Here is a 144,179-nt window from a genome sequence, read left to right as displayed (position 1 = left end):
GGGGGGGCTCACCTTTCCACAGATCTGACTCCAAACTTAGCCTTGTTGTGCTACAGGATGTGCTCCACTGTGTTTTTAAACTCATCATCATTTGGGTGATTTTAGCCCTGGAATTGCCAATCTCTACTGAACTAAATGTAAATGTTAGTTGTTAACCTGAAAACTATCGCTTCATGACATCACAAGGTGGAACAGAGCATTTTGAGCTTTGGAGATGTAACAGACGAATAATAAAGTGTTACTCAAACATGTGTGAATGAAACAAAACACAGCTCCAGTTATGTTTTTTTGAGAAGACAACAGATGTATAACACAGCTTAAAGAGTATGCTTTATATAGGACCTTTAAAAGTCGTACTGTGGAACATTCAAGCCAAACAAAAAACATTCATGGAGAATGACCATTCCAGTGACAGAGTGCCTCTTTAAGCTTTACTCATGAGATCAATATAAATGCAAATATTAAAATCTTTTAGCACATGATTTATTCATTTCACACATCTGTCACTGTTCAATCTCACACCACATTTATCCTGAGGCAATGTGGACAGAGTGTCTTGCCCAAGAACACGATGGCAATATGCACTGGTGAGAGCTGGGATTGAACTGCCAACCCGAACGTTACAAAACAACTTTTATGTCTATATCTCTAATCCGTGTTTGTTGTCATTTTCCATGGTATGATTACTGTGACCATAAATACCAAGGTTTGCTGGTAACGTAGAGCGGCACATTTTAGGCTTAACAAAAAACAGGGAATTCTTGAGTTAATAAAGTGATAGTATGGGACATATTACTTCTTATGTCCTGTCCTGTGTGCAGAGATTTGGTGAAACACAGATCAATTAATATCTGAGCAAAAAGCAGCCTGCAGTTAGCTACACTAGGATAGGCACACATGGATTTAAATATTATGAAATATATTATTTAAATGTATTTATATTATTATTACAAAGCCATGTGCTTTTTTATCTGCGTGTCATGATCCGCACCGTCTGTTCCACTTTTTACCTCCTGTCCTGCTCCTTCCCTCCCTCACCTGCCGCATCTGGGCTGAGCTCCTGGCTCCTCCTGCGCGCACCTGCAGCTTATTAGCACAATCACCACCACCTGCCATGTATAAGAGGAGCCAGGACCAGACACTCAGTGCGAGATCATCTGCGTACCACACCCTGTTCTGTGCCAGATTGTATGTGCATCTACACCCAGCTTGCTGGACCGTCTTAGCTCCAGCGCTCCCGGCTCAGCTCCGACCCTGCTTCCACCCTGCTTCCCAGCCCTGGTACTGTCTTGTTTCGTCTCTGCACTCCATGACCCCGGACCCTGGTTTGCACTCTGCGTCCTGCCCTGGTGCTGCCCGCATCGTCATCTCCGCTACGCTCCACGTTCCGCTCCACGTTCCGCTCCTGGATCCTGGCCCGCGCCTCACCTCCTGCTCACCGCCGGATCTACCCTCGAACTGTACTATTTGTCATTTCTATAATAAATACTGTAAATATTCCCCGAGTCTGCACTCTTTGGTCCGCTACACCCACTGTTACGACACTTGCTTTGAGAAACTGTGTTGTTTGAGGCTAGAATTAAATGGATTTGCATTGAAAGCGCAAAGACCATTTCCACAGCCTAAGCGTGCACTTCCTTTCTTTATGTCTGATACACGGACACTATATTAGCTATGAACTTTTATTATACTTTTAGCATAAAGGCTAGTGGTTTATCTCACCACTCCGTGCATGTTTACTGGTGCTCTTGGGTGCTCCTTGCTGTGGTCCACTCAGGTACAAGGCAGGAGCAAGCGAAGGTCCAACGAGGGTCAAGCGGGCAGCAGAGAACATGAGGACCGCATCAAGAGAGCCTAAAACTAGGGACTAAACGAGGGACTAAAACCACAGACCCAATCAAATAAATGAGGTGTCAAAACTGTCAGAAGCCCATTCTTACAGTATTTATACAGTGGCATTTTAATACCACGGTACTGACCTTATTCCGCCGCCCACTTTTTTCCGTAAATGCAACTAAACGCGCTTTCTTTGTAGTAGCACTTTCGGTTCAGTTGAAATCCTGTTCCTTTCAATGGAGAATTTGGGAAACATTTCGGCGCTAAAATATTATATGAAGTAGGTTAGTTTGTGTTAAAAATGTGCAATGTTTATGTGCAACGACAACTCAACACTGCACCAATTCTCGACGAAGCTTTAAAATAGCACCGTAGTCCGATAGAACTTATTCGCTGTCAAGATCGACAGCTCCATGCAAAATAATAAAACCCAGATGACGATGGCAACGCCCACGGCAACTTCTAAGGTGAATACACTATTACCGGTTATAGTCCCATCCCTAGTGCGTCAACTGTGCGATTAGCTCTGTCAAATGTACTCAGTTATTTCAAACAACAATACAACAGCGGGTTATTACTGAGCTTTGACAATCGCCTCTCGATCTATTCACATTTGGCCTGAAAATATGCGCTGCTGCTGGTAAACAAAGCTCATGGCGTAGATATGAAAGGCCCCGTGCCACTCCGCATGCCCCCTCTCAGTGTGGAGTCTCTTTAATGGAGGGTGGAGCAGATGGAGGAGGAGAGGGAGACACATGGGCAGAACCACCCCAGGACTGGTGGCGCAGTCGCCCGCTGGCCTGGCACCGAGCCCTGGGTTTGACAGATCTGGAATAAGGCTCAATTATGGAAGAGGTTGCGATAAAATGGTGGGTTGTTTGTTATGGGCTGTAGTTGGGGCTTAAAACCTCTCTTTCTCCGCAATATTAAAATTTAAGTGACATAAATAAAGTACATTTGAATGTTTTTTTACGCGTTACTATGCTAAAATTGATAGACTCTGTGCTAGCTTGCTCAGTGAGTCTCAAAGCTAACAGTCACCTTTATTAAAATCAGAAAACATCAAATAAACAACCTATTAAAATCCTGAATAATTAAAATAAAGTCTACCCATTTATTTTTTTTATGTAGAATACTTCAGTTTGTGGTGTTTTTTAATACTTATTACACCTCAGAATAAGCATTAGCGTTAGCATTGAGACATAAATATCTCTTTTTCTGCTATATCTTTAAATATTTATACATTTCAAAGTGACTCGACAAAAAACTCATAAAATTAGACAGGAAGTAGTGATGCTAACAGTGAGGTTGCCGGGCGCTACTGTGCACAGACTATTCCATGACTGAATGTCTCTCCCTACTCTTCACCCTGATTTTAAACTACTTATAATACTTACACAATTACTTAGTGCCTAAAAACCTTGCGACACAACTGTAATGAACAAACGTCTTGGAAAATGTTGAAATTTTTTTGGTGAATTTGATAGAAAACTTTAAACTGGCCAATATAAAAACAATTCACAAATTTGGGTCCTCACAAAACACATATTACTAGTTGAGCTGTTGTTCACTGCGGTTACATTCACTGTCAAAAACAGATCTTTTGAGTCATAAGTCTATTAAAACGGCATGTAAACAGCTAAATCATCTGGTTTCGTTCTGATCATGGTCTCTCAGATTACTCGCATAACATTTTGCTGTTTGCTTTTCATTGAAATAATCTCAAAGGTCCAGAAGTCCAATAATAATAATCAGATTAGTGTTTGTTTTGTTTGTGGGTCAATGGTACAACACTAAAATCTCAACTGTGCGAACAAATTGACCCATTTGAGCCGAAGAAACGTTTAGTGTGACCAAGACGCTGAACAGTAAAAAGTTTTGAGTAAAAACGCTGGAATGTCTTTGAAAGTGTTGCACGAGAAAGAATCCCGGAGTCGGAGGATATAAAGTCCCTCACAGTCCAGACTCTGCACCTGTCCCATCTCTGCTGGCGTCCATGGACAGTGGCAGACAGGACCCCATACCACACACACAGACACACACACAGACACACAGACAGACACACAGACACACACTCACACATGCTTTTTGGAGACATTACATCGGCTTAGTTTCGTGGAGACTGAGATAAACTTAACCATAGTTTCTGCTTGCCTAGCCTTTACACCTAAACTCTCACCTTAACTTCTTCTGTCATCATATCTGAACTTTAAATCATGTTGTTGATTGAGAATTTGCATTACGGGGACTAGGGCTGCAAGATTACTATCGAGTCGAAAATGCAATATGGATGGTCGCATTTGGCAAATAGTGAGATAGTGAATAGTAGATTGCAATTTTTGAAGTACCGTAATTCCTTCCACAAACAGCAGAATATTGGGTCTTATTCTGCATAAAAAACTCTTAACTCTGTAGTTTGGATCTGTTGCTAAACGCTTGCTCCGTGCTAAACCAGCGGTGCGGGTGGGTGGGTGTTGCCTTCAACTGCCTCGCTCCGGATTGGCTCTTTGGTTGCTATGATACTCACGATCGCAATTGGTAATGCAACTTGGCTCCAATTTGGCCTCTGTGACTGCTAACCTCGATGACCTTCACGCTATGGGTGACGTCACACTGACTTAGTCCACTTCTTTATAGAGTCTGTGGTACAAAAACGCTCTGAAATGTGACTCCTCTATTAGTTTGTCAGTTCATATTTCAGTCTTTTCGTCACTTCTTCTTGACGTGTTTAACTTGACCAGAATCCTATTATTAAAGCCTAAACTACAAATCTGATCATTTTCGCAATACTTGTCAAAACACAAATGGACATTTTCCCCCATTCGTTCAGCCCTAATGAGGACCTGATTTTGGTGAGTGTCTATACAGATTTTTGTTCCTAAATGTGACAAATACCCACCACCCCCCGCACACAAGCCTCGTAGACGGTGAGTGGCAGCTGCGTTTGGGGCAACAGAAGGGGACATGCCTCCAGCGGGACAGTGCGGGCTGGGTTCACCTGGGTCTATGGACAGGAGGACACTGGACAGGGGAGAAGTAGGGATCAGTGGTATTTGTGTAGCTGCTCACCCTGGTGTTTGTGGAGTCGGCGGCTCTGCTTGTGTCTGGGCGAAGATAGCAAACGCAAACACAGTCATTTAAACAGTTAAACAGTTTAAATGAACATTTCTTAAACTGTGGCATTGGTAAACTGTATTTGAAGCATGCAGGGCTTTGTTAATGGGACCATTTTAAGGATTACGTTTGGATTCAGATCAGTAAATTAGTTCTGCTTGATTCACAGTTTATTCGATTTTCTTAAGGGTGCACTATGTAACTTTTCTGGTTGGGGTTCGCTGCTTGCTTGTGTCCATGGGGATGTCATTGCTTTGCCTGTAATGTTCCACAGTATAGCATTAAATGTAAATCTTGTGAGTATTCAACTGCAGGTGCTTTTATGGATACAAAAAGTGTGTGTTTTATACTGAGAGTGCGGATGCCTCTCCACAAATCTGACTTGTAACTTGGCCTTGTAGCATCACCTGTTTCCATTCAATATGTTTAATGTCATACTGTGGAACATTCCATGGATACAAGAGGATTTAGCCTCTAACCTATGACACAATTAGTAGAAAATGGAATGACAATGGAAGACAATCAGAATCACTGTGGGTTTGCAAATACTTAAAGTTGTTTCATCTAAAGTCGTTTGTTTTAAGATATTTTATAGCACCAGCCTATTTTTTTATCATCATAAAACGAGCGCACTCTACACTGTACATTCTCAGACAACCTTTCACTCTTTCATTCACTATGGAGACTTGGCATTTTACAAATTCCAGCAATGATATACAACTCTAAATAAATTTAAACAGCTGACGATTCAAAGCAAATGAAAGTACAACATGGTTCAAAGATTTTCCTCATTAACTCAAGCGACTCATTCCATGATCCTTCATGTTGGTTCAACCTGGCTTTCACCATCATCCAAAGTCATGCAACCATTAAAATTAATTTAAATGGTTCAAATGATCTTGCAATTATGCATTTTAAAATGTCAGATGTTTAAGGTCAATCAATTATGCAACAATATGAGGATCACGAATGTTACAATTTGCTTTAAGATTGGCTTTTAAGATTGTAAAAAGCAAAATAGTGGCTATAAACTAGAGTAACCAGGCATCCTTATTTTCCCGGGACAGTCTCAGTTTTGAGCCCTGTGTCCCCTGTCCCAGCAGATTTATCCAGTACCATTTATTTGTTCCAGTTTTACACAGGAAATGTCCCAAGTGTCCCTATTTTTGACCAATTTGACACCAGCCACAAGTAAAGGGAGGGATAAACTGTCATTTCTTTCCAAAATACTTAAAAACATGATTGAAAATGACCAGAACACAAACATATGTACTCTGTTTTACCGAGTGATGTGTCTAAGATTAAACAGACCCACAACAAGATATGTAAATAAGTCATGAATGGACCGAGTGCGTAATCATTTCCTTAATTATGCACTTTTTCATAGTTTATTATTATTTATCATTTTGAAAATCTGGTCATCCTACTATAAACATAATTACATACATTGTTATCTATGGTCTATGAAAACCTAGTACCGTTGCCACAGCAATTAACAAGTAAGAAACTAAATATCAGATCTTTTCAATACGCAAAGGTCCTCAAAATATCCCATATAAACTAATGAATGAAATGAATACATAAGAGTAGAATTTTAGGAGCCAAAAAGATTATGCGTTCATAGAAACTAGCTGGCATAAATTTTCATCTTAGCCTTGTCATTTTGCTCTAAGCTGCCTTCCCCCTTTCCTCTTTAGCCACTTCAGCTAGCTAGACCTGCTACGCCGCTATGTATGTGCCCAATCAAGACAAGTGACAGGCCATGACATATGCCACCGCAACCCACCAAACGCTGTTAGCATTTAGTTAGCATCCTTGCATCATCTTATATTGATACATTTATTTATTTACTTCCAACTTGCAATCCTTGGCACTCTTCTCTCCAGTTCTATGGTCCAATATAACACCAGGGATCTCTCTCTCGCTCTCGGTTTAATAATTCATGAACACTCGGGCCGCTGCTGTAATCCTGACTGACACTAAAAGTCTGTCTAGATTTAGCGCCATGAAAATTTTATCCGCAAATGTACAGAGGAACTGTGTCTTCGCCTCCCAATCTTCTGGATTTTAAGAAGCACTCTTGCTTTTACCATGAATCTCTATCCAGCCGCCTACCGCACTAAGTCTAGCTATAGCCTACATTCTCTCACTTACACACTTGTACGCGACATAAGCATAATGCATCAATGGAGACAGACTGACACGGCTGTTTGACAGGGGTATTTAATGAGTTCATTTGCTAAACAGCTGAGAAATGAACAGCCATGTTGCTTTGTTTCTTAAGTGTTGACACCCCTGGAGATTAGCGTTGTGTTAGCGCCTTAGCTAGTGTTGTAATACATTAGGGACGACATGATGTTGACAAGATGTTGCATGGATTCACTGCACATGTTAAATGTTAAATGTGCATAAGGACTGATCAAATTATCTTTAAAAGGTGCCATATTACGCAAAATTGACTCTTCTGAGCTTTAAGCCATGTTAGAATGTTGTTACCTCATCCAAAACATACCCGGAGTTGTTTTTTGTTTTAATCACACATGTTTGAGTAACACTTTATTATTAGTCTGTCTACATCTCCAAAGCTCAAAACGCTCTGTTCCACCTTGTGATGTCATGCAGTGGTAGTTTTCAAGTTGGCAACCTTTTACCTTTTTTTTTTTTTTGTAGAAATTGGAAATTGCGGTGCTGAAATTATCCAGATGATTCTAGTGAAGGTGTATGGAGTTTAAAAACACAGTGGATCACTTCCTGTATTACCACATGACATCACAAGGTGGAACAGAGTGTTTTCAGTTTAAGAGAACATAGTCTAAACATGCACAATTTGTCTGCTAAACATGCGAGAATGAAACAAATCACAACTCCAGGTAAGTTTTTGATGAGGAAACAACATTATAACAGAGATCAGAAAATAGTGTAATGTGGGCCCTTTAAAATTGTACTATGGAACATTTTTCTGACGGAGAATCAACCATCTGCTTGTCTGAACAACAACATCTCCATGAGGAAACTGTTGAAGTTGACGCTCCTTATATACTCCCTGTGTATTATCTTGTGGTCTTGTCTTTCTTGCTTCAGTTAATTTATTTAAACTACATAGCGTCAAATTGCATAACTGAAAAATAACACAGTATCTGCCTGAAGGACTCTGCCCTTTCAGAGAGACTTTCCCAATTATATTCATTCACAGAATCTTATGACGACACTTGTTATGAAAACACCTATATTTAAGAAGGAGAGTTACATGTTTGAGGCTGGGAAAGTCCCTTGAGTCACTAAACATCTGCTGCAGCACAGATTATAACTATTGCAATTTTATGACAGTTTCAGACTCCATTGAATCAACTCTTCCTTTTCTTCATTAAAATGCTATGTTAATTTTAGTGTGCGCTCGGCTGATAAGGCGCCCTCAGTAAACCCTCTTGTGATATCAGTTAATGCATTTTGGGCAGGAGAATGAAGTGGACTTGATAAACTTTCACATTTATCTTTGGTTAAGCACAAGCCCGAGTATTAATAGCAATCTTATCTGGGAGACGGAAAAGGGCTTTAATTGGTCGCTTTGGTAAGTCTATGCTACAAAACTCAGTGAAGAAGTGAAGTGTTTAAAGAAGATTTGGCGATAACCCTTGGATGCTGGGACAGTTTGTAATTACCACCCACTTTGAGCTGGTGCTTCTGTCTGCTGCTTCAACCCTCCCCCACTGTCATGCTTCAGGAGGGGTAAGAAAACCTGGAAGAGAAGACGCACCACTCAAACTAATGGACAGGGACAGGTTGGGGAAAAAAAAGTTTAAGAATTGGAAGATGAATCCAAGATGGCTGTTTTACTGAGCTGTGACTGTTTGTGTAATACCTGGGTAATGAATAGACTGTGATAAATAGCTAACCTGCTAGCCGCTGCATTCCAAATAGGAAGTGAGCATGTGTGCGCTCCAATCGACTCCAATTCACTTTCTATTGAAACTGCCACCCCTCTTTCCATAATCGCTGCTGTCAGGTTTGTAGTTTTGGTCTTAAAATGTTCATATTAATCCGCTCTACAATTTTCACTTTACTAATGTGTCCGTAAATCAAGATATGAAAATTAATAACAGACAAATCAGGCACCTTCTTTCCCCTAAGTCGCTCCTGCTAGCGTTAGCGACAGGCCCAAATTCAGTCCTATAACTGCTCTAGCCTCGATGAGCTTCATTTGACTGGAGCCGAAAGCTATGGATGACGTCAACTCTTTATACAGTCTATGGTCTAATGTTAAACCAATTTAGACTTTAAGATGATAAATATTCATTAAAAGTATTCTGACACTATGAAGTAATAAATGTATTTAGGCTAATAGTAGCGGTCCAGCAGTTTATCAGGTTGTTCCGCAGCGCTTTTACTTTTTCATATTGTTTTGGTTAACGCATGTCTATGGGCGTTTTGCATACTTGGATCAAAGATGGTGGATTTTTCTAATAACGGCCTTTGTTTACATTTGATACTAAGCTTTATTTATGCAAATGACCTGAGATCAATTATGCATCGCTGCACCACTAACTTATAAAGAAAAGAGCATGAGGCTAGAGTAGGGGAAGGCTAACTACAACAAATCTTTGAGGATTTACAAATGGAGACTATAGTTGGGAAAATGGAGCAGAAATCGTTTAACAAAGACTGTTATGGGAGGGAGTTGTAAAGACGCTTAAAAAATGCATTGGAAAAAACGACTATTTCAATGTCCTTGCCAATGCTCTTATGCTTGGTCCAAACCGATACAAAGAAAGAGTAAGTTTATGACTATATAGTGCACATGTGTCAAACTCAAGGCCCAGGGGCCAAATGCGACCCGCCATGTCATTTTATGTGGCCCGCGACAAGGTAAATTTAAATGTATGACTGTCTTAAAATGTCAGTTTATCAGGACTTACGCAGTTACACAGATATATTTTTATATCTTTGCAAATTTGAGATGAACCATTTTGCTGATGTCGCCCTCGGTGAAATTTAATTTGACACCCCTGGTATAGTGTAGCGTATTCCGTAACATACTAAGAGCTATCAAAGTCTCAAAGTCCACCAAGATCATCAAACTGTCCCCAATTTCCAAGTACCACCTCTACCCAGAAGTCACCCCTGTTAACTCTTCGGACTTTGCCTATAGAGCCACCACATCACTGATTTTAGCTTGAATAGTCCATTTTATCCTCTGCAGACACATAAAAAGACTACTGGTCCGTCCTTCACCTCTGCAGCAGCTAGCTTAGCCCATTTATTTTTATTAGCACTTATTAAAATGGACACAAGCAACCTCATTCACTGTTCACTGTGCTGTTTTATAATGCAAGAGACTTCAGTGTTTTTCTGTATTAAAAAATTCAGGACTCTGTGACGTTTTTTTAATATTCCCGTAATCTTGCGTGCATTAAAATGTAACATACTTCTAAAATTACAAGCTGCGGCGCTTAAAATACAGCGTCACGGGAAAGAACAGAGGGATTTACAAAGCGGATATTAAAGATGCATGGTGGAACATTCAAGACTTGCAGCATAATTGTCACCTTCAAAAAACACCTGCTTGGCTGTTTAGAAAGGTTAAAGTGTAGATTTCGTGGATTTTCTTGTTTGTGGGAGTCCTTGTTGATGGCGAGGTTATTACATCATGTTTGAAGATATACAAAAGAGTCCGATCAGGTTGGAAACACGAACACTGAGGTCTTTAAGGAAAACCTTTCATTGTGAGGGCTTTTGTGCTGCAATACCTCATGTGTCCACTAGCAGAAATGGCAGCAGTAGAGAGCGACTGACAAAGCATTTCTTGTTAATAGGCACGCACCAATCAAGAACTCAACAATGCTTCACTGAAATGCATTTTAGTCCCCGTTTTTTGTTGAAAATTCACAGGGATTAAACTCTTTTTGTACTTTTTTTTTCAACATAGTAACAATTACCCCAGTATCCAGATGATCATCCAAAGCTGGAATGGGTTTATTGCATTTTATTTAAAGAATGTCAGGCAAAACAGTAGCATTTGTACATTTTGTTTCGTAAAGCTATCATTATTTTTACCTTACAAAGTATAACATAATGCCCAGGATTGTAAATTATCCGGGGATTTCGCAGTGTTCTACCAAGTGAGCCACCAAAGTACACCCAAATTGCAACCTCCTTTCAATTTCAACCTCTACTTTCACAGCATTTTTCCCAACATGGATGCTTTGACTACCGCAATATGACAACTTACTTCCAATGCACCGTTCTCAAGATAGTGCCTCAACTTCGCGTCCCTCCCCCGTTGCACCACTATGACTATATTCTGTGTCATGAAGATGCTATCAAAAGCATGAAAAATCTAATGCATAATCCCCATTTGATTTTATTTTGTCTTTTGAAGGCTCACAAAGATACCAGAAGCCCTCAAGGATGCCGTAGCAGTGAACATTCGAAGTGGAGTCTTCAAAAATAGATAAATTTAGCCTGGTGAACTGCAAATGACACCCGGTATTTGATCCAAATGATAACTAATGATATCGCATGTGTGAGAATGGCCTTTTATGTTGCCTATGTACTGCAGGGGCTCGGAAACGCTACACCCGAGCTTTGATTCAATTATAATACGAGCGGGGAACTCCGACTGAATGAACCCCGACCACATGGAGGGTGGGGGCGAAAATAAAATCGAGCATGTAATGAGAACTTGGCATGTTTCGTATGTTGATGCTAGGTTACATGTGCGCCCACTGGAGGGGAAAAAACAACATTAGCGATGAGAAGAACTAGCCGTCACACTGTGTAAATGCAGGTATGGAGAAGCGCGATGATGCTAAGCTAATTTGTGTGTTTCAATTTTGCGTCGACAGCATGAAAACAGAAATTAGCTTGTGTGCGCAACCATGATAAACATATATGATTGTTGACGCTAGCGTTCATTTGCAGTGGGGATGGTCATTGGACAATCTTAGAAACAGAGACGTAATGGATTTATTATATGTCCACCAGTTGCAATGGCTTGGGAAGCGCTATGAATACATTTATTGCATTGAAATTCTACAAGTGTAAGAGAAATTGAAAGACACAATGATGCAACATAATATTGGGAATGTATGGGTGAATTACCTCAGCCAGCAACGTCAGAGTCCAAAGCATCTTTCAGAACGCAGTTTTCATACCAACCTATGGCTAACATGATCAAAATGATACAGTATTAGAGTAGGCCTGTCGTGATAACAATTCTGAAGCACCATATGTCTCTACAGAGGAATATTATGATAAACGATTATATTGAAAATACTTTATGCCAGTGACACAAAACAAGTTAATAGCAGTGAACCAATTTTTAGACAGTATTACTAAAAATAAATGGAAAAATGAACCAATAATTAGCCATAGAACTTTAGTAACTAGCAGCTCCTGAAGATTTGAGCTGTAGAGAGGAGTATAATTTATAAAAATGTCAAATCTGGCCCACTATCGCAAAGTACCCACGATAAATACTGTGTTCTAGCTTTCATATACTGGACAATAACTGGATATAGTAGTCATCGTGACAGGCCTACATTAGAGTATCTAAAAGGCCTTTATTTGCAAGTCACCACTAAGAAAACAAACATTACATATAACTATAAAAGTGTTTTATCGTTCACAAACCAGAAAGGAATGCTGTAGTGTTGTTGTGTTAGCATGATAGTTCTTGTCAGCATTACAGCGATGGCAATACGCCAATCTGGCCTCTGAAAGTTGTGAAACACACCATTATAAAGTCATTGTGGTAAATAATTAGGATGTTAGTAATGTGTGGAGAAAGTGAGTTTAGACCGCTGTAAACGGTTTCATGTTTTGAAAAATAATAATAATAATAAAAAATCAGGTACAGTGCAGTTAATTTCCTTCTGGGATAAAGCCATGTTTGTTGCATAAAGATCTTGTTGGGTGGAAATTATGCTCTTAAATAATTTCTCATTCAGAACTTTGTGCATATTAACTCCCACCACTTACAAAGAAGCCCATTTCAAACCCCTTTCCCCCATGTGTCCAATCCAGGGCCTGATTATAACCTTCCCTATGGGCCAGTGTCATAGACCAAAAACAGGTTGCTATGGCTCTCAATGGTTTCCAAACTGAGAGTTCAGACCTATTCATTGCACATGACCAGAGGCACTGGGATCTGTTTTGACATCACCTAAACAAGGATGAAACCGTTTTTGTCCCCCCTCAGGCCCAAAGTAGCGGTTGAGGATAATGCCGGTACAGATCCACATGTGGAAGTGCTGCTGGGTGCACATCTGCCTACAAGAGTTGTTTTTTTTTTTCCTCCTCTCTCTTTGATTCCCAAACGCACGCAACATCCAACCACAGCCAGATTTGTGAAAGGAGAGGAGGATTATGGCAGAAGAAAAAGTAAGCCACAAACCCCTCAGACACTCCCAGTAGTTGGCTTCAAAAATGCATTTATAACTGCAATTATGGAAGCTCATAACACCTGATGACAGAATAATTAGAAGAATGTAAGCAGGGGCGCATCATTCAGTTGTTTTGGGCTATTCAGAAACTCATTTTGAATTATGATTTGATTTATATATTGTTATGATTAATCCGTTTGTCCTCAACAGCCTTAAAACTTAAACTAAGCAAACGAAAAACTGGATCAGCCCCATGAGAGGATGCACCTGGGTTGCCAGATTAAAAAAAAAAAAAAGCCTTTATGAAAACTGTCTCAACAAGTGACCTATAGCAATTGTAAACATCTGATAGTCCAATTAATCATCAGAGCCCACTTGCTATTACAATATTATTGGGTTTGACTATTTCTGATTAATAAAACAACAGAAATTAAAATGTGAATGAAAAATAGGCAAGAAAGTACACTGTTTAATATGCAAGTTTGTTTACTTAAAGGTCCTACATTACACAAAACTGACTCCTGTGAGCTTTAAACCATGTTATAACACTGTTACCTCCTCAAAAACATACCTGGAGTTGTGTTTTGTTTCATTCTCACATGTTTAAGTAGCCCTTTATTATTAGTCTGTCTACATCTCCAAAGCTCAAAATGCTCCGTTCCACCTTGTGATGTCATGAAGCTCCTGTTACCTTTAGTTCAATACAGAAAGGCAATTCCTGGGCAGAAATAATACAGATGATTCTAGTGAAGGTGTGTGGAGTTTAAAAACACAATGGAGCACTTCCTGTATTACCACATGACATCACAAGGTCGAACGGTATTTTCTGTTTGAGAGGAAAACTGTGTTAAACATGTGTGAATGAAATAAAAACATGACTCCAGGTATGTTTGTGATGGGGAAACAAGATTAGAACATAGATCAGACCCTTAAAGACTTCAAATAACCATAAAAACGTATTCTGTTTTTTTCGTTTTTGTTCTATATCCATTTCCCTTTGACCTACTTCTCTGCTTGATCTTGACCCACCATTGCAGAACCGCTACCACAAACGTTAAAATTCTCACGCAGCCCTTTCATTTATACCCATATTTTTCCTCCTCCATTTGTACATTTCCTCTCATATGCTAAACAGACAAGTGGCTTTAAATAATGCACAGATTTGGACACTGCGCAATGAATTACAATGGCCCCTACTCCACAGTTAAGTATCACCATTCTTCTCTCTTCCACAACAGCTGGGCCCACACCCCGCTGACTAAACGTGAACTATTGCCTCATCTGTTAGCTAACCCTTTTACCATTAGGAAAACCCATCTTCTACTGAAAAACTGCTACATTGTGAAGCCCCCCGTTAATAATGGCACATTTCGCTACTCCTTCACGTGCCATACTTCCAGGACAGTGCAGAAATTGGACACTTTTGGTTGGGATATTGAAACCATTTGTCTGTTTATAGCTGCTGAAGAGACGCGGCAGGCTAGCTATACCCAGAGGCAGAGCTTCCAGTCTGATCCCATAGCTGTGCATGTGCATTATTGATGATAGGGAGAGGGTTGGCTGTCTGACCACGGTTAAGTGTCTCAGCGGGAGGCAGGCGAGTGATCAAAACACACGAAAACAAATCAACAACAGATCCAAGATGGCAGCCGTCAGAGGGGTTTTCGTGTAAACAAATGCGAGGAGATGGAGCTGGCGAATGCATTTGCTGGGACGACTGGCAAGAACACCGTTGGGGATTTTGTACTCAACTGATGATTTACCAACAATGACATTTTAACCTGTGTTCATATGGAGCATCCTTAAATGGTTTTCAAAGAGCCTGTATATGTACGGTTTATACAATCTGTTTAAAGACTAGGTTTTGCAAATTGACAAAAGACAAGGCTTTGTCTGTGCAAACCAGGGGCGTCAAACTCATTTTCACCGAGGGTCACATCAGCAAAATGGCTGCCATCAAGAGCCAGATGTGACTGTGTGGCAGTGTAAATATCACTAAATGTAACCGAATGTCATGTAAAATAGATCGAATTACTTTTATCTTGTTCAATAATGGTTTCTGTGATAAACTTACATTTTTAAAAGTGTGTATCTGGTCGGGACACACCTGCTGACAGACCTTCAGCACTGATTCAAATACGGCCTTTTACAGCCTTTTAATTATTGGACAATTTGTTGTTTTTCTTGCAGACTAACTTTTGCATACTTAGCTCCGTGTTTGGTGTCAAAATGTCGACGTAGATTGTACCGACCCCGCCTCATAACACAAAAAAAACATAGTTTTGTCTCCTCAAAGCACAAACTTGTATTCACCTTCACCCTTTCTTCCTCCAAACTTCCGTCCATGCCAACAATTTTCCTCTTCATGAACATTTTGTGATGATTATTTGCAAATATTTCTCAATTCCACTTGCTGGGAAAATATCATTAGTTTCTTGTCAGTGCACACATTAAAGCAGTATAGACTTATTTTAAAATGATAGTCATGCCTTTTAATTTATCTTCTCGCGGGCCACATAAAATGATGTGGCGGGCCACATTTGGCCCCCAGGCCTTGAGTTTGACACATGTAGTGTAAATCCTCAGTCGTCCAGGTCTGATCCATAGCAAGAACTGAAGAAGCAGCTTGGACGAGCAGCGAAATGTCTTCACTCCTACAATGATTTGTCCAGTTGACAGATTTAAACTTCGTCTTTTACTACTAGGCTTTTATAACTAGTCTTACTGGGTTATTTAGTGGGGATAAGACTCGTGATGATCATCATATATATATATATATATATATATATATATATATATATATATATATATATATATATATACACACACACACACACACACACCTCAATGTAAGAGGCAAGGTACGTGGTGTCTTGCTCAAGGACACAACAACAGAATGAAGTGGAATCAGTTATTCAGTCGATCTTATGTTTGTCCGACGAGCACTGAGCACAAACCACTGGGCCGCTGCTTCCCCACTGTAGCACCTGGTATTCCAAGTGGGATTCAGAGCAGGATTCCAAGTGGTCTCCCATCCAAGTACTAACCAGCCCCAGCCCTGTTTAGCATCCAAGATCAGACGAGATTGGAATACGACCTTGAAAATTCCCAAATGAGAAAGTAGGTCTGTCACGATAACAGATGTTGATATGTTGCTGAACTAACTCTAGACGATAAATGATAATATTTAAACCAAACCTTAAAGCAGAATTATTTCCCCAAATGTGTAGTGTTAAAAAATATAAGCTGCAATAAATAAATAGCTGAATGAAACACTAATAGTTTGTCTATGAGTCATAAATGTTCATAATTCAGACTTATACGGCTCAAATCTTATCTTTCCCACTTGTACAAAGAAAAGGTACAAACGATGAATATTGACCCCCAAAAAATACCGTTCCATCTATCATTCAATAAACGATAAAGATAAAGTATAGTAATTGTCGTGACAGGTCTACGAGAAAGTTTAATTTGAAGAAAAAGGTAAAAAAAAAAAAAGGCATAAGTAATATATACGCATACAACAATAAAAATAAAAAACTGCTTCAAAACTTGACTCGTAGACGATTGCGTGAGTCTGCATGGAGGTTAATACGTTGGCTGGTCGGACAACAGTGAAATACCTCCAGATACTCAAAAGTCTATCACACTAATCACACTTTTATCCATTACTGACTATTGTATAATTACTCCACCATGTTCATTCTGTTTCCTGTTTAGACCTTACATTCACATCGGTTTAATGCGTCATATGCCACATCAGGTACAAACTACAAACTACCCCATGTCTTTAAACACAAACAAACCAGCAACAGTTAAACATCTGCCCAGATACTGAATCCACCCTCTAATCACTCCAACCCACCTGGACCACATTTCATCATTAGGAAAAAAACAAAATGTCCGCCCTCCTTCCTCTCCACAGAGACAGGTGTGAGCATCGGTAAACAACTCGTGTAAGAGGTGTAAAGCCGTGCACATTTCCACGTGCTGAGCCACTGGTTTTCTCAGTATCGGTGTCATAAGAAAAAAAAAAAAACATGTGAGAAACATTCAGAATAAATGGTCCACATGAGTCACCGGAGAGAGGGGAAGACAGCGTGACACACTTCAAACTGAGTCAAAAATGGGGAGGAATGAAAGATACATCAGGATTTCCCCATAGATTTTCATACATTTTTCATACTGTGGCTTTGGTGGCATAAGTATTATGTATTTGTATAATTTTGTATTTATTTCATTTTAATTCAATACAATTCTTGGGCTCAAATGCGAAATTATCCAGAGAAGACGCTAAGAAGTTATTTTTGACACTCAAAGCTAAAAACAAAAATGCCAAAATTTGTGGATGGACATTTGCCTTTGAGTTTGTGACCCAACTTTCCATAGTTTTTCTCAAATATTAATATATCCCCCCAATATAAATATACCATTATATGGTACTAGTATTTTATACACTTTTAAATCTTCAATAGCTCCTGTAATTCTTAAGTTATACTCACCAAATTTTATCAGTAGATAAACTGAACCTTCTGAGATTTTTGGCAATATATACAGTTATAATTGTTCACTTACACCTGAACTCATCACGACTTAAACTAGGAGAAGTAAAAATGACCTAATGTTTAAAAATAATGTTTTTTAAGTATCCACCATTTTCGGTTTTACACTGAACAGCCCGATCCAACACACATTACATAACATTTGAAAGCATTACCGGGCTTATGGCTCTTATTTGATCCTCAATATTACATTTTAAGTCATTTATTGTCTGAGGTTTATTCACAAACACCTTTTTTTTCAGATCAGGAAGAAATCAGGACTAGTCAGGTCTGTGGAGATCATATACTGCCCCTGTCTTTGAAAACCACTTATTATTCCTTTAATGGCGTTTACACTTGGGGCATCTCTGGTGTTAAAATGTCGACGTAACACAACTGGGTTTGTGAATTTGACCCATGTGACTCAAAGTACCACTGTACAATGAGGGTTTGTTCCTCGGTGCTGTATTTGCTCATATTAATGGCAGAAGGGTTGTTCTAAATGCTCTGAAAAAATACAAGAAAAATATGTAGAAACAAAAGAATTATGAATTTTTTCAACTGTCAGTGACATATTTACTTTATATGTAGGATGAAAAATTGCTTCAAATGGGGATTCACACGAGACACTTTAGCAACTCAAGTGTATTTACAGAACACATTTAAAACAACTGCAGCTGACCAAAGTGCTCCACATAAAAGTAAAAAACAACAACATAATACATAGGAAAAGAACAATAAAAGACCAAGATATCCTGTCTAGCTAGTATTAAATACCAGGGAGAAGAGGTGGGTTTTCAGTCTAGTCTTAAACTGCGTTAAAGACGGAGAGGATCTGACAGGCCGAGGGAGGCTGTTCCATAGTCTGGGCACTATTAGCAGCAGTTAAACTAAAGCTATAACAGAAAATTACGAAGGAAAATCTGCAAATCGGCCAAAAGTTTACAAAATCTCTCACTTTGTATCTTGTATCTTCAGGCTTGTGTGGAGTAGGGATGTCAAAATTGTAAAGACGATCAACATTCTTAAAAAATTAGCTCACAGTATCAAAAGAAATGTAAAAAATGTAACAGATTTAAGAAACAGAAGTTATTTCAATTCCAACTCAAAATGGAAGCCTAAATGCAACATGTTTTTGAGGAAAATAATCTGTTTAAAATCAAAGTACGACAAGTGAACCAATGGATCTCCAAACAGCTATATCTTTTTTCTTTTTTTTTTTCTTTTTTTTTTGCAAAGTCACACTTGGCCCCAGGTGGAGTTTCAGTAGCTTCAGAAAATGCAGTGTTGTTTTTGGCTCAAAACCTGGAATCCAGTCAGTGTCATAATTGCTGTGCATAAATGGCCCAGAGGTGATGGAGCGTACGAAAAGTCAAGTAAAAACATGAACAGTGCTTGAATTAAAAAACCCAGAAGTAGCTATTCAAGAAATGATCGAATTTGTACGCACCCTAGCTTACTCAGTTCTCTTTGTATTCATATATCGCTAGCTTAAAATAGATTTACCCAGAAGGCTTTTATTTTGAAAGGTCTTGTTCAAATTGTTTCAAATCTGTACCTGTAAGTCTTTATTTTAAGATAGCAAAGACTTACAGATGCAGATTTGAACCAGTTTTCACAAGACCTTTCAAAATAAAAGCCAGATTTTTTTGTCGTGTGAAAATTGGTTCAAATCTGTATCTGTAAGCCTTGGTCCTATACTGCTAGCTTAAAACAGATTCAAATTTACCTTGAAATATACAAGGTGGACAATTCAGGCTTTTATTTTGAAAGGTCTTGTGAAAATCGGTTCAACTTGGTATCTGTATGTCTTTGTCATATATTGCTATCTTAAAATACATTAAAATTGACCTTGAAATATACAAGGTGGACAATACAGGCTTTTACTTTGAAAGGTCCAGTTTTCACAAGACCTTTCAAAATAAAAGCCAGATTTTTTCACCTTGTAGATTTCAAGATAAAGTTAAATCTATTTTAAGATAGTAATATATGACAGATTTACGTTTAACTTGAAAAATACAGTGGAAATTTTCAGCTTTTATTTTGACAAGTCTTCAAATTGGTTTAAATCAGTATCTGTAACTCTTTGTCACATATTGCTAGCTTAAAATAGATTAAATGTACCATGAAATATACAAGGTGGACAATTCAGACTTTTATTTTGAAAGGTCTTGTTCAAATTGGTTCGACTCGGTATCTGTAAGTCTTTGTCATATATTGCCATCTTAAAATAGATTTAGGTGAAAAAAAATAAAATCAGGCTTTTATTTTAAAAGTTCTTGTGAAAATTGGTTCAAATCTGTATCAAAGCAACAAAAGAAGGTCATTTTAATCTTGTCAGTCGGTTTCAGTTCCTGTGGGGAATTCCACAGAGACAGAGACACCTCAGAAGTGTCTATTCAAAAGCAGGTTACATTTTCACTTTAATCCGCAGACACACGTCCACTGTTCTGAACAAAGAAGATATTTTAGTTACAGCTTTAACATAAATATAAGTTTGAGAGTTTGGTCTAGTTTCTGTCGTATATATTCACTTGTATCATAGGAACAAGGTGTAAGGTTTGATTCCAAGACTGTTTAGTGTCTTTTTATGTTATGTTCTTTCCATCTTAGCTTGATTTTTCTGGTACAGTTCGCATCATAAACTAAAAATTGTTACTCCTACAGCTAGGTACTCCTATCAGGATGTTACCACAATATTTTAGGAAACTGTCCCAAACTCCGACAGGTTTAAAACAAGCAGCATTGAAACTGGGAAAAGTGGACTATGTAACTTTTCTGCTAGAGAGTTCGACACCTCTAAGTTATCATTTTGCCTGGAATGTTGCACAGAATAGCATTAAACGTAAGCATCTCGCTGTGATCAAAGCTTACATGTCAGATCAGTAGAGCGGCGACCATAGACTGTATAAACAAGTGGACTAAGTGAGTGTGACGTCACCCACAGCGTTCTGCTCCATTCAGTTGAAGCTCATCAAGGCTAGCGGTTATAGGGGCCAATTTGGAGCCGATTTCCATATTCGGAATTGTAACCGCGGGTATCATAGCAACCAGAGAGCCAATCCGGAGTGAGGTTCTTGATGGTAACGCCCCTTCTTACCTGTAAAATCTGTTCCTAACACTAGCGGGAGCAACCTCGGGGAAAGAAAGCGCCTGATTTGTCTGTTATTAATGTTCATATCTTGATTTACGGACACAATAGCAAAATAAAAAACACCAGGATCGTGCAGAGCGGGTTAATACAAACATTTTAAAACCAAACTGACGGGTCTGACAGCAGCAGTTACAGAAAGAGGAGTGACAGTTTTGCAATAGAAACTGAACTGACGCCAAAGGAGCTAGAAGCACGCCAATGCTCACTTCCTATTTGGAACGCAGCAGCTAGCAGGTTAGCCATGTCCATTTATATATACAGTCTATGGAGGCAACTCAGCCCACAGAAAGAATGCACTGGACAAATGAAGAATTCTTGTTTTTCTGAGTATTTCAGCAATAACACCTATAATTAAATAATTCAAGATAAATGAGCTTAATGCCATACGGTGCCAAACATTCCAGGCAAAGCAATAATATCTCCAAGGAAAGTTACATAGCACACCTTTAATTTCTGAATATACCATGTAGCATTTTAAAGGGCCTATATTACTTCTTGTGAGCTTTAAGTCATGTTATAATGATGTTACCTCATCAAAAACATACCTGGAGTTGTGTTTTGTTTCATTCACACATGTTTGAGTAACACTTTACTATTAGTCTGTCAACATCGCCAAAGCTCAAAATGCTCTGTTCCACCTTGTGATGTCATGAAGCTGTTGTTTTCAAGTTAACAGCTATATTTTACTTTTTGTTCAGTAGAGATTGGCAATTCCAGGACTGAAATCATCCAAATGATTCTAGTGAAGGTGTGTGGAGTTTAAAAACACAGTGGAGCACTTCCTGTATTACCACTTGATGACATCACAAAGTGGTACAGAGTGTTTTCTGCTTGCGAGAACTCAGAACTCAGCCTAAATTTGCAGGATTTGTGTGTTAAACATGTGTGAATGAAACAAAACACAACTCCGCATATATATATATATATTTTTTTTAGGAAACAACATTATAAAATAGATCAGAAAATAGTTTAATATGAGCACTTTAACTAAAAAAATGAGTTTAAAAGCGTATGTCTGTTTTGTACCATTGCTGATGAGACTGCGCGTGTTTTTCACCTTCAAATGTGTCACTGCTCGAGGGAATAGCTGATACCGCCTTGGGCCAGACTTGTTAAACTGAGCCACTTAACCTTCAATGGAAAATGCATTGAGTAAACATGGGCCCGTATTACAGTGCCATGTGACATTGTACAAATAGAGATATATCGTCTGGTACAGCACTGAGGCGTGTTTTAAACTTGTTCTGTTCTCTCTCTGCAGGTAGGGACTCGCCTCTTATTCCAAATCACCAGATATTCACCACTGACGTAGAGTTGGGTAATTGTTCAGCTGCTGCTCTGAAAGATGGACCTGAGACGAGAGGAAGATAAACAGGATGTGGTTTGGATGGAGTGATGAGAGGGAGAAGAAAGAGGGCATGGCAACAGCAAGTTAAAGTGGAGCGGAGCCAAGGTTAACTCCACACTTAACCGCATTAACCTGTCTGCGAGGCTGAAACGCGCACACTGTAAAGTATATATAAACTCTACTTAAAGCGGACATGTTACGCTGTTTTCTGATCTGTGCTGTAAAGTTGTTTCCTCATCACAAACAGACCTGGAGTTGTGTTTTGTTTCATTCACATGTTTAACACACAAACCTGCATATTTAGGCTGAGCTTCTCTCAAACTGAAAACACTCTGTTCCACCTTATGATGTCATGGGGTAATACAGGAAGTGCTCCACTGTTTTTAAACTCCACACACCTTCACTAGAATCATTTGGATGATTTCAGCCCTGGAACTGGCAATCGCTACTGAACTAAAGGTAAAAGATAGCGGTTAACTTAAAAAAACAACCCAAAAAAAAACCCAAACAAATTACCACTTCATGACATCACAAGGTGGAACAGAGCATTTTGAGCTTTGGAGATGTAGACAGACTAATAATAAAGATGTGTATGAAACAAAACACAATTTCAGGTATGTTTTTGATGAGGTAATGACGTTTTAACATGGCTAAAATCTCACAAGTCAATTTTGTATAGTATGTTTTTTTTTGTTTTTTTTTAAAACTACAACAAAAAGTAGTCAGACAATTAATGTTGGATGATTCAAATCTACATAATCAACCAAAACAAGAAATATAGGCAAAAACAAACACACACACAATAAAAAAATATCACTGAGGACTAAAAAACAAATTTTTTCAGAATTAAACTTGACAGAACAAACTCAGTAAACCAGATCAATATTCAAGAGATGTATTCAACTGATAAATAAAGTTACTCCATAAAAAGCATGATGCAATCAAAGTGCACTGTTAACAATTTCCCAGTGAGCTATCATAAAAATGCCCACTAATATCAACAGAAATGATCTTTCTGGTTTGTTACCATAGTCTGCAATGCATTATGGGAATAGTCAGTGTTTTGCTGGGTTGCCAGTAAGTTAGAGCAGTGTGACATCCATCTGTGCAGAAGAAAAAAATGGGTTTCTTCTTCAGTGTAGAAATGTGTATAAAAACTAGGGGCTGTCAAGGACTAAAATTCTTGGTTGACTAAACACGTGTCCTGCCAATCGATTATTTTACCTGAAAGGGGTGTGACAAAAGCTCTGACAATTCATAATCAATTCATAATCTCAATCTGATCAGCTGCACTCGAGTTCATGCAAATAACAACTGCTAATACAGAAAAGTACTAGTATATATAAGTACTAGTGTATTTACATCTAATGCTAATTTTGAGGCATAATAATTATTAAAACAACACCACAAACTGAAGTATGCGACCTTTAGAACAATGAGGTAGTCTTTATTTTAATTAATTTGAATTTTAATTGGTTGTTTGTTGTATAGTTTTTGCTTTTAATAAAAGTTAGCATAAGCTTTGAGGCACAGCGCACTAGCTTGAGAGCTACTGTGTGCCGAGCCGATTGACTAAGGTGACCAGATGTCCTCGTTTACCCGGGACAGTGCCAGATTTGATTCCCATGTCCTCTGTCCCAGCAGATTTATTCAAAACTAGTGGTTTGTTCCAATTTTACACGTGAAATGTCCCAGGTGTCCCTATTTTTGACCAATTTGATGCTCACCAACAGAAAAGAGAGGCCGAAATACAGAAAAAACATGCTTGAAAATGACCAAAACACAAACATATGTACGCACTTGTATTGACTAAAATGTCTCAGATCAAAACAGACTCACAACAAGATATGAGTGCATAGTAATACTCTTAATTACGCACTTTTTTTCACAGTTTTATTTTTACCAAACACGCAACCCCAGATGTGTCCCAGTTTTTCATTTTGTAAATCTGGTCGCCCTACAACTGACTGTAAAAAACAAAAGGAATTTTCGCTCTTTTCTTTGCTCCTGCACGTGCGACAGACGAGACGCCAGCACCCGAGCGACGCCATCTTGAATAAAATGCTTTGTTTAATTAACACTGAAGCAGGATGACAGGAGGTAATTGTAACATTTCCTGATGTCTTATTTTCATTGTTGGAGCCGCTCTGGGCATTGGGAGGAGCACAGACACCTGGCAACCCAAAGAAAGAAAAAACAAAAATCCCTTTTGGCACCTCCTGTTTGCCGTATCTTCCTTCTCCCCAGACAATGCCGAAACAGGTTGCTGTGTGCATGTGTGATTGTATTAGCTTCAAGCGGATTAAAAGAAACTGAGCGATATCCAACCTTGTCACAATAGCAGGAGGTAGATGGCACAGGGGTGAGAAGGAGAGGGGTATTAATAATTGAACTGTCTGCCAGGGGGACGTTTTAAAGGGTAAAGTATGTGGGCCAGCTGGGTGGGCTTCACACGCGATCCGGAATATTTGGCCCCTAAAAATTCTGTCTGCTCATGTCTGGAAAATGGGGTTTTATAGGTCATTTCATTTTCAACAAAGCAAAATCTCTTAAAATCAAACCATCAAAACCTGCTCCTTAGACGTACTACGAATACTTTTATTGTTTTAATAGCCTACTTGACCAAATGTCACCTTGTAAATACAAAATATCGAGAAATTCGCCAGTGACCAGACTCGCATTTTTGTAAAGTATTGAAGAAGTGTGAGTTCCAGGCAAGTCAAAATGGGAAGTGAGACAGAACATAAAACATAAAACTCATCAGAATTTTGCGTCTCTGTATAATTCCCGTGTGAAGTACAGTGTTGGTTGTTTTAAATGTGCTATACTAATCAACCTAATCAATAAACAACTATCGTGATGTGTAATATTACCCAAGTTACAGGCGAGTGGGCTTGCTTTTCCACAAATCTGACCTGTAACATGGCCAGATGAAGCCACTTGCTTTTCTCCATGGAGACAGAAACGTTAAATTTTATTTTTCTCAGACTTTTCGAAAAAAAATAAATAAATAAAAGTTCGAAAGTTTACTCGGGGATAATCACCTACGTGCTAACTAATGACCACAAGACATATACTTTTATTTAAAATCTGTTTCTGAGACTTTATAAAGTTATTAAAACAGAATTGTGCATTTTAAACTGCCTTTTTGGACTTGAAACAACCGCATTATGGATATATGGCTATAGTTAGCACGTACCTGATTAGCATGTACCTGATTAGCACGTACCTGGTTAGCCTCTGCGATGCCTTTGAAGTCTTAATATTTGAATTTTTTTAAAGGTTTATGGGAAAAAGAATGGAAACTTTACTGTGGAACATTAGACTTACCAGATTAAGACAAAAATATTATTAATACTTCAGCATTGACTGTAGGTTAGTTATGCCAGTGCCGGTTTGGTGCAGGACTACGGGACGACTTGTGTATTTCAGGTCTCATTTGGAGCAGTGTGCTGATGTGTATTTGTGGTTGTTGTTTTTGTTGACACTCACACAGTGGCAGTGATACACACACCAGAGGGACCAATCACTCAGATGCAGAACATCCACCCCCCCTGGGACCATCAAAAGAAAAACAATATTTACAGGCTAATATTAACTTGGGAAGTCTGGATCAGTGAAACACCCAGACACTCAGGGAAATATAAATGTTTGTTCAAAATTCAGCGAGACGGGATGTACTGTTGGCTATAGTTAGGTACAAGCCGAGTGGAAAGTAACAAAGTACAAATAGTGCTCCTTTCTACAACCACAAATGTACATAACGGCAGTGGTGAATGAAGTACTCAATTTTGTTGAGTAAAAGTACAGATACAAGGGCAAAAAGTGACTTAAATGAAAGTAAAGGTTCCACATGAAAAAAACTACTTCAGTAAAAGTATAGAAGGACCCGTTTAAACAGTAAAAACTAAAACCATTTCACAGAAGTGTTGTTCATTTGTTAAAGTGTTAAATGTAGTGATATTAATTCAAAATTATACAGATGTTTGTCAACAGTAGCAATACAAATCAATTTCTTGATTTTTTTCTCATGAATTTTATGTATTTATTTTTGTTTACTCAAAACTGTAGTCAGGATGTTTCCACGAACATGGTAAAAACAATATGGAAAGTACATTTTATTTTTCAGTCCTATTTAAAAAATGTACCGGAGTAGAAAGTACAAATATTTGCTCTCAAATGTAGTGAAGTAAAAGTAAAACGTACCCACTTTAAAATTTAGTTAAGTAGAATTTTTAGGTATCTTCATTTTACTTAAGTACAGTACTTTGCTATTTTGACTGTCACTTTGTTTCCAGTGTTTTAATTAATCATATTTTGTATAGTAGAGTTATCTAAAATGCTACCAAAATTGTGCAAAAAAGTAACTAGTACGCAAAAGAATATTTTTCATGTCTACTTTTTACATAAGTACAAATTTGGCAGTGGTACTTGTTACTTAATTAGTTAACTGAGTACAATTTTTGCCATGTAACTGTACTTTTACTTAAGTACAAAGTTTCTGTACTTTTTCCACCTCTGGTTACAAAATACACATGGAGTATAGAGAAATAACGTCTGTGTAAATGGTTTGGCAAATCGAGGCTAAATTGCATATTCTGGGCAAAATGTACAATTATACATTTAAAACTCTAAAGTAAAACAATATACATAATATTCCATTGGTAATACATGTATTTTTTAGATGAAATTAATGGATTTTTCCTGTATACATTTAGTTTTCAGCAGCATGCTAAACTTCACCGTCTCTGTCAACAACTTTGTGTGGACAATTTGGTAAACACATCAGCTCCAATCTGGTGAATGGGGCCTGTTGATGCACAGAGGTGTCTGGAGCCTGGTAAATAAACAGGTCTGGAGCTAAAGCCCGTTATGGAACATGGAGGAAACATTGGCTCCTTTTTTTTGACCGGGACAGGGCTATGGGAGGGCGTTTCCGATCAGCCGGCAGGACCCTCTGTCACCATGGCAACAGCAGACGACCTCCCCCCCATCCCTCTGTGCTACGGGACACCTGAAACCGCAAGGACCACCCCCCTTCAAGCAGAGGAAACAGGCAAAGAAGAAATTAGCCAAAGAACGAGGTGTACAGAAGCCAGGCTGACACTTCACACTGAACGAGCAACTCACCAGAGAAACCACAGACACGGAAACACAGAAGTGACAAACCTGATGTCTCAAAATGTGTGAAAAAGACCGCAGACTCATGGAACCGAAAAAGCTGAAAAGATTTAGTTAAGGGTTCAAGAAGTAAAGTTCCCATGGTCTTGGAAATGGAAAAATAAAAACGGAAAGGTTGCTCGGAGCTAATCACGTGTTTTTGAACTAAAATAGCCAAGTCACAGGCTTTAACTGCACCTTTAAACTTTTGGTATATCTTAATTTTTCCAAAAGTCTCTGGGAAAAAAATTGAAATTTACTCGGGGAATCTCGGCAGGCTCCAAAGCGGGTGGGAATGTTCAGCTCCAGTTTGTTAGCTACTATTTTCCAGTAATCAGCCTTGAATGGTAAAATGAACCAATCACAGTCCAGTGTAGCAATCAGGGTAGGACAAAGGGGTATGTTGTCCCGGGCTCCAGGGTCTTAGGGGCCCAGAATTGGACCCTTTTCCTGTGAGACATCTTGTCCCGGTCCCCCAAAATTTCTGTTGACGGGCTTGATATCAATAGCAATATAAGTCTTGTTACTGGTTCGTCACTATGCAATGTCAATGAATAAATAGCAGTCAAGATTAGGATGACCAGACGTCGCCATTTACCCGGGACAGTCCCAGTTTTCAGCTCTGTGTCCCCTGTCCCAGCAGGTTTATGCAAAATCACTGATCTGTCCCAGTTTTATACAAGAAATGTCCCAGGTGTCCCTATGTTAGACCAATTTGGTACTTGCCAATGGTAAAGAGGGGCATATATTGTCATTTTTTTTAGCTAAAATATAGAAAACTGTGCTTGAAAATGACCATCAGGCAAAAAATAAATAAATAAATAAATAACAAAACAGACAGACGTTCTTCAGATTTGACTGATACAAGTGAGTTGAGAATGAACATTGTTACGTACTCTTTTCACAGTTTCATTTTTACAACTCGTCTTAACCCAGATGTGTCCCAGTTTTTGAAAATCTGGTCACCGTAGTCACAATCCCTGTAAACTAGCCCATACTGTGGACATGCTGTTAGCCATTAGCACTACATGCATAAAATGGCATAGTGGCCTGGCATAAGGGTAAGTCATTCAGATGTGTGGTTAAATGGAGCAGCACAACCATGTACTAATGCTTTTATCAGTTGCATAATCAGCATTCAAGTTTATATGTGTAAGTAACTGTCCCCGTTATAATTAAACATGCAGATTTACAGCAAGACACTAGCAGAAAGAAATACTGACATTGTACTAAGAAGCTAACATAGCAAGCTAGCACTGCTTTACCTGTGTGAATTCTCTTTAAGCCTCCGTCGTGCAGTTTGGGCGTATTCTTTCTCCTTCTTTGAGACCAAAACTTGAGTGAACTGTAGATAAAGTATAGCGTGAAAAATGTCCACGTTCTTAGATCCATGAGCAGGTTCACAGGAGTCTCTCGTGTTTGTTTGTCAGGTGGGACACAAAATGGCCGACAGAAAGTGGGTGTGGCTTCTTTGGTCTAAATCACTTTCTCAGTTAATATAAAAAAGCTGAGAAATTATCTGATCTGGAACTCCTCAGAAAAGTTAAATACTGTGCGTTTGTTTTGTTTTACTAGAAATATCGATTCCCTGATGTTTATTTATGTTCACATTTTGTATATACCAACCTTTATTATTTTTTATGTTAAAAAATGTTTCTTTTTTGCTGTGGAAAAATTATCTTTTTTAATAATCAGTGACCGCCTGCTCTGGTTACGGGAGTAAATTTTCCATTTGTTTTCTCCCATAGACTTTTCTAAAAAGAGCTCGGCTGTTTTAAGGCCAAAAAGTACATTAAAAGCACAAGTTTGAGTTTTATTAACTTACTTTCAGAAACAGATTTTAAATAAAAAATTATAGATATTGTGTCCATTATTTACCACATAGCTGATTAGCCCTGAGCAAACTTTCAGACTTTTATTTGATTTTTTTTTTTTTTTTCAAAACGTCTATGGGGAAAATGAATGAGAAATTTAGTTCTGGAACCGAAACCAGGGAGCGGTCACTGTGGAGCTCCATTACATTAACTGTATGACTGAAAAAACAACCCCAAAAAACAACTACTTTCTCAGTTAATAATCTACGGTGATTTATATGTCATTATAATTATTGCATACTGTTAAGAGCAATGTACGTAAATTTAAAAAATCAGGTTAGTAAAAAGACATTTTATATAAGACAGAAAACATCCAGACACAAGAGGATTTGGTAAAATATATACTTTTATTTATTTCTTCATACAAAGAAATATTATGAATGTTCAGTATTTAATCATCTAGAAACATCTCTCCCATTTCACTCTTGCATTGTGTAAAATTAATTCCTTTGATGAACATACCACAAAATACTTGATTTACACGTCCTCTTTTGTACATACCGATCTGCTAGGCTAAATACATATTATATGCAGGTAAGACAAACATCTTCTCATGTTTTAGATCTTAAATGGCTGAATAAAACTCAACCGTAACAGAAGCAGCAACATGGAGTAATCCCATGAGTGCACAATTCTGTATTTTATCGATTTTGCCTCCTAACTCTGGAATCTTGAGAACGGTTTGTGGATTTAGGTACAGACCATCATAAATGCTTAATCCGATTCAAACATTGCACTTAAGTATTGACCTTATTCCGTCCCGCCCACTCTCGCCTCTAACTGCTACCAAACCGCGCTTTCTTTGCGGCTTCCGGTTAAGCGGGAATCCCAGAATGTAATGTAAAGTACGTTTGTGTAACCAATTCTCTGGGAGGCTTTAAAACGGCTTTGTAGTCCCTATAGAAGTTATTTACTGTCAAAATCGGCAGCCCCTTGCAAAATCATACTACAACCCGAATCCCAATGGCGGTGCCCACGGCAACTTCCGGAATAAGGTCAATAGGAGGCGATGGAGGCTTTCGGCTACAAAACTAATTGGAAGTACAACGCGCCAAGCCCCCATTACCCCGAATGTCACACATTGGTTTGAGGTTAACCCAGTCAATGGATCCAACTTGAAAGCAACAACAAAATGGCTGACTCTGTGAAGTGTTTGGCTGAACGGTGAAAGAGGCACAACATTTTCCCATATTAAAAAAAGAACTTGAACTGAACAGTGATTTGTGGTAGCAATGGTGTACATTCAATCAAAAACCAACCTATTTAAAAATCCCTTTCCATGATCCCGATTAGAGATGCATAGCTCAGTATAGCGCCCTTTTAACAAGTCTGGATAACTACGCGTTTTCTCTGTCTTGCATATCAAGAATTCAAGTAGAAAGATAACAACACACAATGAAGCGATGCGTGAGTGAATACACGGAGATCGGGAGTTTCTGACTTTTTTTGGCAACACGTAAAGATTTGAAATGTATAGGAGGAGGATGAGATGTGGTCTAATGACAGGCAATAAGGCATTATGGGTATGGAGTGGCAATAGGGGGCGAAATTTGCAATAACTACGAACGTAAGCTTATCTTTAATCTTGACAACTGACATGGCGGACTACTGTGTTTCTCCAAATCCCTTGTAAGCTTGCATTGGTATTACGCTCTGGTAGGTCGCACATTTAGACTTGTGGTGAAACATGGATTGAATGTAGTAGACAAGAACTAATTTTCCAAGTTGTAAACATTGGGTGTTAGGTTGTGATGCCAAAGTGAGCAAAGAACCAGGGCCATTTCTAGCTTTTTGGGAGGGGGCAGCGCAATATGTTTTTTGAGGGGCTCTTCGTTTGTGAAATATTAGACATCCTAATTCCTTTCAAAGGTTCTATGCAACGCAAAATTGACTCTTGTGAGCTTTTAGTCATGTTATAATGCAGTTAGTGCCTCAAAAACATACCTGGAGTTGTGTTTTGTTTCATTCACATGTTTGAGTAACCCTGTATTATTGAGCTGTCTGCATCCCCAAAGCTCAAAAGGCTTTGTTCCACCTTGTGATGTCATGTCCTGTGACTGAAATGATCCAAATGTTGGGTGTTAAACATGCGTGAATGAAAAAAAACACAACTCCAGGTTCGTGATGAGGAAACATTATAACAAATATCAGCAAGCAGCAAAATATGGGCCATCTAATGTCTAACTGAATATATATTTGACAATTTAGAGTAAAAGCTACAGTAGTTTAAGTAATATTTTTTGTAACGGCCCCCTAGCGGCTGGTGGGGCTGCATGCATCTGCAGAGGTAACCAGAAAAAGGTACACAAACCTCTGCAACTGACAAAACGATTTAACCTTAGTTCAGTGTAGTGGGCCTTTAAGGGAATTTCTTATCTCCACACACAGGATGAGAGGACATCTGTGGTGGAATTAGATTAAAAGGGAACAGCTTTAAATACTTGCACTAAATGAAATGGCTATCAGCAAAATGTGATTCTGACTTTGTGTGACCTTTGAACTCCGGAGAAAGGGCATGAGCCTGGATCTGAGCCAGCACTATAGACCTAATGGGGAGTAAGCTAACAGGGCGGTATCGATCAGCCAGTTACCTTTATGAGATTAGCATAGCGCTAACAGGACTCGTACGGAGACGCGGATAGGATTCAGAGCATGATGGATGGGCGGTTCATCGGAGCGGGCAGTTGGAGCACTTAGAATGAGAGGGACGTTGTATACTTTAAACAGAAGTGACACAATGAGAATCAATTAGGGCTATTGATCTACCTACGATTGAGTGGACAGACACGGATGCTCGTAGTGAGGGAAGATGGAGACGGTGTAGATGTGAAATGCTTTAAAAAGATGCACTTAGCGTAATGTGATGAGGATATGATCAAGTCAAAGCGCACATGTATGGACTCCTCTGAGGGCGCTCTGTACCCGTAATATGATGCTTTACATTATACCTTCAGTCTGAGCTGATTATCTGCATTTTTAAAAAGCACCATTTAATTCACTGAGTTGACAGGACAACAAGAGAGGACCACGACAATACAAAATGGAGGAATGTTTCAAAACAAGACACAAGGGCCGGATGTTATGTACAAATATGGTTAGGCAGCTTAGTGAATTAATTGCTTAGAAATAAAAAATAAATTATTATAAAATAGATTTCTGTACATTTTACATATATATAGCAATATTTCCACATTTTGCCATGGTTTAACAGAAAAAAAATGTAAAAAGTAGTCCGGTGATTTCACATCAATCCCACCCAAAGTTCTGTCCGGTCATCTGATAGAACTTGAGGTTGAAGGGTCTGTAGAAGTCCCGTAGCCTCTGCACCACCTCGGGGTCTATGTTCGGGTGGGTGCGCCCTTTGGTCTTGCCCAGGCAGTGGGGTTTGCTGCTGCCCTCGGCCTTCTTCAGACACGGGAAGCCCTTGGTCTGGTTAAAGTAAAAGTGTTTGTCTGTTATGATGCGTTTGAGTCCCAGAAAGTCCTGCACGCGGCCCAGCTCTCCGGCCGGGTCGCTGATCAGCCTCTCCCCGCTCACGAACAGCAGCTGCTCCATGGGGAAGTGCTGCAGCCAGTTGTCCAGGTGCTTGGCGTAAATCCCTATCTGCACGGCGCTCCACGAGGTATCGATCAGGCCCGTAGTCCTGTTTTTGAAGGTGAGGCTCTCGAAAGACGGGATGTCGGGCTTTTTGGACAGAGTCTGCGTGTAGTCCGAGATGGCTCTGGTCACCGGGTCCCGAACCACCACGATGAGTTTGGTGTCCCGGGACATGGCGGAGATCCGGGCGGGAGCTTCTCTGGTGACGAAATAGCTGGGGGTCTTCTCCATGGTGATCTGGCCCTCTAGAGTCTTGGGCATCAGCTCTCTGGAAGAAAAAGAAACACATACTTGGTTAACTGACATTCACGAGGTATTAGGGATGGGACAATAAACAATAATATAATTTATCGTGATAAAAAGGGTTGACAATAATCGTTCGTGGGAGATTTTATATAACATAAAACAGAGATAATCGCCATTGTCACCAGAATGTGCAGAAAAAACAACTACTTATCCACGGGGGAGTCGACAGGAGGGGACAAAGGAGGGGTCTGGGTCTGTTGTCTCGGGGTTTAGGGGGCCAAGAATTAGACTCTCACACTATTAATTTGTATTAGAGGGGGGCCCATGTGAGACCTCTTGACCTGGGCCCCCAAATTTCAATTGACAGGCCTGTTCATCCAGAATATTCTCCGCTAGATCGTAGTTGTTTTCACTGATGACAAAGTACAACACTATAACAGCTCTTTGTAAATCTAACGTTTTCATAAGTTTAAAATTATAATTATAATAGTTATAAAAACTTTAGTAATCATTGTGATATAATCGTTAATCACAATTATTTTGGCCATGATAATCGTGACACTAAATCGCCCACGTGGGATCACTCCTAAAATCCGTATAGTTTAATATTGAGCCGAGGGACAGGTCAGAATTCTGTGGTAGATTTTGCTGTTAAACTGTCAGATTCTGAAACAAAACCTGGCACAAAATTCCACGTCAGAAAAAATACACAAAAAGAAATACTTGTTCGCAATGGTTTCAGTGAGTGGTGTCATTGTTCAACCTCAAAGATGTGATCCATAAGATTAATATGTAAAGTTTATGGAGCCAATAGCATTAAATAAAGTTCAACATTTGTGGATCATTTGAATATTTCTTTCAAAATCGATGAATCACCCATAAAGTTATACTGGCCTCTGCCCACTGCCCTCCATCTGAAATTATGACACAATCAAATTCTTGAATGTGAACATAACCTATCCATGGGTTTCAGAATTATGAATAGTTAGGCCATAGCGATTGATGATTTTAAACTAAATATTATATCTTTTTGAATGGTAAAACGTCCTTAAAACATTGCGCTCCAACCCATGAATAGGAGGTTAGCGGGAGGGTACGGCCTTTGCATAATGTAATCAGTTTGATGGACTGCGCTGGGTTCTGTAATCAATGACTCACTAGGCCTGTTTAGCCTTATTACAACAGGGCTCAAAAGGCTATTAGTGCAGGCTGTGGTCCAACGTCAACATGCTCAATCACTCAAACTATATCTCTGTCCTGACACACAGCAGACGGACCAGAGAGAGACCACATATTTGACTTTCTGACTGCCCCGTAATCTCAGTTTGACGAAGAGACTGAGGTTGTGGAAACAGTGGTAGTTAATATGAAATGGAGCCTGCATGAAAAGCATTTGTAACAATCTTGGTCACTTGGATTTGAGTGAGATGAGATTGTTGAAGTTACAAAGACACATCATGACTTATAGACTGAATAAAGACGTTTAATGAAGGAGGGTGAGTATCATAGCAACTAAAGAGCCAGTCCAGAGTGAGGCTGTTTAAGGTAACGCCGCTTCACTGTCAATCAAACGTGATGCTAATGCTAGTGGGAGTGACTTCAGGGAAAGAAGGATCCTGATTTGTCTGTTATTAATGTTCATATCTTGATTTACGAACACAATAGTGAAGTAAAAATACCATGAACATGTAGAGCGAGTTAAGACGAACATTTTAAGACCAAAATGACGAGCAGCAGTTATGGAGAGAGGGGTGTTTTTCAATAGAAAGTGAACTGGAGTCGATGGAGCCAGAAGGATGGACTTTTTATTTGGAACGTGGCAACTAGCAGGTTAGCTATGTCCATTTATGTATACAGTCTATGGATGAAATTGTGCTGTAGTTTATTTGTTGGTAAAAGCGGGTGAACTTCTAACTAAAATTATAATACATAATACAAAATAATAATTCATCGGATTCATATAGCACCTTTCAAGACACCCAAAGCGGTTTACATTGCATTATTCATTCACTCCATACTCAGTTGAGCTAATGAGCTTGAACAATGTTGATAATCTGTAAAAGTCTTTCTCCATATGAATTCCCAGCATATGAAAACTCCTGTCTCCAACTTGCCTTTCCTCGAGATAAACTTCCAGACCTCACAACTAGATTTCGCATTTCAAAGTTCTCCGTCTCTCTCACACAAAAATATACAACTTGAAATTGCCATGCTGCTTGTCTTTCAACACTGCCCCACCAAAGAACATGTTTTCGGACTGAGTCTTCCCTCAAATTGGGTGAGGACTGGCGGATTTGTTACACCCAAACGTATCATTAGGCAGCACTTGAGAACTGCGTAGGGGAAAGTGAACATGGCCCGCTCTTTTGGGTTGGGTTTCAGTCAGACGCGGAGGCCAACTGTGAAGCGTAGATTATAATGGAGGAGATAAGACACGTTGGTAACATAGTGAGCTCACCTTTCTGAACTTGGCGGTAGTTCTGTGGAGGTTTGTACTAGACTGTATCGAATTTGGTTTTGGGAGCGATTTCGACAGCTTAGTCCAGACAGTAAAAAGATACAATCCAGCAATTACTAGAGGTGGGAACAAGAGGGTTACATTTATTTGAGGAATTTTAGGAATATTTCTGTTATTACTTGATAAATTCTTTAATATTTTAGTACAATTTTTCCTTCTCCTTTATCTCTACTTCATACTGCCTTTGTTTTAAAATATAAACATGACACATAACTCAGTAATTTTATGCTATGTGCTATGTATTTTATGATATGCGATGCAGTTTAGGTATTAATTATATTTCCAATTGTGATTAAAGATGCATTAAGAAGGGTTATTTATTTACACGAAGCAAATAAAGTATTAATGAAATTCAAATAACACATTTATTTACACTGCTTAAGGTATTTCAGATGACATTTTACTTTACCACGGGACTGATCTTTTAAATTAACAATATGTTTACAATGTTGGCTCCCTTAGCAACCACTGGCAATTACTCCAAAGCGTTGAACCATAACAACAGTAAAACCCAAGGCAGAGTCAGATAACCTGGGTCAGCGGTGTATCAGGCTCCACAGTCTCTGATAAGAGCTGGTGCTGTTAACCAAAGACTCTAATGTGCTATTGTGTTGGTTTCACTGGTGTAATCCCATTCGAAAGCGCGGTAATCTCTACAAAGTGTATTTGCGTTTGTGATAGAGGACATTTAAGGCACTGTAACTGTTCTAAAAGCAAATAGGACCGAGTTCTTTGAATCAATACAGGAATTAACTGAACAAACTTAAGATTAGATTTCCCCGCTTAATGGTTATTGCAGCGAAATTAACCCAATGGGCTTAAAAACAAACACGGAAAAGTTGGATGTCTTTAGTTCCAAGGACACACAATTTAGGAAATGAAATGGAAACTAAATAGTTGTTTTAGGGAGGGCATCTAGTGTAAAAATCTATGCCAAATCGTAAAAAAACAAACAAACAACATTGTATTTCTGTGACCTTACAAAAAAGAACACAAAAAAAGACATAAAAATTCGCCATCTAATCTCTACCAGCGCAACCCACGGGAATCTTGGGTCTAAAAATGCTTTCCCATCTTAAACGCCTGTTCCTATAGAAGCCTGTCTAAAAGCCTGAATCTAGTTCACGTCCTTCGCCCTCATGGCTAATTCATGCAGCCTCCATCGGCCTGTGAATATTTGTGTGCAAGAAACCCTTTTCAAACCAGGAAATGTACAAGACTGACAAGAAAAGACCTTGGGTAATTTTAGGTAAGTAATAAAATGGCTTGTAAAACGGTGCTGGCAGATTTGTGTAATCCTAAAGCGTTGCCAGTGATCTAATTATGATAATATGGTCTTGATTGCTGACACATCAGAGGGGTGAATGGAGAAGGAAGCGAAGCAGTTCTCGAAAAGCTCATTAATACGGCACTGCAATCAAAACAGATAGAGACTGATGCAGTTTTATGCAAGATTGAGGTGCGTTTTAGTGCCAATATCAACAATATTCGAATTTCAGGACTGACGAATAGTGCTCTCAAGAAATATAAACAATTTGTAAATTTTTGGTCGAACAATAGTGATCTGTCTTGCAAGTGTTTTGTTATTTCGTATGCTAACATCCAAAAGGAGTCAAATGGCGTCGTGTTTAATCCGATTTCGTGAAGACAATGCAATGGAGAACCAGTAAAAGGGGGGTCTGAGTTACAATGTGCATAGTGATAGATTATGCTTATCCGAGCTTAGGGTATCCTGCTTGAAAACCAAGTTGGGGGTTGCACATAAAATCCAGAGCTGCTTGGATAGCTTGGGAAAAAGAAGGAATTTGGCAAGGAAATAGTCTAAAAAAGGCGCCAACTTTGCAACAAAAAAAAAGAAAAGTAATAAAAATACCACCTTTGACTCGAGCTAGTCTCTCGGTTAATGGTTGGTGAAGAGCTGAAGAGGCAGGAAAAAAGACACAAAGGTGAAAAAGTGGTGCTTGGAAAAACAATAGCTATTCTGCTCTAGTGTGATTTATGGGGCCGCTGCTTTTCGGAGATTCGCTTAACAAACAGGGAGTTCTGCGACACGCCGGCAAGATCCCTTTTTTCCTGCTTTTCTTTGAAAGTGAGCTATTGTCCCGGGGCGAAGGGGGTGAGAGGGGCAGGGTGACACAGGGCGGGAGAGGAGAGGAAAGAGGGAGGAGGGGTAAAGGAGGAGAAGGAGAAGGAGGAGGAGAAGAGAAGTGCTTATCTCGAGTGGAGTGGGCCACTTCTGTACCCACTTAGAGTCCACAGAGGGGAGATGTTTGGAGAGCTCTTGAGAGGAACAGTGTCCAAATTACTCAACATGGCCGCCAAGCTAAACAACTGCAATGTACAGGATTCAACAACGAGATATCTTATGTTTGACTCATGGGGAACAAAAGACTGTATAGTTTTGGTTACCCCTACAGAACAGTGTTAAAATATTAAAACATATTGACGAGAAGGTGTTGGTATTTACCTTTTGTAATAAGCTCACTGGGATATGAATGTTCAATGCACCATTTATTACACTCACTTCAAAAGGTAGCATTGTTTTAAATTGTTAATTGCTATGACAATGGTTCTAGTTTTCCATCATTCTGAAGTCCATGGATAGCAAGCTCTCACGATCAAAAATCTTTGCATGTTCGCCTCAAGTTCTTAACTGAAAAATCAAGGAAGCCATCAACTTAAAGATGTTGACTTGTGAGCTGAAATTTGGTTTGTAAAATAGTCTGTAAGTTGGAGAAGGTTCGTAGGTTGAAAGCATTTATTTAAATCTCGACAAGCGGCCTTTGCTTTGAGGAAATTTAAATGCACAAAAATATCTTTAAATACCCAGGTCAAGGAAACACATTTTACAGCTGTCAGAAAGAAATCAAATGTAAGATAATTCAACGTTTACTTCATCTAAACGCACATCAGCCATCTCGACTGCCAGTGTGACTTGTTTCTTTGCACCTTTGTCCATTGAGAGTACATTTCCGAGTTGAAAGACATGCCAAAACGCGCAGATAAGACAGAGAACAGACGACCTTGTCACATGACGCATCAATCGGGGCCCGGCTGGTGGCCCTTTGGCCCCTCTTTTAAGGGCCCTCATCCCGGTCCAGATAACCGCAGTCAGGAAAAAGGCTTATTTCTGTCTTTTGCTCCTGTCACTTTTGATTTGATGATAACTGCCTGCCACCACAGCGCGCCTCACAAAACACACAAAGGAATGAAAGCTATTTGCTCCATTTCCTTCTGGATACAAAAAGATTTCAATTGTCTCATGTGTCTGGGTTTAGGGAGCGTTTGAATCGGAAATGGTGCCATGTTTATTTGAATACAGACAAATACAGCTGATAGATGGGTTTGTCTTTATTACTACATTTAAGGTTAAGATGTCTTCACAGGTTAAGGACTCAAGATCAGGGCTGAACAATTTTGTGTAAAAGAAAAGTATTGCTATTAGATTTGTGATTTATGTTTAAAAAGTAGGATTTTTCAAAGTGCACAACTAATACTAAGGATCCCTTGCATTTCAGAGCATGTTTGTAGAAGTCTAAACTACAGGTACAACAAGATTTTTCGATAAGAACAGTGGATTTTTTTTCTTTGCTAAGTACAGCCCTACTCTAGACTGTTTTATTACCAGTCGGAGTCTCTGCCACTCAACACTGAACTGCTCTGAATGAACTTGTTTAAATTAATGGGACAAAATCAAACAAATGGTTGCACTCACAAAGCTATTATCAATCCGGCCTTAACGCACTTCAGTCTCTCTCTCCATTGATCTAAGTCTTAGCGGCCCCGGGCTCTCCTGATAGCAAAGTGACACTTGAAGGAGGAAATGAGAGAACAGGCTGCCTTTCATAAAAGAGGACCACTTCAGATGAGGCGCTGGGTGGGCACAGACCAGAGACTACAGCCAGTACAAAGGAATGACTTTACTTTACCACTTTAGTGATCGTCACGAAGCATTAAAAGAGCTAAGAATGTGTAAACAGTGTATTTGAATGGGCATATAACACTCAAACGTAACAGAAGGCTAGCCTAAGTGGCTACTCATTCAACGATTTGTAAAGTATACTGTTGCTTTTTCCACCTAAAAGTCTTTCTACACTGAATGGTATGAAGCCAGATTAAGCTTTTAACTAACATGATTCTTCTGTTTGATCATTACAGCCCTACTCAATAGTTGGCATAGCTATAATTTTATCAGAGAACAGTTTGTGAAAATTTGTGAACATTCTCCAAGGCGATAGATCGTTTTATGCCGCACTGTGGAATATTATAGCAAAAGGAACATTTCAATGGCAACAAGCAGAAGGAGACCCGCCGCTAAGGAGTCAGGTTTGTGGAGATGCAACCCCACCTAGAGTAATGTTTTTAAGTTTTACAGTAAGATAAAAACACAACCAAAACAAAACCACATGCTTTTACTGGATTTTAGTCTATTTTTTAGCTTAAAAGTTCCATACTGCGGCTTTAAAAAAAATGACATGTCTACATTTAAGTGGCTACGCAAACGCTAGACATTTTCAGCCACAATCCCACATGGCATTAGTTATAAATGAAAACTTAATTAGCTGACATTTTTACAACTTCTTTCCAATTGTAAACCCACAACTAGGCTCCTTAAACGAGGGACCACAAATATTTAGCGCTACACCTGCCCGTAACTAAACTCCTACACGCGGAGCTAAATGACGATACAACCTCATTAACCTGCAGCGTGTCTCCTGTCGCTGCTGTCGGCCCTGCGGTTTCACATTAACAGGCTCCACTGAATAATGGTGTCATTGGAAACTCAGGGAGGCGGCTGAGTAGTCATCTGTCTCCTGCCTCCATTAATAATGCATGCCAGGGCCTGGATGGCAGAGCAGCGCATAAAGCAAATTATATAGAATTTCTGACTCCGTTCTGTTTTGACATCCATAATTTAAGCAGGAGATCATGTCAACAGTGTTTTTGAAAATTGGAGGGAATAGGCAGCATCCGACGCAGTTAATAAAATACTATGCACTTCTGTTGATGAATAAATGTTGTTGAACCATGTTGCAGATTAAGTAAACTAGAATTACTATAGTATAATAATGACATTTTCAAGTCAAGTATGTTTTGTTTTGTTTTTTCCCCCATGTCATTGTAAAATATTTGTTAAACCCAAGCAGAGATGTATTCTAAAGCATTTTATTGTCCGAGAACCAGGAAATGAGCTGTTAGCATGTTGTTGTTTTTTTCTTTTTTTCTAATAGTCCAATTAGGTTCATTAGGTCTTCTGTATTGGTTATACTTACTTACATCCTGAGAAAGGCGGCAGTTTGCAGCTGAAACTGTCAACGTATAAAACAAATAGACATCTGCACATAAGAATCTAAAGAATAGGGTTTGTTTTTTTTAGTGCCCTGTTGAGAGAAAGTTAAGAAAAGCGCTTATTTCTTCGCAGTCAATAATTACGATGCAAACAGTTTAAAATGAACTAGTTCTGTTTTTCCACATTGTAAGATGGTAAAAATCTGGTACAGCACCTTAATTTAAGTTAAAATGTGGAGTATTTCTGAATTTCTGACATAATTTTCTACATCACATCACTGAATCTGTAGGCGAATTCGACTTTTACATTTTACCCACATATCATAACGGCAGCTTTCATAACATCATGCAACAAAAGACCCACATAGCATCAATGTCTATACTACGGCTGGTCCCAGGACATTGGACAAGCCTGTTCTATGAGCAAAAAGTGGCCTGGGAATCTAGTGACCCTCCCCGTACACCAACGCGACCACTGCAACCCGTCCATCCATCACTTCACACTGGAATCATGGGAGTCTGCTTGGAGAACTCAAGCAATTTTAACTATTTTCTGTTGACAAAACTAAATGAGAGGGGGAAGACTTGTGGTCGCAATGGTTTTAGGCTTGAATCCAGTCTGACTTTGAGGCAAGATCACATAGTAGTAGAGGTAGAGTAAATAAACAAAGACGTAACCACTACTATAAAGTCTCAGACCACATTAGCGACATTAAAGGAATCCTTAAATTTTAGTGTAGCCGCAACTGTCAATACCACCCAGTTATATGCAATGGGATGTTTAAGCACAACAGTGAAAAGCATAGCAACTTCCAAATCTTTTTCGTCAGATATGTGTTGGTATTCGACACCTTTGCGACACTATGAAAGAATGTGCGTATTATAACCCATAACAAAATACAAATTTGATCTGGAACCTATGCGTTGGGTTTGCGGCTCGGGGTGGCTGACTGGAATTACAGAGTGTTAATATCCCTGCAGCGAAGCCATGTGGTATAAATAAAACACAGTACCGGAGCAGACTTGGTGAAAAGATGATAGCGCAGGGCAGTTAGTCCAAATTCCCCCTAGTGTGCACAAATCATGCAAGAAAAAAAGCAAGAGTAGGGAACTTTTTTGCGCCAAAAATGCAAACTAAAGTGTACAGATTAGTTTGACATGTGATACAACGGAAGTAACTGGACACTTAAAGTTACAGGCGTGGAGTTAAGTTACCGCATGGAACTATATTTAGATAATGTGTGTAAACAGTATGGAAATTTTCCTGGACACCTGGATCTAGCAATTGACAGTTGGCAAACACATCCATTAGCCACTATTGCTATGGCTAATGCTAGAATCAAGATGGCTGACATTTTAATCAAGAAGAATTTCCCATTAAGTATTTCTGTCTGCTAGAATAAAGTTAAAAATACTTATCTAGTGTTGATTATAGTGCTGCCTATCCTACTAGGACATCTTGTGACATTTTTACCCAAAAATCTGATTCTGATAAAACACAATTTCTTTACTACACAATGAATTAAAATGAAGATGTAGTTCAAAAATCTATAAGAACTGCTTTCTATTGAGTCTTGCTACTACATATTCAAGATTAAGCTAATTACATTACTAGCTTAAACTTGACCAAACAAAAACACATCCAGTTAGACAGCTTAATCAAGTTACCATTATAAACTGTGCATGTTCTGATTCTTTCCCATCAGGAGTCAATGCACTGCTAGCGGATTAGCTTTCATTTGTTTAATACTGCTAATCCTTGCTAATCAGTGTTTGCCTTAACTGTTTGCCGAAGGTGTTAGCGACCACCAAGCCCTAGCATTCCTACAGGATGGGGCACGATGGACTGAATAAGGTAGATGAAGCGTGAAGGAATAAAAAAAAAAAAAAAGAAAAGCAAAAAAAACAAAAAACAACGGAATAGACAATGAGGGGCTGCAGGTGAGGGCTAGCTGTGTATGCGCTAGCAGCCACGTATCAGGCATTCTGACTGATTCGCTGACACCTGACATGCTCCGAGAGGCACACGACTCCTTGATCTAGCAACAGGGAGGATGAATAAAAGATGAAACAGACTGGAAAAGAACATACATGCCACCATAACCAACCCCCTGCCCGCTCCCCATTCACCCTCACATACACACACATATGAAGAGGAGGAGAAGCTAGTTTGCATGTGTTTTGAATCGCTGTCATCCGTAACTGGATACATACCTTATTGTAGAGGGTAAAATGCAGTATAGACAGGGAGGGAATTTTTGTTTTACTCACAAAAGTAGGAAAAAATAGATTGGGTAGTTACGAAGTGAATGGAAAGTTGATTTGGTTGGTCTCAATTAGCAAATCGCAAAAGGCTGCAATCATTTAAGTAACATAATTCTCTCAAATAACACAATATCTCTTTTTTTATGTAAACACTGTAATTTCTAACTCTACAATATTCTCAAATGCAAATGATACCTGTCAATCTGTAAGTTCAGCAATTCATATTTCAGTCAAATAGTAATGTGAATTGGATGTTTTAAGATCTAAAAGGCAATGATGTAAAATTTGGTCAAAAATAGTTTTAAAAAATCATCAGCCCCACTGCAAAGATTAGAAGTAAACGTTATATACTTCAAATAATTTCCTGCCTCTATCAAACACGCAGTTAGCCGATTTTAGAAACATTTGCAATTAACCTGAAGAAAAGCAGGGAATGAGTGGTAGCAGATTCTTTCGTTTTCTTTGGATTGAAGCCTAGATGTTGTCTCGAAGAGTGCAGCGAAGACAAGATAATTACTGAAGCAATATGTTTGACTTGTAAGATCGAGAAAAAAAGGCTGCAGGTTTATAGTTTCAGGGTCTCATTAAATTCTTGGGCCTTTTGCAGTCGGGAGAGTGCTATGATAAATGTTTCTGCCTTTTCACCCCACTCTGAGTCTATAACTGCGCATGTGGTCTTACTCTGTGCCAAGATACATGAGATTATATGAACCAGAGGAAAAGACCAATAGTAAAAAATTCTATTTGAGAATTAGCAGGTACAGTATTCAATGTTGTTTTGGCTAGAAAAGCATTGGTTTGGCCCGTTGTATACGTCTGTGTTCTTGGATGCCAAATATGAAATGAACCCGAAATGCAACTAATGAAAGTGATTGAGGTAGAACAAAAAAACTTTAAAAACATGTACTCTTTCTGTGATCTAACCTCTAACTCAGCCTGGGGGCATTACCTGTCTCCATGGAGATAGAGAAGTTGAATGCCACACTAAGGAACATTCAGCATTCACGGCAAAGCAATTCCTTTTCATGGAGACAAGCAGATGGTGGATTTTTTTCTACTTTTGTAAAACTGTGTTATTTTTAATCATTTTGAACTTTTGCCCGTTTCTTTTCAAAAGTCGAAAAAGTGTAGTTTTGTTGCCATTTTGAGCACTGTCTTACTCTGCAGCATTTTACACCAGAAAAGCAGGAGATTATGGCCAATAATTGGTTGAGAGTGGAGGGCTGCCCGGTTGTCATGACGCTGAACAGCTGAGTTCTTATGGGATCCATCTTTGGGACTTTATCCTAGGTTGTCTGGGACGACTCTGGCCTTTAATGAGCTGCTCTTTTTGCTGCCACACGAATTCAAAGCTCTGGAGACCTTTGGCACTTTCCCTGTATAAGTCCCATAGGCAAACCACTCCTGCTCACTAACATAATGGACACCGCTGGGAGACCTGCAAGACTGAAGCCTCGACGTTTGCTGTCATAACTTCCATCTCAAAATGTCTTTTCCTCTGCAGTTTTCCAATAGTGAGCACTTTTCGGCTGCTCCATCTGTACAAGCAATTGTTAAAGGCATTCGCTGTAACTTTTCTTGTGGGGGAGGAGTCTACAATCAGCTTACGTCCATCGAGATGCTATTGCTTTTCCTGGAATGTTCCACAGTATACAATTAAGCTCATTTATCTTTATTCTAATTTTTTTTCTTTTAAAGTACCTTGCTGTGGGCTGGCCATACTGCTTTTACAATTTAAAGCCATATTGTGGGACATTCCAGGCATAGCAACAAGATCACCATGGACACAAGCTGGCGATGGACCTTCCAACGAAAAAGTTACAAAGTACACCTTTAAAGAAGACATAATATATATTTTTGTTGTAGTAGTAAACCGTCACATGTGAAGATCATTAGTTTGCATCTTGTTCAAACTGTGATATTGATCTAAAATGACTTAATAATAGATACGGTCCGTTGACTTCCTGTTCAACACTACAGAACTGATTTTCTGCTCTTGGCCACGTCTCCTCATGGTGGCATTTCAACGTAGCATTTACAGTGTTTTGAAAAATGCCTATGGAACATTTTGAACTCTATGTGTATAAGCATAAATCTCAGAGAAATCACACAGCCGTGGGTGAGGAGAGGTGGTAGGTGCAAACGAAAATTTTCTGTGTTCTCAAGCATTGAATGAGGACAATTTTGCTTGAATAACGCAAAATATAACTTTGAGTAAAAACAAAGAGGGGAAACCATTACAGCATTATAAAAAGTCTATGTCTCTTTAAGCTAAACTATATGGGAGCTCTGGGGCGGTATTCTAACACCATGGTGCCTTACTTAACTGTCGGTGAATGACCATTAACTGTGGAGGGAGAGGTTAGTTTCGCTCTGACGAGTGCAGCTACATCCAAATTATCGCCTTGTTAAAACAGGGCTAGTTCACACCTCAAACACGAGGGAGGTTTGTCCACAATCCTAATGCCCCCTAGTCCTTCAGCTGCTTCATTAGATGCCCTTTTTATTCTGGATTATATGTAGTAGGCCGAGCAAGTTTAGGAAAAAAATCTAATTGCCATTTTCCAAACAAGTATTGCAAAAAGATACATGTTTAAAAGGTCAAAGTGCGTGTGACAGAAACATTTGAGAGAAAAGTGAACTCTGAGCTGATAAACTAACACAAGAATGCATTTCAGAACATGTTTAACCTACAGGTTCAAGATTTGTGTAAAAAAAAAATAAAAAATGATACTGTAAAATGTAATAAAAAAAAGCTGCAGTCTCTTCACTTTCTCTGTCCATGCTTTATTGGCACCTACAAAAGGCCTGTGTGAACGCTCTTTGGCTTTTATCTGTGGTTCCAGCAGGAGGTTCTTGTTGATGGCGGCCATATTGTCTTCTGGGAAGCAGTGGACACTAGTGAGAGGGAGGACGGGGAGAAGGCGAGGGTGAGGAGGGGGCGAGGGCGGACAGGGGGCACCACTCCTCGCTCCACAGGTCTCTGCTTCCACAATTAAACAGTTGTAATGTGACAATGAAAGCTGTCTTTAGCTGGCTTTTCAAAGTCTCCCCTCCCACCAACACGAGAGACAGAGCTGCTCGTGGTCAGTCAGGCTGGACAAACTGGGTCTGCCATGTGACACTAGAGTCGTCATTTTACATACTAAATATTCATACTAAAATGTATAACTCAATTTAAATACTAAGGAACAGGCTTGATATGGATTTCGACACCACAATGAAAATTTTAAAAATGCTATTTTCTTAAGACAATATAGATAAATTAGTGATTTCCAGTATAAATTAATTGTAGTTTCTTTAATATTATCACGTAGTCTTCTCGTTTAGTTTAGTTTATTTTAACAGGAATCATATGCAAACACATTAATCTCATAAAAGAAGAGATACTTTACACCAGATTTAGCCAAAGCTAGTTTCCGTCTGCAGCCGTTGGGCAGGTTATAAAAAGTTAAAATACATCTAAGTATCCATTCATTTACAATTAAACCATGCATTCTCTCAATCATTTAAAAACACCACACTCCACATTTCTACATTTAAAAATACTCAAATATTATGTCAAAAATTACATTATAAGCTACCGCATGCAAATCAGTGTTGACAGAGCTGACTGACTAAAAGGACTTTTCTCACATTATTAGAGACGTCCCTCAGGTCAGAGGACAGTTTCAGTTTGTCTGTGAAAGTCAAATGTCGTCCAGTTAATGCGATTTTGATTAGTTTCGATACTGGTTTTATCTGATTTTCTATACTTTCGGCGCTCTTCTTACAAGCAGTACACAGCTGGACAATGGCAGAAAGAGGCTCATACGAAAAGCATTCGGAGTGTTTTTATGACGCATCGCAGCGAGACATAATCCACTCCCTGAACTCTTTCTCATTGTTTGCAAACTGTATTTGGTGGAGTCTGAGGAGAGGAAGTGCACCTGCTGTCATCTGGAAGCTTGGCTAGTCAGACTGAAAGGCCGTGGGGAGCAGAGGTCATCCAAGAAACAACTGACAAAGCGAAACATTTATACGACCTAAAGACAAAACATCTAGGAGAGAAATATAGATGTTGTTCAGGTGTTCACATATTGTTTTGTTCCAGATGATATCACTACATTCTATAGACCAATAGCGTTTAATACAGATGGGGGCAGCTAACATGAATATTGTTAAAAATGGTCCAATATCAGAAAAAATTGATCTATTTGTTCCTCATATTGCTAGATCTCAAGTTCCATTCAATTTTCTTGGTCTTTCCAATACAAATAAAAACGGCTTTTGTTATTAATTTCCTGATAAACAGTATAGACTTTTAATAATGCAATTTAACACAGAAACTCGTACAATTTCTTCCACATAAATCAAAGTCAAAGATCCAGACTGATCACTAACAATTAGAAATGAAATGACTGTGAATGTTCAAAATATTATTAATTACTCACCCTTAAAGAACATCAAATTGAAAGCTTCAAACCGAAAATTCTGCTGGGTCTGCTGTCATAAAAAAAACACCAAAACCTTTCCCAAACAAACTGAAGAACTATTTAAAATAATTCAACAGCCAATTTAAAATATATACTTTTTGTGTCAACTTTCTACAACAGCACGCCTCTTTGATAGTTTCGGTCACTTCCCTGCTATTGTAATCCGATCAAACCTACAAATTCCCCGTCTATCACAACACGGATACAGTCTAATTATGCAGTCATATATTTCTAAGTCCGATCCCCAGTGGACCCGTAGCCCGCAGCCTCCTCCAGCTCTGCAGATGGTCTCCACACAGAGGCTGTCAGCAGCAGACACAAACCTGACCCCAGTCTAAAGCTCTTAACCCATTTCTGCACATTACCTCCTATCGGGCCTGACCAATCAATAGAGGCTATCCCAGAGGAGCCGGAGCATAACGCATTGGTGACCGCTGCAGTTCTTTTGTGATTCTAGATAAAGATTATAGAGCCAGCTGTCGTGTGTCTGCATTTCCTTACTAACAAAGTTTACTACAATTACATTATTAATCCTGTGTTCGCAGACATCATGCAGTGGGGATGGTTTATCGTTTATCGCCAATATTTGAGTTTTCACAGATATCGGTATCGGTCTTATATTGAAAATCTAGGCAATATTTTGTCCCTGATATTTTTTTGGAAAAACAATTGGTAAAGTGAACTAAAACTTAAGATAAATTAGGTTCTTTCAATGGATATTTAAAGTGTGACATTGCTATTGACGAATATTGGTTATCGTCAACAACACCAAGACAATATATCTGATATCGGCTCAAAGAAATCTATATACGATCCCTAGTCAAACTATACGATACTAAAACTGTTATCAAAACTAGACACTCATTTGAGCAGGTATCAATACTAACACAATTTGACTTTGACTTTTTTTACTTTTACTGAACAGTTTTAAAATGACACCTGGTATAAGACCACATGTTACGGTAATAAACAAAGTAGTTATTTCAGGTTGAAAATGTGTCAAATGTCTAAAAAGAAAGCATTTTTATTATAATTCTGCCGTTGAAATTGGTTTTGATTACCAAGTTTATTCCTTAATATCAAAAGTTTGAAACAGCAGCGACAACACGACCACGGGATCAGGTCCGGAAGTCTTTTCACTGGCAGTTTGGCACCGCAGTATAGGAACCAGGTGGCCTTATTTTGGTGAAGAGACAAGGAAGGAAGAAGGCAGCGGAGAGTGGAAGGGGTCACCTATATGTGGAAATGAGAGCGCCCTGTGGTGAGGAGATAAAACGAGGAGCACCCATCCAGAACTGTCCCGGACATGGCCAGCGAAAACAAGCCTGACTCCAGTTTAAGAAGGTGAATGAATGGGTATTAAGATAAAGCGCGTTCAAATGGGACACTACACTTCCGCGACGTAGTCTGATAGTGATTTTCTGCACTCAGTTTCAACAATGTCCTGCTTGTGCTTCAGCTGAATGGGAATATATAAGTAGCTTTCTTTTTTTTTCTTTTTACAACTGTGTAATTCTGTTTATCGCTACTGTGCTGTCCTTTATCAGAGAAGAGATACAAAGGTTGACATCCTGTTTTGGGATGACGCCAGTTTTAGTGCTACCAGTCTGGGACGCTAACCTCTGATCACAAATAGCAGCTACAAGTTAGGAGTCTCAACTTTGATAATACTTAGAAGGAGTTTTGAGTTAGTCTGCATGGTTTTGGAATGAATTCTTACTGCAATTCGATTTGTTATATGTATTTTAAAAGTAGGATTCTGTTCAGCGTGCACATTGTAAACATAAACTGTATAAAGACGTGGACTAAGTGAGTGTGATGGCCCTTACCGCCCGTATTTAATGTTCATATCTTGATTTACAGATAAAATAGCGAAATAATAACACCAGGATCATGTAGAGCAGGTTAATGTGAACATTTTAAAACCAAAATGGCGATCCTGACAGCAGCAGTTACAGAGAGAGGGGGCAAAGTTTTTCAATAGAAAGCGGATTGGAGCCAGAGTCGATGGAGCCGGAAGCGCCCCCATGCTCATTTCCTATTGGAACGTGGCAGCTAGCAGGTTAGCCATGTCCATTTATATATACCGTCTGTGATTGTAAGCTACACCGGGAGCGTTTACATTTGAGAGAAGTATGAACTGATAAACTAATACAAGAATCACATGCACTTCAGAACATGTTTGTAAAAGTCTAAACTACTTACTACTAATAAAAACAGGATATTTTGTTCTTTGTAGAGGACATTCTATTCTCTAAATGATTGCAGCCTTTGAGATGAAATACGCGGACTCAAATTCCGATTGCGATATCTTGCACCGCCCTATTTTGAGTGCTAAAATCCAGTGGCGCTTCCATATGGTCCCAAACTGTTGTCCGTACTTTAGAGCCAGACCCAGGGAGGAGCAAGGAACAGCGGGCCCCGACAGGCAGCTGAGAGGGGAGCCCACGACACGACAGCAAAACCGCACTACAGTAATTATATATCAAAGCCCTTCAGAGCCAATAGCCTAAATGGAATATGAAGGGAATGACTTGAACCGCAAAGTGACAGGGAAGAAGTAATAGACTAGTGGGCTGGAGTCAACACTTAAAACAGAGGAATAGGTCTGATATTTAAGCTGCACTATGGAACTTTTCCAGTGGAGGGTCCGCCACCTGCTTGTCTCCACGGATGTTATTGCTCTGCCTGAAATGTTCCACACCAACACACCAAGTAACACGTCATATCTGTGGAGAGGTGAGCCGCATGTTTTTCAAGTTAGTTTTGACCAGTAAAAAATGTGTAATGGAATAAATGCAAAAGAGAAAAGTTTAATGCTACGCAGTGGAAAGTTTCTGGAAAACCAACAACCTCTCCATGGAGACAACCAGAAAAGTTACTCAGTGCACCTTTCTGCATGTTATTGTCCTTTCACATAATTTTAATAGCCGGAAACACTAATTAATTGCAGTTTGTTATTTTGAGGGTAAAGGTTTTCTCGAAGTGCAAAACGACATGATATTTTTTGCACTAGGTTAAAACAAGCAATGTATTGGATAATCTCTGCAAAACTTTCCTTCCAGACACTACGCCGCGTGTGTTGTAATCTCATTCTATTAACCCCATTATTCATTAATGCGAGCGTTCAACATCATTAATTTCCTCTGTCTCGCCCCTATCAGATCTCTCCCACCCACTGCAGCACTACGCTCTAGTCTAAGCAGGTGCCAACAGAAAATAAAGTCATAAATTTAGACTGTCTGAAGCCTTGGTCCGATGGCGTTAGGCTTTGTGTGTGTGTGTGTGTGTGTGTGTGTGTGTGTGTGTGTGTGTGTGTGTGGTTGTCTCTATAGACAGCAGGGCCACTTCATGCATGACCTCACTGTGAAAATGTGCACCTCAAAGGCAAGTGTTTGTCGGTGGAACAAATAAAAAACGCCAAAATCCTTGAACCAGAACACGGACACTGTAATTAATGTAAAAGCTTTCGTTGGGTTATTGCATAAACAAATGTGAAACGTATTAGCAGGTCAAAGTTATTGCTAGAACTAGGAACAGCATCTATAAGTGGGGATGTGGAGATTGTTCAAGTAGCTAAGAATCTGAGGTCAAAATAAATCAGATGAATTTAAAAAACAGCCACCGTGACAGCTGTAGAAGCAAAATTTTAATTTAATGTATATTCCAAAAAGATGTTTTTGTTATTAACTTAATTTTATCATTCGGAAAGTTTGATTTCAGAAAGCTGGTCACATACTAAAGAAAGATGATCTGTGAGTGAAACTGAATCAATGATTTCAGTGTCGTTTGGTCATGGTGTCAGTAATCATGAATTCAAACAGTGTTACAAATATACAAGAAGAAAAATCACAAAGAACTGTTATCACGGCACCCCATCTACAAAACTAAATTAATGCAAAAGTAGACTTAAATCATGTTGATCGTAGTTTGGGTAAAAAGTACATCCCAGCGTCTTCTCCTAAAGAGACATGTCTCACAGTCTAACTCAAAAACAAGCACTAAAACTTCTCTGTGCTGTACAGTGAATGCTTAGACCAGCTGTTTCACCAAGATAAAGTCCACGTCTGTTACTACAGCTCTCATAAAGGAATGACTTCTCCACAAAAACCAAGGACACGTTTATTTCAGGCTGTGAAAAAAAATCAATAAAATGCCAGTTTCAGAATTGGATACTAAAAATTATTAGTAACGCGGTAAAAATGAAATACTAGACAGAAATGACTTGAGAAAAGTTTGCAGTGTTGTGGGTGAAGGGCAGGGGACGGTGTGGACTGGCAAACTTGCTTGGCTGCTGCAATAAGGGAATATTTGTCACAAAAAAATACAGAAAAAGTAGTTTATGCTCAATTTTGACTGTAATTTTTGTAAATGTTGTGTTTTCTATATAAAATTGAGGGTCAAAACTTAGATCTGCACTTTCTTCAATACTAAAGTTAATTAAAAGTAAGCTAATAACCAAAGTGCAAGCCGATCCTCAATACAACTACTGCTTTATTACATTAAGCTAACATTAAGAGTCCACACTTTTAATTAATTCAAATAACCTCTTTATCTAATTTTGTAAGGACACTGTTAAACTAATTACAGAAATAAAACAGATTATAGATGAGCTGAGCCTTTAAAAACTACACAATTACAAAGTTCCAACACAAGTTTAAGTCTATGCTAATTAGCCAAATTAGGGAATAATCTGGAAAGCTAATCAATATGCTGATATAGTGGTGTTATTTTAGCAAGGAAGTAAGTAATTTAGATTTAATTATGACTAAGAGACAATAGATTGATTTATTAGATGATTTTTATTATTAATTAATTCAGAAATAGACCAATAAAACGTTAAACGGAAGTTGCTAGCAGCGCATAGTGACATATAGAATTTTAAGCTAACTTTACCCTAAAAGTTGCTAGCATCGTATAGAGACATATGGGATTTTTTTTTTTTTTTTTTAGCTAACTTTGCCCTAAAAAGCAACGATCATTAGTGAAAGGGTTTCACAGTTTAAACTTTGTAATGTAAATGAACGGGATAATGTTAGTGTGGTCAGCTCAAAAGGACGTTAAGCGGTTTTGTAGAGGGTTTTGTTCCCCCATAGACCCGCACTTTGTCTTGCAGATGGTATTTCTTCCAACGCGCTCAAGCTATTAGGCCTGATCCCATAGCAGCACATGAATGAGCTCCAGGACGTGCAAAAACAGCTACTAATGCGTGAGATCGCGATGTATTCAGTGATAAGACGTAAGAACACGCTCGATTTTATCTTTATCTAAAACTACCCCGTCTATAAAACTACTTAAAAGCAGGTCTGGAGCTGCAAGGTGTAATATTCTCCGTGTCCAACAGAGATCAGTGCAAATCGCAAAAAACGGGGCATGTGCGATGTGCCACTACTGCATCCTCCACCAGCTTTGTGTTATAGCCCGGGGAAATGCTTAAAAAATACATCCAAACGCATATCAGCTTGCATGGTGAAACGGGGATGCAATGATACAAAACGAAGCACAATGGGAATTAGGGAGGCACTGGAATAAATAAAGGCTGGAGATAGAATGACAAGCCGTGCACGATCCACAATAATTTACGAGCTAATTTGGGTTAATTTGTTTAATATGTTGGTTTAAGATGGACTGTGAGGGTAATGGGAGTTTGGAAGGTTGTGCTAATTAATCTAATCTAGAGCTGAGGGGGTTTTAAGATTGTAACAAACTATAAATTAAGAAAAAAAAATGAGTATTTGAGTAACTATCTGACTAGAAACTCCATTTTATCAGATATTTTTGCCAATTTATGTCACTGATTTTGAATAAATATTGACTTTTAAATTTGACTTTTTTTTATTTAAGATGGAAAAGCATGCATATGATTTCATAAGCTGATAAAAAGTGTTTTTCACAGGTTTTTTTTGGTGTTATAAAAATGCACAATTTTGTCCATACCTGTACCACTCCAGTCCGTTCTCGTAGTTGCGATCGAAGAAGTGCGGCTCCGCTCCCACGGCTCTGATGTCCGGATGCACCCGCAGAAACTCCAGCAAAGCCCGGGTACCTCCTTTCTTCACCCCGATGATAATGGCCTGGGGCAGCTTCTTGCTCCCAGCCCCGGAGGAGAAGCTGGACATCGCGCTGGGCTCCGCGGCGGCTCCTCTCCCCCCCAAACCCCCTAAGCTCCTCGGCTCGTCCCAGTCCTCAGTCCGATCAGTGTCCAGAAGGTCTCTAGATGCTGTCCGTATGGATGGTTCCTCATAGTCCGACTCAATATCCTCCCATGGTTGAGGTTTGGCTAAAAGTCTGGACACAAGACCCCCGCTCTCTGTGCCCCTCTTGCCCAGCGAAGCGCTCTCCTTGCCCCGGTAACTGTCCACCACCAAACTTGGCATGGTGGAACAGTAGCCCACACAGGAGTACAGCATGTAAACCCAGATTAAAAACATGATGCTGAGCAAAAGGAGCTTCTTCTTCACGGGGCTCGACCAGAAGCTGTGGCAAACCGGGCTATATTCCATAAATCTCCCGGTGTAAAAGCATTTCCCAGCGGCGCATGTTGCCCTCCTCACTCCCGGTGGCACCTCTGCGATCCGGGTGAACCAAGACACATGCTAGCTTCCAATTAAACAAAAATGAATACAGTTAAATTAAATAAACACGCTTTGAGACAATGACATACATCCACGAACGAGAAGATGAACTGTTAAGCATAGTTATGGCTCAGAAAGTGTCCAATTGCCATAGACAGACCGCGCACTGCCACTTCGCGCTAGTCTCGCGTTTGATGGAGAAACGGACGAGCGCCTGTCCTTATAGAGTGCGGGGCGCGAGACAGGCAGCAGCGGCGGCCAATCAGAACGCGAGAAAGCAGTTTGTTGACAGAAGTGGACCAATGAGAGCAGAGAGTGGGCGGTCCGAGCCGTGGGAGCGTCACTATGGAGATGGAGCGCGTGCGGGGCGCTGCTGAGAGTTTGGGAAAGTTTTTCATTGGACGGAGCGGATAATTAAGTGCAGTTTGCTGAAGCGTGGCGCCACTATTTTGTTCAAATAATCATATATGAAGAAATAAAAGTATTTATCGTACTGTTTTCATGTTTTGTGTAAATAAGTAACCTAAAAGTGCGAAGTATAGACTGCAATTTGGTAACTAAAAATAAAAGTTAAAAATATAAAATATATAATGTGAATAAATAAGTTACACCTGTTAGTTACTTATATATTGTAGTACTCTGTAGATGGGAGGCAAAAGGCAAAATTTTAATTTGGTTTGAGTATTTATTTATTCAAATTTATATCGGTTTTAATTGTAAGATAATTTACAAATAGGATACATAATTAGCGTATATAATAAAAATAATAAATAAATAATATATAACCATGCATAAAGCGTGAACATTAACATTTCATAATACAAAACGTTAAATGAAAAAAACGCAAATTGCCTATCGAATTAGACTATTCTAATTTTGCCGCTCTTATTTCCTTTGTTGCGTCAAACTTTTGTTTCTTGTAAAAAACCCAACAATGTACGTAGAAGCGGCCCTGCATTTACATTCAAATAGCGCCATTCAACAGGTTCAATGCACTGACCACGCGGCAGAAAAAGCAGCTTAGGACCCGATTTTCTTTCTCAAACGCGTTAAGCCTCTTCCTGATCATTGTAAGCGATGATTGAGCGCCTTAAGACTCTAAATGAAGTTAAGTTTCCTACTGTATTTCTTGAGTGTAACGAATGGTTTGAATAGATCGAGCCTCATCAGTCTATCAGTGACCCCTGTGTAGTTCTTGGGGCACTTTGGGAACGCAAAATAAAAACAAAAAACGAAACTGTTATCTCATTTCCAGTATGTGTTCACGGACGGAGGCGCACGCAGGACATTTTTCACATATGGAACTGGACAAGACTCAAAACAGACTCGTGGATTATGGTCTGGAATGAAACTGGCGCAGTGACAGAACACGCGTCTTTAATCAAGCAGAAGACGAGCTGTCAGGCAAAAAAAAATATATTAAAACATCTCCGGCATTGTGTTATTTTGGTTTTTTTTCCCCATTGACTACAAAATTATTATTTGTCTAAGCTTATTCTAGTGCAAGTCAGGCAGTCCTCGTATTACGCACATTTTACGCACGGCAGAAAAAAGGCTCTATCTTCATGTCCAATTTATGTCGTTAAATGCAAATATCAGGGTGACTGCGTTTAAAAGCTATGAACACATACAAGCAAGGCATAATTTATAAACTGGTAGAGCAATGACAATGTTCCTACGGAACAAAACTTCTCAATATATTTAATTTTTAGACATTTTAAGCTGGAATATTATGAATAACATGGACAAGTTTTAAATCCAGTCTCAAAATGATTCTGTTTAGCTGTGCATATGACTGAAAGGTTTTTATTCTTCACTTTTATGATGATTATTTATGTTTTGATTTGCTTGTATTGTGATTTTAATGTGAAATGGGTTAGCACGTATTGTTTTTCCAGTCTCTCTGTGTGTTAGGACTGATAAAAACCTGAAAATCATACGGGGTTATTGGAGTTGTTGAGTTTAACTTTCCCCGAGTCCAACCCACCACGTTATTCAACAACGTGAGTCTCTTTTTCTACAGTTTGAGGCGGTCACTCTACTACCATAATATGAGGCATATGAGGGGACTGTTAGAAAGTTCTTAATGTTGTTGCTATAATAAAAGCATTTCTCAGCCACAAAAGTTAAAGTTTTCCTGTGTTGTAATATTTTCAGATCCGATGTCCCCACTCTCCGATGTCTCTTGTAAAGCGGATGTTGTAAACCATGTCCAGACCGTCTATCTGAGCCCTTGAGGTTGGCAAAGACTTAATCCAGGTTCAAAGTGTTTTTTTCTACTTTCTTCTACACAGTAACAGCTGTCTCAGTCTGTCCTTCTCTCCGATATGAAACCCTCTCTCCAGTCGTTGGACACTTTATGAGGATGTCAGTCCTGCTCAGGTCGCTCGGCCTTGGGACAGAGCCCACATGGCCCCGTTATGGACGAGACGTGTGGTGTGGAGAGGGCGCTGCTCTGACTGTGCTGATGGAAATGTAACCCAACACCAAAAATGAGGAGGAAAAACACGGATGACTTGTTGACTCATAAGTGCATGGTTGTTAAAGTAGATGTAGAGTAGTTATAAAGTCACAGTTAAAGCTGTAGAAAAGAAAAAGGACGCCAAAAACAGTTAAATTACATTTATTGTATAGCATTTGTCCTGGCTGATACAGGAGGATTTGGTAGAAGCAAAACAAGCAGAATAAAACCAACATGTTAATGCATAAGGGCACATCAGTGCAGCAGCTCTAAGCAAAGCACAATGAGGCTTTCTCTGTGTCAAGTAACCGGAAAAGTTTGTGTAAAGTGTAGCTGCTCAGAAAATACACATCCATTCCTATTTCCACTGTCTAATCTAAAACACCACATAATATCCGACATCCTCTTCTGCATTTGAACAATGCAATATGGACACTTTACAGTGTAACTGAATCCTGTACAACACAGAGAGGAACTGGAGGTGACCTCTATAAATAAATACAGAATATACACAGGGCACATTGAAATCATTAGGGCCTGTAATAATTCAGGGTGTTTCTGTAATCAGCTGTTTTGATCCACAACATTTGCAGCTCATTTCCTGAGCACCACTGGTTTGAATTAAACTCATATGTCTGTCATGTGTCCCCCTGAGTGCGAGTGGTGCCTTGGTGGTGGTCACACATACTTTTACAGTGCTTCATTCACACAAGGACGGGGGTAGAGTCTGGTGTGGAGGAGTCCTGACGTGGGCGCGGCTTCTTACATGTGAGGGCGAGCAGCAGCAGCATGGGCAGGTGCCACAGACTGCAGAAGAACAGCTTGCGAGCGCTGTTGCGGTCTCCTTTGCGGTAGAAGCGGAAGGCCAGGAAACTGATGTACAGGTTTATGGGCAGAGAGATAATGGGGAAAGTCCATGTGGTCAGGTCTACAACGGGGGCCACTGCGGACAGGCCGATGAGCCCCACACTGTGACGCAGCGCCACCCGTTGGCACATGGCCGGGTGGGTGACTGACATCATGCGGTAGCCCCCTCTGGAGTAGTCCTCCCTCAGGTTCCAGCTGAGGGCGTTGAAGTGGGGGAACTGCCAGCTGAACAAGAAGGCACCCAGCAACAAAGCACCTAGAGTTCAAAGAGAGCAATGATTAAAGAATCTACTATGTAATTACTGTTTCAGAGGCAGGCGGCAAACCGAGCTTTTAACTCGTGATCAAGTGTACGCAGGACTTTGAAGTGTTTTTTTTATACATTTCAACAAGAATAGAGCATAAAGTTATATCTCACATTTACTTTAAAGGCATAAAACACACACATAAGCAAGTTACACAGAGAAATAGATAATATTTTTAATGCTCTTCTTTGGCCTGAGGTTTTAATGGCCAGGACAAATTAAATACTGAAATGGAGGTGAAGAGTGGTGAGACATCCAGTAAATTGTCTGAGCTGGAAATCGATCATATGACGCCATGGTTGGCAAAGAGCCCACCACATGTGCCACAGTGTAAACCCCAAGGGACATTATGCAAAAGATACTGATATTTTTAACTTTTGTCCATGCCAATAAATGTCTCCTTGATCTGTAAAGCTTTTTAAAATCACTTCCTTTATTCCATGGAGTCAATTCAAAGCAAAGTGACTAATCTGACGTTTTCTAAATTCATATAACGAGAACTCATGCCCCACACATGATATAAATCACCCACAATATTAAAACACAGGATACAGCGGTGACACTTCATAATAACTACACTTATTCATGCCTTGAAGCTACCATCTGTAAGTTTGTCTGACTTTTTTTTACCAGTAGATGTTGGATGTGAAACCTGTTGCCCCTCACCCGTCCCCTCACCCGTCCCCTCACCCGTCCCCTCACCCGGGCTTTGTTCAGGCTCTCCTCAGCTCTCTGGTCAAACTGGCACACACTTAGAAGCAATGTAAGTAGCTTCTAGCGGTGTTATGTGAGAATAAAACGGAGCTGGGATCTAATTACAAACAGTAGCTTTAATAAATACTAGGGATAGACCAATATGTCAGTTGGTCGATATATTGGGTCGATATTTTGACTTTTTAGCGTATCGGCTATCGACCATATATCTGCATAGACCAATATTTTGTTTGGTCAATCTGCTGCCTTAACAATACAAAGCTTTATTTTAACATTTTTACACAGCTTTCTTATAGGTTTGTGATAAAAAGAAAGACTTGGAGGGAGTTTGTAGTAAATTAGAATTATATAATTTGAGGAAAATATCCAAAATCGGTGCAACATATCAGTCCAGAATTATCGGCAAGGCTTATCGGCAATAGGTTGCTCTGTGTTCTAAACATTCTGTATCGACATTGGCCATGAAAAAAACCCAAAACATATCGGTCAACTTCTAATAAATACTTAATTCACAATGCACTGAAGGCTTAGAGACAACTTAATTAATCCCCTAAACCTTTAAAGTAGTGAGTTACTAAGTCTTATTCATTCTTAAATAATTTGTTCATTCTGAAGCAAGTCTTTGTTCATGCTTTATTAAGGCTACTTGAGGTGTAGTTTTTATAACGTGACACCGATATAGTCCCTAATTAATTTCTTGTGGAAACCTACCAGGATCCAGAGCACCTGTGGCTGCGGTCCAGCCCATGACGGGGGGTATAGCGCCCACTACAGCCCCCACCCAGGTGTTACAGATGCTGAGCCTCTTGAGCGGCGTGTAGAAGCAGGTGTATAAGACGATGTTAAGTGCTCCCAGAAAACCGGTCAACGGGTTCACAGCCAGAGTGAGCAGAGCGATGCCAGGAACGCCGCACGCCACAGCGAACGAGACTGCGTGAAGAGGACTGGGACAGAAAAGAGACAAGTCATCAGAGCTAGTTAGTAAGAATTTACCTTTAGTTTTACTTAAGTTAGTTAGTAATGAGTTAAATTTACACAAGTACTTTTATTTGAGTAATGTTTAGATAAAGTTGTACCAAGTTAAACACATTTACCAAATTTGATATAAAAAAACGCTCAGAGTTTAATAGTCAAATTTCAATTAAAAAAACTCAAATCTTGTTTAAAAATTGCAATAATATATTCATAGAGATGCTTTACCCTTTAAAAAAATTATTAATACCAACAGCTATATTTTTTCAATGTTTTTGTTTATATTAATGCTAAAACAGAAATTTGATATTATACTGATTAGATAGCTAGCCAAGTTACTCAGAACACAAGCGTTTTCCCAACATACAAATGTATTTTCAACAACATTTTGAAACAAAATTTTACTCTCACTTAAGTGTAGTTTTGTCTGCAAATAACCAACTGCGTTTGAAAGCCGAGTAGAAACATTTGAACCCAAAACATCAAACACGATCTGATAAAATCTACTGTAAAGTGTGTCAAAAGTCAGCCCGTCTCTTGTGCAAAAATACAAAAACCTGATCTAGATAAAAGCGCAGAAGGTCTGTGTACAGTGAGCCCACACACTGACAGAAGAGCGTGGCCCAAGCTCAAACTGCAGCTTAAAAACGGCTCATCTGATAAGACTTTGTCCAGGAAAACAGTCGCCTGGTGGGACTAGGAGCATGTGCGCACGCTTTAGATCAAAACACCCGAAACCCAAAGCTTTTAGCCGACCGAAGACTTCCTACTCCCAGTTTGCCTCATCTTTTATTGAAAGCAGGGAGCAGTTAGAGTCTGGTTCAAATTCACAGTAAACACTCGGTAAATTAAAGAGAGGCTCGATTAACATCTTGACCAAACGCAGAGCTGTTCTTGAAAAAATAACAAAACAAAAACGGTGGTGCGGTGCCGGCATGAGGATGGGTAATGTGATTAGTGGTGTTATGTCTGCTTTATGTGGCGGAGGTGGGCTGCCTGTGGAGAGGAGGGGGGCTTCGGAGGTGGAGAGGCCCACGACAGAGGTAGTTATGTGGGTAGAAGAGGGTGAGTGGTCCTGTGTGTATGGAGCGAGCGCTTAAGACTGTTGGTTACTCTGGCTGTCCACGTTATTAACCAATGAATTCGCCGTTTTGACTTTCGAACTTTCCGTCTAAGGTTTGGATGTTGTTGTTTGTACGGAAGCAGCTGGACGCTTTGAAATCTCCTTCGGGATTAATAAACTTTCTCATTACCCATCCGTTAAATCAACAGTTATGTCAAGCCCTGCTGTTTTTGATCCTGCGCTATACAAAAATAAACTGGATGAGTTATAACGTCAGGTGTTGAGTGTTGAAACTAAGAGGAAACAAGAGGCTTTGAGGCGACCACAACAAGGCCATGAGCTGGAACCACCGGGGAGGCAAGGGTCCTTCAAGTTTAATAGTGACCACAGACCCAGACCAGTCAAGGAGAAATTACTTCCTGTTCTTAATGTAGAGTATAATTTTGGACTATATTTGTACATATCCAACTGATAAATTGCTTTGATCATATTACCCAACAGTGCTGAAATAGTATTAAGATGAGTCTAAAAATAAAAAAACTGCTATTCAAAATTACAGTAAAGTTGTAAATGGTAAAACAAAGGGAAGGAAAATTAATTTAAATCCCAAACAAATTTTTTTTTGTTATCATAATTCATAACTTTTACATCCTTGATGTGAAATGTATTTTGAATCTGTAGTTATTATAATAGTCATTTTTCACTTTTTTGCATTTTTGTAAACGCAATGAACTAAATAAATTCGAAGAAAAATGTAAATTTCAGTCCACTACAAGAAACTATTTCCAAACAGTTGAGGTGGCACGACGTTCCCACTGCTGTTCAAATATGGGCCCGATGTCTGAGCACCATCACATGACATATACAGAGCCTCACGCTAAAGACAACACAGCGCGAGCAAAAAAAAAAAAGGTGTAGTTCTGATGGGTGTTTGACAGTCCTCTTCATTGTCCCATCTGCCCAATGTCCACCCCGCGAGTGAAAGGCAACACGGGACAGGCCCAGAGGAGAGGGGGAGGTCTGAACTGTGTCGCAAATGGACCCAAATACTGGTCGGCTGAGAACTCGTCTAAAAGCTGAAGACGACGTTTTGTTTAGAGAGCGGAGGAACAGCTTCACTCACCAGCTCAATAACATCACGAGACATTTTAAACACAGCGCCAGACGTGAATTCTTCAAACTGGACCCCGCGGCTTTGGTCCAAGTCTTCACAGGGAAACATGCTACTTTGTGATGAAACTACTTTATTTACAGTTTATTTTATGAGGCCACATGAGTATTTGTCTCAATGGGCTTTCAGTATGTGCACTTAGTATTCATAAATATTGACGTTTTATCTGCAGAACAGGCTTTTGTCTCGTCTAAATGTAAGACGACGTATATAAAGTAAATGGAGTTATTTGGCATCTAGACTGGTGTTGCAAGTAGAGCTACACGATTTGAAAAAACAACGATACGGCAACAAGATTATTTACATTATTGCTATTTATTTTTTGGCCGATAAATTAAACGTAAATGTGTACTATGATTATTTGTTAAATTGCTTAATTACTAGCCTGAAATTACTGGTCAAATATGTCAAATTTTTGGTTTAAAAGGTTTTATCTTTTTATTTATTTATCTTTGTGATCACTCAGACCCTCCTTTTCATGGGCGCCCTGTTCAAATAGAGAACAATACAAAGAAAAAGCAAAACTAAATAAGTACATAAGTCCATTTAAAACATTAAAAACAGGAGCAGGTGTGAGTATAAAAGTTTGTCATTTGTGGCATCAAAGTATCACATTTTGCTTGTCTTTGAAATATATTACATTTTTGGGAAGCAAAACAGCCAAAAGCCCTTTTTCCCATCTCAGTTCTGGTGCGGCCAGTCCTTACACTTACAGAAACATTTAATACAAGAGCACATGACCGTGTATCAATGATTAACAAGCAAGTGAGATATTCAGCCAGTCTTTGAGGTAGTCCCTTATAAATACATTTGACACAGTGTTGTTCTCTTGTGACAGATTGCAATGGACAACCTACTTTTTCATAGAGTGATGGGTTTGAAATTCATCACCTGTTATGAAACAAAGGGCTGAGTGAAAGAGTGGATCTAAAGGTTTCAAAGTAAAGGCTGAAGTCTGTGTGTAAATTATATCTCCATGATCCAGTACAGAAAGAAAGGTTGCTTAAGCACTTTCTGTAATTCAATGGGATACCAGATTTAACATGACAAGGAATTTTTTTTCTCTCTCTACATTTTACACTCAAAAAACAGTACACCTCAGGCAGATGGAGAAAGGCTGCAATATTTTTATTTTCTCACTTACTGTGTGGGCCAATTTTACAACTGGATACTTTGGTGCCACAAATGCACTTTAATAATCGGGTGACAAACATTTATACTCACACCTGCTCCTGTTTTTAATGTTTTAGATGGACTTTTTTTTTATTTGCTTGCATTTTTCTATTTAAACAAGGCAAGAGTCTGAGCGTTCTCATTGTGCTCTCCTTATATACATAAAGATACATTAAATAAATGAAAACTATATTTGCAAGATATTGTGCAACTCTGGATGCAAGCACTTTTAAAAAAACAATAAAAGAAACTTAACTCAAGACTTTAAAATGTAGCATGTTTGGCTTTTGAAAATTACAAGTACATCTAGTAACCTTTTAGTGAAGCCAGTCCAGTGTCATTTAGTAAGAATGTGTATTAGAGGTGTGGTTAAAAGCATATTTGAGTTCATTCTACATGACGAAACCTTGGTCAACCAGTGTAAAGTCGGCTGCTACCAAAAACTGTACAACAAAAGAAAAACATAAAACACAAAACATAGTGTACCTGATTTGTCCTCGAGCCAGGGGGCGGTTCTTGGTGCGGTTCATGTTGGAGTCAAATGGGACCTCGAAGTACTGTGAAAGAGAAAAAGAAAAAATGTGTGTGATTAAAACATTGCTAAAGACCTTTTTACATCGAATACTATCGTTGACGTAATATCTCATTCATTCAGGAGGTGTCCATAGCAACAAAGGTTTCAGAGGTAGTCGTCTGGACAATGTTTTTAACCTCAACACATTTCTAGCTCTCTCTATTCTTCTTAAATAATAATAATAATTAAAAAAACATAGATAACCATCTTTAAAACTTTTGCCACCATCAAAAAGTACTCAAAAATTTGAATTATCCAGACTCTGAGTACAGACCTTTTCAGAACTTGATACACTAGAAAAATATATCTTATTTGGGTATATGATCTGAAATCGTTGACCAACAATTTTAAATGATTATGGACTAGCAACATTCACCCTGCTGTACAATCTCCCTTTGACAATTTCCTGGATCTGAAATTGTGGGTTTTGAATCTGTAATGATTGTATTTTTGGTCACATTTTTATATAGCGCTTTTCCACCTTCAAGACACTCAAACCGCTTTCCATCAAGGAACCACTCACACATTCGCACACACATTCATACAACAGTGTACGCAGACACTGGGGACAAGGAGGGGTAAGTGCCCAAGGACACGACAACAGCTAGGCCTGTCACAATAATTACTCTATCGACTCATCACCCAATGTATTTTAAATGGAACAATCATTTTTGGTCATTTTTTTCTGCAACATGACAAAACTAGAGGTGTAGAAGCTTGAATTAAATAAACTAATTAACTAAAATGACACAAAATTAATCACTGAAGTGTTGCGTTCTGCTATTCATTTATACAGCTCAATATTTTTTAATAATATTGCGCATTTCGAATACTTTTTTTATGAATAATTCTGCTTTAGAGTTTGGTTTCAATATTATTGTTTATCATCTATATGAACTTCAGCAATACATCAGACTTCAAAATGTGTTATTGTGACGGGCCTAATGACAGCATTCATCTGTGGGAGCTGAAATCGAACCGCCAACCTTCAGATCATTGGACGAAAACCCTACAAACTGAGCTACTGTCGCACTGTGGCAGAACTCCATTTTACTCTCCCTTTTAAACGGCAGGAAAATCCAACAGCCATATTAGTAATCATATTTGTTACTTTGCACTTTTAGACCCGACCAACCAAACCGCACTGGCAGAATGCAGTTTTCCCATTTCACTGACCAAAATCTACTGCAGAGATTTACAAACCTGACACAAGCAGCTCTAAACATCTGGAGAGGCATGGTCAGGCTAACCCTCTGAACCGAGTCCAGGTTGCAGTTTGGGAGGTGGAAGGTGGCGGAGGTGGCTAGCCCTGCTCTGCGTACAGTTATGTGAAAAACTACTTATCCTCTCCGTTTTATGATCTGGTCTGGAGGAGTGCGCTTCAAAGTACTCCCCTGAGATCGGCAATGTGTGACTAAAATACAAACACATGCGGTGCTAAAAGGCAGGAACTGGCTAATCTACGTGCGAGTGTTGGTGGGTGCCTCCTGTAAGAGATTCTAATGATAAAACCAGATAACGTGCCTCGAATGTGTTCTATCGAAATCCATCTTCTCTGATATATGGTTCATAAAAATATCTAATAAGCACATCTAAAATCTACTTTTCTCTCCCTAAACCTCCGCTGTCGAAATTTATTGCAGATGTGTCATTGAAAGGCCAGAATATTATTAAAAAACCTTGGCAGACCGGATTGCGTTTCATATTCAAGAACTCCGCTTTACAGTAAACGGGCAAAATATGCAGGATAATAGTGTCCAGACAAAAGCAAAACAAAACTAAAATAAAATATCACATGCCATGACGATTTACGATTTTTCATCAATTTTAATATGCTACTTTAAAGCTTCCAGTGTTGATCTTTGAAACTACTGTGTCAGCGACGTTTGGATTAAGTTTATTTTATATTTTTAACCAACACAGTTCGTGAGTAGCCAACATCTGCTTTCATCCTGACTTTTCGTTCGCTAGGTTGAAACTTTGACAAACTACAGCAGCCTCGGAGGGTCAAAGTTCAAATTGGCATTAGGTTTACAGACTACATAACATAAGAACTTGATCTGTTTGTGAAATCTGGCATGATAGACAGGCTACCTTAGGTTTGTTTCCGTTTGGCGGTTTGATTTGTTTCAGGTTGGCGGTGCGATTCCAGCTCCCACAGATGAATGTTGTCGTTGTGTCCTTGGGCAAGACGCTTGACCCACCTCGCCCCCAGTGTCTGTGTACACTGGTGTATGAATGTGTGTGTGAATGGCTGAATGCTTCCTTGATGTAAAGTGATGTGAGCGCCTTGAAGGTGGAAAAGTGCGATATAAAAACGTGTCAACTACCATGACTATTGCCATTTGTCATAAGACTTTGCAAAGATTTGGCAAGCATGTTTGATTCTTCTACAAACGTCTCCAAATCCAAGTCTGTGGTGGTCCATGGCAATTGAAATTATCTAAAAATCTTAAAAGGTACAGTATACAACGTTTTGGTGGTGGCACATCAGCGGCATGATTCCACGGAAATAGAAAGTTATAACCATACATTTCCCCTGGAGGTAGATGTTTTATGAATGAGGTTTGTGGAAAGTTGTCTAAATAATAACAAACTAAAAAATCAGTTGTGTATTTTAGTCATGTTTTGGGCTAAGAAGTTACCTAGCGTGGTTTTAAGATGTCCCCATCATCTAAAATCAAAAATGGGCTTCGAAATTACTTTTAACTTACAACTTAAAGGTTGAAGGTTACTTATTAGTACCAACGAGCTAATTATATTTGGCAGTAAGTCAGCTCATTCACTCACATACACACATCTGCCACATCAATCTTAATAAATTCACCATCGTACTTTATACGTAGTAAAGGTAGAAATCAGGGCTTTATGGAGTGGCCTGTGCCGACCTGCAGCTGTGTGCACTGCAGTGGGACCCCAAGGCTGAGCGAGGTGTTAATTCTATTTCCTGGGTCAGGAAATGCGTCAAAGGTCAGAGGCCGCAGGAGTTAAGAGAGTCACTTTGTAGCAGAGCCAGAGCAACAAGCAGCAGGCTCAGGGCCAAGCTCCGAGCAGCACGGCACATAAAGGCTCCACTTAGTTTCCAATAGCATCATCGATTGTAAAGCAGTTGTTGTGAAAAGCGCTGCCTGTGCATTGTGATAACCGGACTTTGGTCTCAAATGAAACCACTGTTTGGACAAGGCTGTGTGTGTGCGTGTGTATGTGTGTGTGCAAAGACACTCACATTACAGTGTTGTACAATAATAATGTAAAATAATAATGTTTTGCAATCAGAATTTTAAACAAAAAGGCATATTTAGAACATATCAAGGCTTTAAGGTTTAAGAAGACAAGACAGAAATATACACTGCTGCTAAGCCCATACAAGAAGCACAGTTTAGAGCACATGCTAAACTATATGGTTAACAGGATTTTTACATTGTATGGCCAGATATTGTGTTGTTTGTAATAGGCATGGGACGATACTGAAATTGATCTCATTTATCATGGTCAAAACAATTGTGCTTAACGATTATATTACGATGATTAAAGTTCCTGACAGTTTAGAAACATTATACATATGAATAGTTGTAGTTTTAATGTTATGAATAGGTTCCATATTTAAACAATGGCTCATTCTGCACATTTTGTTGCCAATTATCTTACTTCCAGCCTTTCGCAACTTCTTCTATTGCGTTTTCTATTGCGATTATAAAATGAATATGTTTGGATAAAAAGATTTGATTTGCAATTAATGTTTCACAATCATAATTCAGTCCTTTGCATATTTAACATACATCTAAGACTTTGTGCAAATACTTAAAAACAATGTCCTCAGCAGTTTGCCATTTGGAACCATTTCACTTCCAATTTAATTTCAAGTACTGTTTACACTCTTGCAGCCCTAATCAACGGGGAAGGAGAGGACTTTGGTCTGAAATAAAACTATTATGTTTAGACGAGGCAGTGCACTGATATCAAGGTTGGACATATAAAGAAAATATGATACGGTGACTTCTAGAAAACCCAGTCAATTTTATGGATTGGATTTGCAATACAGTATGCGCATTAGATTTTGTTAATTAATTTGCAATCATAATTCCACTAAAGGGAGAAGCTAAATACACATTCAGAACAATATAAAACTTACTTTTCCTGAGATAGAAAAGAGTATGGGGCTTCGATCACTGTTTCTACAAAAATCCGCATGGTTTCTCTGTCATTTATGTTGTTTTTTTTTCCCTTTTTTTTTTTTTTTTACGTGTAAGCAGCCATGTTTGTTTTGAACATGAACGGACCATGTGTCTCTGATTGGTTAATCCGCCTGTCAATCACACTGTCTGAAATCGGGGAGACACGATACAGCTCCGGATCCGCACGTCTTTGTAAAGTTTTATCAAAGCGTGTGGCCTGGTAATCTTTTTTTTTTTTAGTATCAATACTTGTTCAAATGATTGATCTAGTTTCGATACCAGTTTTATCATGGATTAGCATTTGATACTTTTGACAACCCTCGTGTTTGTTATGTCACAGTTTGTCGACTCATGCTCGTGTTTGTTCCTCTGAGTCTACTATAGCAGTACATCTGGTTCACATCAGTCGCCTTTTCAGCTCAATGCATTATTATTTACTCTTTGCACATCCACTACGTGCTGCGGTGGTGGTATTAGAATAACTGGGCCGTTCGTGTTTATAGGTGCTTGGGAGCGTTGTCACGGTGAAGTGCAAAAACGGCAAATCAGCAAGTTGGAAATGGATGGCGTGACAGGGAATTATGCACGTTTACACCAACATTAGGCTGTATGTAAGAAGTAATGGACTGCATTTGCTGATAATGGGTGTTGGAGGAGTAAGTCCAGAACATAAAGGTGGGGACATATAGTATTTATACACCAAAAGTAATTAATAAAAGCGCATGGGAAAAATGAATTCTTGATTTTAAGCAGGTCAAAGACAAACTTGCCCAGTATAGTCCATTATTGGTCTGCGAAAGAGTTAAGAGTTTTATAATATTTTTTGCATTTTACCACAGCGTATATTATTATTAATATTTTTGGCTATTCCACTAAAAATCCTTTTGTCCAGGCTTGCGACCAGCGCTGCTTTTTTCATTCTTTTATTATTTAACAGTGCACTTCTGGAGGATGAACGACCTGATTCATGAAGATTTTAACATTGCCCGGAATGTTCCACAGTATTGCATTAAAGTTCTTATATTGCGCTATTTCCTGATCTATGTTATAATGTTGTTTCCTCATCAAAAACAGACCTGGAGTTGTGTTTTCAGTTGTGTTTCATTCACACATTTTAACACACAAATCCTGCATGTTTACAGCCGAGTTCTTCTCTCAAACAGAAAACACGCCGTTCCACCTTGTGATGTCACGTGGTAATACAGGAAGTCTACGGTATTTTTAAACTCCATACACCTTCAGTGGAATCTGGAGAAATTCAATGGAATTTCAGTCCTGGAAATGCAATCTCTTCTGAAAAAATGGTAAAAGGTCACTGTTAACTTGAAAACTGCCGCTTCATGACATCACAAGGTGGAACAGAGTATTTTGAGCTTTGGGCATGTAGACAGACATATAATAAATGGTTACTCAAACATGTTTTCAAGAAGGTAGCAACATTATAACATGTCTTCACGCTTAAAGGAATCTTTTTTTTTCGTAATTTGGGACCTTTAAACTGACCCAACTTTGTAGCAGTAAAACATCTGCAAATCAATACATGTGAAATAAGTGTAATGCCATATTGTGGAACATTTCAAGTAAAAAAAAAAACAAAACAGGCAGTTGTGGTCATTCTTCCAGAAAAATACATCTTTAATAAGTCATCATAACTTCAATCTATTTTGGAAACAGTTCTAACTTCTCATGGAAAACGCTCCAATCCAATTTCCATTATTGGGCTAATTTAAACCAGACGTCTGCTTACTTGTTTATTAGGTGAATATTGCAGTAGGAATCCTAGCCAACTGTTGATTCAAATTGGCATCTTTAAACGCGCAAGCTGAAAAATGTCTGCTTTTGATACACAGTTTAAGTCAATGAAATGTTTGGCCGAACCCCATATTGTCTGTCGAGGTCCAACTCGAAACTTCTGCAACGAGGCGTCTGGGGGATTTTAAAAAAACGGAAGTGAGTGCTGCTTTTAATTAGGGCCACAAACACATGTACATGCTCACACAAAGCCCATAACTGTAGGTGCAATTATCTGCCAGATGACGAGCAACAGACCAAAGTGCGAAACCGGGGAGCGGGGGAGTTCTGCTCGAAACTTCACCCAAATCAAAGACGAGACGTGATCACCGCCAACCGCCAAGGCTCCATTGATAACAGGCCACAGGGAGCCACTTCCTATTGTGGTTAAGTGGGGCCGTAGGTTACAGTTTATAGATATTAAACTAAGATGTCTTGGGGTTGGGAGAAGGAGAGAGCTGTACAAAGCAGTTCCAGAGATGAGATGAAATTTGGCAGTTTTAATGGGATTCTGGACAGGGTGAATTACTTCTGTTGAGGTAAATATTTGCGCTGTTGAATAGTTTCCACGAGGAGGAAAAGTTTTGTGAAGCAACATTGTTTGATCTGAATAAACCGAATGGACAGAGAGGTCAAAAATCTCCCAACATGTTTCTGTTTATATGTCAACATAAATACAAATTATTATTTTAAATTCAACTTTGTTTCAGTCGTAACTAAAACTGGCAAAGTTAGAGATATTATTTGGTGAAAATTTTAGGCATTGTGCAAAAGGAAAGTCTATCATGTTGTTCTTGGAGCCAGATTATGTTTCTTTTTGGATCCATGTTTTCTTAGTATCTTTTATACAGTTTTTAAGAGGTAACTAAAGCTCTCTGCTGTTCCTGAAAGTTTACTCATCACTGTGATTGGTCAAAATCACTCACTCCAGAGCATCACGGCTGAAAAATCGGAGAAGTGTGTGGAGAAAAATGTCTGAGTTTGAGCGTAGAGCCGCCTTACACAGAAAAGTAGGGAATGACGATATGGCCATTTTACGTTTAGTGTTTGGTTCATTCTGTAGAAATTTGTGATGTTTTTCAGCCCCTGTGATATATTTTTCCATTATTTTTTCCGTTACAGACGGACCATAAGACTATATATAAAGACCCGATTGGCTAATCCGCCTGCCGATCACGCTCACTGCTGACGAGACTCACATTTTCGTAAAGTATTGAAGAAGTGTGTCTTCTGGATTCCAGGCGAGCCCAACTCTATAAGCGCCAGGTAACTGAAGGCTTGCAGTTTGGCGTTTGTGCAAGAGCGTTTTCAAAAGCCAAATAAACTTCTACTGCAATCCAAACATTAGTCCATTCACGTTACATCGTTTTCATTGATAGTTGCAAAAATAGCAAAAAAAAGAACAAAAAAAAACAAACATCAAAATGGAGATCTCCGCTTTGGCAATTAAACCCTTTATACTTTCAAATGCTCTATTTTTGTACGTCTGTTTTGTAACTTTTGTTGATAAATATATTCGGCATTGCTATCCAAGTTACCTTTGTGAACTCTTGCTTCACTCTAAACCAAACCTGAAAGTAATGCCGTAACCCCGGTTCAAAGGCGAGCTACAGTGACGGCTCTTGTGTGTTTACTGGAGTTTGAGACATGGGCCTAAACACAGACACGCAGCACAAACAGCGCAGCAGCTGCATGGCCCGACTTCAGAGGAACCAGATCGCCTCTAAACAGTGCGGCGCCCCCTTCTGTCCACGCGGGCTCCAGGTGCTCGAAGCCCAGCCAAAACAAAGGCCAGACTCATCACCTGTCAGCCTCACCTGTTTGTACAGCCAACATGAATGAGAGACCCTCGCGCTATGTGCATTCAAGTCGAGGAATAAAATCAAACATGAAAACTTTGTGTAGATCTTTTGTCACATCACAGCTGTAGTTCAAACTATAGGCACGTTTCAAAGTGAGGCATGTTTTTTGAATTTTCCATGTTCTCTGCTGTGTCTCCAACCCAGTCAAACATGATCGTCCAATCAGATTAGTTCTTTTCAGTGACACGTGTGAAACGAAGGCGCTCATTGGTCACCTATGATTTACAAATAAAATCTAATTTCTCTCTCCTCAGAATAACAGTTTAGTGCTTTGCTCATTGATTCTGCAGAAATCCGTGATGTTTTTCAGCCCCCTGTGATATCTTTTTCCTTTATTTTTTGCCTGTCTCTGATTGGCTACTTGACCTATCAATCACACCCATTTGGAAATGGGAAGATTGACCAGTGACCAGACTCACATTTCAAGTATTTAAGAAGTGTGTTTTCTGGAAATCGAATTGAAGATGCAATTTATTTATGTTTTTTTGTACTATGATGAGATTTGGGCTTTACAGGGTTAAATTATGAACTTCAATGACTCTTTATAGATACAGGTAAATCGCTTCAGAGTTGCATTGTTTTTTTAATCTATTATAGCTCACTTTGTTTCCACCTTTTTCCCACAATATTGTACATTTGGACTGGCCTAGGAACGCCTTGAGGTCCCACTGGAGGTGCTGGAGGAAGTGTCTGGGGTGAGGGAAGTCTGGGAGACTGCTTTCCGTGCAACCAGGTCCCGGATAAGAGGAAGAAAATGGATGGATGTATTTTTTTTTTTGACATAATTCTGCTGTATGGTTTGGTTTCAATATGGTCATTTGTCATCTGTTTGCTTCAGCATGTCTATAGCAATCTTTAAGGAGTAAATAAAAAATAAATATATAAATAAATAAGTAAATAAAATAATAAGTTAAAAAAATGCAATTTGAGCTGGCACAATTATGAAATGGCAAAGATAGATAAATATAGATTGTTGTCTGCAAAGAACAAAATATCTAATTTCCTTCTTGTATTAGTTTATTAGTTCATACTGAAAATGCTTATGCTCCTGGGGTTTCTTACAAAGTGCACTCTGAAGAGAAACCCTTTTCTTTCCAGTATCATCCAGCCCCATTATACAAACAAACCATTTGAAACAATCCAATGCCATGTCACGAAATGCTACACCCGTCTGCCAAGTCACTCCTTACGCGTATGTGACACATGTTCAGGTGCTGTTCTCACAAACCTGTTTAACAATCTCAGAGTCTTCATTAAACAGTCAACACAGACTGGTTCACATGCTCACAACAAAGGCTGAAGATTTTCGGATGTCGGAAATAACCGCTTCGTGCGATGAGCTAAAAAGTGGCGGTTGAGTGACATGCACGGTATTCCCGCTCAGCTGTGTGAATCGGGAATACCCAATCAACACGACCGGATAACAGGAAATATTTCACAAACAAGTGACACTGAAACTTGACAGGATGTAATCTGTGGAGCAGGGTTGTTGGGTTTTCACTTATCAGAAATGTGCAAAATCAGATGGCATTAACAACTCTATATATAGCTATTAAACTTGAACTGTTATGTAAGAATAAAAGTTTATATTGTAAATAAAATCATTTAAGTGTGAGCTTTATGGGCCCGACTATGGCATGTGAGAATGTGTTTTGGTAGATTTTGCACATAATCAAATTAAAGAAATAAAAGAAACAAGTTCTAGATGTTTTTTAAAAAGGAGTAAACTGACAGATATAAGGAGGAATCAAAAGTAGGGTTGTCGAAAGTATCAGAAATCAGATACTAAATGATACTTCCATACATTAATACCATACACCTGACAAAATCTGACTTTTTGAACAGTTTTAGATTAATCTTGAACTTTACAGGCACAAGTTAAGAGCCACATGGTAATTTAAATAAAGCACTATTATTATGTGCTGAAAAGTACTTTTTATTGTCTGTGTTGTTGTTTTTTCATCATTGTAGTATCGATAGGCCTGTCACAATAACAAATTTTGAAGTGTGATATATTGCTGAAGTAAATATAGATGATAAACGATAATATTGAAACAAATTTATGCCACTGACAAAAACACAAGAGCAGATTTAAACCAAAAAACTATTCTAAACTTACAATACTGTTAAAAATCATGAGCTGCAATAAATAAACAGCAGAATGAAACACTTTAGTACTTAGTTTGCATCTGTAATGAGACATAGAAGTTTTGATTTCAACTTTTTAAGCCTTAAATCTGATCATATAGCCAAAAAAATGTCGTATTAGCTACTAATACTGAATCACGCAAAAATATTCCAAACGTTCCAACTTAACTTACTCATAAATTGAACTATAAGTCAATGCAGTAACATCGTGACAGCCCTGGGTATCAAAATCGGTATCAAGTATCAAGTCTGACTTTGAAATTTCAGTATTCCAACAATAGAAACATAACTTTCTCAAATTGAATTCAGAAATTTACCAGCAGATTTACAAACCCGTCTTTACCCCATTATGTGTGAATTGTTCTATAAGTGATTTTTCTAAGTTTGGGTCAAGTTTTTTCCCTGTAAGAAGTGTGTATTTAAGTCGCTGTGCTCTCCTCGTTGTCTCAGTGGTGGATATAAAGGCTTTGGCTCGTGATCAGCTGGCACGGCCCATGATTAATGCTCCGAGTGTGGGACAGTGAAGTGCTAAACTGGCCTCATGTTAATCAGCCAATTACCTCTGCCTTGGTGCTAATCAGTCCTATTGGCTGTGATTAGCTGAGGGAGCTCACTGACCGACTGCCCAATCAAAACTGACCCGACACTGACCATGTGCTGCTAACATTTACGACAGGGGTGTCAAACACATTTTCACCGAGGGCCACATCAGCAAAATGGCTGCCGTCAAAGGGCCAGACGTAAAATAAATGTAACTGCTTTTTTAAGTTGTTCATTAACTGTTTCTATATTCATTACTTCTTCAAGTTACAAATATTACTTATGCATTTGTAAAGATGTAAAAAAATATGGGTGTGTAACTGCGTGACCATCATACCTTTTAATTTATTCTGTCTAGGGCCAAATAAAACGATGTGGAGGGCGACATTTAGCCCGCGGGCCTCGAGTTTGACACATGTGATTTACAAGAACAAACCAGGGGCGGTCATTGGTGGATTTATTTGGGCCACTATCAGCAGGGGATCACGGAGTATGTTTCTATGTATTGCAATCAAAAAAGTCCCACACATATTTTTTCCACAAATCATTTCCATTTCTGTTAGAGTAGAACTAATACAGTGGCTGTATACATGATCATAAAAAGTACATTATATTTTTACATACAAAAGTTCACAGCTTCACTTTTTTGGGGTTCTTGCCATGGATTTTGAAATCTTAGCAAAAACAATATAATCAGTAGTATTTTTTCTTTTTTTGCTCTTACTGTTACTGCTACTCCTACTTCTACCTGCTCCTAGTCCTAATCAGTAGTAGTAGGAGCATCAGAAGTAGTACTAGAAGATGCAGCAGCAGCAGCAGCAGCAGCAGCAGCAGCAGCAGCAGCAGCAGCAGCAGCAGCAGCAGCAGCAGCAGCAGCAGCAGCAGCAGCAGCAGCAGCAGCAGCAGCAGCAGCAGCAGCAGCAGCAGCAGCAGCAGCAGTAGGTGTGACAATTGTAGTCCAGTTGGTAGAGTGTTTGTCTACTAATCCAAAGGTTGGTAGTTTGAATCCCACTCCTACAAAACAATGCTGTTGTTGTATCCTTGGGCAAGACACATAACCCCCCTCTCCGCGTTTTTAGGGCCTTGAAGGTGGAAAAACGCTACGCCCGTGCAATTGGAAAACACGTAGGCATAGAAAAGAGCATGAAGAGACTGGAACAAAAAAATATAAAAATGTATTACATCAACGGCATAAAAAGATCTTTGCTTGTGCTCTGCGTCAGAAGACAGATGAACCTCGTCTGGTCTTTTACAGGAGTTTGTCTGTGGTGTCAGCAGCGGGAGGCCTTTGAAGAAGAAGCTGTTTTGGAGGTGACGCCATTTTGGATCACGCATTCTTAAGAGTTCTGTGCCACGCATTGTCATAGTGCATTACTGGTATCATCACTTATGCTGCTTTGTGACCGTGCCATACTGCCTCCTAGTGAGAGGGAGGACTCAAGTTACCGCCCAAACTCTTGGCAGAAGCTTTGAGGTTGGCAGAGGATATTTTTGGAAGGCAAAACAAGTAATTTTTCATTTTGAGCCCCGGTTTTTTGAGACATAGACCATATTTCAACAGAATGTCATCTTTCAATATTTATATTTAACATTTTTTGGAGAAAAGGCTAAATTTAAACTTTGAAATGTCAAATTCCTGAAAAAGCCGAATTATCATGAGGGCAGTTGTTTTAACCGACAATATGGTTATAAAAAATACTGCATTAAAACTAAAAAATGTGTTGTGAATGATGGCAATCCAACTATTCAAAAAGTGCACTATGTAACTTTTCTGGTGGTGAGATAGCAATACTTTGACTGGAATTTTTCACAGTATGGCATTAAACTTATCTTCATGGCGATAAGCAGGTAACACCACCAGGTCAAGGTACTGGTCAGTAGGGACAGGACAAGACCGTAATATCGTTTATCGTGGGACATTTTATATAATCATGATAATCACCAACAAAGATAATCCCCATTACATCACCAGAATGTGCAAATAAAACACTACTTTGCTTAAACGTTTAAATATGGACCTTATTCAAAATATAAAAATTATAATTATTCATTTCCATACAATTTTTCTGCAACTTTAATAATTATCATGATATTATCGTTAATCGCAATTATTTTGGCCTTGATAATTGTAACTAGGGATGGGACAATAAACAATAACATCGTTTATAATGATAAAAAGGGTCGACAATAATTGTTCATGGGACATTTTATATAATCATGATCATCGCCAACAAAGATAATCACCATGACATCACCAGAATGTGCAGAAGAAAACCTACTTATCCACAGGGGAGACGGCGGGGGGGACAAAGGCGTCTGTTGCCCCGGGGTTTAGTGGCCCAGACCTGGACTCTATTCTTTTGTATAAGAGGGGGGCCCATGTGAGACTTCTTGCCCCAGGCCCCCAAATTTGAGTTGACGGCCCTGCGCATCCAGAATATTCTTCGCTAGATTGTAGGTGTTTTCACTGATGACAAAGTACAACACTATAACAGCTCCTTAAACATGGAACTTATTCATGAGATTAAAATTATAATTATTCACATCCATAACATTTTAAACTGTCAGCAACATTAATGATTATCGTGATATAATCATTGATCACAATTATTTTGGCCATGATAATTGTGACACTACGTTTCATTATCGTTGTATGCCTAATTGTGACACCAATTTTCAATATCGTGCCATGCCTACTAGTCACATCTGTGGAGAGGGGAACCAGCTCAGAGCAATAATAAACCAATAATTAAATAAATGCAAGATAGACTTATTTCTATTATGCGGAACATTCAAACCAAAGCAATAACATCTCTATAGTGACAAGCAGGTGGTGGACTCTTCACCAGAAAACTTGTATGTGTAGAAAAAAAAAAAAATTGAATAAATTGTATCCATATTGCACTGCAGTCCTTTACAATAGAGTCATGGCGAGGCTTAACAGTGAGAAAAGTTCACATTCTTGCCTTCGTTTGTTCTGCTTCCAAATATAATATAGACAAACTTTGGATATTTTCCCCGGCAAATACGACAAGAAACAGAACCCAAATCCAAAGACGTGTGTGGTCATTTGCTTATAGTGAAATAAACAGCCTTTTCCTCCACTGGCAGAAATTCACAAATATCTGAGAGGGCGCGACTGACATGACTCGAGGTTGACAGCTTTTCAACAGCTTGGTCCAGTTGAAGTAAGGCCTTGTGTACAACTGTGTATATTAAACACAATGTAAGGCTTTAGATTTTTCCTTTACAGCTGTGTCCAACCGCGTACGAGTAGGAAGAGTGTTTGGGTTTGAGCGACTGGCTGTGGTTCAACAAGTAGACCTATTGAAGACGTGAAAAAAAATACCAGGTCATAATCAGCGGTGGTAATGACTGGTATTAGGGACTAGGACCGTTTTGCTTGACAGAAGTTGTCCGCACTTTGGGTGTCACTCATCGAGCCATTCAAATCAAAATGAGAAAATTACAAGAGAAGACAGGGCAGTGTTTGGGAGTGTCCAAAGATATTTCAAGGCTGATGTATAATGTTGAATTTATGATGCAGGAAAATATAAGGCGAAATAAGTGTTAAAACCCCTTTGGCCTGTAGAACAATAACTAATAAAGTGTTATGTGTTATATACAAAGTTGAAAAAACAGAGGCACTCAAAAAGTACAAAATAACTAAATGGATAGAGTTAAATTCATGGCAACATGTTTCAGCCCTTTGGCTTTCATCAGGGCAAATTGTAATAATTAAAAGCCTTTATTACCATTATTTTGTACTTTTTGAGTATCTCATTTTTTTCAGTTTTGTATTTGAGACTGGTCCCTACACTAAAGAGCACCTAATGGACAATTTTGCCCGATTTCTATACGTCCAAGTAGCACTTTTTGCAATGCTATGTGTTATTTCTTTTGTTATTCATGAATCTCTGTAATATGATTAACTATTATGCTAATTCACCAAAGAACTATAAGGTAAGGTAGGTGTGTATTTATATGATATTCATAGGAGATTTAAAGTATTTGCTACAACAATAACATTTATAATGTTCAATGTAACAAATTTTGAGTATGTGTTTAGTAAAAATATATGTATTTTATAGGATGCTAACAAGATAGTAATAGGCTCTGGGCACAGTCGCATGCTAGCTAGCTCGCTATGTCTCAAAGCTAACAGTCACGTTCATTAAAATCAGAAAACCACCTATTAAAATGTACGCAGTTATTTTTATATGTAAAATACTTCAGTTTGTGGTGCTGTTTTAATACTTTTTATGCCTCAAAATTAGCATTAGCATTGAGACACAAATCTTTCTCTTTGTAAGTAGTATTCATTTTATTTGTGTAGTTTTTAACACGTTGTCAGTGACATCCACCTGCAGCTCTCTGTCCACTGCCTGATCTTTAAATATTTATTCATTTTAACATGATTAAGCAGAGATACAATAGGACAGGAAGTAGTGACGCTAACAGTGAGGTTGCTAGGAGCTGTTGTGCACAGAGCCTGTAGTCTGGTGGAGCGTAATGGACAGTTTGTTTTATTTGGCAGTGGATTGTAACGCATTCATTTTCACCAGAGGTTGATTTGAAGTATTTATGAACATTATTAAAAATGAAACGAATCTGTGAAAAACAAAAGCTAACTGTAATCTTGACTGACAGGGATTGGCACGCAAGATAAGAGTGGCATTAAAAGACTGGAACAATAAACAGTATCAAGACTCCTCCCTTGTGATCAATCAATAAAAATATTTAAGAGACAGCTACAGGATTCAAAAATGACTCGGTTTCTGTCATGTACTGAGATGTTACCAGGTAGAACAGGCTGAGAAGGAAAACAAGAGGACTAAATAATTTACTGAGTAGAGATGAACTCTATTTGCCTGAACAAATTGAAGGAGATTGGATGGAGTTTGTTCTGTCACTGGTTTGATTGTGCCCACGAGAGCTCCTGCCACTTCAGCAGTCATCGCGTTAGATTTTTTGACAGGTTCCTGAGTCTTCTACCACCTGTCCTGTCAGAGTAATAGACGCGCAGTTGACGGGAGGTACTCAAGAGTCTGAAAGTGAAAATGGGAAGAGAGTTACCTCAAGGGGGATTCAAAGTGTAGGGCGAAATCTGGTTTGACAATCTCCGCTTGCAGTAAAGAGAATGGATAAGCTGCAAAGGGAGAGGTCTGAACATTGTTATTCACACTCAAAATGGCTTCCTTTCAGTCAAACTTAGACAAGTGAAGATAGATGCCTTTTCAGTCTAAAATATGTATAACACTTTTGTATTCCCTTTGAACTATTTGAACAAAGTTAAATCATTTTTTTAATTTTTTCTTTCCGGTGTTATTTAACAAGCGCCAGTACATAGACTTGTGATCCCTTAGACTAGTTAAAAGGTACTATATTACACAAAATTGACTCTTGTGAGTTTTAAGTCATGTTAGAATGCTGTTACAGAGTGTTTTCTGAGAGAATAACTCTTAAATATGCAGGGTTTGTGTGTTAAATGTGTGTGAATGGAACAAAACACAACTCCAGGTCGATTTGTGATAAGGAAACAACATTATAACATAGATCAGAGAAAAGCAAAATATGGACTCTTTACGGAGAAATACTAGTTGATTTAATCTCGATATTTCTTCAACTATCCAAAATGTTAATCTCAAAACCTGGATACTTAAAGTTTGACGTAAAAACAAAAGAAATCCCAGGTCTGAAGCTAGAACCCGAAATATTGCAGAACTAAAAAGTGTATACACTCTATTCCACTGCCACATCATCAAAGAAAATATCTTTTTTGGAGAATCTAGGACCTAATGGAGGAGCCAGGACCAGACAGGAACCAACGCCCAAAATAATAGTTGTCTGAGGGACAGGTGAGAGACTACAGGTGAACCGGCTCTTCAGACTTCAAGGCCAATGGTAAAGCTTATCATTATCAATGTCTGTGTTTAGAGCACCAATTGAGACCGGAGACCACACTCAAAATGTGGAAATTTGAAAGGAGAAAATCTATTGAAATGGCATTGTTCTGCAGAAATTGTTGTTGTGGGTTGATTACAGGCCTGTCATGGTAATTACTATATCGACTTTAGTATATGAGAGCTAGAGCAATATATTTTGTGGCTCAATATTTATAATGTCTACAATTTCTTTGCAATAGTGGGGGGATTTGGGGAGCAGCAGAGGGTAGAAAAAATGTACTTCTGTGGCTTATTATTCATTCTGCCATTTATTTATCGAGGCTCGTGGCTTTGAACGATAAAGTATATTTTTAAAATGTTTTACTAGGATTATCTAGCATTATTGTCATTGTATTTGTGGCATGAAGAAGTTTCAATATTACCTTTTGTCAAGACATTTCTCTGTAGTAATATATCATGCTTTAAAATTTGTTATTGTGACAGGCCTAGTTAATTAATGCTTCGTTATCATAGACTACATAAAGAAGTGGACTTAGGGAGTGTGACGTAACCCGTAGTGTTCGGCTCCAGTAGCAACCAAAGTGCCAATCCGGAGTAAGGCTGTTGAAAGTAATGCCCCTTCCTGCCCGCACCTCTGGTTAAACAGGGAGCGAGCGCGTAGCAACGCTGTCAATCAAACCTGTTGCTAACATTACCTCGGGTAAAGAAGATGGCTGATTTGTCTGTTCTTAAATGTTCATATCTTGAAAATAGTGGAATAAAAATACCATACTACCTCGTGTAGAGCGGGTTAATATGAACATTTTAGGACCAAAATGATGAGCCTACGTCAATGAAACTGGAAGTGCGCCCATGATCACTTCCTATTTGGAACACGGCAGCTAGCATGTTAGCTATATCCATTTCTATATACAGTCTATATTCGTCATCTATAATGGATGTCTTCTCTGGTGAATTCTAGTGAAATTAAGTGCAAAATCCGGACATTTAAAATGGTACCATTTGATCTTGTTTCAGTCTTTGATAGCGACTATGCTAAGCCATCGCTATTGTAATCTAAATCGTGCTATCCAACTTTATTTTATATACAAACATAAAACTTTAAAAGCTTAAATCCTTGAGTTCAGGCAACCATTGAAATGCAAATTATAGTTTCATTAATCTGCCGCTGTCGAGGTTTAAATTAAACACCTCAAATTTCATTAAATATTCAGGATTCAAGTAATTAATTTAAATGCTCTCATTAAAAATAGATTACAAATTATGTACAAGCTCACGATACAAGCTGTCACCCGTCTCATTGTTATCAACAGCTGTATACTAAAGCATACAGTAACTCCCAGGTTTCCAGAGGTTAATTTGCACAGAAAGGTTGGGAAAAACATTGGTCTAGCTGAACAACGTGGCCCTCATTTTGAATGCTGCTCAGATGGGATTAAACAAGCGTGCAGTTCTGGCACCCAGGCACGCCATAAACAGTGCCGCTTTTGTTAATTATTCACGGATCTCAATATCACCAAGACCTTCCCATTTGGTTTTAGTCAAGATACCTTCAAATATCTACTAGCTGCATTATGGAAAAGTTGTCGATATTTCTCATAATACTTGGCTTTATTCTGTTATTTTGTTCAATATTTGACATCTTAACAGTTTATCTGAATGTTTTCTCTTTTCAAAGTTAAACAAAACCCCCAAAAAGTTGAACAAGTACAAATTACTTACAAGAAATCTCCAGGAGTTGTTAGCCCCTGCTGTGGCTGATTGAGCTATATCAAAACACTGTGTAAATCATCTGGTTAGCATTAGCAATATTTGGCATTTTGGGCAGCTTGGCGTTTTGTTTTATGTTGTCAAAATGAACGGAAATATTTAAGCTTGACACACGAGATCATTTCTGGTTTGAATTGGGTCGCATTTTCAGACGGCAATAAAAGGCCTTAGTCCACTCCTCCATGAACCACTGGATTCAATATAAATGTATGCAACTTAAAGACTAGCCTTGAAGTACAGTGAATCATAGGGCAAGAATCTGCCTTGAGAGCAGCCACTTTACAAAACTATTCAAAAACAAGTAGGCTGTTTTTCACCGAATAAGGCAAGAATTTGACCCTGTGTCCTGCAGTGTCAAACCCTTTGTGTCCAATTTAGCTCAGAATAAAGACAAACTGTACAAATGTGTATATAATGATAAGTAATGGGTGGCTGATAGGCAGAAATCCAGGGGAAAGCTCAACAAGGTTCCAAGCACCTCTGACTGCATGTTGTGTGACTGTTTCTCAAACTGTGGCACGTGTCCCAGCGATGGTAGGCGGGCTGCTTCTGGTGGTACTCAAGGTCCTCTCCCTGTTTAACTTTAATCAATTCAGTCAATTTTATCCACATTTTGGCCTTCCTTTGGGTAAGTCCTTGTTTAGTCCTTGTTTACTTGAATCCTGAATATTTAAAGACATGCTGAAGTCCTAGTTTAGACCAAATTTAGTCCTGATTCCTGTTTTAGACCTGGCTTAGAGCTGGTGCTACTTGAACAAATATTTTAACTGATACTGGTGCGAAAATGTTGATTCTTCTTCTCTTTTTTAAACAAAATCTTAAAACGGAAAGATCAATTAAGACATTTTGTAATCTTGATTTGTGAAATAAAACGGCCATAATGTTAATCTCACTGTTTTATAAGTTTTAGTAGCAACCATAGTCTGTATATATAAATGGACATAGCTAACCTGCTAGCTGCTGTGTTCCAAATAGGAAGTGATCGTGGGCGCGCTTCCAGCTCCATCGACTCTGGCTCCAATTGACTTTGTATTGAGAAACTGTCACTTCTCTCTCAACTGCTTCTGTCAGACTCGTCATTTTGGTCTTAAAATATTTGTATAAACCCGCTCTAGTATTTTGATTTCACTATGATGTCCCTAAATCAAGATATGAGCATTAATAATAGACAAATCCCCAAGGTTGCGCTCGCTAGTGTTAGCAACAGGTTTGATTGATAGTGTTGCTAAGCGCCCACTCTCTGCTAAACCAGCGGTGTGGGCGGGAAGCGGCGTTACTTTAAACAGCCTCGCTCCGGATTGGCTCTTTGGTTGCTATGATACTCGTGGTCAGAATTGCAAATATGGACCTAGGCTTCAAATTTGCACTGATAACTGCTCTTGCCTCGATGAGCTTCATTTGACTTGAGCCAAATGCTATGCCTTGGTCCACTTCTTTATACAGTCTATGGTGGCAACATATTGACCGCAGTTGTTCTTTCCAGTATAATTATCTTTTGATCTTAAAAACAAGCATAAAAATGTGGTACGGATTATTGAAAATCATCCAAAAATCTTTCTTTGCTGACTTCAGACTTTTCCAAACACCAGACAAGGCTCTGTTTACCTGTTGAGCTCTGTTTGAGGAATGACACCCTTAATAACCGTGTTTTACCCTAAACTGAATTAGCGAGGAGGCTGGGAGGGGCCCCACCTGCCATCAGCCTGAATGGGTCACCTTCAGAGGCTGACGGTTCCATTGTGGTGAGCGCATTTGCCCCAACACGTTCCCGGCACAAGTCGCGTGTGAGGAGAGGTGTGAGCTGTTAAGTACTAGCTGCACAAAGATGACAACATGTTTGAGGTGCGTCGAAGAGAAGTCACGCTCTCGGATTCTGTTCAGATGTTTGCGTTGGGATTTACGACAGATATCAAAAAACACCAGAGGAGAAGAGACAAAAAGATCAACTAGAGCTAATGGAATTTGAAATGAACAGGTGTCGTAGTAAAACTGAATAACTGCATTATGTGGTTTCGGATCAAAAGGGGGGCAGAGATTCTAGTAAAACTGCTAAAATGTTTCACAGTATGGCATTAAACCGTTTTGTCATCATGGAGATCAAACCAGGCAATTTACAGGTCAGATCTGTGGAGTGGCAACCCCTCTCACAGTCAAAATGCCTGTTTTTCTAGGTATTTTTAAGCAATAAACCCATCTGCAGTTGAATAAATGTAAGATAAATCTGTTTAATGTCATACTGTGGGACATTCCAAGCAGAGCAATGATATTTCTATGGAACCGAAAAGTCATGTTATAATGTCGTTACCTCCTAAAAAACATACACGGAGTTGTTTTGTTTTATTCACACATGTTTGAGTAACCTTTGATTACTAGTCTGTCTACATCTCCAAAGCTCAAAATGCTCTGTTTTTGATGAGGAAACAGCATTGTGATATAGATCAGAAAATAGCGTGATAAGGAGGTTAGAAAATTAAAATAACAGCTCAAAAAGGTCTTCGGAAATGGGATGTTGATGCGTCATTTCCCTGTCACAATGTTTATTACTTCACTGATGTATGGTTCAATAAATGACAAAAGGAACTGGATTTTTGGGGCTCAATAATATTTCTTTGCACAAATGGGCAAATTGTATTTTTTTTGTCATTTCAGCTGAAGGGGAAAAAATTAGTACTTTTGGCGATAGATAATAAGGAAGTATTTGATTTTACAGTGTACGCATGGTGGCTCAGGGTTTTTTTGTTGTTTATTTAATGTATTGTTCTTTTAGAAGAGGATTAGCTTTGATCACCTACACTGGGGTTATTTGACAGTGGCATTAAGTAGTTTCAATAGTATCCCTTGTATTGCGGGACTTTCTAGAGCACTATATCGCACTTCAAAGTTCTCCTGACAGCCCCAAGCGCTTGCTACCTAAAGCGTAAAGCTACTCCAAACAAACAACTTTTTTCTTTTTTTTGCGTGGAATCCAGTATACACAATTTTTCAATACTTTACAAAGATGGAGTGTGTGTGGTCGCTGGTGAATCTCCCCGTTTTCAAATGGGTGTGATTGACAGGTGCATTAGCCTATCAGGGACAGGCATGGTCTGTCCATATCGGGGGGAAAACAAAAAATCGCTGAAAGAGACTAAAAAACATCACGGATTTCTGCAGAATCAACAAACAAAGTGTAAATTGGAGGTGAAATAAATTTGATTTTATTTGTAAATCATAGGTGACCAATGAGCGCCGTTGTTTCACATGTGTCACTGAAAAGAACGAATCTAATTGGACGATCACGTTTGACCGGGCTTGAGACGCAACAGAGAACATGGGAACCAGACTGATATCAATCTATATGAAAAATACCAAGAGACATCATTCTGGATTTGCAAGAAAGATTTGGTGTTGCAAATTACATTCCATTTTCGAAGTCGGTATCGAGTATCAAGCCTTTTCCTTTGTACCAAGTTTGACATTTTAGAATCACGAAAACACTAGTCTACAGTGTTTCAAACTAGTACCAGCAACTTTCCCATGAAGTCTATCTGAAAACCGGAAATCTGCAGACTTTCCATTGGGACAAAACAGTGAAAATGCATGTTTGGGACAAGTGGAGTCTGCCAAACGGCTCTGCTCCGAGTTCCCCTTTGGCTTTTATCTGCGGGGCATCAGAGAGGTAGCTTCAGTCTGTAGCCTTTATCACAGCAAACATCTGCCTCTGTTGTGAGAGAGGAACACAGCCATTTGTTCAAAGCGAAATAGACACAAAAGACTGAGAGAAATTAACTATTTAGCAGCACGATCTTGGTTAAATATTCATATTAATCCAGCGCAGAACGAGAGATGCCCGTCAAGCCTTTCTATTCGAGGCAATTAAAAGGGATTTGCATCTTTTGGTTTTGCTCAGAGCGCGATAGGTCTGATCAAAACAATAACTTAAGCTGTCAATGCCAAAGATCGCTGTGACGTTTTGTTTTAGCTTAGCTCCAGGAAAACGCGCTCTTAAGACGAAGTAATGACAGGGCCAAGCTAATCGTCTGATGGGATTGACCTCTCAGCCCACAGCATGTTCCAGAGACTTTCAAAATGTCAATTATGCAGCTACTGGAACTAATGTAGCAAGAAAAGCAATGACAGGAAAAATATGTTCCTCTTGATTTTGAAAGAAGCCAAAAGAAATGAATGAAAATTATAGGCCAAAGTACTATATCTGTACTTTCTGATATTAGGACCAGTCCAAAAAGGGGCCGATACAAAGCATAAAATAGACTACAGAATCTAGTTAGTGTAGTATCTCTTTAAATCTATCTGTTTAATATATAGACAAACGATTTTTCATGGATCGTGCCTTAAGCGTTAGAATTTTAGAGTATTTTTGTGAAAGATACGGACAGAAATGTGTGATGAAACGTCCATCATAGCAGTGGTATTCAGTGCTCATGTTGAAGGCATTTTAAAGCATTGTTTGAAAGCATATCTCCTGTCAGAGCCTCTCAGTGTGGAAGCGTTTCATCGTCTTTGAACAGAGGTTTAAACCGAACGGCCCTGGGCTTCGGTTACAACTAATGATGCTCCGGAGAGGTCCCCCCCCCCTCTCCCCCCCCAAACTTCGCATGGGCCCGTTCTGTTGAGGTAACCTTGAGAAATGAGGCCCAATACTCTGGATGAAGACACGGATGCCCTACCAGGGTGCTGCCGGGGAAGTATTTACATTGTTGATCTGATCAAATAAGGATGTTAAGAGTAATTAGTTAAAGGTCCTATATTACGCAAAATTGACTCTTGTTATAAACGTTGTCACCTCATCAAAAATATAACAGGAGTTGTGTTTTGGTGAATTCGGACTAGTGTTGTCACGATTACCCATTACAATCCCACAGATAAAACATGGTCCTTTTTTAGTACTGCAATGTAATTTTCATAAACAAACTATTAGTACTTTCTTTATGTTACCATGGAGATCTTATACTAGTTATGGTAAAGCTCAAACTGACACTAAAACTGTTCAGAAAAGCTTCAATTTTGTCCTGTTAATGAGATTTTTTGCAGTATCGATATTTGCTCAAATGAATCTAGTTTCGATTAGTAACTGATTTTTGATACTTTTTACACCCTTAGAAACTAAAAAAAATAATAAGTAATTTCAATGGAATCTACACTTACAAGTAAACATAAACATGAAGTTTCTTTGTGTACCTGTCTGCTTTATGTCCCTCTGTGATTTTTTTAAAAGCTCGTCACATACTTGAGTTGTTATCGATTTAATGTGTGAATAAGTATTGCTTGGTCATGGTGTAGATAATCGCAAATAACTAAGATTTTAATGTTTTTTGTCTCAATATAACACTAAAATTAGATATTGTGAGATCCCTAGTCATATGAAGTCATATGAGTTGCATGGTAATTGGGCAGGTTTTTAAGCCAGATGCCCTCCATGTAGTTATGTTACCGAGACTGGGATGTGCAGTAAGAGTTAAACAGTACTTTTGAGGTATTAAGAGTTGAGGTAATACAAATACCACAAAAAATATATTGATAATGTCTAGGTACAGAAAGTAACTTCATGACCATTGTAATATCCTAAGTAAATACAAAATGCTCAGTGTTATTGTTTAATGTTTAATTCTGGATCCAAATCTAAGAAACCTATTCAAAATTATTAATAATGCAGCTATATCTCTACTGAAAAAATGTATTAAATTGTCTTACGAACTCCCTGATCCACTCAGTCTCATTGAACCCAAACTGCACAGTTTCAAAAACATCCTTGGCCTTTGCTCAGTTGGCCTTTTCTTTTCAAACCATCAGACAGAAGAATCACAGTGGAAAAGCACATTTTATATAATCAAGTGTGTCCACATCGGTCTAGTTCATGTGTACTGTTCTTTATATTTTTCTTTTACTATGTCCTGCAATGTTCTATGGAAATGTGTATTTTTAATGTGTTCATTAGGCTTGTCACGATACAAATGTTGAGGTTCGATATATTGCTGATGTAAATATAAAGGATAATACTGAAATTTTATTCTAAATCTACAATATTAAAAAAAAAATCATGAGCTGCAATAAATAAACAGCAGAATGAAACACCTTAGTACTTAGTTTGCATCTGAAGTTATTAATTCAAACTTCTATGGCTCAAATGTTATGTGACCAAAAATGTCCTAGTGCAAAGAAAAAGTACACACAATAAACACTAACCCCCTAAAAGTATTGTTCTGTCCATCATATACTGAACGATAAGTAGTAATTATGACAGACCCAAAGACTCCAGTTGGAAAGGAGGAGTAGCCAAATCTGGTACAAATCATCTTTTCTTTTGTAAGATTAATGAATTTGCAGACGGTCCCTAACAAATAAAGAAGAACGAAAGTCCCCAGCCTAATGTGGGTTGAAGTGTCTTACCTAGGGAGATATTTGGGGAGGAAAAAAACTACTAATTCCAAGCCCTGTATCATTTTCTGAGAAACTTTTAATAAGGAAACATATCTTCAGTGTCTCAAGTGTCAAGCATTTTTCCATCCCAAACACATACTTAATGTCACTTAAAAGACCACTTCGAAAATAGTGGTTTGGGTGATTGACAAATATTTATTCAAAAGGTATTTAAAGAAGAGCAAATGCCACCGTAAATTATCTGTTTGACATAAAGATGAAGGAAACGGGACTAAAAATAACACATCACTAGGACATATTCAAATGATGCAGCTCTCAGAACACAGTATACAAAAAAAACACGGCCTAAAACGCAGAATATTTTTAAACCAGGTGTAAGCACGAGAGCCATGCCATGAGGTACGATGGTAAAGAACGCAAACATATGTGTAAGAGAGGAACGAGGTACGACAACAATTTTGGAAAATACCTATATTGTTGCATATTAGTTCTTTTTTTTAATTTACAAATATTGTGAGAATAATTTGAATGGCAATTTATGTTTTTATGTAAATCCGTCTCCAGGTGCAAAAAGATAAACGGCCTTATTATTATATATTACCTTAAAGCCACAGTAAGTAACTCTTTAGTCAAAGAAATAGACAAATAAAAGCTTTTTTTTTTTCTTTCCAAAGTATGTTTTTAACTTTTCCTTTCCATGCAATCATGCAGGTGACGAACCACCTCCAATTTTTTTTTTGTACTTGCTTCACCATACTTATACTAGCTCTGATAAAGCTCAAAATAGCTCCAAAACTGTCAAGAAAGATGACTTTTTGTCCTGTTAATGTGATTTTTTGCAGTATCGATGCTTGCTCAAATTAATCTAGTTTCAGCATTAGATTTAGTATCGATTAATATTCAATTTTTGATACTTCTGACAATCTTAATAAGGAAGGACTAACAAACAGTAAGTCATTTCATTGAACTCTATACTTAAAAGTAAACCTAAAGTTTCATACTGTACCTTCAAAAGCAGATTTTCAAACTGGAACCATCTAAACTACAATTTCAAGTCTCCTTTATTTTTACGTAATGTTTCGGATTTATTTGTAATTCGTCACATGTAGCGCTTTTCTACATTCAAGGCACTCAAAGTGTTTTACATCAAGGAACCACTCACTCATTCACATAGACTGTATATATAAATGGACATAGCTAACCTGCTAGCCACCTCGTTCCAAAGAGGACACAACAATACAATTCATTTTGAGTATTTTGTCTGTGAAGTAAGATTAAATTATAAATAAAACGCTGAATCTTGACCAGGTCGTCATCACAAATAATAAAGTGTTCTCAACTGACTTACATGATAAAATAATGCTAAATTTTAAAACAAAAAAAAAGCGCTATTTAAACATGATCACAATTTATCTCGAAGCCCAACTGACAACTTGAAGCAATAATAATTAGTGCAAGTTTGGACAGGAGCAGAGCGAGGGATGGGTGGACTGGTGGGGGTCTTGTGAGAGCCCTATGAGTCTGTGCCAGCTTCAAAACAGCTCACCGAGACACAAAGGCAAACTGACTGACAGAACTACGCACCCAGGAATGCCCCAAAACACGCCAACTTTATCCAAACAAACACTCGGCCTGAAAAAGTCACTTCAATGCGCACTATTATGGTTTATTTTGACGGCTCGGACCCCCCTGGCTTCTCTCGAGGTCTCAAAGGATCCCGACTGAAACTATTATCCAATTAGCAAGAAGTGGACCGGCTGAGGCACCTGTGTGGGGCCCGGGGATTCAAAAGACAAATGGGTTTTTAAATCTAATATTAGTCAAGAATAGAGCCATAGGGATTGTGTAATGAACTGTAATGAAGGCAAGGCAGTATCTATGACCCCGAGTTCAATTTAATTAAAAGAATGGTACCTCCTTAACTTCGCAAATGGTAACATAAAAACTACAGCGAAAGGGTAACGTGATGTTGTGCCGTGTAAAAGCATAAGGAGAAAAAGGACAGAAGCTGGGCTATGTTGGTTACACTGTCAAAGCGCAAAATTAAAAAAATAAATAAATAAAAAACTGATCCCATTATAAAGAAACTCCAACAATGCCTTCAAGGTTTCGAGAAAGGGCATCTGATGTAAAATGGATTTATGAATTGCTGTAGCTATGAATCACTGACGCATCAATGCATAAAATAATTTCATTCAAGTTTTGTGCAGTTTCAAAACTACGACAAGTGAGTCATCTCTTTGGTTTGAAAGAGTACACAACTAAATAGATAATTATAAGTGTTGTAGGAACCCGGGCCTTTGCTTACAACACTTCTCTAAATGGTGCCGTGAGGTTCAATGTGCAATAATTGTTCTATTTTTAAGGCTGTTGAGTTGGTTTAAAAATAAAATAAAGTTTCACCAAGAATTTTAGTATAAAATCAAATCGAAAACATGCAAAAACTGGTCCGTATAAGTCTATAACATTGCTGTGTAAAAGCTACTTCCAATGAACGGAATTGTATTAGTTTATCAGTTCACTTCAGTCTTTTCTCGAATGTTAAAAGGCATTGGAGTCTTCTCAAAAAAATTGTGATACAATTTTTTGCAGCCCTATTCTCTAATCAGATATTTAAGGCCCTGTGGCTCGGAGAATAGACTTTAAAGCAGCTCTGTGTGAACAAGTCTCTCCATGGACCAGCACCAAAGAACATCTCCCACATGAACCATCCTCACACTCTGGGCACTCACAGTAGGCCAGTCCCTGAAGTCCTCAGAGTCTGGACTAAACATGGACTTAACATGGACTTAACATGGACTTAACATGGACTTAACATGGACTTAACATGGACTTAACATGGACTTAACATGGACTTAACATGGACTTAACATGGACTTAACATGGACTTAACATGGACTAAAACATGGACTAAAACATGGACTAAAACATGGACTAAAACATGGACTAAAACATGGACTAAAACATGGTCTAAACATGGACTAAACATGGACTAAAACATGGACTAAAACATGGACTAAAACATGACCTAAAACATGGACTAAAACATGGACTAAAACATGGACTAAAACATGGACTAAAACATGGACTAAAACATGGTCTAAACATGGACTAAACATGGACTAAACATGGACTAAACATGGACAAAACATGGACTAAACATGGACAAAACATGGACAAAACATGGACTAAAACTGGACTAAATCTTGACTAAACCAGGACTAAACATGGGGAATCAGCATTTCAGGTGTGTACATCTTCCTAAAGATGTGAGACAGGCCTCTACTTTGACAATATTTAAATCCAGGCTCCAAACGGTTCTGTTTATCTGTGCATACGACTGAAAGATTTTTATTCTGCACTCATCTCTTTTAATGTTAATTTTATGATTTTTTTTTATGTTTTGACTGTTTGTATTGTGATTTTAATGTCTTATTCTGTAAAAGCACTTTAAATGACTGTGTACCAAATGTGCTATACAAATAAACATGCCTTGCCTACTGGGGATGAGCACATTCAGACAGACTTGACTGGGGACCTTTGTTCCGTGACTCGCGGTGCTTACTCCTCTGCAGCCGCTTCCTAAATGCTAAAAAGAAAACCACAACTTTTTCTGTGAGGCTCTGAGGTACTTCCCGATGGGACAAAGCGCAGCCCTGGCTTGTGACAGCTGTGCCCAAAATCTGTCTCCCTTCCAATTTCTAAAGCACAAGAACTATGCCTGGAGGAATTCAGAGCAAGGTAACTCAACAGTCGTGCGGTTAGGGAGTTCCATAGCTTTTGGACAGTTCAAACCCTGAGCATTATGGGATTAAGAAGGAGCACAAAAACAAAACGCTAGTTCAAATAGGGACGTTAGCATCTCTATTATTTCGCTTTTTATGTCAGGTTTTCTTTAAAAGTGCTCTAGGCTTTGATCACGATTAATTATGATCGTGACTGTAATTTGTAGATGAAAAACAAACAGAATGCTGGCAGGACATCAGAGGAAGATAAGATGCCACGCTACATCAGTTCTTTTAGGGTTTTGAAAGGCAAATGTAAAACAAAGATGAGTGATGACGCGCAGGTGAGGAGGGCGTGGCTACGAGGGAATCCCAGGCATGTCCAGTCGCCATGGTGACAGACAATTACTGTGTACACGCAAGGTCCCTGGTACTACTGTGTGTTTTGTTGCATGTCTATGTATAATTATAAACAATTTACTACTTCTGTGTTACTCATATGGCTTAACTCTTGGCCTGTCAGATCCTCTCAGTTTGTAACAGTTTAAGACTAAACTGGAAACCCACCTCTCCCCCCTGGCATTTAAAGGTCCTACATTACGCAAAATTGACTCTTGTGAGCTTTTAGCCATGTTATAATGTTGTTACCTCCTAAAAACACACCCAGAGTTGTGTTTTGTTTCATTCGCACATGTTTGAGTCACACTTTATTATTAGTCTGTCTACATCTCCAGAGCTCAAAATGCTCTGTTCCACCTTGTGATGTCATGAAGCACTAGTCTTCAACGGCTACCCTTTATCTTTAATTCAGTAGAGATTGGTAATTCTAGGGCTAAAATTATCACAAGCTGTCACAAGTGTTTTCTGAGCCTAAATATGCAGAATTTGTGTGAATGAAACACAACAACTCCAGGTATGTTTCTGATGAGGAAACAACATTTTAACATCGATTTGAAAATGGCATAATATGAGCCCTTTAATACTAGTTAGACTTGCACTGTTTTCTTATTGTTTGTAAAGTGTCTTTGAGTGTCTAAAAAGCACAATATAAGTCTGTTTAATTATTATTTTAGTATTGGCTAAAAACAGTATATGCATGTGTTTGAAAGGAGTGCGAATTCACCATAGGGTACCAAATCTACCACTATTCTGTTAAAAAATGTTTCTGCTTTAAAATCCAACACTCATTACCAACTTCAGACCAAAGTTTAGTTTTGTTTTCATATCTGACAGTTTTGACTGCTCAGTAGCAAAATTAACAAAATATACAGAAGACCTCATTGCACTACTAATTAACAACTTTCTCTAATGATTTTAAACATATATAAGCTCCCTTTATATATATATTTAAAATCACAAGCAAATACACAAACAGACAAGGAAAATCTTTCAAAACAACATGTTAGCAAAATGGTGAATATTATGATGACAAGCGCTGAACTTCACCTCTCTTGTCTCACATTACCCGTCGCACCTTTAGAGTGACCATAGACACAACAGACCGAAAAAGAGGAGCCCGAGGCTGTACGAATTTCTTGCTCGAATACCAAAAGCGCTTCCTCGCCTTGGACTGCGGGCTAAACCCTGGTCTAAAATGAAGACTGACAGGTCTAGCACCAGACTGGCCCACACAGAGAGGGGACACCCGCGCTGCAGACAGGACAACGGCCTCCGACATCATTCAACGCTGTAATTGACACAGAGGCTGGGTCCTGGACAGACATTTTTTAAATACCTGAGGGCTGTTTACACACCTGCCCAGTGAAAGGAAGGGGGGCGCCGGCTCGAGACGCTCCACAATCAGCCCGATTACGACACAAGAGATGCTCTGATTGACCGCCCAAGGATGACAACGCAAACATAGTAAAAAGAGGGAGTCTACAGCGAGGTGTCAAAGGCAAATGAGAGACGGGAAGCTTTTAAATACAAAGGTGGGACTTAAAAGGTGTGCTAAGTTTTCTGATGGATGCTTTGAGGTGTGACGTTCCAGAGGATGGCATTTAAATTAAACATTTCCAAGGAGACAAGGAGGTCACTGAATCAGGCCAAGGTACAAGTCAAAATTTTGAAGAGTTGACCCCTGCTTACAGTGAGAATTAATACTTTTTGACCAATAAAAACACCAATAATTCAATAAAGGCAACGTACGCTTGATGTCGTACTGGAACATTCTACGCAGAGCAAATGCAGCAACTAGGTTGTTGACCCCCGACCAGAAAAGTTACATAGTGCAGCTTTAATGCTTTTGGTTTGGTTAGTTTTCCAAATTTTACACCTATTTTTAGAACAGTATGGACATTTTTGTACTCACTATCACCAAACACTCCAAAAATGTTAATTTAAGTGAAATATATTTTCTGTATACTGTTAAGCAAAAAATCTTTAGATGGTTAACGGTTTAGTTTACAAATGAATGACAAAATAATGTGTGTGTGTGTGTGTGTGATTAGGTTAGTGCAGTAAAGGGCATTGTAAACAAAAATAATGATGTGCAAAAGATTTAAAGGGCAACTCACACCCGTGCCTAACATAGACTTTACCGAGTATAAACAATTATGATATCAAGCTCGCTGTTTATCTTCAGCTTTATTTTAATGTGTTTGAGGAGGTCACGATATCAAAAGTGTAACATATTTTGAAGCGTGTCTGAGTTAGGTAAACTTGGGCTGAAAAGAGGGTGGGTGGCCTCGGGGGAAGAACCTGCAGTATAATCAGGAGTGCTGTGTAATTACAGGCCACAGACTCGACGACGCAGAGTTCAATTTGGGGCTGAAAGGGAGGTCAGCCATTAGCCTAATATTCATATGTCACGGAGCGAATTCCTGTGTGCAACATCAACACTCAACTCTAGAGAGCAGCCACTTATGTCAGGCATCTCAAGCGTGCAACCACCCTGTCTCTTCTTTGTTTATAGTCCCCCCCTCAAAAAAAAAAAAAAAAAGATTTCCACGAGACATAATAATGGTTTATAAGCAGTTGTTAGCATGTTTGAAATGCGTAGCCAGAAAGGTATGTGCAGAACATTTAAAAGGGGATGGGTCCATTGTGCAACTCTAATGAGGGATAATGCCAAATTGTAGAAAATTACTTAAAAAGAACATGTGTAGGCCTGTCACGATAATTACTTTATCAACTTATCGTTCAATATTGAAGCTGGAACAAAATTTTTTATGTATCATGGGTACTTTTTCCTTGTACTAATGGAGAACTTTGATATTTTTCTGTTCTACTATATGATTTAAAATAGAGGGTCGAATAAGTTGTTTTTATGACCCATTATCTATACAAACTACTTTTTTTTTCTTTTTTTTTTTTTAAATCTATACAAACTACTACTGTGTTTCATTCTGCTAAAATGTTTTACTGGGGTGATCCTGCTTTAGTTATTTAGTTATTGGGTCAGTGGTATAAATTTGTTTCAATATGATCGTTTATCGTCTAAATTTCCTTCAGCAATATATGGCACTTAACGTTTTGTTATCGTGACAGGTCTATTTTGTGTTCTGTTGTTTGGGAAATTCATAATAAGTATCAATAGTGGCTGGTTAGTCAGTTATTTGACTAATGTTAAAAAATACAACACTTAATAGTATAATTTCAAGCACAAATAACTGACCTGATTGATGGAGTTGGCAGTGCAGGAGGCGAGGAACGTTCCCAAAGATGAGACAAAGAAGATGAGAGGGTCAAAGGGCACTGGTGCCATTGCATATCCTGCTGCAGCTGTCGTAACCACCAGGGCTGAAAGAAACAAACACATTTACCTTACACAATCTTTTTTTCATATTATATACTAATAAATAAAAAGTTTGCATTTAAGTGTTTGACTAATAGTTAATAAGGGCTTGTTTTTTATTCACACAGTTAAAACAGTAAGAGTTTAAATGATCGTGTGTGAGGTCCAGGGACAAGTATGAAAGACAATTTAATTTGAATTAAATTTGTACTTAATATACAGCATTTGTTTACATTTATTACTAAATCAATATTCACCATAGAATAATTATTATTTATATTTTATAATATGTAAAGCTAACAGGAAAAAACATTCCATATTGTTTTAAAAAGTGTGGTTATTTATATCAGAGTGATGAAGGGCTGTGACGCTAAAGACATTGGGAATGGCAAGTTGTAAAGTATTTTTCACTGTAGTACCTGTAAGTTTGATTTTGGCCAGTCTGGCATACACATCAGGCAGGTCACTCAGCTCCACCTTCAGCTCTTTCCACTGTCGGTCGAGTCGTGCCACCTTGGACAGCTCAGTCTCCTCCTGAATATGTGGCGCCTCCTCTGTTGTCCCCACTTCACTGGATGCCTCTGGTTTGACTGCATCTCTGGTTAAAGGGTCTACAGAGGAGACTTTGGGCTTTGCTTCAGCAGACAGCTCCTCCTGCTCTGGGCCTATCGTGGGTATCCTCTGCACCTGTCGCTCCACTGCATCCTCAGCCTCCTCCAGGATGGTCACCACAGGTTGCTGCTTTGGGACAGCACGTTGCCGTAGCCCATTTCTGTTCTTTGTGACATACTGATATGAAACAAAAAGAAAATCTTAATTAACATTAGATTGTTGTATTGTCTGTAATATAGGGCCGGCAATTAATACACGTTTAATCTAGAATTGAATCTTTTGTAAATTTCTATGAATAAATTGCAGTAATTAACAGTTTTGACATTTTATGTCTAGTAAATGAATATTGATAACCAGTTATTTGTTTTTCATAAAACAAAATTAAATCAAATCCAATCTCGCGATTGATTAATAGTGTAATAATCTGAGATTTTGTGTTTAGCTCAGAGTTGACACTTTTTGTTGTTCTTGGGACTGTTTATGTTTTGTTGTTGTTGTTGATGTAGTGTAAAGTAACCTTTATGTCTTTGAGTAAATATATCTTCCAATTTACACTTTCAAAAGCATGCCATGCCATGTTTTAATAAATATATCTCAATAATTAGTAAGTATCAAACTAAAATTACAATACCGAAACATAGATCCATACAGTAACAATTTACCTAACAACATTTAGTCAAATTACCTAGGATTATAAGATGTACTTTTCCAACATTTGAATAGATTCTATATTTGATGCATTAAAACTGATGTATGATTAGACTACCAACTAAAGTCTACGTGCCGAGTATTAGATTACATGTTTGGGCAGCAGCAGTAGCATGACCTCAGAGGGCAGACTAGGACACAGGGCTGGTGTTACCTGTCGTTTGAGGAAGTTGAGATGCTGGTACGTGAGCCTGTCTGAAGGGTCTCTCCTGTAGAGCTTTATGATAGTCCGGGTGCTGTAGTTGCATCGAGGAACATTTTGGAGAAGTTTCTGCTTCAAACTAGCACCAATCAAACCTGCAAAATAACAACATTGCATTGACACTACATTATCTGTCTGACAACCAGTAAAAAGCATCATACAAGGATCGTATCTACAGCTGTGTAGTGTGTGCATGTGTTGTCCAAACTGGGTCAACGCAATGTTTATTTTGGCTTATATATTTGAAGATAGGTGACACCCATTTAAGGTCAACGCTTGCCTCTTATAACACCGCAGCTAGTCCATGCTAAGCTAACTAGCTTTGGTGTTAGCATTCTCACAGTTTTATAACAAACGCGAGCTATAATGGCAGGAAAACTTGGTGCTTTTGTGAAATTGATGTCGCGTGTTGAAATAAATTACCTGACAAACGACTACATGGCGATTTATACATGATTTTGAAGCAGATCACCGACACCGGTTCCGACCCTTCACATGTAGCGCGTCGCCATTTTGACCTCCGCGTGCAACCGCAATCGCTTCCGGGGGGAAATGTAGACGTCATCTGTTCCGTGACCGCCCATATTAGTCCCAAGGAAATTATACAAGTTTATACAAATTTGTAGGAAATATGGATTATTTTACATAAATTAACAAAAAATATATTTAGCATTAGCTTGCTTGTAAAATAAAAATTTAAGAATATATGTACTAAAAAACATCATATAACTATATATGACAAACTGGTTTGAGCTCTTATTCATGTGTAGGCACATTTATTTATTTATTTATATATTTATTTGACAGGGACAATGCAATCTGACATAGTTACAACATGAACATAGCAGCTGATGTGATGCATATAGAGTTTATAGCAAAAGCTAATTCTCAACTCCCGTCCCTGGTTGGGCTTCTCCACAATTCACCAATATGCAAAATATATTAAAACACCTGCCCCTTAAAATAGATACATCAGTGCCCAAAAATACATTCAATACTCACACGTTCTCTCTCTCTCTGTCATACTGCCTATTTACAAGTGGGTACAGTTTTGACTCATTTTCAGCCAGTTCTTAACCCTAACATGGTGTTGGCTGTTATTCAGCACTGAATTGAATAGACCAACTGATTCATTTCCTTTCCCTTATGTACACGCAGCGGCCTCACCTTATTCAAACAATAAACCAATGTGATTATTTTTATGATTTGTTTTTTAAACATGAAAAGTTGATTGATTGTCTCAGGAAGAAAACAGCACGACTGGCCCATAATAGTCCAGTCAAAACTAACAAGCTTGCAGAAACTGGCCCTGTTTTTGCCCCTATATATAAACTGATACAAACAATTTACATTAGTGCATTCAACAGCAGAGGACATGCATGACCTGTTTAATGAAATATGACTAGTGAATTGTCATGACAAATGACTTTCATTCAGCTCTCCTTGCCAAAGACACACAGTGCAATCTTGAGACACCATCTAGACGTAGTGATAAACAATACACACAAGGCTAACCCCATTGCAGTATTTTTATTGCAGGAGATAACGGTTATGTGCTTTGCTCTTCTCCGTTTCAATCCTCTCTGACCTGGTCAACCTCTGCCAGTTAGCTCCGCCATACAGTAAGCTTTATGATGTGAGTTAACCATTCCACTGTTCCCCGATTGCATTACACTGCCTTTGAGGAGGTTTATGGCAGTATAAGGCCAGCCTGTGCCCAACATGATAGGTTCACTGACTCACCTTTCTGTCAGAATTTTAGACTTTATTGCATACATAAATTGTATACAGTATACTTATACATGCATGGTGCTGCAGTAAAAAGAATCCTTAGTCCTTATCATTTCCATTTATGAGGGTTTTGATAGAAACAAGAAAACAGTTTTGGTCTTTGGCCATCTACAATATGCAATATACAATACAATATAATATGATCACACACAAATGGTAGATTTTTCATAAACATTGTGTCCTATAATATGAATTAAATATGTGGTATTATCTGTATATTTGTCTGTATATGTGAAGCACTTTGGGCACCAGAAATAGTTTTTAAATGTGCTATATAAATAAATAGATTAATTAATTAGATTAATTGAATGAAAAAGCCTGTTGATTTTACCAGTAAAAAAAAAGAAAAAAAAAAAAGGTTTTTGCCACAAAAACATTCTACAAAATTGTTCAAGTTTACATTTTGACTTTTTTTCTCAAGTCGTTTATCAGAACACAAAATAAGCTCTTCAGTGTGGGTTGCGAGATCCTTCTCTTAAACCAGTTTGCAGTAAACACAAAAGTTGTGTATAATGTGTTTTAGTATATGGGACCTAATGGCATGCCATTGCATTGCATTCAGAGTGGATGTGATAGCTTTAAAATGTGCAATATGCCTCCAAAAAGCCCCTAAAATTCACAGAAAGGTTGTGTTGAAGCTAAAGCAGGTTCTTAGTTGTTATTTGATTATTGTTTGGGTCCATAGACTGTATAAATAAGTGAACTAAATGAGTGTGACGTCACCAGTTAAATGAAGCTCGTCGAGGCAGTTATAGCGGTGAATTTAGAATTCCATATTTGGATTCCAATCGCAAGTATCCTAGCAACCAAAGACCCAATCCGGTGTAAGGCTGCCTGCGTCGTTGGTTTAGCAGGGAGTGATCGCTTAGCAACACTGCCAGTAAAAATACCAGGACCATGTAGAGTGAGTTAATACGAACATTTTAAGACCAAAAATGACGAGTCTGACAGCAGCAGTTACAGAGAGAGGAGACAGTTTTTCAATAGAAAGTGAACTGGAGCCGGAAGCTTGCCCATGCTCACTTCCCATTTGGAATGCGGCGGTGTTCATTTAGATATACAGTCTATGGTTGGGTCGGGTACACACTTTAGCGCTATCAATTTCAGAAAATGTATTAAAAATATCAAAGGTGACAGACTGAATTAGATGTTTGAAATCTGGCATCACACATATTTGCTCTATCCCAATAATAGGCTACAGTGGGTCACCGCAAAATATGAATTATCAAGCCAATCCAAACACCAAAAGAAGGAGGAAGTTTCAGTATAATCCTCTATGATATAGCGCACTTCCTGTAAAAGCGTATAACCCAGCAGGCCGTGACAAACCATATGTCATCGCCTTCGGACAATGTAAGCTTTCTCTGCCTTTGTTTCTCTCTCGGGAGGATGTTTACGGCCATTTTGCCTTTTTCAAGATGCAGTGAAAGCCGTGTGGTCAAATAAAAACCCAGCCCATACCTCATACCGGGACCACCACCAGAGCAAGAATAACTGTAAAATCCCCATTCAAAGACCCCATGGACTCCTCCTGCTATTGTACCGCGGACACTCTCTCCATCTGCTCCTCAGCTTGTGTCTTCAGGTCGACCGTATGGGCAAGAGCCATTAAAAAGATGTCAGGGTTTTTCAATTCACTTCAATGGTGCAATTATCTTAACAAGGGAGGCCTCCTGGATCCTAGTTTTAGCCACATAGCCACTAATCCCAGAGATCAATAGATGGATTACACGATAGAGTCAATCAGAAGTGTACTTACATCAGAGGGTAAAGAGCATTTGAGTTCAGTACAAGGTTTAAAACAGCGTAGCATTGATTGGTTAATAACTTGTAGTGACGGGAAGTTTGGCTCTTTTATGGGAATCTTTTGGATTTTTTTTTTTTTTTTTTCGTTTCAAAGAGCCATTCCAAAAACTGGCTCTTTTTCTATTTATGTAAGTGACAGAAGCCATTGTGAGAACACATTTTAACAACAAACTAATCGCAGAGAGGCTCAGATGTGTTTAAAAATGGTTCAAACTGAGAGTGGGAGTGTTTTTTACAAGCTGAAATTATGCATTATCCAAATATAACATTGCGCTATTATAATAAAAAATAAATAAATAAATAAAAATATAAATAAATAAATTTATTATTAATAATAATAATAATAATAATAATAATAATAATAATAATAATAATAATAATAATAATAATAATAATAATAATAATAATTTTAAAAAGAGCTGTTATTATGATATTATGACAAATATGTTTTTAAGCTCTCAGCCATGTTGTCTGCTCTTCTTCTGTTCTTGTGTTGCTTCAGCTTTAACCAGTGTAAAAATGCAGTAAAGTTTGAAAGAATCAGAATCGGAAAATTTGATTATTTTTAAAAATGAGACCCGGTTCCCATCATTCACGTTATTCAACCGTTCAAAAGAGCCGACTCCTTCACTAACATCACATGACTAATGATGTGGAGTTCCAGATTTCCAAACCGTGACAGGAGGAAGCATGTGTTTCAATCTATCTAACCTGTTTGCTCCTAACCTTTGACTCTTTGCAAGTACAGTATTCACATGCATGCGTTTTGGGGGCGCATAACACAGCAATTAGTGATGGGACTTTCAGCTCTTTTATAGCATCTGAATGTGCTGGATTTGTTCATTTCAAAAAGCTGTAAATGCACACAAATACTGTAAAACCTTCACCGAGCTTTGAATGGCTTTAAATATCCACATATGCCACTGAAATTCAGGACTTTCAATAGGATAATTTGAAAATCAATACATTTACGTGGAAAATAGCTCTGGCCAAACCCACAGACAGTATCTTTCATTCACAGCAGCTCTTAAAAAGTTGCCGAATTCCGCTGGAAAACCACACACCTGGCAACACACGCTTTATAACAAAGTGTAGCACGTGTAGAACAGCGAAGCACACATCTCTTTACCTCAGATTTGGGGGGTATTTTATTATAAAGTACAGCCTTTACAATATTTCCACAACTCATTTCCAAAAATAAATGACCCTAGCTTTTAATACGCAACCAACATATCTGTAATTAATAATAGGAAATGGGAGCATGCTTAATTAATGTTTTATTAATTACCTTTTATAATATTTTTCAAATGGACCTGTGCAATAAATGGTCTGAGGGGGAAATAAAAAGTAAGAATTACATAAGCCACTATTAAAAGCCCCAGATCACTTCTGTATTGTGCTATTGTTACTCAAAACCCTTGTGTTGCTAAGTAGCTATACTGGAGATATTTCCATTTCATGTATTGAGACGTGGTAAAAGACTGACGAGATATTGATAAATGGGTTTGCAATTGGTTTAAACTGGATCAAGAGTTATCCTCCAGATCCCACAGACAGAAATAACCTGTAGAAGTTTGCACATTTTCAACAACATAATCATTTAACGGTGCAAAAACTCCACATGTGGTGTATTATCTATGTCTGTGTACACTGGTGTATGAATATGTGTGTGAATGGGTGAGTGGTTTCTTGATGTAAAGTGTTTTGAGTGTCTAGAAAGTGGAAAACCGCTATATATAAAAATGTGCCTGTGTACCATTTACTTACCTGACTCGAAAAAGCACTGCCCGCTCTATGAAACGTCCACACTTGACTCTCTTTTGGTTTATGAGCTGTCATGAAGATCAATGCTCGTGAGTGGTGTTTGCTCCTGTCTGCGCCCGTCTTCCTCCAGCATCGGGTTTGTCTCATCAGTGATTTCAAAGCTGCAGAGGCCCAAAACCTGGTTCATATTTCGCCCGCTGCTTCTGGACGAGCTGTGGTGAGGAGGTGACATGTTGGAGTGATTGGAAAGGTACAATATGGGTCTGGTTTGTGTAAGCGCGGCGCTGAAGGGGCAGTAATGAACGCTAATGTGAAAAGCCCACATATAGAGCACTGCGAAAGACTCAATACGTTTATGTCCAGGGCAAATGCACTGGAAAACCTAAGTCAAGTTTATTTAACTCAAATGAAAAGAGACTTAGAGATAAAAACTGAAACAAGTAAACTCAAAAACATTTAAAGGGCCCATATTACACTATTTTCTGATCTACGTTATAATGTTTCCTCATCACAAACAGACCTGGAGTTGTGTTTTGTTTCATCTACACATGTTTAACACACACACACACGTTTTTAAACTCCATACACTTTCACTAGAATCATTTGGATGATTTCAACCCTGGAATTGCCCATCTCTACTGAACTGAAGGTAAAATGTAGCTGTTAACTTGAAAACTGCCACTTCATGACATCACAAGGTGGAACAGAGCGTTTTCAGACAGACTAATAATAATGAAACGAAACATGACTCTGGGTATGTTTTTGAGGAGGTAACAGCATTATAACATGGCTTACAGCTCAAGATTTGGTGCAATATATGACCTTTAAACTTCATAACAATTTTCATATTAGTTTTTATTCAAATCAAGAGACAGAGTTTAGATACATTTGACCAGTTTATTTATTTATTTATTTACTCATCTATTTGTTTGTTCGTCTATTCATTTTTCAACTTAAAAGGAATAGAGTTACCTGAACATTTAACGTTTTTTTAGTTTAGTTATGTCATTCATAAGCTTGTATAACAAACCACAAAATAGTAAGATCGGGTTTACATAACAAACCCTTGTCGCCCATACGAACCCCCATAAACTGACCCCAGCAGGGTTTTTTTCTCTTTACACATCTCACACAGTCGGGGTAAACCACTAAGCGTCCATAATGAGCCTCCCTCTCCCCAGACGCTTCAGTTAACGGCCCCGGTTTTTCACTGAAGCCCTCCCAGACCTGTCACCGCACCACCTTCTCCCCCCATTGATTTACAAGCACCATCCCACCAGCTTTAGGGGCTTCTGTAATCCCACTGGGGCCACCATTCGAATAACTGCAGACTCCGAGCACCTTAACAAAGTGTAGGACAGACAGCGACGCATTACTACGAGCAAAAACAGATGCAGGGACTCTTGGTGTTTGCAATTGATTTTCAAGGGCAGGCTGTTGTGACCCTGGTGGTCTACGAGGGTCCGACTGGCGCCCGGAGCTTGTGAACTGCAGGGAGCTACAGCGCTGTTAATCCAATGGAAACATACAAAACACGGGCTATAGCTGGAGAAGGGAGAGTCAGAGCGAAAGTTTGTCTATTTTTGGATGTCGGTAAATTGCGCTGTCTGATTTTTACTGTTTTCAAAAATGTGAAAAACAGCTAGTTTGCGGTGGTCTGAAGCTGTTCCTCGCTTTCCTAACGCTTTCCTAATTAAGTTTAAACAAGCAGTAACAACTGTTAGCATGTAACAACTAGCATGCTAACAGTGCAGTTTCTGGTTCATGGGCGATAAACACAATTCATAATTACAGGCAAACAGTACACAGCGGTCTTATTTTGGACCTAAGAGCTGCTTTTATCTACTTTGAAATTGAGTACAATTCCATTAAAGGTCCTATATTACGCAAACGTGACTCTTGTGAGCTTTAAGCCGTGTTTTAATGTTTTTAACTCATCAAAAACATACCCGGAGTTGCGTTTTGTTTCATTTACACATGTTTGAGTAATCCTGTTTTATAAGTCCATGCACATCTCCAAAGCTCAAAACGCTCTGTTCCACCTTGTGATGTCATGAAGGGTGATGTTAGTTTTCAAGTGGTAGTTTTAAGTTAACCTTTTACCTTTAGTTCAGTAGGGTTTGGCAATTCCAGGAGTGAAATCATCCAAATGATTCTAGTGAAGGTGTATGGAGTTTAAAAACACAGTGGAGCACTTCCTGTATTACCACATGATGACATCACAAGGTGAAACGGGGTGTTTTCTGTTTGAGAGGAGAAACACAGCCTAAATATGCACGGTTTTTATGTGTTAAAAATGTGTGAATGAAACGAAACACAACTCCAGGTCTGTCTGTGATGAGGAAACAACATCATAACATAGATCAGAAAATAGTGTAATATGGGCCCTTTAAAATCAAGTGTAACAAAAAATTATATTGTTATTTATTTTGAATGAGTTTGTCAGTAGGAATATTATTTGTTTTTGTTTTTTTATTTATTTATTTATTTATTTATTATTATTATTTATTTATTTTTCAAATGTATTTTTTTTTTTTTTATAAGGTCCAAAGCAAGTTTTGTATGTTTTTAAGGTACAAATATACATTACATACTCCTGGTATTCTTTTAGCATTTTTTTTTTAATAAACAATGCAATACTGTTTAAAATGTTCTTTTTTAAATGTAAATATGTTTTCTCACATGTCCTGCTTGTACTAGACAGCTGCATTCCTCTGATATATTTTGTAAGCCCATAATAGTTTACAGTAAGAAGCCCAACTCTATTTAAAACCCTGATTTCTTTCTAAAACTATTTGAAGTTCTTGAAGCATCCCAAACCTCCACACACAAACTGTCGAGTCGCACAGCTGCTGATCTGGGCTCACCCTCCGCTTCAGACCCCAAAATGGCCGCCTCTGTTTACATCTGCGCTAGTGTCTTCGCGGGCCTCACTGTCTAAGCCTGTAATTGGCCACGGCTCATCAATCACACTGCGCGCCCTTTGACCTCCGTGTATCATCCGGAGAGCAGGAGCAGGGGAACCGATTTATGGCTCCCAATGGTAAATGCATGTGAGGCTATGGGAGGGGCGAGTCCTCTGGAACAGACAAAGTTCATGTTAAACAATTCATGCTTCAGTCTGAGGATGAAAACCTTATTGGACTATTTTGGTTGCCTGGGTTACAGAATACACACTTTTCCAATACTTTACGCAGGTGTGAGTCTGGTCACTGAGTTCAGACGGGCGTGATTGACAGGTGAATTGGCCAATCACGACATGCATGGGCTGTCTGTATCAAAACAAATATGGCTGCTTACCAGTGGTGGAACATAACAAAGTACAAGCAGTACTGTAATGTACTTAAGGAGGATTTTTAGTTATCTGTAAATTTTACGGCGAAAACTTTTTACTTTTATTTTACTACGTTTGAGCAGTATCTGTACTTTCTACTCCACTACATTTTTTAACTGGGCTGGAAAGTAAAAAGTACTTTTCATATGATTTTTACCGTACTCGTGGTAACATCCTGGCTACATTTTTCGAGTTTGAGCATCGGCTTTGAGCGAACAAAAATAAATACACAAAATTCATAAGAAAAATTAAGAAATTGATTTGTATTGTTACTGTGACCAAAATATTTCTCATTTTTAATCAATATCCCTACATTAACGCTTTAACAAATGAACAACACTTGTGCGAAATACTTTTACTTTGTACTCTAAAGCTACATTTTTAAACAGTCAATTTTTTCATGTGATACTTTTACTTTTACTTGATTAACTTTCCCCCTCTGTATCTGTACTTTTACTAGCGTGACAAAATTGAGTACTTCATCCACCATTGCTGCTTACACGCAAAAAAAGAAAGGAAAAAATATCACTGAATCAATGAGTGAGGCACTAAACTCTGTTTGTCTGTACTTAGAGAAATGTCTTGTTTTTCAAGACGATGTGGGACCAATGAGCTCCTTCACTGAAATAAACTAATCGAATCTGCAATCTGTGTAGAAAGTACATAAAGATCTCATTCTGCACTTGTGAGGCAGTCATTTTGTTGTTTAACTGTGCACTATGTAACCTTTCTAGTATGAAAGGTCCACAGCTTGCTTTAGTGGATGTTATTAATAGGCTGAGAATGTTTCACAATATGGCATTAAACTTGCATTAATTTAAAGATCCTTTATTACACAAAATTGACTCTTGTTATGTCCTCAAAACACAGACCTGGAGTTGTGTTTTGTTTCATTCACACATGTTTAAGTAACACTTTTTTATTAGTCTGTTTACATCTCTAAAGCTCAAAACGCTCTGTTCCACCTTGTGATGTCATGAACTGGTAGTTTTCAAGTTAACAGCTACATTTTACCTTTAGTTCAGTACAGATTGGCAATTCCAGGGCTGAATTTATCCAAATGATTCTAGTGAAGGTGTGTGGAGTTTAAAAACACAGTGGAGCACTTTCTGTATCACCACATGACATCACAAGGTGGAACAGAGTGTTTTCCATTTGAGAGAAGAACTCCTCCAGGTCTGTTTTTGATGAGGAAACAATATTATAACATACATCAGAAAACAGTGTAATATGTGCCCTTTAACTATATAATTGTGCCCTGTTTAATGCAATACTATGGAATATTTCTGACAAAACAAAACACCTTAAATAGCCTTAATAAAGCATGAAGAAATGTTAACAATTTATTTTGAACATAAAAACACTTTTGGATATTTGCAAATGACTTATAAACTTTAAATGTACTCTACAAACTTATAATTGCCGCCTAATTAAAATATTGCTCTACCAAATCTATTGTCCAGACCACATAACCTGATTCAAAAGCATCAACTGGACTTCCAAAACAGCCACTCCCACCATTTGTGTCAGTTGTATTTTCTCTTGGACCTGACCGTGATGTGATTAGCTCAGAGGAAGAGCGACGGAGGCTGCTTTGACTTTACGCTGGGAGCTTGTGGGTGGAGCTGGGTGGATGCAGAGGCATTATGAGACAATGCATCAGACAAGGTGACACTGGGGTTCTAATGTGGAAGACAATCTCCAGACAAGGTCATTGTGGGGTCAGAGGGACTTCATAAGTAACACCGTGCACCCTCAAGTCAAGGGTATGACAAGGCAAGGTTATTTGTGTTGCACAATTTGTACACAAAGTATTTCAAAGTGGTTTACAGAGTAAGACATTCAAATCACAATACAACAAATCAAAACATAATTAATCATTATAAAATTAACATTAAAAGACAAAACTGCAGAATAAAACCCTTTCAGTCACATGCACAGATAAACAGAAACGTTTTGAGCCTGGATTTACACATAGTCAAAGTAGAAGCCTGTCTCACATCTTCAGGAAGATTATTCCAGGTTTTACCTGCATAAAATTGAAACGCTGATTCTCCATGTTTAGTCCTGGTTTAGTCCTGGTTTAGTCCTGATGTATGGCTCTAACATGTTGGAGATGTACTTTGGTGCTAGGTCAGGGAGAGTCTTGTTCTCTGAGCTACAGGAGCCAGTGCACAGACCTGAGCACAGGACACATGTGTGAAGTACTTCCTGGTATATGTCAGTTTTCTTCAAAAATACATAAATGTTTTTCATTCAAATTTGTGATTACATAAAATTGACTGGTGTACTATGTAACTTTTCTGGTGGAGAGAGTCATCTGCTTGTCTCCATGGAGATGTTGTTGGATTGCCTTGAATGTTACACTGTATGGCATTATACTTGTCTGTCTTACATTTGTTCTGTCATAGGTGTAAGTTTAAAAAAAAGAACAAACTTGAAAATATAAACTCTTAACTTGGCCTGGTGTCCTCACCTACTTGTTTAATACTCTTTATACTGTATTATTTAACATTCTACGCAACGCAATGACATCTCCATGGAGACAAGCAGGTGGCAGACCCTCCACCAGCAGAAGCTACACAGTATTTATTTCAAATGTTTAATTTTTGTTTTATATGTTTTGGTGATAACTGTTTTAACCTGTTTATTGCCATAAGTCAGAATACAAACAAACCCCCATGTAAAGTATGTATAACCTGTTTTTGTTAATCACTATGGCAACAGCCCTGACTATCGATCACTGTGAAACCCATGGATAGGACTTGGACGGTCCTAGATTAGCCTATTAACACTCATTATTCCTTTGGTTCAATCATATGTGCAGAAAAGTAACCATAAAGAAGGAGGAGGCCCAGAGGAAGACCCTGAAGGGACTATGTCTCTCGGCTGGCCTGGGAACACCTTGGGGTCCCACCGGAGGAGCTGGATGAAGTGTCTGGGGTGAGGGAACTCTGAGAGTCCCTGTTTAAACTGCTTCCCCCGTGACCCGGCCCCGGATAAGTAAAGAAAAATGGATGGACAGAATCATACCGACATAGGATCTGTAGTTGAAATAAGGTCAAATGTAAAATTGATTGTGAGACTGCAAAGAACAGACACTTCAAACCAAATCTCGACTGGAAAGATTATTTTCAGATGACAAGAGGAAACCAAAAGAATAAAGGACATTTCTGTGGCTTTAGTTATGTATATTTCAGAAAATCACCATTCTTCAAAGCATTTATCTTGTCAAAAAACTGCACGCAACTCCATGTCCGACCTAGCGTGTCCGATTGTCGTCGTAAATTTCAGCTTTGGACAGTGGCCCTCGATTCAGATGGGACCGTCCCGTGTGTCGTAAATCTACAAAGCTCTTGAGACCGCTGTTTTGTTTTTCACATCTTCCGCCATTTTGGTCCGCAGGGAAGCCGAAGTCACTGGAACACAGCGGTCTACGAACAAGTCAATTTAGCAAATGTACTACCTCCTGCTGGAATAATGTTAGCTTCCCCAGCCAATTCTATCATCACTTTTACATTTGCATCTTGTAGCTTAAGCGATGCTACAAATCAAAAGAACAGTACGCAAGCAAGCCGACGATAGCTTTTTTACTCTTTTTCTTAATATCTTCAGCAGAGATTGTAAATTTAATGATAGCGTTCATTCGAGATGGATACATGGAAAACAGAAATGCGCTCCGAGCCTCCCATGGTCAAATATAAGGGATCGCTAGACTGCCGCCATGGTTACCGACGATAAACATAGACTAAAACTGTCATCACAAAAATCCAGTTCATAAAAGGAGTGACTTCAAGGTTGTCCACTGTCACTATGTCTTTTATGGACCTTTTCTAAATGCAAGATTTAATTCACTTTGTAGTATTCATCATGCGTACTGTGATATTGAAATTTTCCTTTGCGTATTTTATATTTTTTAATCTTTGTTTTGCTGCATGTAAAGCTGCACAATGTAACATTTCTGGTGGATGTTACACAATTGATGCTTCGTCTCAAGTTCGGAATAAGGTTTGTCCCACACGATGGCTACTCCCAAATATTTGTGGTGGAAGAAGTACTCCATTTTGTTAGATAAGTAAAAGTACAGGTGCCAGAGCAAAAAATACTCAAGTAAAAGTAAAAGTATCACATGAAAAAATCAACTTAAGTAAAAGTATTAAGATACCCTTTTAAAAATGTACTTAAAGAGTGAAACTTGTAAGTATTTTGCACATAATTGAATTGATTGATCTGTTTTTATTTGTATATTTTTGCTCAAATTCTGAACATGTAAAAACAAATAAAAATAAAAACCCCTCAGCTTTTTCAGCAGGTCTTCAACAATAATAAAAAATACTTTACTTTTCAGTGCTCTTTAAAAATGTAGTGGAGAAGAAAGTACAGATATCTGCTCTTAAATGTAATGAAGTAAAAGTAAAAAGTATCCACTAAGTAAAGTAAACATACCTAAAATGTGTACTTAAGTTCAGTACTTTACTACTTTTACTTTGTTACCTTCCCCCACTGCTACAGTAGTATATTGGCATTATTTTCATTGTTTGATTTTCTTCTTACAGGTCAGATCTGTGGAAGAATGACGAGCCTGACTATAGTAAAAAAGCATATTTGTCAAAGTACTTTTCTTTAATAATTCAGTCATCTGTATTTAGAGGGCCACATTACGCTATTTTCTGATCTGTTATAATGTTGTTTCCTGTTACCTGGAGTTGTGTTTTGTTTCCACATGTTTAACACACAAACCCTGCATGTTTAGGCTGAGTTTTTCTCTCAAACATAAAACACTCTGTTCCACCTTGTGATGTCATGTGGTAATACAGGAAGTGCTCCACTGTGTTTTTAAACTCCATACAACTTCACTAGAATCATTTGGATAATTTTCGCTATGAAATTGCCAAACTCTACTGAAAATAAAAGCAGCTGTTAACATGAAAACTACCACTTTATGACATCATAAGGTGGAACAGAGCATTTTGAGCTTTGGGGACACAACTTCAAGTATGTTTTTGATGAGGTAACGACATTATAACATGACTTAGAGCTCACAAGAGTCAGTTTTGTGTAGTATAGGTCCTTTAAATCACTTGGAGACTTGGACTTTTGCAATGATGGGTCAGTCCAAGTTAAGATATTTTAGTTCTAGTGCAAGAATTTCTCATTTTAGTCCATATTTGAAACAAAGGGGAGCAGCTGCAGTAGTTCAGAGCGTAGCATTTAGAAAGTGCCAAGAAGACGTGCAGGAGGGAATTGTATCAGTGCATGAATTTAATTATGGTTCAGAAATAATGAACAAAAGGTTCTTGTGAGAGAGACTTGCATTATTCATCTGACTTTTTTCATTTTAATTTGCCCTATAGTGTCTGTGTATTCACTTTTATGGGACCAAGGAGGCAGACTTGTTAGAACACTTTAGCTCTAATCTATATTTTTTTCCCCCCAAGAACTGTTTGCAAATTGTGCATAAAGATAATCAAATGGAAACGTTATGACCAGAATCTAGCATCTGTGTAATAGTCAGTAAGTTTGACGCTGTTTGCTTCAGATAGTTGCTGATGACACATTACATCTAATTAGAAAACACTGTAGTAAATGGTAAATAGTTTATATAGTGCTTTTCGACACTCAAAGCGCTTTACATCAAGGAACCGCTCACCCATTCACACACACATTCATACACCAGTGTACACAGACACTGGGGGTGAGGTGGGTTAAGTGCCTTGCCCAAGGACTAACTACTAAAGTGTTTCATTCTGGTCTTTTAAGTGACACTAAGTATGTATTTGGAAAAACGATGGAAAAACGCTTGACACTTGAGACACTGAAGATATGTTTCCTTATTAAAAGTTTCTCAGAAAATGACACAGGGCTTGGAATTAGTAGTTTTTTTCTCCCCAAATATCTCCCTAGGTAAGACACTTCAACCCACATTAGGCTGGGGACTTTTGTTTGTCTTTATTTGTTAGGGACCGTCTGCAAATTCATTAATCTTACAAAAGAAAAGATGATTTGTACCAGATTTGGCTACTGCTTCTTTCCAACTGGAGTCTCTGGGTCTGTCAAAATTACTACTTATCGTTCAGTATATGATGGACAGAACAATATTTTTACAGGGTCAGTGTTTATTGTGTGTACTTTTTCTTTGCACTACTAGGACATTTTTGGTATTTTTTGGCAATAACATAACATTTGAGCCATAGAAGGTTGAATTAATAACTTCTATGACTCATTACAGATGCAAACTAAGTACTAAAGTGTTTCATTCTGCTGTTTATTTGTTGCAGCTCATGATTTCTTAACAATATTATAGATTTAGAATTGATTTTATGGTTTAAATCTGCTCTTGGGTTTCATGTCAGTGGCATAAATTAGTTTCTATATTATCGTTTACCGTCTCTATTTACTTCAGCGATATGTCAAACTTCAGAGTTGTTATGGTGACAGCCCTAGTCCGGATTTTAGGAATGATTAAGATCCTGCTGCCAGAGATTCACAGAGATTCGTAGGGGAAAACCAGTTCTGAAAGATAAGAAGGCCCACGACCATTAACAAATTTAAAAGAATTTACATCTATCGAACTTCCAAGCTCTCCCAAGCCCTTTGGCACATCACTAGTATGTGCATGCATTCATTTGTTGGCCACTAGCACTGCTTTTTGAGACAGAAAAGAGAACTAAGAAGGACCATGCTTTGACAGCCAATCAGCTCTCATTCCAAAGCGTTATATACAGTGACTTACATGGTACTTTCTTACTAGTTTAAAGCTGTCATTGGGCAACGGTAGCTCAGTTGGTCGAGCGTTTGTCCCCTGATCCGAAATTTGGCGGTTTGAATCCTGCTCTCCCCAAATTTCTGTTTTCTACAATACAGAACAGAACTTACTTATAACAGAATTTCGTAACAGAATCACAACAGAATTTACTCATTTATGAAAGTTGGGTAAAAAGTTGGGTAATGCAGCTTTAAAAATATTTGATTTGAACGTGCCAGCAAACAGTTTGTGGAATTTCAGTGGTCTTAGTGTTTATTTTCGTTCTTGCTTCATATTAGAGAGAAGGTAAACAGGATTGTGACATGTTTGACTAGCTGAACGACACACTATACAATGCATCATGTGTGGTTTGGCCACAAAAACACGTACACAAATACTTCAATAAAGTTATTTTGAAATATTTACTGGACTTAAAATACTGAAGATGGATGTCTGCAGCAGAGAGGGCTCGTTCCCCATTATGCCAAACACCAGCCAATAGGAGGCTTATAAAAAGGCAGGAATCCAGCTCAGTGAAAGTTTAAAAGAGCTGTGAATGTGTTTAAATGAGCACAGAGGGCTTCCCAAAGTCAAAGACCAACTGAGGAGATGGACCACAAAACATCTACATTATCTTACCTCTGGACAGTGAATTATGACAGGTTTTAAAGCAGGACTATGTAACTTTTCTAGTGGCTGTTTCTTTCCTTTAAGATGTAATGGCTTTGCTTGGAATGTTCCACAGTACAGAGATTGTATTCTGCTTTAGTTCCTATATTAAGCAAATTTGACTCTTGTGAGCTTTAAATGTTATAATGTTGTTACCTCATCAAAAACATGCTCGGAGTTGTTGGAATAACCCTGTGCTATTACTCTGTCTACATCGCCAAAGCTTAAAATGCTCTGTTCCACCTTGTGATGTCATGAAGTGGTAGCTTTTTTTTTTTTTTACCTTTTGTCCAGTAGAGAAAGTCAATTCCAGGGCTGAAATGAAATGATTCTAGTGAAGATGTAGGAAGTTTTAAAACACAGTGGAGCACTTCCTGCATTGCCAGATGACATCACAAGGTGGAACAGAGTGTTTTCAGTTTGAGAGAAGAACACTGCAGGAGTTTGTGTGTTATACATGTGCGAATGAAACAAAACACAACTCCATGTATGTTTGTGATGAGGAAACAACATTATAACATAGAAAAAATAGCATAAAAATGGGCCCTTTAAACAGCTTCTGAAATGTTGTTGTGTTTCCATAATTTAAAATAAAATATATTAGCAAAATAATTTCAGAATTTTTACAGAAATATGTTCAAAATGTATGAATATGATATTGATTACAGTCCAAAACAGAATATCTAGTTATAATTAGGCTCCTTGAATTCACTTTCATTGGACTGATTTGAGAACATGTTTATTTTGTTTTAAAGGTGCACTGTGCAACTTTTTTATCAGCTGCTTGTCTCCATAGTGATGAAGTGATGAAGTTGAAGGTAATGTCTGGCACCACTGGTTTAGCAGGGAGCGGGAGCTTAGCAACGCTGTCAATCAAACCTGTTGCTAACGCTAGTGAGAGTGACCTCGGGGAAAGGTGCCCGATTTGTCTTTTATTAATGTTCAGATCTTGCGTTATGGACACAATAGCCAAATAAAAAATACCAGGATCATATAGAACGGGTTTATATGAACATTTAAAGACCAAAATCAATAGAATAGAAAATAAATTGGAGAAGAAAATCGATGGAGCCGGAAATGAATCGATTTTAGACCCTTAAAACCTTTAAACTTGACCTTCTTTCACTTGGGCTACAGGTGGGATATCCATTATGGGACACTTCGGAGACAGTTGCTCGGACTGGACGAAGATGAGCAGGACTCCGGGATTATCCAGGTTCAGGCTCAGGAATTCCGGGATACTTTATAGGACTTGGGAGCAGCAGTGTCGGTGTCCATATAACTTTAACCGTCCCACAAAAACCAAACGCTATGGTTGGGAATAGGGACAGCACAATGTATTTCATGTCAGCAAATTCAACGGAGAATTTCTATGATAAACAATGTACGCAGGTTTGGGGAGCAGCTGCGTATTGTTAGTGGAAATTCAGGTGCGCTTTCAAGGATCTATAAATACTCTAATTTGATTTAAGCTGAGATGAAAAACATGTGAGGAGCTCTGGATTCAAAACAGATGTACGGAGGAAGCGTAGCCAGATCAGGAAGCCAATCTTTAACGTATGTACAGGTAAAGACGCACTATGTAACTTCTCTGGTGTGTGTTGGAGGATTGTGCTACCTGTGTGTTTCCATGGAGATGTTATTGTCAGGAATGTTCCACAGTATGGTGTTTTTTGTTTTGTTTTTTGGATTTTGAAGGTGCTGCAACTATATTTTAACTATATTTTTTAACTATAAAACGTGAAAAACAAAACTCGTTCATTTTAAACTGCAGTCGTCCAAAGTTATTCCCAGTGTTATGAGCCACAGTGAGTTTATAGCTGTTTTTCAGAGGACAAAGATGAGTTTTCCCATCTCTGTAATACTAAAAACAATTAGCATACTGATTCGCAACAACGTACAGCTACACTTTCTGGTTTTGCGTTTTTTGTTACAGCACATGATGGTCTCATTTTGACCTTAAAGAGCCCATATTACGCCATTTTCTGATCTGTGTTATAATGTTTCTTCATCACAAACAGACATGGAGTTGTGTTTTGCTTCATTTACACACGTTTAACACACAAATCCTGCATATTTAGAGTATTCCACCTTGTGATTTCATATGGTAATACAGGAAGAGTTCTGCTGTGTTTTTAAACTCCATACACTTTCATTAGAATCAATTGGATAATTTCAGTCCTTGAATGTCCAATCTCTAATGGATTAAAGGTCAAAGTTAGCTGTTAACTTGAAAACTACAGCTTCATGACATCACAAGGTGGAACAGAGCATTTTGAGCTCTGGAGATGTAGACAGACTAATAATAAAGTGTTACTCAAACATGTGTGAATGAAACAAACCACAACTCCACGTATGTTTTTGAAGAGATAAACGCTCACAAGAGTCAATTTTGTGTAATATAAGACCTTTTGGAATGGCTTTTACAATAAATGTACTGAGGGAAAACACATTTTACTTACAAAAATAGATAGTAAAAGAAAAATTCAATTCTGTCAACTGGGCAAAAAGTTATTTGAGTGAAGATGTTTCGCTGCTCATCCAAGCCGCTTATTCACTTCTAGTCAGATTGCTGGTGGACACGGCCTTATATCTATCTCCTCCCTTCAGATAAATATAAAGTAGTGCCTTCCAGCTGACAGAATACAATTTTTCTTTTACAATGAATCATACCTGGACCTGAGGGATCACACAGACACCTCAAAAATACCTTAAAAACATGATTTCTTACTCCGAGTGGGGTCGCTTCTCCAAAAATGTAACCTGTACTTAGCCTTGTGGCGTTACTTGCTTGTCTTGCCATACTGTGAAACATTCTTGGTAGAGCAATAACCTTGTCGCCATGGAGACAAACAGATGACGGCCCTCCAGAAAAGTTACAATGTGCTTCTTTAACCAGAATATATCATTATTGTAAAGAATACACTTCACCATCTGCTTCTCCTTTGACTGTAACTTTGCATCAATCTTAATAAACCAATATTATAGCTTATTATGATGGATTTGTTCATTTCCTTGTTATTTCCGGTGCAGTTACGGCGCATCACTCAATAGATAAAGAGACAGTGGGTAATCTGTCTTCATATGTTAGAAGGAATTAGGCAAATACGTGGAACCAAATCATCTAAAGGTAGTTTAAGGACAAAATGTTTAAAAGAGCCATACTGCTCATATTGAATTTGAAACAATGGCCAGGTACAGACGAGTTCATCCAATCAGAGATGCTGTTGGATGAGAACCATAAGGAAACAATGGAAAGGTACAGGCACGTTTATCCAAACAAGATGCTCTTGGATGAGAACCATGAGGAAACAATGGCCAGGTACAGACGAGTTTATCCAATCAGAGATGTTGTTGGATGAGAATCAAAAGGAAATAACTATCAGTGAGTATCTCAGACAGTTGTTTCTTTATCACGGTTCAATATAAGAGTAGAGCAATTGGTAAGACATAAATGTACTAATAATCTTAAATACCACAGCAACATTTTCACATTTTCAATTTTCCTTAGTGGCAACATTTATGAACAGATAAAAGAAGAAGAAATGACTGAAGCATATAAAAAGTACACTTATTTTAACATCATAACAGAACAGTTTAACATATTTACATACACTATCTTAATGTCTGCAATCTGTGGGCCTGTTTGCACTCTATGGGTCCTGTTTGCACTCTATGGGTCCTGTTTGCACTCTATGGGTCCTGTTTGCACGCTGTGGGTCCTGTTTGCACTCTGTGGGTCCTGTTTGCACTCTGTGGGTCCTGTTTGCACGCTGTGGGTCCTGTTTGCACTCTGTGGGTCCTGTTTGCACTCTATGGGTCCTGTTTGCACTCTGTGGGTCCTGTTTGCACTCTGTGGGTCCTGTTTGCACTCTATGGGTCCTGTTTGCAATCTATGGGTCCTGTTTGCACTCTGTGGGTCCTGTTTGCACTCTATGGGTCATGTTTGCACTCTATGGGTCATGTTTGCACTCTGTGGGTCCTGTTTGCACTCTGTGGGTCCTGTTTGCACTCTATGGGTCATGTTTGCACTCTGTGGGTCATGTTTGCACTCTGTGGGTCATGTTTGCACTCTGTGGGTCATGTTTGCACTCTAGGGGTCCTGTTTGCACTCTATGGGTCCTGTTTGCACTCTATGGGTCCTGTTTGCACGCTGTGGGTCCTGTTTGCACTCTGTGGGTCCTGTTTGCACTCTAGGGGTCCTGTTTGCACTCTAGGGGTCCTGTTTGCACTCTATGGGTCCTGTCTGCACTCTAAGGGTCCTCTTTATTTGAGGGAGTTATTATGTTACTACTAGCCCAGACTATGGAACAGTGGCCTCTGTCTGATAGACCCTCTCAGTCTTTAATGCCGACTAAGACTGAAAACCCACCTCAGCTGTAGTTATTTTGAATGTGCTTCATAAATAAACTTAACGTATCACTGTCCTTGATGCTACTGTAAAATGATTTCATATTTCTTGGTTTGCACATTTTTAGTTGTTTAGGAGTTTTAAAGAAAAGGTACGAAAAACAAATGTATATTGTAAGTTATGGGGTGTACAATGTACACCCCATAACTTACAAATAGGTATATCTTCATATTAGCCAAAAACTACTCTCCAAACACCTACTGAACAGATTTAAAGTTGGAAATCTAAACCATTGAATTTAATAATGCCATTCTCAGTTTGACATCCATTATTCTCTAATCTGACATGGATGAAGTGCATATTGACTTTTTCCATGGGTGGGATGGGTGGGAATCTCGCCCTTAGCCTCTTCTTTGGCTCGGCTCTGTACCATAACCACAGACGGCCCCTCACATGTTGTTGAGTTGTACTTGGACCTCTGTTGTTGAGTGCTGGGAATGTCGGTCAAACTCTAAGACTGTTTTCCTTCAGCACAAGTGTTTCCAGTTACACTTAAACCATTTGCAGTGTCTGTGGAGATGGATGAGAACGCATTGATCTGGTTTTCCCATGGGATCACTCTCTTCATTCAGGAAGCTCAACCCACAATATTTGTTAGCATTTTCCACTTTGAGAATTCAGTGCAACGATGAATACAATACAGCAGTAGTTTATAGTAAAGATAAACTGTGAAACTTTTCTGTTTAGAGATATGTTACCTGCTTCTTTCCATGGAGATAGTATGACATAAATCAGCTGTGTGTAGCCTTTATTTCATCACATGCATTTTTATTGTTCAAAAATCTTCTCTACAGCTCTGACATCCATAACTTGTCACCATGGACATAGGTAAATTCATTGTCATACTGTGGAACATTTTAAGCAAGACAATACGATCCTCACGGAAACTCTCTACCAGAAAAGTTATGCAGTGTGTCTTTACATTCTGTACAATTTAACAGGCCAGTGTAATATGTGTTACATGCATATTAGTATTTTCTTTGTAAGATGTTTTTTTTCAATGTCTGAATTTGACTTTTATTATTTTATTTATACATTTGCAATATAGGCTACTAAAATATGATTTCAATATGATTTCTGTTCATTATTCTATTCTCCACTATTTCTTCTTTCATGCAAAAGATCAAATTACATGTATTTGTTGCTAAGTGTATCCTAGCAGACTTACTAGCATGTATTATTTTCCTCAAAGGGTCAAAGGTCAAGATGTAATAAATAACTGGACTGATCCTGTGTGTGTCATAGAGGCGCCTGCTGAAGTTTTTTATTGTCGTGCAAAATCCTCACAGTTGACTTTATAGGAACACACGTCTCATTAAAAATGTACCTGAACGAATAAGCATTTTGGAAGAATTGTCTACTGAAATAAGTTTTTAAATAATCTATATGGCTGAAAAAGATTTTGAAAAAAAACCAAAAAAAAACTAGACAACTTGACTTTCCCCTCACAATCATAGACTGTCTATATAGATGGACATAGCTAGCCCATTGTACATGTATATTTTGTCATTTTGTTCCCAAATCAAGATATGGACATTAATAACAGACCAACAAGTTGCATCGTTTCCCCGAGGTCATTCCCACTATCGTTAGCAGCAGGTTTGGTGTTGCTATGCGCCTCCTCCTGCCAATCCAGCGGTGGAGGGTGGGAAGAGATGTTACCTTCAACACCCTCGCTCCTGATTGGCTTTTTAGTTGCTAAGATTCATGATTTCCAAAGTGGCATCACACTCCCCCAGTCTATTGCTACATACAGTCTATGCTTACAATAAGATTAGCATAAAATGTGTAACCATAACAGTTTATTTCTGATTTGGTCATGTGAAAGTTGTAGCATTTTGTAGTAAGGCATCAATCCCATCCTGTTGCAGTGAATTGGGTCGCCTCTCCACACATCTGACCTGTAACTTAGCCTGTTGTCATCACCTGCTTGTCTCCATGGAGTTAAGTGAGTATATTGTCATAGTGTGTAATCTTTTGGCCATGTAAATTTAGCAGCATTCCCTCCCTTGTGTAATCTTTTCCCGATGCGATCCTTGGTTTCCCATAAACAAAAGCCGTGTTTACGACAGCTGCTGTGGATCCAAACAGCACAACATGAGGTCACACCTTTAGCCCCGAGCGGTAAAAGTCACTGTGGTAACATGTGGCACGACCCCGAGACAGTGACACAAAACAGCTCCTTTCCATTTTTGACCATTTATGGATAAGGAAGTGCAAGTTGGGTCAAAAAAAGGAACAAATTTGAACTGGGAATCTTCTAGTTTAGGGATAAATTGTCTCTCCATGAAGTCATTTTGGTAAATTATCATATTTGTATAGCTCTTTTTCACCTTCAACGCACTCAAAGCACTTTACATCAAAGAACCACTCACCCAATAACACACACATTCATACACCAGTGTACACAGACACCGAGGGCGAGGTGGGTTAAGTGTCTTGCCCAAGGACAAAACAACATCATTCATCTGTGGAAGCTGGAATCGCACCCCTCTGAAGGCTGTAGTACCATTTAACTTAAAGAACAAATATTATGCATTATATTGATTTTTGTTGCTAATCCCCTATTGGCAGCAGAGGGAATTACCATGTGGAAAACAATTAAACTAAGTAATGAGGAACATGCTTACGTTTATGTATGCAAGCAGTAATCAACGTGAATCAATGTGACGGCAGACAGGCTTAGAACGAGTCTAGTGAAGATTTATGGACTTAATAACTGCATAGAGTTTCTATCTATTTATGTATCTATCACAGTCACAGGAAATTGTGTTTGGCGAGGTTCAGAGGCAAAGGACTTTCTACAGAGGATTACTGAAATGCAACTCCGTCTATATCTGTGTAATCCCTCAGGTCCAGGTATGATCCATACTAAATTTCAGCTCTGTCAACTGGACAAAAAGTTTTTAGAGTGAAGACATTTTGCTGCCCATCCAAACGGCTTCTTCAGTTCTGGTCAGATTACTGGTGGACACTGCCTTAAATCTACCTGAAGGGTATGGGGTGAAAGCAACCATTAGGGTCCTGCAACATCATGCAAAATATAACACAGTTCACACTTAGCGTAGTTCAATTAACCTAGCTAACAAAGAGAAACTGTAAACAAATAGGTGTTTTTAGTTTCAGTGTATTTAGCTCCTCCCTTCAGACAGATATAAGGAAGTGTCCACCAGCAATTTGACCAGTCTTTTTTTATTATAAGATAAGATCTTGAAGAATAGACAGTTGCTTTTATATAGTACCCAGACTTTGAACTTGAACAAGGAAACTTTTAGTTAAGCCACATGAGCCTTATCCAATGGTAAATAATAAATAAATACTGACTCAATAGACAGTGTGGCAAAACATTTTTTACAATTTTTTATTAATCATCTTTACAATAACAAAAAAATGTCCTCTTAACTTAATGGCACTTAACACTTATTCATAGATTTCAGCTTCCTACTTACAGAATTTTGATACATAGGTATAGATCTTAGCCAAAGAAAAGAAATGGTTTGAGAAGGGAGTTTAAGAGGCAATTTTTATGAGGAAAGAGGCCTTAGACATTTATCTCCTATTTATAACTCCATCCACAGACCCAAATCAAAACAAGGAAAACAGCAGTGCTAGCCAGTATGCTAATAGGTGTGAGAGCTCCCATTAGGGACCTGAACCATTATGCAAAACCTGACTCAGACACAACTCACACTAAGTCGAGTTCAATAGACCTAGCTAACAGAAACTGTAAACAAATAGGTGTGTTAGTGTGTTTCAGTATAGTCAGCTCCTCCCTTTAGATAAATATAAGGCAGTGTCCACCAGAAATCTGACCAGAACTGACGAAGCGGCTTGGATGAGCAGCGAAACGTATTCACTCTTTGCTAAACATTTTAAGCACTTTTGCAAAAGATAACCAATGCATTAACTCATGAACTATTGTAATAAATTGTTGTCTAATAAGTTGCTTTCAATTATTAATCACTATGGCTACAGTCCTAAGTTCATTCATAATTCTTAAACCCATAGATATACCGACAATTTTGAGATCTTTAGTTGAATGAAAACACTAGACCTGAAGATTAAATAAGGTCAGACTTATATGAATGGTTTTCCTTACAGTGTTTATACTGGGGCCGTACACTCTTTGTTGCGCTGGAGGAATGCACAGACCGGACACACTCCCGTCATTAGGAGATTGGGGAGTAAAAGCTGTGGTTTTGGGAATGGTTGAAATGCACCACTGAGAGGGATATAGACGATGTTTGGGAAACTTTATGGAGACAATGATGGGTTTTCTCTCAGCGCTACACTGCATTAAGGTGGTGTTATGTTGGAAAGAGGAGTCTTACCTTGAGATGTACTGGTTCTGCTTGCATTAGAATATTTATTAGCACTTTTGCAGCCAGTGATGTTTGTGTGAAAAGCGGGATTCAAACTACCAACCTCTGGATCAGGGACAAATACTACAATGGTTTGACATTGAGCCTATTTCAAAAACTGAACAACAAAGTAAATATGGAGCATGAGTAGAGCTGTGGTTTGTCACTATCTGTGTGAACGCTCATGTATGTTAGCTTGGAAAAAGTCGATTTTCCAAAATAAGTCTGCTTTAAATAATTTGTCTGTTTATTATTTATATTTCCATAATGATTTAGCATCTGTTTTGCTCCGTACGCTTCACTCATCGCATGCTAAACACGAGCCAAACGCTAACTTAGTCTTAACCTCTGCGTTCCTCCATCTGACTCATAAATAACTCAAACACTTTTTCATGTTTAATTCACTGGCATAAAAAGCTGTCGACACAAAGCTAGCTGTGAGCGGCCATAGCTTTTAATACACTTTTATTAGCACTTTGAGAGCAGATGAACTGGGTAGGCATGTTTTTAGTGTGGGCATTACAGAAACTCCCCCGTCAGCATGGGGAATTTCTACCTGCATTCTGCTGGCTTCTATTGACCATAACATGTAATTGGTTTATGTCCAAGTGCCCATGTGTGTCCCAGTCCAATCACCGCAAGTAATGTGTTGCCGTACATGTAAGCAAAAATAAACATCAGTGGACTATTTTGAAGATTAAATATTGTAAAGTGTTTTATTATAAGGAAACTGACTCGTTGACAAAACTGGTGTGTGGCTGCGATGTTGAACTGGCAATGGGTTCTGGTGAAAAACAGTGATTACGCCGTTTACCCATATGGCATAAATAATAATAACTAGACTGCACATAATCAAAATGGCACTACGTTGCATTTTTATTTACGTCAGACATTCGTGGTAAGGTACTGAGGTCTGAATTACACAAATGTGGCTGCTAACCTGCACCATAAGCAATCACTCAGGCAAGATGGGTGAAGTGTCTTGCCCAACGACAAAACAACTGTATGGTTAGAGCAGGAATTAAACTAGTCCAACCAAGTAAAGAGACCGCCACATTTGCCCCATTTGGTTAAATGGAAACGATCTACAATCACTGGCAATTTATTTTTGTATTTAGAATGAGTGATTCTTTTTTGTCAGACTGGAGCATTTGTTTACCTCCTTTATATGTTCCAGCTATTTCCTATTACTTGGTTTTTCCAGGGTCATCTGTGCTGAAAGAAAGGGTCATCGAGATCTGCAAACAAGGTCCAAGGAGCATAAATCGTGGGTGGGAGCGTACATCTTATCACTCCAAAACACATAGGATGTGGTCTTGGAGAAGACGTCGGACAGTAGGGGACAAAAGCCTCCCCTACTGTCTGGCAAAACAAAGTAAAGAAGCCAAAAAGACACGTCACTACACCATCACTACATCATCACTACACCATCGCTACACCATCGCTACATCATCGCTACACCATCGCTACACTACATCATCACTACACCATCTCTACATCATCGCTACACCATCGCTACATCATCGCTACACCATCGCTACATCATCGCTACACCATCGCTACACTACACCATCACTACACCATCACTACACCATCGCTACAACATCGCTACATCATCGCTACACCATCGCTACACCATCGCTACACTACACCATCACTACACCATCACTACACTACATCATCACTACACCCTCACTACACCATCGCTACACCATCGCTACATCATCGCTACACCATCGCTACATCATCGCTACACCATCACTACACCATCACTACACCATCGCTACACCATCGCTACACCATCGCTACACCATCGCTACACTACACCATCACTACACCATCACTACACCATCGCTACAACATCGCTACATCATCGCTACACCATCGCTACACCATCGCTACACTACACCATCACTACACCATCACTACACCATCGCTACACCATCGCTACACTACATCATCACTACACCCTCACTACACCATCGCTACACCATCGCTACATCATCGCTACACTACATCATCACTACATCATCACTACACCATCACTACACCATCGCTACACCATCGCTACACCATCTCTACAACATCGCTACTCCATCGCTACACTACACCATCACTACACCATCACTACATCATCACTACACCATCGCTACACTACATCATCACTACATCATCACTAAATCATCACTACACCATCTCTACACCATCGCTTTACCATCATACACCATCGCTACACCATCGCTACACCATCACTACACCATCGCTACACTACACCATCACTACATCATCACTACACCATCACTACACCATCGCTACACCATCGCTACACCATCACTACACCATCGCTACACTACATCATCACTACATCATCACTACACCATCACTACACCATCGCTACACCATCTCTACAACATCGCTACTCCATCGCTACACTACACCATCACTACACCATCACTACATCATCACTACACCATCGCTACACTACATCATCACTACATCATCACTAAATCATCACTACACCATCTCTACACCATCGCTTTACCATCATACACCATCGCTACACCATCGCTACACCATCACTACACCATCGCTACACTACACCATCACTACACCATCACTACATCATCACTTGACACTTCTGAGGAAAATACAGGAAGCAGCCGAAACATGTAAAGCAGGTAAACGAATGCTCCTGTCTGACAAAAAGGATAGCTAATTCTAAGTGTTAAACTGAAGACAGACTGAACCTTTATTAAGGGCATTATTGTATTATTTTCACTTTGCATGGAATGTTTCACAGCATGGCATTAAACATATTTATCTTTCTTTTACAGGTGCCGAAAAATACCCGAAAAAAACATTCATTCTTACAGAAAGTGACATCCCTCTCCACAGATCTGAGTCTTCCCGCTTGTCTCCTTGATTTAATACTATATCATGGAACTTTCTAGGCAAAGCAATAACATATCACCATGGTAACCTACATCTGACCTACGTTTAGGTTTTACATCAGTGTCAACACATCTCCTGACATTACGTGTGTTTGGTTAGCTTGTGTCATTTGCTAGCGTACCCTTAGCTCCCTTGACGCACCGTTAGCCTACAAGACACTGTTCTGCTTGGGTGAGCCGAACACCACACGCTAATCTGTGTCACGCTAGCTACTGCTATATAGTCCGGACACTCGCTTGTGGATTCATCATATTTAATACCATGATGTCTCTATAATTGAAAAGTCAAAAAGTGAAAGGCTAGACAGATTTATACAGATAACGCTGCATGTATTTAAAAGCATATGCAGGACAATAAACGGTTTGCAAAGGCGCCACAATGCTATTTATTACAATGACCTTTGACCTTACAGGGAAATAACTCTCATTGCAAATAATGGGGGTCCCTATTTAAAAGGAGATCGCGTCTTTTGGTGTCGACTATCGGGTATGGTAGAATGAATAATTTGACACGTGGAGTTGGGTTCTTGGTTTTGGTGTGAAAAATGTCTTTAGGAAAAAATGAAATGAAATTGTAAATCTGCTGCTTGGCTACTGAGAAAATTGAAAGAGAAAACTGCAGTGGAGTCGTATCTGATGTGTCATAAATTGTATCGACGTTGCAATAGGACGCTTTTACACTGGGAATATATTGACTGTATTAGCGCTATCTGTGTAGAGCAGTTTGGTGGCAGAGTGGTTAGCGCGTATGCAGGGATGTCAAGGTTATGTTCGGTCAGTCCGTAGTTGTGGGTATTGTGAGAATTTTAGAAGCTAATTTCAATTCAGACTTCACTTTTTATGGTTCTGTTTATGTTGCTTTTCACTTTCATTTATTCAGAAAGTTTTGTTTCATGAAGCTGATCAGATATGGACGACAGTAGCTCATTTGTGAGACTGTGAGATCCACTGGTCTGAAGGTTGGAGGTACGAATCCCGCTCTTGACGTAAACATCATTGGGTGAGAGATCGGATCCACTGACGCACAGGTTGGCGGTGCGATTCCAGCTCCCACAGATGAATGTTTTTGTTGTGTTCTTGGGTAAGGTGAGTGGTTCCTTGATGTAAATTGCTTTAAGGGCCTTAAAGATGGAAAAGCGCTGTATAAAAATATGTCCATTTTCAGTTTTACCATATGGTGTGGAATGATAATGTTTTAAACTATGTGAATGTAAGTAAACTGAAAACTGTGAATGTAAGTAAACTGAAGGTGCTTTTTTGATGGTAGGTTCTGCAGTATTCCACAGTACGGCATAAAACATATCCATCACCATGGAGACAATCAGGTGATGCCATTAAGACGAGTTACAGGTCAGATCTGTGCAGCGCTGACCCCACTTACAGTAGAAATGTGTGTTTTTTGAGGTGTAAGCAATAAAATCACTTGTAATTGTGAAAAATGACGACAGTAGCTAAGTTGGTAGAGCGTTTGTTCACTGATCTGAAGGTTGGCGGTTCAAATCCCGCTCTTGACATGAACACTGTTGGTAGAGATCACTGTTGTTGTGTCCTTGAGCAAGACACTTAACCCTCCTCACCCCAAGTTTCAGCGTAAACTCAAAGGTGGAAAAACGCTGACCATCTACCAAATGCAAGATAGATAATACTGTGGAACACTTATGGTAAAGTAGTAACATCTCCATGGAGACAAAAAAGGTAATGCCATTAGGCCAAGTTACAGGTCAGGTTTGTGCACAGGTGACCCCACCCACTACAAATGTGTGTTTTTCAAGGTGTAAGCAATAAAATCACTTGTACTTGTGAAAAACGACGACGGTAGCTAAGTTGGTAGAGCGTTTGTTCACTGATCTGAAGGTTGGCGGTTCAGATCTCGACATAAGCACTGTTGGTAGAAATTGCTGAGATCGCTGTCGTTGTGTCCTTGAGCAAGACACTTAACCCTCCTCGCCCCCAGTTTCTGCATACACTCGAAGATGGAAAAGAGCTATACAAAAATGTGACCATCTACCAAATGCGAGATAGATAATACTGTGGAACATTTATGGCAAAGTACTGTAGTAACATCTCCATGGCGACAAACAGGTAATAGCCCCTCTACCAGAAAAGCTACACGGTGCACCTTTAAAGATTTTGCTGTTGTTTGGTCATAGCGTTTCAGAAAGTCATATTGATTCTTGAAACACAAAGATTTAACATCATGACGTCATTATTGGTACACATTACTTCACCACAATCACTTTTCCAAATACTTGTACACATGTATCTTAAAAACACAGGCTTGCCCCTTTGGACAGACTGCTCTGACGGTAAAGGGAGAGTAGCGTCCTTGCCTCTCCTCTCCACAGCTGCATATTAATCTGTGGGTGAACACTTTACATAAACGTGATTTATACTCTGTCTGTCCTTCACTCTGACTGAGACTCCTCCTCAAACTCCCCAAACGTCCTTCTCCCTCTGCGGCCCTGGTCAGGATTCATTCAAATTCAGTGTTCAAAACAAAAAATAAGGATACAGGAAAAACAGTTTGGGGAGATTTGCGGTTGAGGAATGCATTATCAACAGTGAAGTCGTCCAAAGCAGTTCAACTTAAATAACTCAAATAAAACACAAATGGCTTTAATTTCATATATTTTAAATAATGCATTTTGCAGTAAAGGGTTTCACACCTTAATTACATGATTTTTATGTTGCAACTTGGAGTATGCAACGGTGCTGAAGTGCCTTGCTCATAGGCACAACATCAATATGCAAAAGAAGTTCTAAACACCATGAGTAATATTAAGTTCGACAAAAACGTCTTCTTTAAAATACATATCTCAGAATTATGTAACAGTGTAAAATCAAATTGATACTTTGAAATCTTTAGATCCACTCTTTCACTCAGCCCTTTGTTTCATAACAGGTGAATTTAAGATTGCATAATTGTATAAAAACTGGCTGCCTAGAACTGAATCGACGACTTGCAAAACTAGATACACTGGTGATGCTAATGCACTTTGGTAAACATTTGTATAAAATAAACATTGTATTTAAACAGGGCGCTCATGAAAAAGAGTGCTCTCATTGGGCTCCCACTGTGTAAATAAAAATAAAAGAAGAAAGAAGCTGATGTATGAAACATGTGACAGAAACACTGTTTGGAGGATGGGTCAAATGCAGAGGACAATTTTTTCCAATGGGAACAGTAAAGTATTAATATAAGCGAATACACTGACCTTTGTTGTGCCTGGGAATTTGGTCTCAATGAGTTTCAGTTTGATCCATATAAATTCATACAAGAGTGTTTACATAAATGTATTGGCGCAATTCCTTATTTTGCATTTATTCAATTACAGATCGTTTTTTTCATTCATTTCAGAGCATGCATTCTAATTTTCTGTGAGGTCATATCTGGGGATATTAATGTCACACTGTGCAACATTTGAGGTAAATCAGTAACATCCGAATGGTGTACAGTAATTGTCATATCTACTACATCGACCGATATGAGTTTTTTTATGGCTGATGCCGATACCAATTCTCTAGATTCCAGAGAAACTGATGGACGATAAGCTCTGCCGATATTTTTTTTGGCTGATTTACATTATTTTCCCGAGATTATGTCATTTAAATTTACTACACACTCACCCACAACCTTTTTTTTTAACCACAAACCTGTAAAAGAGCTGTGAAATCATGTTTTGCAGCTTTGTGTGTGTCTTTAGGCATCTGGTTGGTCAAAACAAAATATCGACCTGTGCTGGAGATTGAAGGCCGATATATACAATACGCTAAAATGTGCACATATCAGCCAGTTATATAAGTACATAGGCAGCTAAAACTTAATAGAATCCTAATATTATAAACCATTGGTGGAAGGTAACATAGTACAAGTAGTAAAGTACTGTAAGTAGATTTTTTAGGCATCTGAACTTAACTTTTCTCAATTTTCTACTCCACTACAGTTTTGAACTAGACTGACAAATAAACAAGTTATTTTTACCATGTTCCTGGTCAAACTTTTCAAATTCAAGCTTTGAGTTTGAGCAAAAAAAAAAAAAGAATCATAAGAAAAAAAATTAAATATGAATTCGTATTACTACTAATTCATACTTTTACTTTGTACACCTAAAGTACATTTTTAAACAAGTACTTAAATGCTTTTACTTTCACTTGAGAAACTTTTTACCTCTGTGTCTGTACTTTTACTTAAGTAACAAAACTGCGTACTGTTATAGACAACACTCCATTATCTCCACTCGTCTCTTTTTGCCCCTATCACAAACACCCACAGGTTGCTCTTTATCTCCCTCTGTCTCTCTCCATCTGCCTCTCTTTCTCCTGACTCCTGATTATTTTTGCATCATGTTTCCTTCAGTCGTGCCTGGCTGAAAATCAATTAGCAAACACAGTAATCGGCGTGAGCAGGAAGCGCCCTGGACGACGGCCAAACCACTTCCTCTGCTCCTCAAGGGTCTGAAATGACACAGTCCTTTCACTGCGCTGAGTCTGGATAACACTGGCTTCAGTTCAAATGTTTCCATAAACTTGATCTAATTAATGCTTTGGGTATTTAGCCATTTTCTTTCATTATGAGCGTTTACTAAGTTTGGAAACGGGAAGTAAAATGGGAGCAGATTTGGGATTATCTCTTAAAGGGCCGGTGTTACACGTTTCCTGATCTATGTTAAAAAGTTGTTTCTTCATCACAAACAGACCTGGAGTTGTGTTTTGTTTCATTCAGACATGTTTAACACAAAAACCCTGCATATTTATGCTGTTTTTCTCTCAAACAGAAAACACCCCATTTCACCTTGTGATGTCATCATGTGGTAATACAGGAAGTGCTCTACTGTGTTTTTAAACTCCATACACCTTCACCTTCTTCTTTAAGAATCATTTGGATAATTTCAGCCATGGAATTGCTAATCTCTAGGTAAAAGGAGCTGTGAACTTGTAAACTACCACTTCATGACATCACAAGGTGGAACAGAGCATTTTGAGCTCTGGAGATATACACAGATGAATAATAAAGTCTAACTCAAACATGTGTGAATGAAGCAAAACACAACTTCAGGTCTGTTTTTGATGAGGTAACAACATTATAACATGGCTTAAAGCTCAAAAGAGTCAATTTTGCGTAATATAGAGCCTTTAAAGTAAGTCTATATGTTCCTTTTTTCTCAAGAACATCTTTTTAACAATGAATTTATACAGAATTTTGTTATAGGCAAGCTTTAAGTTGTATTTCTCAAGTGCAGCACCAGCTAAACTATGTTACCCAGTGCACTCCATGATGTGTGTTGATGTTTCTGGCCTTTGCTATTGTCATCATCATTACTGTCCCGGGACGCTGCCCTCTCTGGTGATCGACGGAACAACGGAGCAGCCGAAAAGGTCTCCTCCCACCTCTGAGCACCGCCACCGATCACCTGCAAGTACCCTAATGAGAAAACTCCAAAATGACTCCAACGAAAACTACTTTGTACCATTACGGCCATGTGTCAGAAGTACACAGGAGGACAGGGGTGAAATTAAAAAGTCCAAATGGCGCACTGAAGGAGAGGAGAAAGTAATGCAGTAGAAGGGACCATTAAGAGTGAAGTACGCTGCAAAGTACACAAACTTTTATCATATGAGAGAAAGAGGGATGGAACAATAGAAAGAGACTTGGTTTGTTCTTGAAAACTTGATAATTCTGCTTCAAAATACTCCTGTTTGGTGCAGTAGAAAGTATTGAAATTTGCAGGTGATGTCAACAACGTTCCTCGGGGGTTTGATGCTAACTGTAGGCACTGCTCTGTCTAAAGCTGTTACTTAAGTTAGACACAATCGGACCAGAAGGAGCAGACTTAGCTGGGACTACAACAGGTGCGTTGACTTGTGCTGTTAAGCCCAAGTCAGCTCACCTGTCACAAGCTAGCTAGCATTAGCACACAGTCACAAGATAGCTAGCTTTAGCCAACTGTTTTTTTTCAGTTAGTTTCATTTTCAGTCACTGTGTTGTTGAAATCCATTTTGTATTTTTTCTTGAGTTTTCAAACAATGTTAACACTTTTTTGGTAGTCATTGCTAATGTGTTCATTGTGTCACCATGGTAACTTCTGAACATTCCGCCATAGGTACACATGTAGAAGCCCTCCAGCATGAAGTCACTGCAAAATATCAATAGTTGTAGTTATAGTAGCTAGTAGTTGTTATAGTAGTAGTTGTAGCAGCACAATAAAAGCGGTAGTAAATAGTAGAAAGTTGTCTGGGCATTGTTATTGCTTTTCCCAGAAAGTTCCACAGTACAGCATTAAGCTTATCTATCTCATTGTGGACAAGCAGATGATGCCACAAGACCAAGTTACAGGTTTGATCTGTGGAGAGGCGACTCCGCTCACAGTAAAAATGCCACAAAAACACATGTAATTCAATAAATGCAAATAAATTCCAGGCAAGGCGAAACCATCTCCATGGAGACAAGCGGAGATAACGGACCTTCACCTCGAAAAGTGACTTAGTGCAGCTTTGGATATATTTAAAAATTCAACGACTTGGAAACATAAGTTACTTGTACTACAAGCTTGCAATTAATTATAATACCATCGCCGCAAAACAAATGTAATCCAGTGTTGCATTACTAAGGCTGTATTCACACCTTTAAATTCATACTAAGGTCCAGGTACAATTTAAAAAATCTTGTATTATTGCTGTGTTTTCCGTGAACTTCTTCTGACTTCACATTAACTCCCCACAGTGCTCATCCAGAGTGTGAAAGAGAGAGCAGTTGGGTTTATTGTTAAAGAAATGGAGATTTGTTTTACCTGTAAGACACACAGTTCAGCATTAAAGGTTCATTGAGTAACTTTTCAGGTACCAACAACATGGTTTGTCTCCATGTTGTTGGTAGTTTTCAGATTATAGGATGTGATGATGTCATACACCCAGATGGGGGCAATAGATGGATTTTCCTATTGATTACATAATACTTTGACATGAAATATCCTATCCCTGTTTTCAAAAATGTTGAACCCAATCACTTTTATTAGTGTCTAGACCCTAAAACTCACTGTATTACAACAGAAATCTGCACATTACTATATTAATTGTAGCTGCTCGTATCTGTATTAAACCTCATTGTCCTATAGCATGTTGGGATGTCATTTGAAACCCAGCGATTGCTTTGGTTAAGGTTTAGGTAAATTTTTACAGTCTCTATAGGGAAATTTGTCCACTGCATTTGACCCATCCTTCAATACCTTTAGGCACCTCATCAGAAGCACGCCCCAGGACCCATCTCCACATCTTTAGCTTGTTAGGTCAGGGCTACCTTAGCTGGAGGACTTTACCATATTGTGCATGTTTTGGGTTGCTTGGAATTTTCCACAGTATGGCATTAAATGTATCTTATATAGCAATTATTTCTATGGGTGTTTTTATTTCAAGCATAACAATAAGCAGGGTCGTCTCTCCACTGATCTGACTTGTAACTTGGCCTGATAGTGTCACCTGCTTGTCTCCATGGAGATTATGAAGTTTATTGCTCTACTGTGAAACATTCTAGCCAGACCAATTACATCCATGGAGCATATGGTGTAGTCTCCTCCCTAAAAGTTACACAGTGCACCTTTAAACAGTGGTGGAACATAATGACGTAAAAGTAGTAAAGTACTGTACATTAGTAGAAATTTGAGGTATCTGTATTTTAAGCAGAATGAGTATTTTTTACTTTTACTTCACTACATTTGAGAGCAGTATCTGTACTTTCTACTCCATTACATGTTTTAACTGGACTGAAAAGTAAAAGTACTTTTTATTATTGCATGAGACCTGCTGAAAAGGCTGACGGTTTTTATTTTTATTTTTAACGGATTCATAATTTGAGCAAACAAAAATATACAAACAAAAACAACTAGAAACATGATCGATTCAGTTGTTTTATTGAACGAAACTTTGCACAAATCTATATCAAAATCAATACATTTGAAGCCTTATAAGACCTCAAAATTTGCACGAAATACTTCAACTTTTTACATTTTTAACCGGTACTTTAATACTTTTACTTTTACATGAACTTTTTTTTTTTGCCCCTGTATCTGTACTTTCTCTAAAGCAACAAAACTGAGTACTTCTTCCACCGCGGCCTTTAAATACGCCTGAATGGTAAGGTTAACGCATGGGACTTTACTATTAAACTGTGTAGTGTTGATAGATGCAGTTTGAACTCATGTCCTCTGTCTCTCCACTTCCCCTCCTCACCATCTTCTGTTACGCTTGTATTATTTTCACTGTGTGTCAGATTGAGTTTCACAGCCCATTGTTCCTCGTTTCCAAGCGCCATCGCAGGAAATATGGGGTCTGAGCCGCGTAATGTAATATTTTATACAATGCTAACGCTATTAAGAGATCACAATTTATTAGCATGTTTTCATTTGCAGTTGTATACAGTTACGGGGATCTATGGTCTTACATTTCATGGGGTCAAAAGTGGTCACTGTTTTTAATGCGGGATAGGCCTGACATTAGCTGGTACTGGGCAGTGTTAGCATAATTAGCATATGTAATTGGGTTGTAATAATGTTGTCATGACTTTTGAGTTTTTTTGTAATTTAACTGTAATTTAAAAAGAAAAAAGTCAATAAGGAATAACTCAGCAGTCTAAGCAGGGACTCCCAGACTTCCACCACCCCAGACACTTTTCTCAGCTCCTCCAGTGGGACCCCAAGGCATTCCAGATATATTTTCAACACTAAAAACTTGATCTTACGGTAGTGTTGAGCAAAAACAGTGATTTTTATTTGTATCTGATACCAAGTAATACTACAACAAATACTGAGGTATTGATCTGATATGATACTGATCCATTTTGTATTAAATTAATAGAAACTCCTTGGCATTTTAGCTTGGCGTCTTAATCTTTGCTCCACCACAGCTTGAACTAATCTCAAAATTTCATATATCTGCAGATAAACTAAAATGTAAACCATGTTATTATCTTTTAAACGGTGCTTGTGTAATCCCTCAGTTGTCCAGATATGAGCCATTGACAAAGAAAAATTCAAACAAAGCAATGTGGTCTTCTCCATTCAGTGCGGTGAAGAGTGCAGTCAGCGTTATATTGGAGAAACAAAAGAGCCACTCCATAAAAGAATGTACCAACACCATCGTGAGAGCAGCTCGGGACCCCAATCTGCTGTAGGTCTCCATCTCAAAGACACAAACCACTCCTTTGAAAATAGGTGCAGTTTTTAGCCAAAGAAACGAAATGGTTAGAGAGGGGAATTATAACTCCATCCTCAGACTTAAATCAAAACAAGGAAAACAATTGTGCTAGCCAGTATGCTAACAGGTGTGAGAGCATCCATTAGGGACCTGAGCGATTATGCAAAATATGACTCATGTGCGGTTCACACTGTAGTTCAATAGATCTAGTCAACAAACACACTGTCAACAAATATATGTGTTAGTTTCAGCTCCTCCTTTCAGATAAAAGTGTGTCCATCAGAAATCTGACCAGAACTGACCATTTGGATGAGCAGCGAAACGTCTTCACTCTAAAACTTTTGTGCAGTTGACAGAATTGATTTTTTTATTTTTAAACTGCAATTTTTTGAGAAATTTTACATGTGTATATTTTTGCATGAAAATTGATACTTTACGATTCAGTCAGTCAATGTCGATAGAAATTTTGGTATGAATCCGCCTATTACTATCTTAAAATTGGCAGCAGCTTTGTTAGTGTCCAGTTTAGACTTTACACAGAAGATATCTTTATAAACAAAATGTTCTTTTCCATTGGCCTCATCAGATCACTCTCTAAACATCTTACTCTTAGTATTTCCCAGCACTACAAAACCCACTTATCTACTCCTCCAAGCTGTTGTAAACAAATGCTAAATATACAGTTTGACCCGTGTTTCGAGTCCATATGGTGTCCCACTACAGAGAATCCACCATTTTTGTCCATTTATTTCATGGCATCAGCTGGTGTGTTGCATAAAACTGGGTGTTGGTACAATTCTGCGCTCCTCCGGGCAAAGCCGTGTGGCACTCTGCCTAATGGAGAGGCCTATTAGGCAGATGGTTGTCATATGTATGCAAATAAAGAGCAAAGTGGATAACACCGGCTCGTCAGCACCACCTGTCTGTCTGCACACACACTACAGGCTGGTCCATGTCCCATTGGGAAGGCTACAGATGTGTATTAATTAGACCAAAGCATTCATCATCATTTTTTTTTTTAAAGAAAGGTGTGAGACAGACGGGGAGAGTGGTTAAAAAAGACAGAGTAGTGATTTAAAGGTGTACTAAACAACTTTTCTGGATCTTATTTTAATATTTCAGACCAAAGTTTAATTTGTTTTCATACCTGACAGTTTCGGCTGCGCACTAGTGCTCTTCCTCACAGCGGTCATGTGATGTTGCTGTGACATATCCGGTCAATTGATTTAAACAGGTTTTGGCGCCGTCTTCTTACTGGTGGAGGCAGGACGGAGCACCATCTGCAGTCCGACTTCTTCAGGACAGTATCCCAGGTGTGTGACAGTAGAAAGGCCCCTCATCCCAGTTGAAAGTCCCGGGGATCCCGTATTTTGATTGCCTCATTAATCCAGAGACGATGTTCGCTGTCCTCTGTCACAATGATGTTTGCTAAATCCAAGTCCATAATTACAGTGATCAGAAATGGCCGATTTGAGTTGCTCCTTTTCAGAGATATCGACTAGTGGACGCTCCAGGTACCGCAGCCCCTAATACCTTGGGCCCAGACAGAATTCTTCCATAGAGCACAGTGCATTTTTTGGGAATTCAAACTGCCCGTGTTCAGCTGACAGGGCACCCACTGCTTTCACAAAGGTCAGATTTTAAAATTGAAAGGTCAGATTTTAAAATTTTAAATCTTCTATGTGCCTAACAGTTTTAGCTTTGTAAATTTATCCTAGCCCTGCTCTAAGCCTGTGCTTGCAGCTACCGCTCTGATTCTGATGTCAGATGGTGGGAGGCATTAGCCCATAAAGACGTAATGTGGAAGAGAAAATAATTTTTGGGTACATTCGCCAATGAGCACAGGCCATTGAAAACAATACGACGCCATGTTTGTTGCCCATGTGCACGCCTTCGCTGTTTCCTTCTCGCAAACCTGGCATGGCGCTGTGGTCCTGCCTCCACTGGTACGAAGACACTCCCAAAACCTGTATAAATCAGCTGACCGGACACGTCACAACAACATCACATGACCAATCTGAGGAAGAGCGCTTGTGTGCAGTCGAAACAGTCAGATATGAAAACAAATTAAACCTTCGTCTGAAAAAAGAAGCTATTAAAATAAATGATCGGAGGACAAGATGAGCCTCATTGGACTTTATGGAGCTTGTGTACATGGGAAGGTTATTACTTTACCTGGAAAGTTCCGCTGCGGGGCATTAAACCTACCGTAAATTTCGGATTATAAGCCGCTACTTTTTTTCCACGCTTTGAGCCCTGCGGCTTTTACAGCAGTGCGGCTTATATATGGAATTTTACTGGATAACGGCCCCGGGGGGGCGCTCTCTAGCTGTAAACGTAAAAGTGAGACAGACGTGGGGAAAGATTCTGCTCTGAAGAATTCACTAGTTTTGATTTTGAACGATCATTTTGCGCATCATGAAATGGATATGATGCCGTTTTTAAGATAAAGAAACAGAAAGGAAACAGAGCAGGGGTCGGCCTTTAACACGCAAAGAGCCATTTGGACCCACTTTCCACATAAAATAAAACACTGGGAGCCGCAAATACTTTTTGACATCTAAAATGAAGATAACACTGTGTATAATAATAATAATGTAACAGAATAATGTAGGTTTTACTTTCACGGACAAGCCTTCTACACGTGGCAGATAAATATGGCAAAAACAACTTAAGTGCATAAAAAAATACAACTCACCAAACCGCTGCATCATGCATCGCACTGATTATGTGATTATGTCTACTCTGCTCCGCAGTTTCTTTTAAAAAACAACAACAAAAAAACTCGTAGCGTATCATTTTATCCCAGGTGCTTATTCTCCATGTGCCAAAGCAGTTTTGAAGGTTTCATTGCCTTATTTGCTTTTCCCGTATGTTACGTAGAGCGGACTGTGCGCGTGAGTCACCTGCAGCGACAAACCCAGATTTTAAGTAGGCATTGTCTGTTAAATTTATCTTTCTTTTTCTTGGAGGTCGTAGTCTCCTCTTCTGGCTCCTCAGTTGTCCTTTTCCCCTTTGTTAAAAGCTCTCCAAAGACTTTTGTTTTGGCTCATTTTCACTCGCTTTTGGCTCTACTTTTGTGCGTCGTGTCTGATGTGTTATACGTGATACGTCACCGCGGAGACAAGAGCAGATACTTGCTACTACATCAAATAGATTTCTGTGGCGATTTCCTGCAGGATTTTCATGATACATCTACGGACGAGCTTATTAGTGTGTCATTAGGGACGGGCCAAAGTTGCTCCTGACCCCTGTGCGCACAGCGTCTGAAAATCAGGGCTCTTTACGCAGGACTGTGAGCTGTGTCTGTGTCAGTTCCCAAGCCACGCAGAGCCGCAGTATGAGGCTGAAAGAGGCGCATACGGCTCCGGAGCCGCGGGTTGCCGACCCCTGAAATAGAGCCACTGCACGTGAGCTCGACATCAATGAATCCAACTTGGTCAATGTAAAAAGACGACAAAAGTTTTCAGAGGAAATAAAAGCAGATTTTCCGTGTTGGTGCAGCTTTATTTTCTAAACCTGCAGATGTGTTCATCCCGTGTTGATGTCGTGTTGGTGCCAATTTTCAGGCACAGTTTAAAAAAAAGCGTGTCGGTGCACCGTCTTTCTGTGTAAATGTCTCATGTTACAATATGAAAACCTGCGGCTTACATTCAGGTGCGGCTTATATATGTACAAAATTGATTTTCTCTTCAAATTTAGCTGGTGCGGCTTTTATTCAGGTGCGCTCTGTAGTCCGAAATTTACGGTAATTTAGTCTATTACAACTTTTTTTAATTGCTGAAAAACACCTTGAAAAACATGCATTCTTATTGTGAGTGGTTTATTTGTAACACGTGGCTTTCGACCTTGGACATTGCTTTAACATTCGTGTATCATTCTGAACAAAACATAGAACCTCTTTTACCTTAGATAAATAGGAGTTTAGTTCTTTACTGGTTTCCATGGATATAGATAACTTTATTTCCTAGAACATGTGAGCCAAAGCAACAGGTGCTAAAATTAAGACCAAAACTGAATAATTTGCAGATCCAAGTTTTCCTTTAGCATATGTTCTACGATACACTATTCCCTGTGTAATTTTGCAGCTCATTTTAGATCTCTTAGTGGAACACGTTTATAAATCCTTATCGATATTACTGTTAATTTGGATAAATAAACAGAGTAATCTGGTGGGTTTAGCAGCTACACTTGTAATAATCCCACAGCAGATGAATAAAACGTGTTCTGCTAAACATCTAAAGCCGACAGGATTAGAGTCAAGGAATAAGATTTCAAAGCAAAATTCTGTAAACTGTATACATTTTTACTGATGATGGAATGTAATGAAGTACAAGTAGAAAAGTACTGTACTTAAATAAAGCACAGATATCTACATTATTTACTTAAGTAGATTTTAAAATGCATACTTTTTACTTATTTATGTCATCAACAGAGAAAATTCCATCCAAAATGCAGGAATACTTAAACACAAGGAAGGCATTAAACATTTAACAATTTAAAAATATTAGGATCTTATTTAATTGTATTGGTCTAATCACAGTAGCTTTTGGCCCTTGTTAACATTACGGTTGCTAGTGAACAGTTACCAGTAAACACAATTACAACAACACCAAAAATGAAAAACTAGATAAAACTAGTCAAGATTCTTCATAAAATCTTAAATATGATTGTGTTAACTGTTTTAGTGAAATAGTCTAACCTGTCAGGCACTTAAAGTTATCATTCAAAACCACAGACTCTATATAAACGGAATCGCTAACCTACTAGCCGCCACGCTCCAAATAGGAATCTCCCAGCTCCACTGACTCCAATTCACTTTCTATTGAAAAACTGTCGCTCCTCTCTCTGTATTGTGGTCTTAAAATGTTCAGATTAACCCGCTCTACACGATCCTGTTTTTTGTTCGCTAATGTGTCAAAATAAATCAAAATATGAACATTACTAACAGACAAAATCAGGCTCCTTCTTTCCCCGAAGTCGCTCCAGCTAGCGTTAGCAACATGTTTGATTGACGGCTTTGCAAATCGCGTGCTTGCTGCTAAACGAGTGATGCGAGCGGAAAGGGGCGTTACCTTCAACAACTTCGCTCCAGATTGGCTCTTTGGTTGCTAGGATACTCACAGTTGGAATTACAAATATGGAACAGTGTTGACTTGAAAACTAAACATGTTACGCACATTTTAAACACATTTTTATCATATTTTTATCATATTTTAGCAGCAAAACTTTTCGAAAATGAATGGGATTCCCGCTTAACCGGAAGTGCCACCACAAAGAAAGCACGGTTTACCCACATTTACGGCAAAAGTGGGTGGGACAGAGTAACGTCAATACAATCTATGCTCAAAACCCATAAGAAATGATTGATATATATATTAGTATTTACCAAACCAAGTCATCTTCCCCGTACAATCTGTGTAGCGCATTACTCAGGTCTTTACACAGCTGCAGCGCGCTCCGTCAGCGTAAAAAACATTCGACGTAATTGTTAATAGTCACACTTCTGCTCTCACAGGTGGGACATGTCTCTGGCTTTGTGGACATATTCCAGAGGCAGCAGCTGAAACAACAACTCCAAACCGTGACCAATTGAGTGTCATGTGAATTCTGACAGCCCTGGATTTGCAAAGTCTACAAAATATTCTTTATTGTGGGCCTATCCCGGGACAGTGTTGCAATTGATCCCCCCCCATAAAGGGCATCCATCATTTGTATAGTGTTAGAATGTGACCTTATTTTGACTCGGGACGTACCGGTAACAGACAAAGCGGCGCATTGTTGGGATACCTGGGTAATCAGAGGAGACTATGGAGGTGCCTCTTAGCTTTTGACCCGACTGTATTATCCAGTATTCACTCCTGTTTTCTTATCCGAGTGTGAATGTCGGCAAATGTGAACTAAATAACACACATGTACTTTGACTCGTGTCATTTTTCTTTATGGAGAAAATTATGTTATGACAAAACGTTTGACTTTCAGTATTTATGTGAGAATGTGGGTTTGGCATACTGTACATAGAAGTAGAAATAGGGCTTACTGTAGTAGTATGTGGCACATGGACAGTTGTAGTAGTAGTAGCAGCAGCAGGCCTAGTAGTATAGTAGTAATAGGTGTTGTTGTTGTAATAGTAGTACTAGTAGTAGTGGTAATTGTTGTTGTAGGAGTAGTAGTAGTTGTTTTTGTTGTTGTTGTAGCCTTGTAGTAGTGTTGTTGTAGTCTAGTAGTAGCAGTGTTGTTGTTGTTGTTGTTGTTGTTGTTGTAGCCTTGTAGTAGTGTTGTTGTAGTCTAGTAGCAACAGTAGTGTTGTTGTTGTTTAGTGTTGTTGTTGTTGTTGTAATAATACTTAGTTGTTGTAGTAGTAGCAGTTACAGTTGTTGTTGTTGTTGTAGTAGTTGTTGTAATAACAGTTGTAGTAGTAGTAGTTACAGTAGTAGTTGTAGTACCAATAGTAGCAGTTATTGTTGCAATACTAGTTGTAGTAGTTTCAGTTACATTAGTAGTTGTTATAGCAGCACAATAAAGGTGGTAGTAAACTGTAGAAAAAAGTAGTTGTCTATAGGATGATGTGCACCAAAAAGTCTTTTAACAAACATATTGCAATTACTAGAAGTGCTATTGGGAATAATAATAGTACTATTGGTTTTAGGTAGAAGGATGGCAGTAAACAAATAGTTAAAATATGAAGTATTACATATTTTGATGTAGTTATATTTCTATGGTACTTGTTTAAATGATGCAGAGAGCCCACAGAACATTGGCCTTGGCGGTGGATGCAGTGGAAACACCTCCTCACATTCATCTGGACACATCATTTAACATCGAAGTAATATTTAACTCTTCAGACAGAAATATGATGGATTGCAGACATATGTACTCATTATATATAGTTAATTGCTGTTTTTATTTAATTTTTCCCAAGTTGTTACATAGGTACTGAGAAAATAGTGTGTTTTCAAGGCTGGGTCCTGTATTTGTCAGTGCAGTGGCAGTTCTTTGGCAGTAGCGGAGGACTCAAAGTGTGATCGGTCTCATAGTTCGGTCTGTAACGCCTCAGACTGAACAGAGAACATGTTAAAATGACATCTTAACATTACTTAGAACGAGATCCAAAATCCAATCAAAGCAGCAGTGATGGCGTCGTTAAGCACAATGCCGTTTTTGTATTTGGTGCAGATAGAACAAGCCCAAGAGATATTAAATATGTATGTGCACTTTATGGCTCCCGTTGGGAAATTTGACCTTAGCGTTTGACCCGTCCTTCAACAGGCAGGAACAGTTGCGCTCCGGGACCCATCTACAGATCTTGGGCTAACCTTGATCGGGGCTACTTTATATGTAAGGTTTTTGGGTGGACTTGAGCCATAATAGTCACTGATGGTGCACAGAACCAGGACCGAGGACTAAACCAGGACTAAACCAGGACTAAACCAGGAGGACTAAACCAGGAGGACTAAACCAGGAGGACTAAACCAGGACTAAACCAGGACTAAACCAGGACTAAACCAGGACTAAACCAGGACTAAACCAGGACTAAACCAGGACTAAACCAGGACCTGAAGACGACCAAACTAAAGACTTAATACCCAGTTCAGATGGATAGATAGATGGATGGATAGATAGATAGATAGATAGATAGATAGATAGATAGATGGAAGGATAGATGGATGGATAGATAGGTGGATGGATAGATAGATGGATGGACGGACAGATAGATAGATAGATGGATAGACGGACAGACAGATAGATAGATAGATGGATAGGTGGATGGATGGAAGGATGGATGGAAGGATGGATGGATGGATGGATAGATAGGTGGATGGATAGATAGATGGATGGACAGACAGATAGATAGGTGGATGGATGGATGGATAGATGGACGGACAGATAGATAGATAGATAGATAGATAGATAGATAGATAGATAGATAGATAGATAGATAGATAGATAGACAGACCTTTATTGTCCCCAAGAAGTTCTTTTCACAAACACTATCAAAGACATGAGAGATTACAGAAGGATGGGTCAAACACAGGGGGCAAATTTCCCTATGAGGACAATTACTTTACCAAGCTACCACTTTAACTACAACCTGATTTTCAAATTTCAAATGCAACACACATTCCCATCTCAAAACCCCGTCTCTAATTGAGTCAAGTTACCTTTTCTTTCCTGTAACAAGATCTCTCGCAGTCTTCCCTCCTTCACTTCACGTTTAATTTAAATTCATATCCATCAGGACCACAGCAGCCAGTTATTGATAAACCATTAACACACATTTTTCCATAAAGCCGACATTGAGCAGTAACCTGTTGTCTGCTTAATGCAAAACGACCAGTCCGCACATGGGCGTGATGGATCGGTTCTCGCAATTACTGTCTTTGGCATCGGGCTGGCGTGAAAAACAACCGGTGTAGACGTAGCTTCCACCGCGCCGCTAGCTGACGTTTTAATCTAACGCAGGATTAATGGTACAGGAGGAGAGTGAGGAATATCTCTCCATTGATTTTTTCCTGATGAATCAAATGCATGTGTTTTACTGACAGAGCGGTCGTACATCTCCGCGAGTTTGCTGAGAGGCTCGATACGGAGAGAATGAATTTATGAGCGAGGGTGGTTAAAGATGTCGCGTGTGAATATGGATCTACTGTGCAAATGGCAGTGAATTATAATGCGGTGGAAAAATATTATTTCAGCAAAACAAAGCAAAATGCATACGAAAATATATTACGCTGGGTGGCAACGTTTCATTTAATCAGTGGTGTATATCGGAGTGCAGTTCCACCTCCACCCCCTAGTAGGAGCCAGCACAAAAACCAGAGGAGCTGGAGGAAGTGTCTGGGGTGAGGAAAGTTTGGGAGTCCCTGCTTAGACTGCCACCCTCATGAACTGGCCCTGGATAAGTGGAAAAAAATGGATGGATGATAACAGACCAATCAGGTGCTTTTCTTTCCCTGAGGTTGGGTCCTGTTAGCGTTTTTAGCAACAGGTTTGATTGACAGCGCCCCCTACCAAACCAGTGGTTGATCTCGCACTCCAAATATGGAACTTGACTCCAAATTAGCCTCTATAACTGCTAAACTTGATTGGCTTCATTTGTCCAGAGCTGAACGCTACGGATGACGCCGCACTCCCTCAGTCTTTTCTACATACAGTCTATAATCAATAGTAATATGATTTGCTAATAAACAAATTACAACACAAAGGAACACATATATCGGCAAGACTCAGAAATTAGTGAAAAACATTTAATTGAAAGGCGACTTTGAAATGACTTTAAACAACAACTGAATTTATTGTATTTAATGGTGCATCATGTAACTTTTCTGGTTGGTTCTGCTTGTCTCCATGGATGTACTGTCTTGCATTTATTCAGTTACAGGTGTTTTTATTGCTATGAAAATACCTTGAAAAACATGCATTCTTATTGCTTCAAGAAGATAGACAGTGGTGGATGAAGTACTCAATTTTGTTACGTACAAATACAGAGGTAAAAAGTTACTCAAGTAAAAGTATCACATGAAAAGTCTACTTAAGTACAAGTATTTAAGCACCTATTTAAAAACGTGCTTTAGGAGTAAAAAGTATTTCACATAAGTGTTGTTAATTTGTTAAAGTTTTAAATGTAGTGATAGGGATTTAAACAGTTGTAATACGAATCTATTTCTTATTTTTTCTTATGAATTTTGTGTATTTGTTTTTGTTTGCTCAAAGCCGTAGCTTGAACTCGAAAACTTTAGTCAGGATGTTACCACGACCCCTCAAATCATATGAAAATTACTTTTTACTTTTTAGTCCAGTTCAAAAATGTAGTGGAGAAGAAAGTACAGATACTGCTCTCAAATATAGTAAAGTAAAAGTAAAAAGTATCCACTTAAGTAAAGTACAGATACCTAAAAATTCTACTTAAGAACAATACACTGGAGATGGATAAG

At 38.7% G+C, this 144,179-nt stretch overlaps 2 protein-coding genes across 2 annotated transcripts; both read right to left on the bottom strand.

The window, feature by feature from the left end:
• Positions 1-29,739: 29,739 nt before the first annotated feature.
• On the bottom strand, positions 29,740-54,569 carry hs3st3b1b (heparan sulfate (glucosamine) 3-O-sulfotransferase 3B1b). Its single transcript, XM_033984681.2, has 2 exons — positions 53,736-54,569; positions 29,740-33,273 (listed from the first exon to the last, which is right to left on the bottom strand). Exons 1-2 carry the CDS (start codon positions 54,299-54,301, stop codon positions 32,655-32,657), a joined length of 1,185 nt encoding a protein of 394 aa, XP_033840572.1. The 5' UTR covers positions 54,302-54,569; the 3' UTR covers positions 29,740-32,654.
• Positions 54,570-56,980: 2,411 nt separating this feature from the next.
• Positions 56,981-97,765, bottom strand: LOC117387427 (protoheme IX farnesyltransferase, mitochondrial). Its single transcript, XM_033984938.2, has 7 exons — positions 97,650-97,765; positions 97,179-97,321; positions 96,124-96,493; positions 95,585-95,709; positions 63,586-63,656; positions 59,432-59,664; positions 56,981-57,957 (listed from the first exon to the last, which is right to left on the bottom strand). Exons 1-7 carry the CDS (start codon positions 97,678-97,680, stop codon positions 57,539-57,541), a joined length of 1,392 nt encoding a protein of 463 aa, XP_033840829.1. The 5' UTR covers positions 97,681-97,765; the 3' UTR covers positions 56,981-57,538.
• Between the last annotated feature and the right edge of the window lie 46,414 nt (positions 97,766-144,179).

This window comes from Periophthalmus magnuspinnatus, chromosome 19 (assembly GCF_009829125.3).
Source record: "Periophthalmus magnuspinnatus isolate fPerMag1 chromosome 19, fPerMag1.2.pri, whole genome shotgun sequence".
Classification (NCBI taxonomy): domain Eukaryota; kingdom Metazoa; phylum Chordata; class Actinopteri; order Gobiiformes; family Gobiidae; genus Periophthalmus; species Periophthalmus magnuspinnatus.
Note: the sequence above shows the minus strand (reverse complement) of the source record. Positions and strands in the feature narration are given on the sequence as shown.

Coding starts and splice junctions, on each gene's coding strand:
- hs3st3b1b (XM_033984681.2), bottom strand. CDS start 54,301: ATGGAATATAGCCCGGTTTGCCACAGCTTCTGGTCGAGCCCCGTGAAG. Junction 33,274..53,735: donor AACGGACTGGAGTGGTACAG/GTATGGACAAAA, acceptor TTTTTCTTCCAG/AGAGCTGATGCCCAAGACTC.
- LOC117387427 (XM_033984938.2), bottom strand. CDS start 97,680: ATGTATAAATCGCCATGTAGTCGTTTGTCAG. Junction 96,494..97,178: donor TCAACTTCCTCAAACGACAG/GTAACACCAGCC, acceptor GTTTCATATCAG/TATGTCACAAAGAACAGAAA. Junction 95,710..96,123: donor GGCCAAAATCAAACTTACAG/GTACTACAGTGA, acceptor TGTTTCTTTCAG/CCCTGGTGGTTACGACAGCT.